Source organism: Hesperophylax consimilis, chromosome 24 (assembly GCF_061612785.1).
Source record: "Hesperophylax consimilis isolate HC1 chromosome 24, BYU_Hcon_1.0, whole genome shotgun sequence".
In the NCBI taxonomy this organism is placed as follows: domain Eukaryota; kingdom Metazoa; phylum Arthropoda; class Insecta; order Trichoptera; family Limnephilidae; genus Hesperophylax; species Hesperophylax consimilis.
The window spans coordinates 24,566,301-24,710,479 of NC_142859.1; positions in this window are offsets into that span (position 1 = coordinate 24,566,301).

The window sequence follows — 144,179 nt, forward strand, 5'->3', positions numbered from 1 at the left end:
TTTTAGGGTATTGTCTCGTCTTAAACCTTCCTTAAATCCGTATCTCTTTCTCATCTATCGTAAACATACCTTCCAAATACAGAAACTCCTCAATTTTATCCAATTATTACCATGGTCGTAATAAGGAAGAACACCACGCGGTGGATATTATCTGTGTCTGTAGTAAATGTATTGTATAATTTAGATATTACACTGCGCATTGGTCTGAAATATCACTTAATTGCGCTATATATTTAAATTGTTATGGATATTACTTCTATTATTCCGAGTCAAATATTTAATTTGCTGGAATTTGTCATGTCGTTATGAGAGGTTTTTTATCGCCGTTTTCAGCCGTCTTTTTTTACTGTTTCGCTCAAAGTATTTAAATCAAATATTATAATATTATTATTATAAGCCTCATTATCCTATTACCAGCCTCAGAACAGATTACCAGCCTCAGAACAGACTTTGTCTAGTGAGGAGGGTAAGGAGAAAAATCATGTATGTACATAACTAATAATAAATAAACGCCCGGGTTGCCGGCACTGAAATTGAAGAATTCTTACCTAACCTAACTTAAGCCAATTTAACCTAACGTGGGCAATATTTTTTACATGTAGTATAATGAGGCTAAATAAATAAATAAAATTAATTAATTTTAGTAATGCAATTTATAACATGAGAAAGACCATTGTTCAGAATCTAAAAGTCATTAATTATTCCTTGAAATTAATTCAGCTGTGTTTTGTGGCCAGTTTTAAAAGTTGGACGATGCTTGGGGCAGTTGGGTCTTTTTTATAGTACTCACATTAAAATAAAAAAAGGTTTAGTAAATATTCTCCCAGCTCAACAATGACGATCTGCGAGATCAATGACGACCTCCGTGGTTGTGAGGATCTCCAGAGGTCTTGGGTTCAAATCCCGGCGTGCGCAAGCCAATTTTATAATATTAATTTGACACATAAAATTTAATCGTATAAAATAAAATATACTGTTCCAGATTGGAAGATACTCTCAGTATCGCTTTGGTGTAAGACCACTATTCAGAATTGAAACGTTACTTGAAATGGCTTTGGCCATTTTTTTTACCAGATCTGAATAACCAAGTACTTCCCTACCTTCCACTTCCCCATCTCCTTCCTCTCCCACTACTTGCAGCCTCTCAACAAACTCCAATTGGGGATGATATAGTCTCACTGGCTCCAGACGGTTGGGAGCATTTGGAACTCTTTTGCAGTTTGACATAATTTTTTTTTTCAAATCAGCTTACATTACAATCGCTCGCAATGTTATCAACTTCAGATGAACAATTATTAATAATCATATTTTTTTCAAAAAATAAATTTTTAAAACTGTGCAAATCAAAAAGAAACATTTTGTTTCATCATTTTATTTTAACTCCTGTCGGACACAATAACTCTCAAAGACAACAACAGCTTGCTTGCTGCAGGGGCAGAGTGTAGAGGATTGTAAATTTTCACCCGACAGAGCAGCTACATCCCTTTTCTAAGTAATCCTTAAATCCATCCCCTGCATTTATAAAACCCCGTCGCATTTATATTTGCTGCTCCGGGGTGTAAATCCTGGACTTCTAGGGCGCGCCATTCTTATCTGCTATGGTAAGCTTTTGGTTGCAATTGCTAAATAAAATGTCACGGTGACTTGCTTCAATTTAAATAATAAAATACTCTGTGCTTGCTAATCTCAAGGAAACAGTTAAAGGGGACATTGAAAGAATTGAAGTAATACAATTTTAAATTAAATGGATGAAATTACTATAGTAGAATTTCTTTTTGAATCAACCTGATATGCTATGGGAATTTTTTTTTGTTTGATGTATCTTTTTTTTTTAAATTTTGTATAAGAGTCTCAACTGCTCCCAAATATCTGAAAGCAGTGGGACCAGGTCATCCTGAAAGATTTGGAAATGTTGACAGCCTTAATCCTCAACCACGGAGGCCGTTGTAAAGCTTTCGACTAGCGGTACGGAGTTGTGGGTTCAAATCCCGCGCAAGTAAATTTTTAAATCATTGTTTTTTTTTATATCACAATTTATTAATTCAAAATCATATATATTATTTTTGCGGCACATTCCAGAGTGTAGAATTGTAGCTTTGCTTGAAATGGATTTAGCCGTATTTGGTGACTAGATTGTAAGTCAAGTACTTGCCCACCTTCCTCTTCTTCATCTCCTTCCCCTCCTTACAACTTCACTCTCAAAACATCTCCCAAATAAGGATGCCACACATTTTGTCTCATTGGTTCCAGACGGTTGAAAGCGGTTGGGACTCTTGTGAGGTTAAAAAAGGACATTAAAAGAGGACATTAAAAAAGGAGGTGGGGGAAGGTTTATAAGTATCTGGCTAGTTAGGTCTGCTCACTAAATTTGAATAATTACATTTTAAGCATCGTTTCGATTCCAATTAATATCTTTTTTACCAGGGCGATACTGAAAGTTGCTTAAGAAGCCAATATACTGTATGAGTACGTATTGAAAATTAATTATTCGTATTACTGTAGATGTCCTTTTTGCATATATAACAATCACGAAGTTATTTAGAGCAAAAACCTTTGAATTACTCAATTTAGTATGAATTGATCAAGAGTTTAAAAGTAATGAATGCTTTAAAAACTAATTAAACAAATTTTCCCCGAAATATTTTTATGAGAAATGTAAAAAAATCTGTGTCGGAAGCGAAAATACGAAAATATATTTGACTTTCGATAAAAGATAATTTCTTATATCACAAAGTTCGAAAGAAATCTTAAAGCTAATATAAGACAAATTCAATTTATAAAATAAATATGTGTGTTGCAGATACTTATTCTTCTAGGATATAATAATTATACCGTTTACCAGGCATCGCATTAAAAACTATTATTTGTGTTTTCTTTAAGATAAACTTATGTTAACTAAGTTATTAAAGACAAGATAAATTAAATAAAATTGTGTTAAGTAAGTAATTAAATACGAAATAAATTTTGTCATAATTCACAAAACATTCTACTTATAAAATTATGTTAACTAAGTAATTAAAACAAGATAAATTAAATAAAATTGTCTTAAGTAAGTAATTAAATACGAGATAAATTGTGTCATAATTCACAAAACATTCTACTTATAAACTTATGTTAACTAAGTAATTAAAGACAAGATAAATTAAATAAAATTGTGTTAAGTAAGTAATTAACTACTAGATGATTTTTATTAATATTCAGAAACATAAATATTTTTCGAATAAATTGTATACAACAAGGACATACACAAACATAAAACTAGGACGTACAATCAAATTAGGCTACCAAAGAAGGACAAAGCGAATACCCAGAATAGTATATTATATAAAGGGATGAAATACTATAACGCGCTGCCGGAAAACCTTAAGTCTGCCCCAATTGAAAAGTTCAAAATTTTGTGTAGGATGTGATGAAAGGCTTTAAATCACAGTGAAAAAACAGATAAACCATAGCTGCAAAAAAATATACAAATTATTTATGAAAACGGACATGCTAACGACATCTGGCGGAGAAAGAATTGATTCAGTTTGCTTGCGGTAGGCGCTTGTAATAGTTGGACTCAAATCGAGGTTCCGGGATGAAAGCAGAGAGGTCGTAAAATCGTCTAAGACGAGAAAGGAACCCCTTTTCTAGGCTTAAAAATAAATATTGAAGGTTGTCGACCAATTGGATCTGGTCGAGAACGATAAAAATTTTGAATAACCAATCAGTGAACGGAGAGGCGTACATCAGCTACAGACAAAGGAATGAACTTTGGATCGGGCAATAAAATAGATAATTAACGACATTTTGATTCCCACAAAAATTAGAGGTAAATTCACTATAGAGTAAACATCGACGTTTCAAGGGAACTAGCCCTGGGAATGTTTACAATAACTGAGACATTTATGGGGTATCGAACCATTAAAATCGAGGGCTTTGGAAGTTTTACAAGTTGTAAAGCGCACACACAAAAATGCAATGAAAAAATTATAAACGTGATAGTGTAAGAGAGGGCGGAGAAACTTAGGAAAATTACTGGCAGAATTTTCAACTGTAGTACAATTATTTATGATGGAAGGAGGGTGTCATGTTCGATAAAAATCGTACTAAAGAGAGGTGAGAGTTTTGGAAACAATGGAAATTAATCGTTATCAATTTAAGATGAAACGGACATATTGGTAAATCAATTTTGAATGAAAATCTCGCAAAAAAAAATAGACATTTTAGAAAAGTGCGGCGACCGAATGGAAGGATAATACAGAGATTTTTGAGCTGCTACAAAGGTCCTAGGGACATGAAAATTGAGTATCAGAAGAAGACAGTAAAACTAAACATATAGCGATAGATTAGATTCAGGAAACGTAGGCATTTTACATGATTATTAGGTTAGATAGATATTAGAGCTACACAAGACGGCTAAAGAAGTGACATGAGATAAAAGGTTGACAGTCTCATGTGTATTTTGGGAGATAAACAATCGAAATCCGAACATGATTTTTATTTACGTTAAGGTAATAAACGATTAACTTTAACGTGGAGCAGATGAGGTATTTAGATAAGGCAAAAGAGATTAAAATTAATGGGTTTGAAATTAAATTAAATATACGACCATAGTACATAAATTCAAGGCGTAAACAGGTGTCCAGACATATAATTTATGTGAAATCTTGTATGACAAAGATAGAAGTTGGGGCGGAGATTGGGTCAGGCAATAAAAATGACAGATATCCCAGAGTCTAATTAGGTATATCTCCCATAGAAGTGTGGAAAATTATATATTAATTAATAATAGATGAAGTATGAAATTTTCCTGGAGACCACACACATCGGGAAAAGTGGAGAAAAGATAAAAGAAAGGGTAAAGAACGGAGATAAAGAATAATCCAAGTGGAGAAAAGTGATACAATTCAAATTTATCCGTGAAATAAATAAATACGACTTGGAAAATAATTAGTTATAGAGTTATGAGAAATAACAAAAGAATAAAGAAGAAAATTGTGCAGGAAAACGTCGCGAATAAAAGAAAATCCAAAAAAATAAGGAAAACTCAAATCTGCGACATAAAGAGGGAAGGTACGGGTGAAAATGGAAAAGCTCGTATAGGTGACAATAAAATTAAGTAGAATTTAGACAAATCGAAATTCAAAAATGCGTAGTAAAGATCTCAGCATGGATTTAAACAATTTTTGCGCGAGATGCATAAAATTGAGATCTATATATATGTTATTGAGGATGGACCTATCGCGAATTGGAAAAAAAAGGAACGCAAAATCATGAGATTTTAACTACATTTTGTATGAACGGAGGACAAAGAAAGCTTGGGCGACTAACGCGGACTTACCCGATTCGGACCATATCGATTTAGAGTTGTGAGATAAAAATTAACCACCGCCCAGAGCCGGAAAGCAGAAGATCTTATGGAAGCACAATGGATATTAATGGCAGGGATGTTCGGATTTGCGAGTTGGTAAAAGATAGAATCGATCATCAGAGGAAATTCAGATACGTCTTTTGGAATCTGAGAAGGGTATAAAATGGCGGTGCAGACCAGTTTTCAGGCAGTCAGTCGAGAGTTTTGAAAACGGAGTTTACGTCGCAGTACTACGTCTATTGGTAAAATTCTAGTGAAATAATCTAAGTGTTAAATTTTGAACAAGTCTAAGTATTAAATTTTGAACAAGTCCCTGGACTTAGGAAGTTTTGTGAAAAGTTAGAAATTTTAAATTCAGTTTAAATTCCTTTGAAAATCCCATCAGTGAAGTTTTGTTGGGTCAGTTTAATTTGGTTAAACAGTGAAAATAAATATAATTTAAACTCAGTGCTTAAAAAGTGTTTAGTGAAGTGCAAAAAAGTGACTACTGAATTAAAAATTAAATCAAAATTTAAAAATAATTATTCCATTCAAGTGAAATTAAAATTCGATTGAGAGTTTTGTCGTTCATCTAGAGTGGATGTGCTCGTGAATTGAAATTTAAAAATAGATTATAATTTAACATCAATTTGGTTAAAAAATAATAAAATAGTAATAAATATTTACGTCTTAGTTTAAAATAAACACAATCTAGACAGTTCGAAAAGAAATAACAACAAATGCTCAAACCTTTGTTCTAAAAGTAACAGTTCGGAAAAGAAATTAATTTATTAAGAATCGAGATAATTAAAAGTCTGCGCAATTCGGAAAAAATTTTCTTATAAAAATAAATAAAAAGAAATTTAGAATCAATAAATTGATCAATTAAAATCCATCGTGCGTATAGCGACAGTGTTAAAAGTTTGTCGTTTTAACCGGAATTCTAAACATCAATCTACCATTTCGAAAAAAGGGTATTTGAAACAGTTATCATTCAAAAGCCTAAACTAGAAAAGTGTTACTAAATCAACGGGTTTTCTGGATTAGGATTTTGTTCGGAAGAAAAATTAAATATCAGCTAATTTATATGATTCAAGCGAGAATAAAATATTATATAGGAATAAATAGTCGAAAAGATTTATTTTGAAATTAGTTGAAAAATACAATTAATTAGGTAGGATTTCTTCATCAAAGTTGTTGTGTACTACCCGACCGGAAATACCTTGACGGGGGTAAGTTTTCCTTTTATAAATAATTTTCAGGTCCCAGGAGACACAGAAGGGCTGTGAAGTGGAAGTATATCAATTGAATATTAAATTAAAACAACAAAACAAAGAATTACACATTAAAATATGTATATTGTGTATTTGTGTATATATATATAAATATAAAATAATATATTGTATATAAAGAATATATATATAAGTAATGTAATTATATATATGTATTTTATTTATTAATCGAAGTATCGAAATGGTAGCGATTTTTAATACCTACCCGAGGACATATCTATATTATTGAAAAAGAAAATATGTATTTATTATTCAAGACTATGTAGAATCATATATTTTATATTTATTTATTAATATATGTAATCTTATTTAACGTTTTTGACAATCGAGATATGTGTACTTATATATATATATATCTATTCTTCAATTAAACTCTAGTAAATTTACTAAATTCGGAAAAGAAATAAATAGTTTAACTTCAATAAAGGAATTAAAAATATTTAAATTAACTATGCACAATAAACGGTAACATAACTGATTCACAAGGAGAGCGCGAGATATTTTTAAAATAAACAATCTCACATCTGGGTTAGTGGGTCAGATGAGATGTTTACATTGTTCAATTTGTTGATAAAACAAGGGATCACTGGAGAATTGGGTCAACCGCATAGTTTGGAAACGACCTTGGCCATAATTAGTTAGTCACATAGGATTTTATTAATTACCCGAAACAGCTGGAAGATGCGTGCTCTCAAATACCTATCAATCACAAACGACAATTGAAAAATCACGGGTTAGCCAGATTTATATCGAAAAATTACATAAAACATTTAAATATCATTGATTAGATAGTCGCATAGATTTTTATTAGTTACCTGAAACAGCTGGAAGCTACGTGCTTACAAATACTTATCATTCACAATCGACAATTGGAAAATCACGGGTTAGTAGGATTATATCGAATAATTATACGAAACATTTGAATATTATTGATTGGGTGCTCATACAAAACCCCATCAGTTGCCTGAGACATTTGAGAGTCGAGTACTCTCTAATGGGGCAACCAACTACTTGAAACAATTGGAAAATCACGGGATAGGATGAACAAAAATTAATGTTGAACCCTGGAGGTAAAATTTAAAACAAATACAGTTCATCAATAGGAGGCAGTGGTCGCTCCTATAACAAGACCATTAACCAAACCAAATAGAGATGGCGATTCTCTTAAATAAAAACGTCAAAACCAAACAAACAAAAGCCTGGAGTTCGATAGCTCTCCAAAACAAACTATCAAATAAGATCTTATTCTACTAGTATTTATTAGTATAACCTTATTCTTACGTATATATTCGGTTACCAAGCCTAGAGTTTCGCAGAACTCTTCGTGCGAGATCCGAGCTTGGAATGCGAGGTAGATAGCCTCGTATTGCGAGTTATAAACCTTTCCCAAACTGTATGTATACATATATTTATTCGTATGTACTGTTTACTGGAGGATGCAGACCTGCATACAGCTTGCATTTTAGGTCTTCTGGACCACTCTCGCATCTTCTCTTAAACGTGGAATGAGGATTCACGACCCGTAAGTCCACACCAACCGTGAGTATATGATTGTATATAGGACGAAACCGGTTCGCCCTAAGTAAATTGTAGTCCAAGGAGGGGTCGGAATTTGGGGGTATCGGGACTCGAGGGGAAACTTGAAGGCAGTGCATGATGACGTGGAAGGCTTTTTGGGACGCGATAACTTAGGTATCAATCAAAGAGCCGTGTCAAATGATTGTGCGAATTTCTCGTTGACTCACGATCATCTCGTTTACTTGCAGGAGGATTTGGAGCCAAATTATGCCAGCAAATGGGCTATTCCGAGTTCGTCAAATATGCAATTAACTAATTACATTAACCTACTAAATCAATCTTTACATGTACCTTATAGCAGCAGAATCATAAAGGAGTGGCGCCAAACAGACACAAGAGTTTACCAAAATCAAATTTACTAACAATTAACCATTTGAGTTATATTTAATCACCTGTTCAAATAAACATGTATAATATCTTTTATCAGCGTTTAACTACGACTTTGTTAGGGTGCAGGGAATCAGAATAATTACAATAGGAAAGTTAGCTCATTCAGAGAATTCATTTAAGTCTAGGTTTGCAATGGAAAGACCAATTAAATTTTGAAACTCGACGCCTCGATCAGAACCAAGGGGGTTACCACAAAAATGAAGGTAATTAAAATCCTATATCATAAATCAAAAAATTACACAACGTTTGATGGAATTTAATTACAATATAAATACGAAAATATTTGCGTTCAAGATCGTAAATAACGTATTAATTAGTCAAGTACATATGTCTATAAAGATATATAGTACAAGAGAGCTTTAAGTAGCTTTCTGTAGGTATCAAAGAAAAGGGTCCAATTTTCATGGAGGCTTATGTGTTGTAGGGGAGGAATTTACCATCCCTGCGAACACATATGCAAAGCCTTAGAAAAAAAAATTAAATATCGGTCATAGCCAAGAGAGAAGAAAAGTTATATTGTTTTAAACAAATAAAAGAATGGCGAAATGAGGTAAAATATTACAAGGAGCCACATCAAGCAAGAAAAAAAAACATAGTATATTTGTATGTAATAATTAATTAGTCATTTGTAAACTTAAATGTACAAATTACTAAAATAAAAACAATAAATAAATAAATAAATAAACGTTTCATCGTAATAAATTCTATCAAGTAATTAGTTAAATATGAAATAAATTTTGTCATAACTTAGTATCATTTAATCCTAAAAATTGCATACAGTAATTAATTGATGCTGCAGGCATTCTCGCTGTGAAACTGTGACCTGGGACGACCCAATTGTTAATTAATAACGACTTGTTAACGAATAAGAGACCCAATTACCCCCGAACGTACGGAACCTCTAAGGCTACGGAATCTGGAGGGAGTGAAAAAAAGAAGGGTGTGGGGAAGATAAAGATTGGGAAGTATGTGACTAATAAGTTCTGCTCACTAAACATTGCTAAAGCCGTACGTATTATGGATACGTAGATAACTTGCAGTTACAAAGCTGGATCTTAACGCCCACGAATGTCGTCTTAAGTCCTAGTTAAGGCACAACCGGGCTGAAACCGGTTTGCGTCTTGTACAAATTACAATATTTTATCTTATATCAAATAATTTCCTAAATTTTAATTCAGTCGTTTAAATTGAGTTTTCTTTTTAAACCGCGCTGATCGCTGTAGATTTATTCCACAAAAAAATCCTCCACAATCCCTCCAACGGCTAGGATAACGAGGATTCTGCGCAATTTAATGGGATATACTCCAACAAAACAATTCTACCCTTAATTCAGGATTATCTTTCTGCTGTCCACTTCACACCGGATCCCGTGATAACGATGGTGGCGGAGAAGATAAGTTAGCGCGGAGCGGAATTTTTCAGAGGCTGATAATGTCCCCTCCTAAAAAGCATCCACTTGCAGATTTTTAGGGGAGGGATAATATATGGTAAATGATAAGGGCGTTGAAATGTATTCGCGTCCAGGGATGACGTAAATGCCATATGTACTATAGCCATGAACTTTGATTCCAAAAATATGCGATTTTAATTTTAATAAAGTAAAAACGATTAACATATCTCCTGTGATCACTCGGGCTATGGTCCCATTATGCCATCTCCATTGACATCTCAATGGCCATCTCCCATTTTACCTCATTTCTTTGACTGTAACTTGGTCCCCTTCATAAAGTTCACCGAGGTTGTCATCGGATATTCGGCTGTCTCCTGGTTTCATAATGTGCCTTCTCTGGCATCTAAGCCTACTATTGAACTCCAATATTGGTCAGCAGAAATATAATTTATTCCATCGCCCTCTGTTAAACTCGACCCATTTATCAGCGGCAACCACGGTAGTCTTCAACCCAGTAATTTCAGAATATTAACGAACTTATGGGACAGAGTTCGGCACAGCTTTTCACGTAGGGCGCACTTATGTTAGTTATATTTATTGGAAAAAAGGTTTGTCAGGATTTTGGAATTTGTGATTGGATTTTAAATCTTCTATTTAAATGTAAATAATGCAATAATTTTACTTGCTTTCGATCTACATACCTTGACTAGAGTATTCCTGGAGTAAAATAGTTATTTTGTTCATCATTTCCTCCTACGGCTGCCTGTTAAAATGTGTCGAAATTACTATGTAATTAACTTTTCTCTTATCAACGAGACCAAAAAACATCGAACTTCAAAAGATTTAAAACTAAGTTATATTCAGCAAATACGAAAAGATAAAAATTTAAAAACACGTATTGCTTGCGAAAAGTATTCTCTAATCGCGACGATAACAATTTGACGAAATAACAGTATGAAATGTTTGAATGGATTGCACTTTGAAATTAAATTGAATAAGGCTTGAGGTGAATTGCTGACCGTTTATCAAACCCGTGCCAAAAAACGTATGAATTTCAGATTCGTTGAAAGCCATAAATCGTGGTCTATGATTTTGACGGTTCCATTCTTTCGGATTCTATCGAGTTTAAAATTATACGGTACAATTTTCAGAAATTTTGATAACTTTTTGGAGAATTGAGCAATTTCAGTGACTCAATTGAGTTCGTAAGAAATTTGGAACTATAACAAGACTTACTAAAATTTAAAAAGAAATCAACGGCCTTTAGTTTCTATTAGAAAATTACTTTAGCTATATCGTAACTACTTTGGTAAGAATCAACGATTTTTTTCACGGTCGAAAACTTTTTGTCAAAAACTATGTATAACCGTGTGTATTATGAGTAAAGAGTTACATTTATACGTGATGATAATGTTATAACAAGAATATTGTTGTAATAAGAAGCAAACAAGATTAATTTTATTAAATAAAATTTAATACACGCCGTGATTTGAACTGGCGACTTTCAGATTGCTAGTCGAGTGCCTTATCCCTAGACCATGGAGATCGTCAATTTATTTCGTAACTTTTATGTTTCCCTTTTGACTGCTTAATTAGTTATTTGCTAGTTGGGAGCGACTCAGAACAACGTGCGGGCATCATGTGGACGGAATCATTATTTTAAATGTAAAAAGTGATTAATATTACATTACTTCATATCATCGCAGCGAATTTAAAAAAAGTCTATTTTAAGGTCTGAACAAAAGAGAAAATAACTGTACAGTAAAAATATTAATGATTACTTGAATAGAATTTCGTTTCATTTTGGGAGTTCAAGGAATTTGTGGGGAATTTTAATATTTCTTCTTTTTTTGTGGGTATTTTAGAACATATGTAATTGGAAATTCTGGTCCACATTCATATTTGAACGGATAAAAATGTTTTAATTCAGGTTTTTAAATACCGGTAAATTATTTATCAGGTGCAGTCATGAATGCATTTTGATTCAATAATTTTGATAACATTAGTGACGAGTGGACATTTAACCTAGAGTTCTTCGATGTGAAAAGCATGAAATCTTAACAATAAAAACATTTCGACTTCCATACAAAATTCGCCGGTTGAAAAAAAACGAAGGCTTTTTGATACTGGTGAATGGTGATGTCACGGGTCACGTATTTAATTTTATTAAAACTAATTATAACAATAAAATAATGTACTAGTATTTAAATTAAAAGGGCATTATTAAAAAAATAATAAATATATTTTAAATATTGAAGACAATATTAGTGATTTTTAAACGAAAATCTGAAACAGAAAAATCAGAAAAGGAAACGGTCACATCTGTCACCGTTTCCTTTTCTGATTTTTCTGTTTCAGATTTTCGTTTAAAAATCACTAATATTGTCTTCAATATTTAAAATATATTTAAATATTACAATTTGAGGTTTTACTCAATAAAGGTTTTCCGAAAAATAAAAAAATAATAGATTGTAGTTTCTCATTATTCTGATGGTTCCAATGTTTTTGTGTGATTTACAAACTTGGTTTTAGTTTTCGACCTTGGCGCAGTAGTTCTTGCGACGTTATTTTCTTACAAACGGCAAAATTTGCCCCGAATCATAGTTTTTTTCCAAAATATCTCGTTTCCAAAGCAAATTTCAGCTGAAGTGGCTCAACGTATTTTGTAGAACATAAAATATACTACTAAAGTTTTAAAAAATGGGTTTATGTTTCGCTAGGCATGTTTAGTTTTTTGTGAGTTTGGTTTTGGTCTTTTTTTTAACATCTGGTTTCCAGTGCAATTTTGTGAAAAAATTACAAACTATATTGTACATTTAATTTAAGGGTATGATAGCTTAAAAAGGTAAGTGTTTAGGTTGGAACTGAATTCTGTTGGACTTATTATGGATCTTGGTTTGGAGGAAGTTTATTCCAAGCCTTCGGCCCAGATGCTCCGAAAGCGCGATCACCGAACTTAGTATTTGGCTTGCGCTTAGGTTCCATCAGTTTGCCTACAGCTGATGATATTGCTGATTTAAGAGTTGACTGCCACAGGCCAGTGTTTTCCAGGACGCGTAGTTCATAGATGTAGAGTAAATTTTACTTCCTTAAAATTATATATGGAAACAAAACTATTAAAATTAAGAAAATTATATGAATATAATACATGTCTTCTTATTTACAAAATAAATAATAAACTCATACATACAAATACAGAACTAATTAAAACGTCCCAAGTACACACACACTTTACACGGCAACACGATAAAATACATTTAAACACCATACATACTCATTATGGCAAGCAATCCATTGGTTACGAGGGAAGCAACATATACAATTGCCTCCCAGACGAAATTAAAAATGAAAAAAGTATAGGTACATTTAAAAAAAAATTGCTCAGTTTTATGCTCAATCAACAAAACAATGAAAGTGAATAATATCAGTGTGTAATATATTTATGTGTAATATATATGTTATTTCTAGTTAAATAAGTGAAAAATGTAATTTTCTTTTATCTAGAATAAAAAAAAAAAAAAAAAAAAGAGTGGGGCCATTTAATTGATGAATTTAAACACCATCCAGCACAATTTGTACTGGATTAATTCAGCGCACTTAAGCCAGTGAAGGTTACGAAGGTTTTCTGAAATGTGGACTTAAAATCAATCATATTCAAATGTAACACTTTCATTTTAACTATGAATAATAGTATACCTCGCGTCCAAAAATTCTATATTTCTCTTATTTAATATCAAAAAAAATATCTTCTGAAATCGTATGATTTGTAAGTAGGTACGATATCTACTTACTTAAATATAAAACTTTTTTTTAATAAAGAAAAATTCACAATAATTTCAATGAAACGTCACAATCACAATAAAAAATTTTATCTTTCTATTGACAGCTACCTAAATACCATAATATTGAAAAAATGCGAATAAGATAGTCCAAAGAAACACGATCATTTCACATTTGATAAAATAATCAAAATATAATTTATTTTACCTCAAAATATTACAAACAAACGAAATGCAAAACGGTTGAGTTAAAACAAGACTTCAGTACTCTTAGTCAAAAGTCAAAAGAAATTGACGGATCGTTTAACTTTTGTGTAATAAATAGCCTTTACTAGGTTTTTATTACGCAGAAAACTTAACCCCTCAAGCTAATTTGTTCGCTTTTAAGAACAACTGATATAGTGTCACAGAAATCGTTGTTACTTCCTTACTGTTTTGGTTACAAATATTATACTGGTATTGGAATGAAAAAAAAAACGCTTTATGTTCAAATCTAGAAGGTAACCACAGAATAATTAAAATGTGCACATTGATGAAAGCAAAAGTATTGACCGCAATTGTAAAAAAACTTATGTGAATTTTTTATTAACTATTTTTATATGAAACGACAAAAAGTGAGGTAATGGTAACTTTTGCAATACATGTCATCTTCGATAAGTGTTTTTATATATTTTTTGTTAATCAGTAACAAAAACGTAAAATGAGTCTTATTTTTGTTTAATGTTTGCTATTAAAATTTAAGTATTTCAAAATGTATATGTTTATTTCTAATCATAACTTTACGAGAGCGTATGTTAATACTTTCAAAAACAGTTTTCAGTTTGCGGATAGGTTCAGAAATATTCTATCTATTTTGATTTTATTGTGATGCGGAAATACATTACAATAACCTGACAGTAAATGGCTCATGCCTGAAGAGTTAAGTTAATTTTTAGGCTAACGCTAGCAAAAAATAATAAATAATTCATTCGGAAAAATGAACGAGTTCTCTCCCTCGTTGAAGTAAGATTCTAAACTTTTTCGAAGAGTCACTGGTAAAAGTATCCAAGAAAAGTTCGCATTTTTCCGCAATCCTGAAAGTTTGCGTGCATTTTCAGAGATATTTGAATTAATAATATTTCCTGGGCTCTTATTAGATGATATTCTGAAGCCTTCCATTGTCAGAGGGGTTGGCACCACAGATATTTTGAAACTTAAAGAAGGGAAAAATGTGACATTTGTTCAAAGATTTTGTATTATTTTCGATTCGCTATCATAATAATTTATTGTTTTTATTTTCTAGTTAAATAAGTGAAAAATGTAATTTTCTTTAATCTAGAATAAAAAAAAATATTTAAAAAAATACATTAAATTACTTTTTTAATAACATTAAAAACAAAAAATGTCTAGAAATTGTTACATAGTGAATGCCAAAGAAATACAAAAAATAATAATTTATATTAAGTCGGTTCAATGAACAATATATTTTCATTTATTTATTAAATCGAAACCAAAATGTTTTTTGAAATCATAAGATTTGTAAGTAGATACTTAAATATAAACAATAAATTAAATTTATAAGTACTTAATTTTAAACAACATATTTTTTTTTTATTTTTTTTTTAATTTTCATTCTTAATTGTTTCTACTACGAATTCAGGCTTTATCGATCACATTATAAAAATCTGAATTTGAACCAGCTAGCTAGCTGTCTTCACTACTTCTGTAACAGATCATGGTGTAATATTGCTGAGATTTATGATCTTAAGATTAAGGCGATACACTACGTCGTGTAATATTTTTATATATATTCTTCTTCAATGATACAAAATATTTATATGATTTTTTTTTCCATCCTAGAAGTCCCATCATTCTGTGGTCATGAGAACTCCTGTCTCGGATATGCCGCACCATTAGCATTTAGAGTACAGAACAGAAAATGGCCACGGGCAAATTATAAATCTATGTGTGTTATTTGCACGGAACTTTTGTGCTATTTTATACTCGAATTCTATGCATTGTGAACGGAACCCGGACCCTTGTGGCAGTTTCCAAGAACAACTGTTTTTGTTTTGTAAATGAGTTGATTTTATTTTGAAACATACTCACTATTTACCAACTGGTATTGTGGTAAATGTATTGATTTTATTTTGATACATACTTACTATTTACCAACAAGTATTGTAGTAAATGTGTTGATTTTGTTTTGTTACTTAATAACTATTTATCAACTGGTGTTGTGGCTATTTTTTTTTTTAACTTTTTCGACATGGGTGTATGTTTTCGAGACATGTATGACGATTTATGCAGTAAAAGCTTGTTGTAGAGGTTGAAGATTGAAAATCCGGCAAATGTTAAAAATAATGTAATAATTAAAAAAAAACTGTTTACTTGTAAATAAGATCTGTTGTGCAATTATTATTAAAACTTTTAGTGAAATACGAATATATTTTCAAGATGTCGGATCACGTGTTCATAAAAATCCTAACATTTTCGAATTTCATTTGATATTTCATCAAAACAAATTTAGGTGCATGAACACTTGTTCCAGAAAAACACATTTCTCATACTACAGTTTGTGTTTTATTTTATCATGACATGTTGAAAAAAAAAATTCGTCCTCATATTTGTTATTATTATTTCGTCTTAACAAAATATACTCCCTTTTCAAAAAGATGCCAACGCGTTCCGAGGCCTATCTCGCATTTTAAGCCATTTTGTATGGAAAATTCTTGAAATATTTCCGAGCAGTTAGGCCATCAAATATTTATGTGAGAATTTATGAGATTTTTTTGGGAGGGATCCCTAATATATCTGAATATATCATTTTCAAGGAAGCAGTTATACTAAATCCTAACAAAATGCATTTTTAATGCCCCTTTTGCAAAATCTTCCGAAAGAAACTATTCAATAAGCATAAAATGATTCATAGAAAAATCTAAATTAATAATCTTAGAAATGCAAATTTAATAATATTTATATTACAAATAATTAAATGGTTAATTGGTACCAAGTTGTTACAAATAATTGTGTTTTTATTAATTGTAATCTATGGTCTATGACAACTTAGTTGTCAAGTTGATTTAATTTAATATAGGGTGTGCCAGTTTTTGAGTGCGACTTTAACCCAGGTCCCTTGCCGGGGCACCGCTCTACAAACTGAGCTAATGGGACCCTATCTCTTTCGGTCATATATAATTCTATCATACTTCAAATAAAAACAACCAACATTGTCTTCATACTCTCCACGCACATTTTTATTGGCTGATATCTTTATGTATGATCGCAAGATTCCTCCCGAATTACATGCAATCTAGAGAGTCTCTATTGACTTTTTCTGCCTAGGAGAGAAGTCTAGGATGAATATTTTATATTTGGAATAACTTACTGAGTGAAACCTCAAATTGTTATATTGTCTTCAATTTGAGGCTTTTAACTCAATAAGTTATTCCAAAAATAAAATATTATCTTCTTCAATGTTTTCAAAATATAGATTGGAGGTTTATAATTCATATTATAGCTAACCATAATAAAATTGAATATTAATCCTTTTTATCCGCAAATAAATCTAAAACGAAGTCATTGTTGCATTTATAAATTGACGTGTTTATGTTTTCATAAAATATTATTAGACTGGAAAGCTTTGACATAAATAAATTAAATATTAATTTAGATGCCAATTAGCCTGGTTTTTTATGTCCGTAATGGCTGTATAAACAGGGCCTTGTACAATATGTACGTGTTTTCATGGTGGCTAATAATTAGGCTATGTGAAATTACAAAAACATTGACTTTGCTATTTTCCGGGTCATTTACTGTGAAAACATCATTTTCGGTACAATAAATGATATTTATGAGATAATAATAATTAAAAACGGGGGTGCGTTTTACGTACGGAGCGTACTATTATTTGATAACAAGAATACATTCAGAAAATGTGTTTTCTTAGCCATCGCAATTTTCTAATGATTCTTAGAAATGTTTTTTGAAAATATACAATACATTACAATGTTTTAAACGCGGATTGAGAATGCGAAGTCACAAATTGTGATTGAAATTATTGTCAGTTGTTCTTGAAAATAATGTCTGGTTTTAAGATAAATAATGAGTGATATCATAGTACGTTTTAAAAAAAATGTTCAGGATGTTTTCTAAGTGATTTATAACAATATTATAATATTACGAATTCTGGGTTTCATTCAAGAATTCTTTATTAATAAAAGGCATTGTGACCTGTATTTATAATAGCGAAAAATAATATTTACAAAAGCTGTAGTGATTATAGTTCCAAACGAGATTAAAAAAAATGTTTATTTTGTTGAAAGGGCCTAAGGGTCGTGGGTTCTTATCCTTGTGTGCATGAGTAAATTTTATTAAATGAGTTTTCACAATTCATTAATTCAAATAACACAGAATAACATACATTCCAGAGTAGAAGATTCTAACAGTATCGCCCTGGTGTAAGACCAATATTCAGAATTAGAACGTTGCTTGGAATTGCCACTTTTTTAGCCATTTTTAGTGACAAAATCTGAATAGCCCGATATTCTCTACCTCCCTCTTCCTCATCTCCTCCTCCTCCCACTAACTTTAGCCCAACAACATACCCCAGATATAATCTCACTGACTCCAGATGGTTGAAAGTAGTTGGGACTATTGTGCAGTATTCACATAAGAGTGGGATCTTTATTTTCCCTGTTGAGTCTCCGGATCGCAGGAACAAGCAGAATGAATGGAATATTAGCGATTTTACGTATATATGAGTATATAATGCCTAGTTGGCGAACAAAACTGGAGTCCCCGGATAGCAGACATAGCGGGAGATAAGTGGAATACTTCCTTCTGATCCAATTTCCATACGAGTCCTAACAGTTGGCATTAAATTCCTCACATATTTATTTCCTTGCGGAACCTACACTTGCCGTGCAAAAGTATTCCCGGTTTAATTCCTGCTATAAAATAAGATTTATATAGCATTTCCTGCGTTCTTTTCCATGGCGTTGAAGTCCATATTCTTATATTTAAGGAATGAAACAAGACAGGGCCGGGAAGCAAGAGATTCAAATTTATTTTTCTATTATTTTGTCCGAGTTATTATATCCGATACACTATCTGGATTGCATTTAGTTTAAATCATGCGAACTTACATATGGATGGAAGCCAGTAAAAATGTGCGTTGAGAAAAATATGAAGATAATGTTGATAGTTCTTATTCGAAGTGTGACACAGTTAAATATTACCGAAGGAAATAGGGTCCAATTAGCGCAGTTGGTAGAGCAGCACACCGGCAAGACGAAGCTCCCGGTACATGTGCCAAATGCAACCGTATCTTTTTCCAATTTTTCTGTTTCAAATCTTCGTTAAAGAATTTTTAATATTATTTTCAATTGATAAATAATACAATTTGAGGTTTTGCTCACTAAGTCAATACAAAAACTATAAAAAAATACACTTCGCAATCTCACTCTTTACCCGCCATAATACAGGAGCATCCCTACATCTCTAAGCACGGCGGTTGAAATAAACATTTAAAATCTTCCAATGTAAAATTTATACTTATACTTTCATATACTTATAGTAGTTATCAATGGAACCCTTAATTGACGTTATTTGAGCATTGTTGTTGTTTGCTTGTTTCTTTCTTTGTTTATTTATTTGTTTATGTGTTTGTCTGTTAGGGAGTTTATTTATTAGTTTGTGTTTGTTTGTTGTTGTTGTTCATTAAATAATTGTTGTTCTTTGAGCAAGGCAATTAAGTAACAGCGAGAGAAAGCTCAAAGTTTAAGAATTATATGTCTTAAAATTATATCATTTATGTGTCGAAGCTATTCTAATTCGATAGTATGGCATCTTAGTTACCTTGTTTTGCTGACAAATCCTTGCTGAAGCTTCACTGGAAACGAAATAATGAAGACCTAGTGAGAGCCCTAACCTACTTTATGCATTTATTTTAAAGAAATGTAAACTTTTATAAATGCAAATAACGAAATAATATTATTTGAATTTCTTTATAAGCGGAAATATTGCTGAAGGATTTAGCTAAAAAAAGATCGAATCCAAAACCTTTTAGCCACCAATCGGTCAAACATTCAATGGTTGGTTGTAGAAAAACTTCTCGTACATCTTATTAGATTAAGGATATTCCTCTGAACATTTTGATGAATAATTCATGTAAGTTCTTTCTCATTGCGCAGTAAACTTCTTTGCAGCAAATCGGAAATCTGGATCTGCTCCTAGAAAAAGGTATAAACATCTCCCACTGAAAATAAAACAATTTATTTTGAGACGTCTTCCGGATTTAGTATAAAACAGTGGGCGATGTTGCCAACATCCAACATGCTATATTTAATACCCGGAAAATTGCTCCGTATTTACAGCGAACACTCAGACTAATATTTTTTTGTTTTTAACTTCCGATTTAGTTGTCCGGGTTAAATCTTCCCCAAAGGAAAAACTTAACCCTTCCACTCACTTTTCCACAAATGATCATCTAGTCAATCAACATTATGTAAGTGCATTATATAAGCAAAATAAATACAAAACAATACAAAAACAACACGTCAACTCACCAGAGATCAAATGGGAAAATAATTCACCGACTCCAGATATTTTCATATCAGAGGGTTCGGCTCGGTAGAACTTCTAACAGGGCCTATAAATCCTACTGATCCCTCAACATAAATATTTAAAAAATCTTTTGTTATCCTACATGTATTCAAAATGACCGACTTTTGCATCTTTATATATCATTTTTTTGATAGATCTAATACGCCTAAATTTTTAATTAGAGAGCTAGGTATAATGCCAGTAGCCGAAATAACGAATGGTAATATTTTTATAGTCTGAGAATGCCAAATTCTTTTTATTTCATTTCCTAAATCTGTGTATTTTCTTATTTTTTCACTAACAGATTTTGGAATATTACAGGAATTTGGAATAGCGACATCAATGATATAAGTTATTTTTTTAATTTTGTCATGTAAAACTATATCGGGTCTATTATGACTAATCGCTCGGTCTGTTAGTATATTTATTTATTTATTTATCGTTTCTTTACATTGTATCTTTTTTTTAAAAGTTATAATTTTTAACCTCACTAGGACAAGCCTGTGTTGAGGTTAATAATTTTACAAAATATTAAAAAAAATAGTACAAAGATTATATGAGATTTAAAATAGTACAAATATTAAAAAAAATAATTCAAATATTAAGATAAAAATATTGTTACATTGACGTTTCTGCGAATTGGATACCTACATGGTACCTAACGGCCTATTCATTACAATATAATGCTGTAAACATGTAGGGTGACCATGATATTTAATTGCAATAAAAATGTAACAAACTATTATTTTTTTTTAAACAGAGAAGAAAGAAAGAGAGAAAAAAATTTACATTAAAAAAAGAAAAGGATGAAAAAATTAACTTATTCAAAATATTATGCCACAATTTAAAAGGACAAAGATGAAAGAATATGTTGGAAATCCTCGGATGGCAGAAATAATTTAACATTCTTTTTAAATGTACACAAGGAATTTGACGATTTAATGTGATCTGGAAGGCTATTAAATAAAAGTGGAGCCTAGTACAAATAATTTCTCTGCCCAAATGAGGATTTAGGGTGAGTTGCCATAAAGTTCAGACCAGAGCCAATTCTTGTAGTACGAATTTGTTGCGTTCTTTTCGCAGAACTAATATTGTTCAAAAATCTGCATAACGTTTGTAGGATAAATAGTTGTTTTAAATTCATGATATTACATTCCTTATAAAGTAACTGTGTAGGATATGTAAATTTTTTCTTGTACATAACTTTAAGAATCAGTTTTTGGGCAATATTAAGTGGTTCTATTACAGTCTTCAGGCAGGAACCCCAGCACACTATATTATATGAAAGTAGGCACTGAATTATAGCAAAATACACTGTTTTTAATTTTTCCTTGTCTAGTACATGTCTGAGATCTTTAAAAATATAGATAAGTCTCCTAACTTTATTTACTAACATTTCGACATGATCATTCCACTTCAAAAATTTATCAATTTTTACCCCCAGGTATTTGAGGCTGTCTACACTTTCCAAGGGGTTGCAGTTACAAGTTTGCACACAATTGTGAATAATCAAATTATGAGAGGTAGATGGCTGACTTTTATAAGAAATGCTAAAAGTGATGTATTTGGTTTTTTGTGTATTTAAAGTTAAAATATTATTACTCAGATAATTATTAACTACTCCTAAACCTGTATCACATTTTTCAAAAGTTTCACTCCAATTTTTACCCTCAAATATTAAGGCAGTGTCATCTGCAAAACTAACAATGTTACCTGGAATTTTTAGACTGCATAAATCGTTTATATAAATAAGAAATAATATTGGCCCGAGTACACTACCTTGTGGTACTCCAAATGAGATAGATTTACTATCGCTTAACATTTTATTTATTTCTACTTGCTGTTTTCTATCACTAAGGTAAGATCTGAACCAACCCATAGCTGTATTATTAATGCCTAAAGATAATAATTTCTTAAGAAGCAACTCGTGGGAAACCGTATCGAAGGCCTTTGATAAGTCTAAAAATACCGCTATAGCTTTGTTGCCATAGTCCAGTGCGTTTATAACTTTGGTCAATACCTTTAATATAGCATCACTCGTACTTCTGTTCTCTCTGAGACCAAATTGGCTGTCGGAGAGTATTTTGTATTTTTCTAAAAATGATACTAATCTTGACTTAGCCAGTCTTTCTATTATTTTTGAGAGAGTATTGAGCAAAGATATTGGTCTGTAATTATTAACATTTTCGTGATCTCCTCCTTTGAAAAGAGGTATAATCTTGGCATTTTTACAATGGGAAGGAAATATGCCATTCTTAAAACTAAGATTAACAATAAGAGTTATAGGACCAGCTAATTCATGAACATGCTGTTTATACACCATTATACTTAAGCCATCGATACCACAGGAAAAAGACATTTTTAATTCATTTATAACTTTAGTAACTTCAAAAATGCTAGTAGTTTTAAATTCAAAACTATCTCCTGTAACTTGAGTACCAGGTTTAAAATTGTTAACAAGATACATTTCGTTGGTTTTATTAGCACTGCACAAGTTTTTTGCGTATGTAGGACCAATATCACTGAAGAAGTTATTAACATGGTTGGTAATTATATGTGGATCCTCCTCCAATGAGATAGTTTTGTTATTGATTACTAATTTTTTTATGGACACTTGCTCCTTTTGAATATTTATGGCTTCCTTTATAATCTTCCACTGTTGCTTGTTATTACCGTTGACTTTATCCAGTTTCCTTCTGTAATACGTTTGCTTTGTATATTTTATAATTTTTGTACACCAGTTTCTGTATCTCTTATAATAAGCCAGCAGTTGAATATTATTAAACTCTCCTCGACATTTGTTGTGCAGTTTGTCGCGGGTTCTAAGGCATTTGATAATTCCATCATTTATCCAAGGTTTTAAGTATTTAATGTTATGTTTTACACTTTGTACCGACGAACAACTTTCCACGTGCATTTTTAAACATTTTACGAAGTTTTCAGTAGCTGAATTAACATCTTGCGATGACAGGACTGACTGCCAAGATTCTTCTTTTAATTTAGCCTTCAAAAGATTGTTATTTATGACGGTTTTGATTTTTTCATTTTTCTTTGCTATTTTCTTTTGTCTAAAGCTCATAAATCTCAGCAATACCGCATCATGATCTGTTATGTCAGTAGTGAAGACAGCTCCCTGTGGTTCAAATTTAGATTTTACCATAATGTGATCGATGCAACTTGAAGCAGTAGACGAAACTCTTGTAGGTGAAATTATAATAGGCCTTAAGCCGTGAAAAGCCAAAAATGAGAGGTATTTTTGAGTTTTTATACTGTTCAAATCTAATGTATTAATATTTATATCACCACATAAAATGATTTCCTTATTTTGTATAGATGTAGAATCAAGTAGGACACTCAGTGATTCAAGGAAACTATCTATATGAGTCTGGGACGGAGATCTGTAAATGGCTATTAAACATATATTATTCGATATCTGCATTCTTAAGCAGTTTGCTCCAGGGAAAACAATTTCCTCAACAGTCGCCTGAACATTTTGTTTCACGTAGGCAACAACACCATCGTTTTGCAAATAGTTATTATTTGTATTGTAAACTGTGTATCCTGGGATGCTAGGTATATTGATCAATTTTTTTAGCCAAGTTTCTGTAAAAACTAATACCTCAGGACGATGTTCTATGCCATCAAGCATAGTTATTGTTTCATCAAAGTTTTTACTTAAACTTCTAATGTTCAAACAAACTAAAGAAAAGTTTGAATGTTTCAAAAAATTTTTGCAAGTAAATGAATCTTTGATAGTTAAATTAGGTTCTGTATTGTCATCCAAATCAATGTTTTTTCCTAAATCGATGTCCATTTTTAATATATTAAATATTGTCGGTGCCTTTTACCATACAACTTCTATATTCTATTGAGGTCATCTTCGTGTTTTATTTCTTTAATTTTTTTTCCTTCATCTTCTCTCATTAGAATGGATCCATTTTTAAACCAAATATATTTGTATTTTAATTCTCTTCCCTTTAATTTGGCTTTCCAAAGCAGTTCTTTAAAATAAGGAGATAGCGATTCCCCTAGGAATATCATTTTCTCACGGCACCTTCTTGTTTGCCAATAATTTTGATCTTGTTTCTGGATTTCTAATTTTTAAGAGAATTTTTTTCGGATGTCCTGGTCTTCTGTCATATTGTCTTATTGCTGATGTAATATCCTCTGTACTTATTTGGATATTAGCACTTTTTATTAGGTTTATAGCAGTTACTTTGGGATTTTCATCTGTCTTTTCCTCAATTCCTGTTAATTCAATACAGTTATCGAGGTTCGACTGTTCTAAACAAGCCAGTCTGGTTTCTAGATGTTTAATAATTTTACTTTTATTTGTCAAATCATTTTTTAAGCTTTCGACTTCTCCTTTAACTTCATTCATGGAGTCCAAACGAATTATTATGTCATCATACTTTTGACAAATAAATTCGGTAGTTTTTTGAAATTCAGACATTTTTTTTTCAATGTTTTCGAGTATTTGGGTTTTGAGTTTCTCCAGTTTTGTGTCTACGAAAGACGCAAATTTAGTAAAAGTATCTTCTTCTGGGCTAGTGTCTTCGGGGGCAGTGTTCATTTTGTTTTTGGATCTTGTAAATGTATTTAGAGTATCTTGTTGTTGAGAGCTTGTTTTTTTGTTCGAACTCATGGTCACCCTTGCTGTAGTTTTGGTAGAAACAATAAGATGCGCAAGCGCCGTCAAAGCGAAACAAGCAAGCCGAATGGCCCGAGTTTTAAAGATGGCTGTGGAGTTGGCCAATCACAAGAGATTCACTTATACAGTAAACAGATGTCAACTTCACCGTTACTATTTCGCGATGTTAATAATTTATAAATCACTTGAGTAATCTCGCTTCAACGCGCAAAATTCTTTTCACAATTGATGCAGTGAACACTTAGTTAATGTCGCAACTGACTCGAATTGAACCGTTCACCGATATACACAATTAAGCCAAGTTTTCAACGGGTCACTATTACTGTGTGCTACTTTGATTGTTGTCGTTATGTCTATTATATCTATTATATCTATATAGTTTTATCATAATATATTTTATAATATTCGTTTTCTAAAAATGAATTTGGTTCGTATTCATAATATGGTACTACATTACGGCAGTCAATCAAGTTATGTTTAATTACCAAATTTTGGTGAATTATTTTTAAAACTTGAAGTGTTTTGCGTGTAAAATTTTATTTGACCAGGAATCTAATAATTCCTGGTTGGGATTTATAAAAATGTTGGCATTCTCATCGTATAAATTTAAAGGTGTAATATTTATATCTGCCTTGCAAATTATTTTGTGCATTTATGAGCTATGAGCTTTCCTATGGGAAAAGTTCTTAGCATTTCTACCTGATTATGTTTCAAAGAAGTTATTTTGACTATACCTCTACCTCCTAAATTTCTAGGTAAATTAAATCGTTCTATAGCTGAATTTGGATGATGGCAATTAAACTTTGTTAGCGTAGTTCTAATTAATCTTTCTAAGTTATCTAAATCTGTATTAGACCATTTAATTATGCCAAATGAGTACGTTAATAGAGGTATTGCCCAAGTATTTATTGCTTTTACTAAATTTTTAGCAGATAGATTGCATTTTAAAATTTTCCTGATCCTAGTTTGAAATTTAATCCTAATATCATTTTTAATACTACTATGGTCTAATCTATTTGATTGTGGGTATCCTAAATACTTATAAACCTCATCCCTTTTCATACTAGTAATTTGGAAATTTCTAAATATACTCTCGTCCCCATCTACAATTTTGCCTTTCTCTATATGGATCGTTCTACATTTATCTAAACCAAAAGTCATTTTGATATCATCTGAAAAGTTTTTAACTACCTCGATCATTTTCTCTAAATTTTGTTCAGAATTCGAAAATAATTTTGTGTCATCCATATATAATAAATGCGAAATTGTACTACTCTCCCTTGTATTACCCTTAATTTTTATTCAAAATTTGCTTTTAATTAACATTTTAGATAGAGGATTCAATGCTAAACAAAACCAAAGAGGACTCAATGAGTCTCCTTGAAAAATTCCTCTTCTAATTGAAATGCCCGGTATTACTATTTTCTTACCTTTTAAATTGATAAGTAAATTGGTATTCCAAAAGGACCTAATATTTTCCAAAAAGCTAATAATAATGGGGTTAATTTTATATATATTTAATACTTTGATCAGCTCCGAGCGCGGGACACTATCGAAAGCCTTTTGGTAGTCTATATAGCAAGTTTGTAAATTACGTTTTCGAGTTTGAATCTGTTTTAGAATTACAAAATCAATAACTAATTCTGTACCCGAGAAGCATACGGATGCAAGTCCAAAAAGCTAAATGTTCAGGAGAGCCAAAATACTTTTTTTCCGTAAGTTTGGTCTCATAACTTCTGCGGATATTCATGATAATTGATTTTTATTTTTTATCCTATTGAATCAATTAATTTTGTATCGAAAATGAGAATATAAAATAAAATATTTTTTATGCAAAGCCTAAAAAAAATGTTTTAAAAAAAGCATTGTGGACTTGAGTCCTTCTGCTTCAAAATGATATTGAATATTTTGGTATGACACATGGTATATTATAAAGGGATCAATGTTGAAAACTTCACTTGGAAGTAAAATAATAACTATATAATAGGTAAATATAAATATCTATTTTATTTATATTTATATTTCCCTATAAATAAAATAGATATTTATATTTACTAGGTAAATATAAATAAAAAATCAAATAGATATTTATAGGTAAATATAAATATAAATAAAATAGATCAATGTTGAAATTTCATTTGGAAGTAAAATAATAACTATATAACCGGTATATATAAATATCTATTTTATTTATATATTTTTTTATTTAATTATAATTATTTTTACAAATTATTGGTATTTTCCATATCTTCGTCATCTGACAGAGAAAAAAAAAATTAAAAAAAATAAGTGTAAAAAAAGTGCAGTGGCTCTGGTACCCACTGTAACATCTTTTGTAGGACACCAAAATTTGGTGTATTTAATGCGATTGGAACTGTATTTACCTGGGGCAATACCTCCGGGGTGCTCAAAACGGTTCCATGATAAATCGACAATTCAACACACCTTTAAAAAGTGATATAAAGTCATTAGAAACGATGAAAAAAATAAATTAAACCTAACCTAACCCACTTAACCCAGTTAATAGAGATTTTGTTCTTCACTTTACCATCACTTTTCATGACTTTATATAACTTTTTAAAAATGGGAAATTATCATGAATTATCATTTTGATGATTTATCCGGTCACCGCTCAAAACACCTCTCCTTTTTCTTGTAATATAATAATATTTAAATTCAGTTTCCTGAAAACCATTTTTATACAGTAGCATCCCCGACACATTTACGTCAGCTCGTAGCCATAATACCGTTGATATTAGGAAACCCTTACCATTCATATTCTTCTTTCGATATACAAAAGGTGATGGTGAACCAGTTTTAAAGGGAATTTAAATATTTGAAATTTTCTAAGTTCATTGAGTGTACAATGTACTGATTATTAGTTTTGCAATATCTGATGAATTGTTCCCGTTGATTTTTTTTGTCGTGCGGTAAAATATTTGGAATTGGGTAGTTTTTTTTGCCCTTTCAATCGCTGAATGGACAGAGTCTACTTCCAGGTAATAAAAATTTAAGATGAATGATCTTGAGGTTTTTAATTTTTTATAAAACCTGCCATACGTAGGATATGGCTATTGTTATATTTCTATTTTGACCTGCACAGTTGTCAGACCATACGGTTATTTCTTCAACATTATTCCCCATATCGCTGTATATCCACTTTAAGAGGCAAGAAGCTACTTCATTTGCCACCTGTTTTCCATCCCTATACACGGTGTCCGGAAACTCGTAGTACAAGCGGGAAACTGGAGAATCTACACCACATGGGGAACCCAAAAAAACATAAAGTTTTTTGATTTGAGCATTTTCAAAAAAAAAAAAAAAATTTTTTTCGGCTATTTTAGGGTTAAAGTTTTTTCTGGTGTTTAGGGTTGAATAACAGATGTTTTAACCCTGCAGAGCAGAAATATTTTATGATTACACCGGGTTAAATGAAGGGTGATTTCAAAATAATGCTTCAAATCCGAGTTTCTTCATTTGTTTTACTTTCAAATAGTTTTAATTAGTTGGGTACTTTGATCTTCAGTAATAATTTATAAGAATTTGATTAAAAAAAAATAATAAAAATTAAAAAAAAAATCAACTTCAAACTCGATTTACTCGATAACGAAAGCTCAAATAAAAAAAATATACTAGAAAATCGACTCCAAATGTGATGTAGATTCACCAGTTTCCCGCTTGTACTACGAGTTTCCGGACACCCTGTATAGTCCATTCAGTAGTATAATGATGAGGTAAGGTAAATGTAAGTAAATAAATAAATAAGTGACATGGTCAGGTCTTCAATAATAATATCACCACCTATGTTTCCATCAGTCTTTTAAGAACAATTCTGTTTCTTGAGCCTCGTCATACATTCATACACGGAAATACTCTTTTTCATCATTATTTATTGCAGGAATGCAATAAATAATGATGAGAGCACTGGGATTGTTCTGTTAAGTTCCACAGAAAACATAGAAATTAGAGGCAGAAGGACGCAAAATGGACTTGAGTCTACATTCGAATGTTTACTTCCATGGAAAGCGTAGTAATGTTAGAGGCAGAAAGATGCAAGTCAAATGTACATCTTTATGCTTCTACGGTGTGAATGTGCTAATGGTTCTTGCATCCTTATAATATTTTTGAAAATACCATAAATATTCAAGATAGGGCTTGCATCTTTCTACCACTAATGAACGTGATAATTTACTTCATGTCTTCATCAAAAACTCATTTCTTCAAATTTTGGACTTGCATCCGTATGCTTCTCGGGTACAGAATTGTTCTTTACATCCCATATGTTTTCTGCGACAACCTTTTTGTTGTTCAGATAAAATATTTTTTTCATCTAAATGAGTATATATTAAATCTGTCAAGCAAGAGGTTAATATTTTGTATATTGTCGGTAAACATGTAATGGGTCTGTACTGAGAGGGATTATTAATATTTTTGCTTTTGGCAACATATAAGTAATGCCCTTAGTTAGAAAATTTGGAAAATTTTGTGGTTGACTGACAAATTATGAAAGATTTTTTGCCAAAAGAGGATGTAAAGTAGTTAGACGTTTGTACCAAAAATTATGTATCCAATCGCAACCCGTGGCTTTCCAATTATGAGTATTTTTAATAATTTTGGTGAACAATTCAACCGATATATTAGAAAAACTCATTTGTTCAATGCCTGAAAAATTGAGTTCTTCATTTTCTATCCAGGGACTTGACTCGTTATGTTTTATGTCTTTATTACAAACGATGATAATTTAGATTAATTTAATTTAGATTCCCTCACAATTATTATTTTTTTGGTAAACTAATGTTTTTTAAGACAAGGTTTTTTATGCATAGCACAAAGGGTAACAATTATTTTACAAGCAATAATTATTCGCCTGAAACACTCATCCACATTGAAAAATCTCCTGATAAAAGATACATATAGTAAAATAAAATCGCTTGTAAAATCCCTCACAATGTTGATAGCATAGAATTTATTTGATAAGTAAATAATTTTCAAATTATTTTTTTTAAATAAACCCGATATAGTTCCACTGGCTCTAACTGGGTTTACATAACATAACATTCATATAAATATATTGCAACCAACACGCATAACCAGTATTTTAATTCAAATTTTCCGCTGAAAGATTTCAAATTTAGTCTTCGTTTCAACTCTAGTTCCTTCCGTTTAAACATGGATATATTGAATTTCAAGGATCATGATAATGTCAAGGAATTTTACTACGAGCGTTAAGTTTTCTCTCAAAAGCTTTTCTAATCCGAGAAGGTACACCGTTGCAATGGCGATAACGCGTTTGAAAATCATTGCACTTTTAAAAACAAATTAGTTTTAAAAAATTATTTCCCTCAGCGCCGATGTCATCTTTGGGGATGGTGACTGGTGGGTCTTTTTGAAGAAAGTAAGAAGTGAATGAAGTTTTGTAGAAGAGAGGAAAGAGAGGCCGGCAAATCGTTTCACAGTCGAGCTGTTGAATTCAAGAACGAGACATAGAAACGGCCTCATGTCACTGATAGTAACGGTATAAAAATGTTGGGCGTGAGTTTGGCGTGTTTCCCGACTGTGCATTAGTAATGCAAATAATCATTCTATTGATTCATTGATAGAACAAGGAGAGCATTCCCACTTAACACCTGTGTTCTAAACATTACAATCCCTTTGTTAAAAAAAGGAAATCTATCAGACGGACCACCCGTTTTTATTCATTAAAAATAATATAAAATATACTTGCGGCACGTTCCAGGGTGAAAGATCCTCTTAGTATCGCCCTGGTGTAAGACCACCATTAATAATTGAAACGTTGCTTGAAATCTCTTTGGCCATGTTTTGGTGACCAGATTTAAATAGCCAGGTACTTACCCACCTTTCTTTTCTCCGTCTTCTTTCCCTCCCCACTACCTTCAGCTTTAGAATATAACTGGCTCACTGGCTGCAGACGGTTGAGAGCAGTTGAGGTTCTTGAGCGGTTCATATTAAAAAAAATTATGGAGCTCCAGACCAAAGGTGGCTGCCAAAATTCAACAGCAGGCATACCTGCAATTTGACAGGGCACGGGTCCCTTCTTCCTCAGTACAACCGGATTCCCCCTCAGAACTTGTTTATTAATTTTTATTTATTCATTTTCGGGAAATCGACAGTATACATTTAATCAGTTTGTACATAAGAATTATGTAGCCAAAATAAAACCAATTATGGATTTCCTCCTTGTGAGTTTACCTCTACTGAGACAGTATAATATGGAATACGTTATTTATATTTGTGAGAAAGGAATATGAATTAAAAAATTTATACAAAATGAAAAATTTACAAAAAAATTCATTTATAGCCATGGAGAGAGGTTGTAGATATAAATCAAATCATAATAGATGTATAAACAATAGAGACATAAACATTATTCACAAACCAACAGAGAAATATTCTTTTATGGACCTCTTGTATTTGGTAAGTTCGCAACTGAAAATATCAACCTTGGATAATACGCCATTGTAATTATTGCGTAGTCTGTTCAGGCAAAAATTCTGTTTAGAGTTGGTTTACATTGATCAACCCTGAACAGGGCACAAGAGCGTTCAACGCGCAGGTACATTGAATAGAATCTTGTGTAGCATCTTGTATTATTTTTTTCGTGCGGTACAGCACCGTCAAAATTAATTTCTTTCTCAGCAGTTTAAATTAAATTCTTAACCTTTCAAACTCGTCTTATCGTTCCAGTTATATTAGAAAGCCTTCACTCTTAATAAAATTGTTATATCTAATCATTGCTTTATTAAATCAAATATGAAACCCACGGCAAATTCCTGATCAAGCCCTAAACCCAAAACAAACATATTAGTTCTAGTTTTAAGGAATCTCCGTAAAATCTTTTATTGTTATTGTTTTGCGCTCGACCTTGCCGAAAGTTATCCAGGGTATTCTCTTCCGATTAAGTTTACGGCTTTCCTTCTGGATGGATGGAACCACGGGACAAGAGAACTTATATGGACGCAAGTATGTAATGTAAACGTATTATTTGTGGCTTTTTTCGTAATGAAACGTGCCTTATCTTGAGTCATTGGGTTTAATCGACTCGTGGCACTGATTAATGAACTCTTACTTGATTTAATATTGTTCACAAAATAGATTTAGGTGAGAATAATTATTTTTATCATTCATTTCTTACCTTTGATTTTAATAAAACTATTAGCGTTAACATAAGCCGCTATAGTTAACGTTTCGCAAAACAAATAAATAGATATTATCTTCAAAAATATATATTTTTTTGAAGTTTAAAACTCAAAGAATTGACGAAAAACTTTTTGTAAATCGGTAAAAATTGGGTATGTGAGCTTAAAGCAATGTCAGAATGCACAAAAATAATAATGGTAATATTATGATTTCTAAGCAATGTTTTGATGAAATACACGATTTATGCACATGATGAATGTGAGTCTGTATAAACAAGTAGTTATATATTATTAACTAGCTTTACCACGCCACGCGTTGCTGTGGCTCAGTCTGTCTGTACAGATAGAGAAAGAATAGCGCATTTTGCTTTTACGTCCAACAGATGGCGCTGTGTCACGGGCGACATCTAAATAATATTCAACGTTGTGTTAAATTTTCAAAGCAATCGGTGACAAACTTTCAGAGATTTAAGATTTTGAACAATTGAACATTTACATTTTTATTTTTATGCAGGAAAAAAATTCAAAATTTTCAATCCAAAGCAACAATTTTTCAATATCGTGTAAAAACCTTTTTATTTTATCATAATTGAATATGTACAAGTGTTATTATGTCTTATTATCATCTCGTTTTATAAATTTAAAATTAAATATCCCACTAGAAGACTTACAATATCATTTCCTATTAAACACTCTAAAAATACACACATTGGAAGACAGGCGTAAAATAAACGACTTAACTTTTTTATTCAAGAATCTAAACTCTAAATTCGACTGTTGCAAACTTCTGCAACTCATAAACTTACGAATACCTACAATAACAACACGACAAAATACACTATTCCACTGCAACACACATAAGCGCAATTACATTGCGAACTCCCCAATACAACGGTTTCACACTATGGGAAACCAATACTTAGGTGACGTCGATATATTTAATATTAACTTTGCGAATTTTGTGGATTACGTAAAAGACTTATTTCAACACTATTCTTAAATGGGAGTTACATTTTTGTAAACCAGTCAAATCGTTGTTTTTTTTAATTTATGTTCTTGTTATTTTTAATTTTTTTCCTTGCGTATATTATTTTTTAATGTAATTTTATTTTTGTTATTTCTTTCCTTTGTTTCAAAACTGTCATTAAAATTGTACCACCTACATGTAAAAGCCCTATGGCCGTTAAATAAATAAATCTCACAAGACTCTCGTTTGGGGGGAAGTGCATTACCCCATTCGGAGCGGGAAGGTTAATTTTCCAATATCGAAAATATTCCCTTTTGTTTTGAAGTTCGCATAAACGTCTCAATTGTTTGGAGCTACTGGGAATTTGACTTCCGCTATATGGAATTTGTTGTGAGGCTGATATGAGTAGGTAGGAGTTGTTGGTTATCAGGAAGGTTGAGAAATACTTGGGTTTTCAGATCTGGTTACTAAAGACGACTGCTTCTATATCAAACGACGCGCATTGCTTCGATTTTGAATATATTATCAAAAAGTTGCATTTTTCTGTCTGGGTTCAATGAGTTGAAAAATCTTCCTAAACGCAGATTTTTATTCAAATCCTAATAAAATGGTACACCTCTATGAGTTTAATCTTCTTTGATGTGAACCAACTCAAGGGAAAAATATCAATTCACCCGTCACGTAGTGTTGTCATATCAACAAATCTTCCCCCACCTACCGCAGCGTTGCCAGCAATACTTGGCTAAACTTCCCTCAGGGTGGCGATATTACCAACCCCGTGCTGAGCCGAGAAACCAGGAACTTCGATCACAATGCTTTCTCTAGGGAAGTTCCTAAGTTAAGTCATCTTAAAGCCCGGGTTTGCTACAGTGGTTGGGACGGAACGAAAACTTTCCGACCTTTTTAATTCCGTTCATTGTTTTCGTAGCTTTTGTGGAAAAACTGGAATGCTCAAACAAACTCTAATCACATTAAATAAACGAATAAAGATTGCACGCAAAAATTATATACTTTGCTGAGATTTACGAATAGCAAAAATTCGATTAGTTAACAATAGATATTATTCGTAACTAACGAAGGCAAATAAGACAAACGACCATCCAGTTAATACTATTCTTGCCACAATCGTATAAGTGTCTAAATTTGTAATCATATATGCATGTTATTTAATGGCATCTTCTGCCTTTTTTGTCGGAAGGCCGTTAAAGAAAAGAAAGTTTTATATTTGGTATTGTTATAGTTTTAGGAACAGACTGTTTTTTTTCATAGATTTTTTTTAGTATTAAGAGTTACTGAACCAAAAATACCATCGCAACAGAATTCTACCAATATTTTCCCATGTTGCAAGTATCTAAGTTTTATAGGATTAAGTGCTGATATCAAACCCAACGTATGGCGGTGAGACATAATATTAGCAGAGGAATAATATAAGTCATCTGAACGATATAGAAATAAATATATAACTGAGACGTTTTTATGGTAAAACTATGTATTACCGTATAAAATTATATATGTGGAGGAACAGAAACATGTTGGCGTAAGCGTAATATTGCACACTTAGAAAGAAGGGGTATCAGGAAAATACGCATATGAAGCTATTTTGTGAATTGCAAACAAAGTCGAGGACACACGAGAAAGTCATGACATGACCAAAAGAAACAGATACTTCTTTGTCGGGTCGTGACAATAGAATAAATAAATACAAGGATGAATTGTTTTTAATAAAAAATTACATTAATTATGAAACAAGAAATTTAAATAGATTAAGATTGCCGCCAATGAGAATAGAGTTACATAACTGCTGGTAGAGGACTAAAAATGTAAAACAATACAAAAGAATTATTATGCTAACAGTAAAAATATAAACAATGAAATTCAACCTCGTACATATTAGTTAATATACTTATATATAAAATAATTAAAAAAATTAGTCTGAATAGCTGAAGAGTATTTACGGGATTTAAGACAATTTATGAATGTGAATGAAGCAAGAACCATGTGCCGTGTGACAAAATTACACTGCAGTCCATCATATTTGCCTACCTCTTTGGGGATTCTGTGTGAGGGGTCTTTTCAAAGAAAGGTAGGAAAGGAAGTTCAGGAAAGGAAAAAGGTATGAATGTTGGGTAGGAATATGGGGGTCGGTGGGTCTAGGAGTGACGAAAATATGAATCCATACCTCCCACTGCGGTACAAGGCAATTGGACACAGACAGTCCTACTGCAGAGGTCAAATGGTCTTACTCAACCAGACTCCTGATCCAGCCCCACACGCTTTAAGTGGCAAGCCGCATCCGCCGCCAAGATCTAATAAATCCTCACCCATGAACCCGGTCACCACTGCTAAGTCACTTAATGAAGAAAACTACTTGGGGCTACCAATGGCAGAGGTGTTGGTTATCCAATAAATGGTTCCCGGGCAGCGATACCTATAACCGCCTCCTAAATAGAGTCAGAAAGTATCTGAGTTTTACAAGTCAGCAAGTAGAACTAATCGAAATATATTACGTTACATCAATTCCGTGCAGTGGGCGCCCTTCCTTATCCATTGCAACAATACATCAACATTCCTGTCAAAATATGTGTCAACCGTCGGGATACCCGATGTCACGTCGTTGCCATTTTGTTACATACACGTGGGGTTGTTTTTTCAGGCACCGTTTTCAGCATTATTATTTATGGAGTTTCATCTTCGAGATTCCACGCTGATAATGCGAGCTGATAGTTTAGTGAAAATATATCAACTTTAAAAAATGTTGTGTCAGGGACAAAGTTTACAAACATTTGGTTTCTGTCACTTTTTAGAGGAGTTCAAGTTTTATCGGATCTCTAAGTGAGAAAAATATTCGAGTGATGATAAAAAATACAATGGAAATAATGTTGCATAGCAAACGGTTCCATGATAACGCAACACAGTGACAATTCAACATACCTTTAAAAAATAATATAAAGTCATTAGAAACGATGAAAAAAAAATTAATCATAACCTAACCTAACCTACTTAACCCAGTTAATAAAGTTTTTGTTTCATCACTTTCCATGACTTTATATTACTTTTTAAAGATGTGATGAATTATCATTTTGATGATTTATCCGGTCACCATAGCAAACATCATTATTTGTTTATTTGACTTAGTACCTTTGAAATAAAAAAGAGAATTTTTATGTTATTTTAATTAAATTTAATTCCATTTTTTCTTCCATAATATTTTATAGTATGACTATGACATCACCAATTGGGAAACAAGCCCGCGACGGATTTAGTGTCGCGTGATGAAGTCAGTGCCATCGAGCAACGTCAGTTTGCAAACTGTGGTAGTTTCTTATTTATTGATGCTCGCTATTACTGTCGATTTGTGTGTTGTGTTACCACTTAACCGCAAGCTTATTAAATAAACAGAGTGACTATTTCAAAAAGTGTTGTTTACTTAGTGACTGACTGAGCACTAATCGTAATTTTAGGTCGCGCGCCCAGGCCTGTAGCTATTATAGTCGGTCTTGTTGGGGATGGGGTGTGAGACTAAATTAACCCGGAAACGAAATGTAAAGTGAAGAGGAAGGTTGGTTGAAGGTTTCTCTTATATAACTCCCAAAATGTACAATTCACTGAGTATTGAAACCAAGAAATCGAAAGCTGATGAATTGGTTATTTAAAAAGAGATGGAACTATTTAAAGAACTCTTCACATCATTAACACAAGTTAATTTGCTTTATAATTCATATTTTAATTTATTATAATTTTTAAAAAAATTCTTCCTATCCGTATTTTCATTTTTTTAACAATAAAAGTTATTTATTAATTTATTTTTTAGGAAATCGATATTTAAAATGGGCTTGGTATTATTAATGCAACTAAAATCCATAATAAGTCCGAGAATAAAACAGAATTCAAGTCTAAACTTAAAACCTACTTTTCTTGGCTGTTATATCCTTAAATAAAATAAACCATTCCTGAGAGAAAGTCCAATTATATTCAATTTTCCAATTATGTCCTAAATCCGGTATCTAAATATCTCATCTTTTTCCCGTCCCCACTACTTTCAGCCTCATAATATACCCCAATTGGGGTTGACATAGTCTCACTGGCTCCAGACTGTTGGGAGTAGTTGGGTCTCTTGTGCGGTTATTCACATAAGAATAAAAATAAATTTTACTCGTAAGTAAAAAATTCAAAAATTCGTAAAAATGGACTCGCCCAAGTGTGTTTGAATTCAATATATCTTCAAAAATTACCTACATAAAAATCCAGGAGAGAAATAGTGGAAACACTTTAAAGGAGACAGCTACAATCAAAAATAGTGGAAACATTTTAAAGGAGACAGCTACAATCAGAGAAAGTGGAAACACATTAAAGGAGACAGCTACAATCGGAAATAGTGGAAACACTTTAAAGGAGACAGCTACAATCAGAAATAGTGGAAACACTTTAAAGGAGACAGCTACAATCAGAAGAAGAGATCTGTGCATTACAGATGGACATTTTCGGGAAATTAAATTATGTATTTTTACGTTTTTTTTTTAATTTGCCATTATTTTATACTTTCATATATTCTTTTATACGACCGGTCGGTGGCTGAGTTGATATCGCGTTTGGGTCCCACCCATGCATCGCGTGTTCAATTCTTTGGCTGACTAAGTCCTTCATCACAACAGGAGATTTTCAAATGGGATTGTTTGTCTTTTTTTATAAAAAGAAAAACAATTTTTAGAAATAGGTAATTATAAATATATTACAGTATTTTTTTGTTCAGTTGAGTGGTTTCGGGTTCAATTTTGTATTTGGTTGTAGAATATTATCTATTTCTGATATCCATGATATGATATGTTTTTTCCAGCTTTTTATTTGAGATTTAAATGTTAAAAACTATTTTTGTGAGTTTTTAATGGGGCTGGGATTTTGTTGTAGAGTTTAATACCATCATAGTACGGACATGTGTCTAGTGTAGTAGTCGAAAAGCATGTCAAAAAGCTGTATGCAAATATATTTTTATGAATAAAGAAAAAAATAAAAAATAAAAATAGTATAGGAATCTTTTAGGCCCAAATATTGTGTTTGTAGTTGCTTGTTCGATATGTTTTTATTTTATCGTATTTCTAATTAATGTGTTAGTTGTTATTTCTAATTTATTGTATTTATGAATGCAAAGGAGTAGTATCGAACATCATATTAGAACTACCGTAGAAGTTACCGACTAAATTAGCCACTGCTGCTGATCACCTAGAAGATGGCCAATCTCTGCTGCTGCCGATTGCTGGTCACAGACTGACAAACCGGAGGCTGGCCAATTCCTCCTGGCTATCGAATGAACCAGCCGCAGATGCTGACAAACTAAAAGCTGACGAATTCCTGCTGTCTTTCGACTGAATTATCTACTGATACTGACAACCTAGAGGCTGATCAATTCCTCCTGGCTACCGATTGAATTAGACGCTGATGCCGACAACCTAGAGGCTGGCCAATTCCTGCTGGCTACCGACTGAATTAGCCAATGATGCTGACAACCTAAAGGCTGGCCAATTCCTGCTGGCTACCAATTGAACTAGCCACTGCTGCAGCAATCGCCTACGCCATTTGCTGTATCGTATGGCGCGATGATCCACAATGTGCTCAAATCTGAAATTATAGCTGAAAGAATTCCGATTGTCTCAGCTTCTACCTGTGTATTAAAACCCAGTTGTGTTGAAATACATATAATTATTTCTTGTGAATTGGGTTGGCCTTAAGAAACAGGAAGTACCTTTAAGCTACAACTCTTTGTACGTTCTGTATACCAGTACAAAAAATCTAATTTAAATGTGAATTTTGATTTGAATCGTCTTTCTTTTATGATGGTTTGTATAGAGTACCTCACGGTGTTTTACTTAAAACATTACTCGGGTTTAGGGCTGATTGGCCAGTGCTATTATTTATAGTATTTTCTTGTACACGTCCCGTACAGGAGTATTGTTTAAGAAATACATTATTATCTATATATCGTCACATGTTATGGAGTTTCGACTACCACAATTAGGCGGTGTGCCTGATGTGTTAGTCGAAAAGCAAGTTAAAAAAACTTGACTGAATAAAGGAAAAAAAGTCACTTAACCACAAATCCAACAAGCAACGTTTTTATTCAGAATGGTGTTCTTACAACAGAGCTATACTGGGAGTATCTACCGATCCGGAACACGTGTGATTTTTAACTTTTAATTTTTATGTCTGAAAAAAAAACAGACTTAAATAACTTCATTTGTTTCCACTGCGGGATTTTAACTCCCGTGATTTATGTTCATAGCTAAGGAGCTAAGCGCATTACTACTTTCTTAGTTCATCTATTTATGTTCGTAGCCGAGGAGCTAACCACATCACCACTTGTATAGTTCATCTATTATGGCAAAGTTCATAACCTACGGGTGTCAACCACACAATTATAAAATTACTTTCATTAATCAGCAAGCATTTATCGATATAGTATTAGTGTTATTAATTTATATGAGTGACAAAGAACAGAATAGTGACAGACAAGAAGTTCACTTAGTATCAGTTTTGTCTACTGTGACCTCACATTGCCAATCTAATGTATTTAATTATCAATAATACACTGGTATTTGAATAATAATTGCATTTCAATAATTAAATACGATACTTGTAAAATACTCTCAACATTCCGCCTTACACTTCGCAGAAACCATTTACCTTAAAATATTCCATGATATTTTGAGAATCATAGTTAGTAATCTGCTTAGGTACGAGTACTTTAACAAGCCAATAAATCAACAGGTTTACCACACATCCGTATTTAATATGGTAAAACACTAGTTAAACTCATGGTTTATAATGCTTTCTCCGTGGCTTGTTCATTTGGTATGGGTATTGATGGGATTGATGGAATTGATTGAATCCATTAATCATGAAAATATAGAAAATGGAGAATCAGGATACAATGAGTAGCAGAGGTGAAAATAAGCGTCTTCTAAATGTGGTCTTGGTTCCAAATGCTCTTTGTATGACAAAAGACTAAAAACGGTGGTTTGCTCGAAGCTCACATTTCAATTATTCTAACGAATTCGTGAGTATAATTGTTTTTTTTCAGGTCGATTCCCACGGATGTAGGTTATTTATATTTAAGTTAAATAAAACTATATCAAGATATTACATTTAAATGGTTTGAAAAAATTATAAAACGTTTCACAACAATAAAATTAGAGTTAAGCACCAGATTTTATTTTTCTAGACGATGGATTTATAATTTCCTGAGATATTTATTTAGAAACATCTGAGATTTTAGTAATAACTATACCAGAATGAATTAAAATAATAATCAGCTGAATGATCAATTTTCTAGGTCTGCCAGGGTAAATTCGACCATATGTCCGTCCGAAATGCCAGGTTTTTCGCCGAATATTTTTGGACCCGCCTTCTTCACTTATGTCGTTAAGATTCTCAATTTATTTAAAGAGTATTTTTCTAGGGCGAATTTGACCGAAGATAATATTTTTATATACGTCTTCTTCAGTTACGTAGTTAAGATTCTGATTTTATTTTAGTGTATTGTGTTATCACTTAACAGTCTGTACAAAAAATTACATGCAAATGATAAGATTTTCTCTGAAGCACTTCCCAGTGAAAGCACATTTTTAAAGCAATTGGTCGAATTATTGAAGAACCTCAGAGATGACAAGGAATATCCTATGTGACATGTATTTGCACTATTAAACGTGGTATCCGAGACCCTGCAAAAGACAGCATCAACTGTACCGGGAGGGTTCATGCAGATGCTGCATCGCATTTCTCAAAATACCGATCGAGATCCTAGCTAAATATATAAACGTATTATTTTAAGAGATTTAATAAATTGTCTAAAGAGAATAACATCCTTTTAGCTTTTGAGATGGGTAAGTATTAGGCGTGGTCCCTCAATTAATGATTTGGATTCACCACATTCCTTGTGTTTAAAATTGTAGGGGTCAGTTTGAACAGATTTTTTCTAGCAATACTGTAATTTACAAGACGACCGCGACGCATGTAACGAATCTAAATAAATATACAAATGCTTTGAATTTAAGGGACATTTTCAAAATAGAAAATGAATGAGTGAAGTATTAAAACAAGCAATAATAGGTACCTACCCCTATGATATATTATTTTAACTGATAATCGGATTTTATTTTTCAAAATTGGAATTATAATTAAGGCTACTTTAATTTCTATTGTTTTATATCTTGTTTATATCCTGTATACTTATCTATATAAAAAAATTTAAATTAAATAAATAAAAAATAAAAAAAATATCCAGTAATTTTTCACGGATCTGCGCTTGACTAAAGTGAATATGCACTGATGCAGTATTATCCGCATTCCCAAACTGAGCCGATTAGAAAGGGTGGGTTTTAGATATTTCAAAGCTTTGACGATATCGGAGGCTTTGTGATGCGCTTTAGCCTTCCAGCGCGGCGTTCCGCTATTCACAGGGCTAAGGTTATAAATATTACGATGATCGCACTGTAGAAGATGCGCCTCGCCGATTACTGCACAGTTTCCTATTATTAGTTTTCTGGGTTCCGTGATAAAGCGGATTAACATTTTAGAAAAGTGGAGAAAAATAATCTAATCTAATCTAGTCATTTTCTGTTTTGACTTATTACTGTTTTATCCAGTTACCATTTTCTCATATTTCTTTTAAAAAAAATAATTTATTTCCACTTATACGTATTAGATAATATAGGTTTACTATGTATATATAGTGTACCACCGATGTCTGAGATGCAATTCTAATAAGATGGCTAAATTCATTTTGCGACCACTGCAAATCATCGTATGGATATATATTATATCAAAAAAATTTACCTATATTCAAAAGGTTAAAATATTTAATTTTTTAGTCCCGTATTCTCAACATTTCTTCAACATTGTCACAGAGAGGAAAATGCTTGATAATAATTCTCCCAGAAAGTGACTGGATGCCTTTTCATCTCCTGTCAATATCCGTTTCCGGCATGTTCAACGGAAGGCTCCACAGAAAGCTACGCTGCAGTAGAACCTTTATAAAGGCCACTATTAGGGTTAAATTCATTATTGGAAAACGCTTCTGAAACTTTTCAGGAACATTTTTAGTATATTAAAATGTACGAGTTTCCGGAATCAAAAAGAGTGTTAATTTTTTTTCATTTGGGAGCATAATGATTTAATATTTAGTTCCATTTTGAATGAAAGCACGTGTTGAAGGAAAAAAAACTTGAACCACGTACCACGGCTTATTCCAGCATGCTATAAACTCACGCCATCTTACTCACAATAGATAATACGGATAGATAAGAACGGGTTCATAGAAAACGTTAATAACGCATGCATACTGCGTATACCGGTCCTAATAAGGCAGTATAAGTGGCTGACAGATTTTTAAACAGCCCGACCCCCAGGATTAGAAGTATTACGATCGTGTTAAGACGGAGATCGCGGACTTTATTAACAATCTAGTCGATTTGACGAATATCCATCGATCGCGAAATGAAAATGTATAAAAGCAGTAATACCCATTTGCAGCACTATCAGGGGAATATTTTATGTCGAGATATCGATTTACGAAAGTAAATACGGAATCCATAATCGAATTTCGAAGCAATTCAAAACAGACTGGGTCTATGACATTCCAAATGTAATCTGAAGAAAGGTAAAGTTAGCAACTAAAGTGCGAAAGTAAGCCTGTTTTTGAGGATTGGAACAAAGTGGTGCCAGTTGAAAATAATCTTGCATGAATATTATGTTGAGTAAAGCCTTAAACCCGAACACTATACGTCCCAATTCATTGTATAGCTAGAAAAATATTTCAGATAGGTATACCTATCAGTTGCACGGTACTTACCCGATGTTCATGTACCATACGGACTTAATTGACGCAACGAATAGATTTTGCATGGAAACCAGACGTTATGCAAATCTTGCACTATTTAGTATAGTGCATAACTTCATCCCATTCCTCTTGGAATACTTGGCTTATACATTCCTGAAAACTTCAGCCATAGTCGTTAATGGATCCGTCCTTTAACACAGAAGAACTAGGCTTCATTTCACACAACACCTACCGCTTAGATAGAAGTACCGCCACCAGCACCAAATCAAGAGGAGGAGGTGTATTAATATCAGTCACCAAATCTATAACTTCATCCAGGCTAAAATGCAAACACAAAAATATAGAACAAATTTTCCTACTACTCAAGACGAACCTAGGAAAAATCATTCTTGGATGTGTTTATATTCCTCCCGGATCAATTACACAAATTTACGTAAACCACATTGAAGATGTAGAGGCCCTCAAGCTCAAATATCCGGAAGCTAGAATGCTGCTAATCGGCGACTACAATACTCCCAATACAGACTGGATTACCCAAAGCGATAACTCAACAACTCATTTTAATACATCTGCTAATGCTCGTGAAATTATAAATATGTCAAATTTCCTAGGTCTTAAACAAATTAATAACGTATACAACTCTAATCACCATTTACTAGATCTTGCATTTAGTAGCGATCCTTCAGTAAAATTATGTAAATCCATAGACCCCCTTCTTCCCGAAGATTCCCACCATCCTCCCTTAAACATCACCATTACTAACAACTTCCTAAACATTTACTCTAATAGTGTTCCTAAATATTCATACAATTTTGCAAGGGCAGATTATCCACTCATAACAAAATACTTAGAAAGTACAGACTGGTCCTTTTTAGACAAAAACACAAATGTTAACCAAAATCTTGAATCTTTTTACTCCATCATCAACACGGCTATTGAAAAATATGTTCCCTTAATTCAATTCAAACCATCAAAGTTCCCCAAATGGTTTAATAATGACTTAAAACACTTAATAATTAACAAAAAAATCTGGCACAAAAATTTCAAAGAGAGCAACTCTATCTCAGACTACAAAATATTTCATAAATATAGAACTGACTGTAAAAAGCTCTCCAAAAAATTATATCAAACATACATACTCAACACAGAAAAGTCTATTCCTTCAAATACCAAAAACTTTTTTACACATGTAAACTCACTAAGAAAAAACAAACCTAGCCTACCAACATACATGTATTTCGAAGGGAAAAGTAGTAGTGATACTAATGACATCGTTAATTTGTTTGCCGACTTCTTCAAAAATGTTTACGATAATGATATCCCAAATGTTCAACTTCCACCCTTTCATCCAAAGGAATCGGTCCACATTCCCGCTTTACATATAAATGTTCCTGATGTTATACGCAAAATAAAAACACTCGACTTAAAGAAAAAAGCGGGTCCTGACAAAATTAGTCCTGCCTTTCTAATTAACTGTGCATCAATAATAGCCAATCCACTATGTCATATATTTAACCAATCATTAAATTCTGGATGCTTCCCCGACCTATGGAAAAATTGCTATCTAACACCTGTATTTAAAAAAGGCGATATTCATGATGTCACTAATTACCGACCCATCTGCATGCTCTTAACTATCCCCAAACTGTTTGAAAAACTTATCCTCGATAAAATCTCCATACATATTAACAACATCATTGTAACTAATCAACATGGATTTATGCCAGGCAGATCCACACTAACAAATCTCTCCTTATATGAAAATTTTATAGCATGTTCACTCGAAAACAAAACCCAAGTCGACTCAATATATACAGACTTTGTAAAAGCGTTTGACAAAGTTAACCATAAAATTCTTCTTAATAAACTTAGTCAAATCGGAATTGAGGGTAAACTATTGGAATGGATAAAAAACTACTTAACAAATAGAAATCTACAAGTAAAAAATAATTCTAACCTTTCACACAAATTCATAGCTACTAGCGGTGTACCCCAAGGGTCACATTTAGGCCCAATACTGTTTCTCCTTTTCATAAACGATATTGTTACTGTATTTGATAAAAATGTTGAAGTGCTACTTTTTGCCGATGACCTTAAACTATTTAAAATTATAAAAACAATAAATGACTGTATTCAAATTCAATTAAATTTAAATAAACTTCAAGATTGGTGCAAAACTAACAAACTTTATCTCAATATTAGTAAATGCCACATTATAAGATTTTTTAGAACAACACAACCCCTTAACTATCAATACAAAATTAATAATGTTTCTCTCGCCTCTGTAAGTGAAATTAACGATCTCGGCATTATTTTCGATTCAAAATTTAACTTTCTTTCACATGTAGAAACAGTCACCAACAAAGGACTAAAAATGCTCGGCTTCATTCTCCGAAATGGCAGAGACTTTAAAAATATTTCAACACTAAAAATCTTATATTCCTCACTTGTTCGAAGTCAAATCGAATATAATTCTCCTATTTGGTGTCCTTACTTTAAAATCCACTCCGACTCTATTGAAAAAATTCAGCATAAATTCCTAAGATACATTAATTATAAACTCGGTCTACCTATAGAATCAATAAATTACAATCACTTGATGAAAGAATTAAACTTACTTAAACTCTCAGATAGAAGACTTATTTCCGATTCGACTTTTATTTTTAAAATTGTCAATGGTATTATAGACAGCCCTGATATATTAAGCCTAATTACCTTCCATATACCCACTAGAACCACTCGATCCAAAATTCTTTTTAATTTCAATAACAATATCAGGACTGAGTCATTTAGAAACTCGCTTATACCTAGATTGCATGCAGTTGGCAATGCTTTCTCAGAAGTAGTAGATGTGTTCAACTGCACGGAATATAGTTATAAGAAGGCTATAATAACATACCTCTGTCGTAATTATCAAAGTTATTAGGCATAATACCATTCTATTCATAAGTTATCACAGAACCTAAACTATGCACTTACATCAGATATCAGACAGAAGAGTGTTATCTAATAATTTTATATACTTAATCAAAACTATAATTTTTCCCAAAATTGTTATGAGATGTCTTACTGACAGCCCTGTTTCAATAGAGCTAACTCTTAGTTCTCAGCAAATTCAACCAAATCCAATATTGAAGGTAACAATAACCTCAATACTAAACTACTGTACGGATTGAAAATAAAAATGCTATTGTACCTATGTATACCAGATGTTATTCTTGTTTAATTTTCAACATAATTTCTCAGTAATTATTCTGTTTAACATAATACTGTTTCGCTCCTGTAAACCACTGTAAACATAACTCATGTATATTGTAAAAGCCTTTTACGGCGTCTAAATAAATAAATAAATAAATAAATACGGCTTGTTCAAGATACCAAATGGCAGAACAGATGTTTTAACACAGCAAAGCATAGCAACAGGAATGGTGATATTGAATGAAAAATTAAAACAGTCGATGTATTTACTTGTGATGGCCTCCGCGGTCGTGAGATTAGGCTCTCGACTATTAAACGGGTTATTTAACATGTTCATATCATATATTTGCAGCACGTTTAAGGGTGGAGACTCTTGTTCAGTATTTACATAAAAATACTGTTTAAATAACCTTCAAACTTTTTTTATCTCTCTCTTCTAAAATGTGAAGAATGTTGTACTGTTAATGAATGTTCACTTCCATTAAAAGCATTTGCTTGTGGATGGAAGAGGAGTGTACGTTTGCGAAAAAATAATAAAACTTGGTTACCAAGTAAAAAATAATTACGAAATTCAAAACCATATAAATTATTGTATTTGGAAAGAAGAAGAAAAACAAATAAATATATTATGGAGGATAAATAGAGTTTGTAGGATAATTTGTGAGATTTTCAAGTGATACTAGGGGAAATCAGTTTTTTTGTTAATGATTTCCCTCAAATATTTTTTTATACAATTCAATATTTATTTTTTATCATTAATGCTTCTGATTTCTTCTGGTAATTTATTTAAAAAATGTTTTACTTGGTGGGTATAATGGTGCTGGGCAAAAGAAGTGTGTAGTTTAGGGCTTGCAAATATATATTTAAGTCTGGTTTGATTTTCAGATATGAATGAGTATTTATCTTTTTCTTTTATAATTTGAATAATTGAATTTTTCATAAATAAGTTTTTAAATGTAGGAACTATAAATTCCTCGATGCGCGTTCAGTGGGGAAGTCTTTTTAGTATTATTTTTATTATGAGTTTTTGAACAATTTCTATGAGGGTCAAGCTAGTTTTGTAAGCTGCTCCACAACTGGTAATGGCATATTGTAGATCAGTCTGTACAAATGCATAGTATATTGAGTATAGATTTTTCATTGATAAGCAATTTCTGATTCGTAAGAATATATAAATTAATTTCCTAATTTTATTTATTGTATGGCAGATGTGATCTTTCCATTTTAGGTTTTTATCAATGATTATTCCTAGATAAGTAATTTTGTCAGCTGTTTTCAGAAATGAGCATGTTTTTCGACAGTAGTTAGCGTCGTTTTGTGTGAGAGAATGATCATGTAGGAATATTTGAAGATTTGGAGGTATACTGCTGGTATTTATTTCAAGGGGGATCACATATGTTCTTTCACTATTTAACGACAGAAGGTTATCGTCTAACCATATTTTTAGATTATTTATATGTTGTTTCTTTAACTATAAGGACTGTATCATCAGCATAAGAGACGATTTTTCCATGTAATGGTTGAACAAATATGTCATTTACATACAAAATGAAAAGTATCAGTCCCAGAACAGTGCCTTGTGGAATACCAAAATTTGACGTTTCTTGGTCGCTAGTCGTGTCATTAATTTTAACGTATTGTGGGCAATTAGTCAAATAAATTTCTACCCATTGAACGGCTTTATCGTTGACGTTATAAGATTTTAGTTTTTTAATAAGCTTTACATGAGAGATACTTTCAAAAGTTTTTCTTAGTTCTATAAAAATTCCTCCGCATTTATTGCCTTCATCAAGTGCTGCGTATATGAGTGATGTAACATTTGATATTGCATCTTGTGTGTTTTATATATTCGATTAGAGATATCCGTCTATAATTTGAGACATTTTGTGGGTCACCGGTTTTCCATATAGGCGAATTTAGAGATTTTTTTATAATTTGTGGGAAATATGCCTTCGGTCAGACTAAGATTAATAAGGTGGCTAAGAGGTGTAAGTAAGTACATTTTCATCGTTTTGAGTATTTTTATAGGGATATGGTAAAAACCTGGAAAAGAGCCGCCTTTCATGTTTTCTATTATATGTTGTATTTCGGATTTGGTAGTTTTTTTAAAAACGGATAGTGTATTTCGGTTTTGCGTATTACTGGTTGCGGGTTTAGGCATGTGTAGAGGCTTAGAGATTTTTTGAGAAATAATAATTAAAGCTTTTTGTTTAGAATCTTTGGATACATCTATAATATTATTTTCGTGTTTAATATATTTAATGGAATTTTTTTTCTCGTTTTCGATGGCATAATTTACCATTTTCCAAATAGTTTTCAGATTGTTTTCTGAAGTAGAAACAATTTTTTGAAAGACGTCGTCTTTGCTTTTTTTAACACGTAATACCCGGAGGTTTAAAATAAAACACATGCGGCGATGGTGAGTCCAGATTGACCCGGCTGAAATGATGAAATTAAAAGGCTTTTTAAACAAAGTCACAAACAAAAAAAAATACAATACTAGAAATGTGCTCGAATGGTTGACAACATCTGCGCGGGACTGTGAGAGACAAAGACGGAAGGAAAGAGCAAGAGATATGCTGTTTCGTCGGCTGCTCGAATTCAACTGAGAAGAAATGGAATTTTTTCATGTTTTTTTACACAATTATTCTAATAACTTTTTTAAAACGTGTCCGATTTTAATCATTTTTGAGTCGAAATGTGGATAAATATTTGATAAAAGAATAGACAAAAGGAAATTAGCCTAAACGAGATATTTGCGGCAAAATCTTTTATTTAAAAAACACTGGGTCAAATCAGACCCATCACCGGAGTCGAGGTGTTTTAAACTTGTTACTTAATTTATTTCTTTATTTTCTGAGAAAGGTCTTGACCTTTTCATCATATGGATATTTAATTGTAGTTTTATATAATTTTACTTTTTCTCTAATTGATTTTATAAGACCGCAAGTGATCCAAGATTTTAGACGTCTGAATTTGGAATTTGTGTGTAATGAGACCTATGTCGTAGAATTTTTAATAGGATTCCTAAGTTTTTTATCAAATATATTATAACATTTTTCGACATCGTTGGAATGTAATATTGTATACCAGTTTTCGGCTTTTAATTTTTCTTCTAATATCGAAAAATTTGTAATTTTTTTTTTGGTAATTGGGACATTTCTTTCCGTTTTCATTTCATTATTATATAAAAACAAGCAAGTTTTGTGATCAGTTATATTTGTTTGCCAAACTTTTGTTTTAGTTTTATAAAGGTTTTGTTATTTTACATTTACCCAAATATGATCTAAACAGGAAGATTTTTGCCCGTAAATTTCACAAGTACTTTTGTTTATGCATGATGTAAGTCATACAATTTATAAACTCATTTTTAAAAGCACTTTCTGAATTTTCATTAATATTTAAATCGCCAGCAACGAAACAGATTTTATTTTATAGTGTTAATAAAATATTTTTCATTTTGTTTATAAATAATTAAATATTTGATTTGTGTGTTCTGTAAATAGCAATTATATGATAAATATATTTATCAAGTTTTATTTCAATTTGAATGCAGTTAGTAAGAAATATCGCGTGTTCTAAAATAGTGACAATACTGAATTTAGTGTGAATGAACACTGCAATTCCACTATTCTTATTATTTTTTATTGTTGTCGGGTTATATTTATAGTTTGATAGGTGATTCATCATTTGTGAATGTCATTTTTGAGATAACCGTTTAGTCTACAGATATCAATTTAGTCTTAAATAAAAGCTTATTAAATTTACAACAACTTTATTTCAAACAATATTTGACGTGAGATGCGTATTTTAGAAATTATTTTACAAAATAAGTGACCATTTCGAAAAAATTTCACTTTTTGGAAAAAATTGCCTATTTTTGAAGAACTGTATCTTGAAAACCAATGGCTTTATATAGTTTCAAATTATAGCAAATTTAGTCTTCTTTAATAAAGACTTTACCGGTCAGACCCTTCCTTTACTGAGATATTGAGCAAAAACTGAAAAAAATCCGAAAATTTCCTGGTTTTTTAGGTCCACCGCCGCTCGCACAGCACTTTCGAAGTTGCAAAATTTTTTTTTTAATACTGGTTTAGGTCCTAACAACATATAAAAAATTCAGAATGACTGGACCTTTTGCAAGCACAACCCCCTTTTCATGTTTAACTTGACTGGACTATATATTATTCCTCTTAGCCTCCCAACCCTTTGTAAATTGTAATTGCCGTAGTTCCACTGGCTCCGGTTAGTTGAAACTGTTGAAAGATTTATCAATAATTAAAAAAATATAATAAAAATGATAACAGTGATCCATGGTACGCCCTTGTTTCCGTGAATATTTTAACTAATAGTTTCTGCCCCGTAATATGCTTCATGACATGCACTTAAGAACAAGAGTGTATTTTATAACTGGTTTATGTTCCGTCGTTGTAGAGCTCTGGTTAATATTTACCGAAAACTTGTGGGTAGTTATTGAGGCAAAGTGCACTTTATATTATATTTTGAAAAGCTGCAAGGACAAAATGTTCAAGGTTTCCATTCACATTTGATGTAAGACGAAAAAAAAATTAATTAACACTGCGTCATACGTAGGTGACCTCGATGCGAACGCCATTGACATGCGGTTTGAAAAGAGATATTTTTATTTATTTATTTATTTATATTTTAAATGTATATTTACAGAATAAAAATATCCAATAACAAAGATACATTATACAATCATAATTGCCAAATTAGCGATTTAAATTTAGTAATGCTCAGGTGGAAAATGTCGATGTCAGAGGCTAGTGAGTTTAGAAGGCCTATCATTCTTCCGAGAGGCATTGCTAATTGTAAGTTAGTCCTACATCTCGGAAGAATGAATGGTTTGTGTCTACGGGCTCTTGCAAAGTTATCAGGGACGTAAAATAAATTTTTCTTCAAAATTTCTGGATTGTTGATGTGACCGTTCAACAAGTTATAGGCCATCATCAGCAACGCAGCTTTCCGCCTGTTGACAAGACTATCGATACCTAGCATTCCGGAAAGGAAGTCTGATGGGTGTAAATAGGGATAGTATAAAAACGGTTCCATGATAACTCAACACAGTGACAATTCAACACACTTTTAAAAAGTGATATAAAGTCATTAGAAACGATGAAAAAATTTTTTTTTAACCAAACCTAACCTACATATTTTAAAGATGTGATGAATTGTCATTGTGATGATTTATCTGGTTACCATAAAACGTATCTTCTGGTTGTCACTTCCAAGTGGCTGTGACCATTTCATATTTTTGCCCCGCGTCGCTTTTTCATTGCCTAAACCTATGGAAGGCAATACAATTTGGGAGGCGGGTATGGGTACCACCGCCCCTGGAATGATAAGTCGCCCCAAGTAGTTGGCTACATTTGGCGAGTTAGCAGGAGTGCTCGGGTTCATGGGGATGAGGTTTGTCCAGGTATTTTGACGTCTTCGGGCGGACTCTTTCGATCCATCGCCTTGCATCGCAGTGGAGGAGATTGATTCATGCGTCACTCCTGGATTAGCTGATCCCCAGATTCTTACCCACCTCTCGTACCTTTTCCTTTTCCAGAACTTCTTATCCTTCTTTCCTTAAAAAAACCCTCCACACAGCATCCCCAAAGATGACGTAGGCCTTTAGAGAAATTGTTTTCCTCAGGGACTCCTTTGAGGGGTTAATGTAAAAAAAAGACTCAGCGTAAGCATTTATTATTCCTTCCAGGAATGCTAATGCTGATATCAAGTATAATAGAAGAATATAAAAGTCTGATTTTTGTGTTTACTAAATTTGTCATCTATGTCAATCAATCTTGTGTTTCTTAAGGTAATTCTATATGAATTTTCTATTATACATTACCCTAGATGGATTCAGAACAAAAACATATTTGCATTCTCAACTTAGAACTAGACCGGATAAAGTAGGAAGATCCTTAAATTTTGCTATCGATAAGTATATTTTTTAACATCTAAGTACAATTTTGTTTTACTGTGTTGGCTGGATTTGCCTCTAAGCCACCGTAAGTTTACCGTTTAGTAGAGTGTAAGTGGTTAACTGACTTACTCTAAATTTCACATACGAATATAATTTCTAAAGCTGTGGGAATATTCAAAGAAGAAATAACAATGAAAGAGGATGTGGTATGATTGAGAAAAACAACCATTATATTTGAAGGGAAAATGAAAAAAATCTTACCCCACTTTATCGATGGAAATAGTGCGACGCATGTCGGTGACAATAAGTAATATTTAGGCAAAGAATGAAGAGCTGTTATGCCACGCGATTCGCCACGTGCTGGTTTGAAATTTTTGGCACGTTAGAGGGCCATTGGTCCAGCTAGTCAATGCAACGTCGTCGGTCGACCGACTGTACACGCAGCACTATTTACAGCGTAAACATTGAAAGAAAACATCATCTCCGCTTGACAAAAGTTCCGTGGAATATGATCTCATTTCGACGAAATTACAATTTAAAAAAAAACGTCTGTCAACGTATTTGTGATGAAAAATATTTTTTTTAAGTTCTAGAATAAAATTAAAAACAAGTTTAATGAAAGTACAATGATGGTTATCAATAATTTTAAAATAGATGAGTATCTTTTTACGAAAAGTTAATACTTTCGTTTGAGTGTTATTTTAGTATATTGAAATCAAAATGTAAGTATAATGCAAGTAAAAAACGTAAACACAATTATTAACAAAAAAGATAGAAAGTCTTTTTTTGATTACATGAAAACTTAAATCTACTATGTTCTTTCCTTCATTAATTTATTCACCCTTCATTAATTTTTAGTACTTTTTCAACCCCCCAAAAAGCTTAGATGGTACAAACAATATTAGTGGGGTTTTTATGCGCTGCGTACAAACAGTTCACGGGAATTTTCCATTGTTCACACATGCTGATCTTTATTTATTGTATATTGTTTATTGATATTTTAAAAAGCAATCAATCGTACCTACATTGTAGCTGTTTTGTATGGATGTATCGACATACTAATGATTGCATCGCGCATCCCTCTTTAAACCTACATTAACCTAACCTTACCTAAAACTCAACAGAAAAAAATCTGTGATCGACCAAATGGTGTAATTAAAAAACAAGTACCGCTATTAGATTAGGTTAGGTTAGAATAGGTCAGGTTAGATTATGTTACGTTAGGTTAAATCAGGTTAGATTGGGTTAGGTTAGATTAGACCTACAGACAATTCAGTAACTATCTTTTAACATATGTCACAAAATAGTAAAACTGCCTCTGTAAAGTTTTTAATTTGTAATCTTCTCCATGATATATTGGTGTATTATCGTTTTATGGAGAACATGAAAAAATAAATAAATAAGAGAAGCACGCGCAGTGCGGTAATGGGCATTTTGCAGTTAAAGATACATTTTTCCATAATTGTGTTTGTATGTATTTCACTTGAGTACATAGCATCTCATAAAATTACTATGTTAATTTGCGTTTTTCGTTTTTGTTTTAGGCGTATTTTATTTTGCTTTTTTATTTTTCTTTCTTGCTCATAATCATTATAGTATTCGATTCTAGGAGGGAATGCATTTTTTAAGAACTATATAAACGACAGAGCTTGTCTTTTGGAGGCAGCTTCATTGGTGGTAAATATGTCTATATCCGAATTGATAATTTCAACGCCAAAATTTCTTTCCCCTCAAGCATGACTATTAATACACGCCTGAAAACTTCAGCCGTATTTAAATAAGAAAATATAATATTTTCATAACACTTTTTCATTTCAGAAATTCTGAATATTTTTACCATACGAAATACCCACCTGTACCGGTTTTCAGTTGGCAATATTCATGTCATAAAAATAAGCTCCCCGCCAGGTGCATTAAAGTCATTTGCGACTTTGTCGTAAGCTTTTATTTACTCTCGAGTGTTGTTGGAGGCTCTTTGCACTCATATCCTCCTGAAAGAGAACTAAGGCACACTCAACAGAGGGTTGGTTCCAGCTGACGGTATTGGGGGAATTGGCAACATTTTATTGAATTTAAGAGACTGCGAAACTTTTAAACGAGTTTTTGGGTGCCTATCATTGCTGCCTTGGGAAAACTATCAATAATAAATTTTCAGATTATTAGTAAACCATTCAAATGAAAATTTTATGAACAGTGGAAGAGAATTGAGAACAATTACTTTCATTTCTTCTAATTTTAAATAATTCTTAACTAATATTTTAAATTCAATAAATTGTTTTTTTGTTTGTTTGTCTTTCTTTCACTTCGCAACGGAGTGACCGATCGACGTGGTTTTTTGTACAAAAATAGATGGTGGACTAAGAAATGACATAAGCTAGTTTTCATTTCGAAAAAACATGTTATTCCCGTGGATAAATTCTTTGTACAGTAATCTCTCCCTAATACCACGCGAGCGAAGCCATGAGAAAAAGCTATTTTTTAAATATCCAATTTATTTTACTATCAATATAATTTCATGTAAACATACCATTGATAAAATATCACCAATTTCAGATATCAAGAATTCAAAATCGTTTTTTTCAATTAAATGAAAAATTAGTACGGGTTGTTTCAGATAATTTGACAATTCTTCAAATTTCAAAGTTAATTTTAAAGTTTTGTGAGAGTAAGTGATTTTGTCAAGTTCTGTTATTATTTCAGTTCTGTCAAGCAACTAGCCTATAGTGAGATAATAACAAAACTTGAATAGGACTTTCACAGAACCTGAAAATGAATGTTTAAATTTGATGAATTATTCAAATTCTTAGAAACAAGCCATCCTTGTGGGGTATTTCACTATCTCTGATTATGTTCTGACTAAGCACTAATCCGCGGATTAGTCATTTTTTCGTTTTCACTATATCTGAATAACGCTAACGCTCGGGTTAAAGTTCGATTTGACTAATCAGTGCTCGAACTTCACGTTAGGCGCTATTCCTCGAATCAAAGATGTCGTCAAAACATTCCGAGTTTGACAGCGGAGAAGTGAGTCGAATTTTGTTGCGAATTATTATGGATACCGAGGTTTTTGATTTACAGAAGCAGGTGAAAGGGCGGCGATGCGAAGGCCGCGAGTTTTAAGAGCTCGAATGAATTTGAATGCTTGTATGATCCATCCTGAATTATTTTATTGTGTTCAAAATAAGAAACAATGTATAAATTCGACACGAATCTATCTAAAATGACCTGATAATCAACATAACATAACCAAAAAAATGCACACTTTGCGGTGTGCGGACTGTGGCGGGAAACTGGATGACGGCGTTGACCACAGATCAATTAGCGTTGACGCTAGCATTCCATAGACATTGCGGCAAAACATGACAGGCGTGGCAGTAGATGGGGTAACTGCAAACATTTTGTGATGTTGCCAGACTATTTCGAGTGTTATCTATCCGGAAGCTCGGCAACAATGGTGAAACGGTCGCCGTTGAATAACGAAGTTATTCTGATCTTTATTTATTTATTTATTTATTTATTTATTTATATTTTACATGTATATTTACAGAATAAAAATATCCATTAACAAACATACATTATACAATCATAATTGCCTAATTAGCAATTTAAATTTAGTGATGTGCAGGTGGAAAATGTCGATGTCAGAGGCTAGTGAGTTAAGAAGGCCTATCATTCTTCCGAGAGGCATTGCTGATGGTAAGTTAGTCCTACATCTCGGAAGAATGAATGGTTTGTGTCTACGCGCTCTTGCGAAGTTATCAGGGACGTAAAATAAAATTTTATTCAAAATTTCTGGATTGTTGATGTGACCGTTCAACAAGTTATAGGCCATCATCAGCAACGCAGCTTTCCGCCTGTTGACAAGACTATCGATACCTAGCATTCCGGAAAGGAAGGCTGATGGGTATAAATAGGGATAGTACCCGAAGTCTCTAAGATAAAGATAACGTAGAAACTTCTTTTGTACTTTCTCTACCATAGAAGTGTACGTTGCATCCCCTGGTCCCCATATTATTGAGCCACTTTCCAAAATACTACGTACTAGGCTAAAATATAGCAAGCGAACCACGGCAGAGCTGCAGAAATGCCTGGAGTTACATAGCACAAATCCAAGCATTCTCAAAGCCCTGCTGCATATCGTTTCAATATGAACGTGAAATGTTAAGTGTGGGTCAAAGGTTATTCCCAAATCTTTCGGTTCAGAAATATGTTTAAGAGAACATTGGGACATCCTATAGTTGTAATAAATCACAGTGTTTGCTCTAGTATAGCACATTATGGCGCATTTCTTAAAATTAAAACCTAATTTGTTAATTTCACTCCATACCACGATAGCATTTATGTCTCTCTGGAGCTGTGCGCAGTTTTCTAAGGTCCGGATTCTTAAAAATAGCTTCAAGTCATCTGCAAATAACAAAAATTTCGCAAACTTTATAGCATGATGAATGTCATTAATAAAAAGGGAAAAAAGTAAAGGACCAAGATTAGACCCTTGAGGAACCCCAGAGTTTGTGGGAAAGTACGACGAGTTAGAAATACCATACGTTACGTATTGCTGTCTACTTGATAAATAGCTTGCAAATAAATTTAAAATTTTTACCGAGAATCCAAAACGGTCTAATTTATTTAAGAGTATCAGCGGGTCTACGGTATCAAAAGCCTTTGCGAAGTCGTTGTATGAGACGTCAACTTGGTTGTTACCGTCAAGAGCTTGAGATACATATTCCGTAAAGACCATCAGATTTGACACAGTTGATCTGCCAGATCTAAAACCATGTTGTTCGTCTATTAAATAAGGTTCTACTTGGGCGTAGATATATTTATGAATTATTAGTTCGAACAATTTTGCCGGAGAGGAGAGGATCGCTACTGGTCTGTAGTTAGAGACCAAATATTTATCCCCATCCTTATACAGTGGTGTAACTTTAGAGATCTTCCATAAATTAGGAAATGTTCCCGTGCTAAGTGAAAAATTAAAAATGTAAAGTAGGGGTATTAATAAAGGCTCAATACAACCCTTTAATAAAAATGACGGAATATAATCAGGTCCAAATGACGTTTTCGCTTTGAGTTTTTTAACTGCAGCTAACATATCAGATTTTGTGATATTAGGAATATCAACATTCTGCGCTGCTGATGATGTATAATTCCCCGGTTTAAATGAACTTAAATCCGTAACTTGCTGACTGTAAACCGATTTAAAATAGTCCGCAAATGCTTCGGGAATATCAATTCCCGAGTGTGATTGTCCATTCCAAGTGACATGGTCGACAAACCCACCATCACTTCTTTTGGATGAGACATATTTCCAGAACGACTTGGGATCAGATTTGATGTTTTTTTCAATGATATTAATGTAATTTGTATGGGCCAATTGCATACTGCGTTTAACTTTAGCTCTAAGACAACAAAACATTTCACGTTCTCTTACTAGTCCAGTTTTCTTCCATTTTCTAAAATGTCTGAACTTTCGCTTTATATCACTAATAATTTCATTGGAAAACCATTGAGGATACTTTCTTTCATTCTTCGGAATGCGTTTCCTTTTGAAGCACATATCGAAGTAATTATAAATAGTAGAATAGAAATAGTCTACGGCTAAATTAACGTTATCAAAATTCATCAAAAGTTGCCAATCGTGCGATTGTAAGTGATTATAAATCTGTTTAAAATTGCCATTTTCGAATTTCCACCCGCGCATTTTACTCATAAATTTATTGTTATCATTAACTGGTTCATTTTTACATTTTTTTTTCATATAAAGAAACTCTACGTCCAGTGATGGATGGTAAGGATCTTCGCTAACTAGCGAAGAAATAGACTTGCACACATTCAAATCAAAGTTACTCACAATTAAGTCTAATGAACGTCCTTTCGAATTTAATACAAAGTTTTTGTTTGACATTTGAAACAAATCCAATACATACGAAAATTCAGAAGTAGTGTTTTTGAAATTTAAACACGAGTAGAAATTAAAATCACCTATTAGCAGTATTTTTTTGTTATTTAGTAATTTGTGATTTGAGATAATATTTTCAAATAGGCTAGTATACCTTTCAACAGGTGATGCCGGTGGAATGTAAACAATACATGTGTATATTTTCAATCCATTTAAATTAATTTTCAGCCACATATTTTCTCCGTCAGTCTCGAGATGTTGAAGTCTCTCGGCACGAGGTCCATCGTTATTCCGCCGCAAGGCGACCAGTACTCCTCCTCCTCTTGTCTGTCCTGTGTGACGGTCTCTTCTGTGTATTTCATAGCGCTCATCAAACAGCTGTGCATTATATACACTACTGTTCAGCCAGGTTTCTGTAATTACAATGATGTCGGTCTCTTGCCCTAGCACGCTCATTAGGAAGTCCTGCGATTTTGGCCTGAGTCCACGGGCATTCTGGTAGTAGAGAGACGAATGAGTGACATCATCATCGCCATCTAGTCACTTCCGGGCGCTCGGTTCCTTATCTTGGTGAGATGCAGTTTGCGGCGTCGCAGTAGTTTCTCGCGGTTTAAAGTACCTGTAGTGTCGTACCGGCACTCCTCGTGGCCACAAGTCTTCCTGCAGGAGCTTTTCATACAATTCCTCCTTTATTCCGATTCGGAATGCAGCGTATTCCTGAGAGTGTGCGACGAATTTTTGAATTTCACAACCCGTAATTTTATTCACCTCTAAATGCTCACGTATGTGATCCACTGTAGTATCCTTTTCAATCCTAGATATAATTATATTCTTGATCCTTGGAACTACTTTTACATTGGAGGTGATCTGAGAGTTACCGACGATCAGGTTCCTCGCTGTCTGTTGACGTTTTTTGCGTTTGATAACCACCCATTCTTTTTTATTAGAAAGAGCTGATTCCGATTCGAGCTCTGTAGCTGGATTCAACTCTAATTCCGATAATTCCGTTTCCTTTGCGAGGGCGCCACTTGCAGAGGTAGCCGCGAGTTAAAGCCAGCCAACGGCTAGCTAGTCAGATATTTAGCCCGACATAGTGAAATACCCCCTAAGAGTAGCTACCTACTTATATCAGTAGTTCTGTTAAAAGTAGTCCTCGCTTCCAAAAATTTATGTTTTAATTTTCTCTAATTTAATAAAACCAAAATTTTCACTGATGTCACAAGATTTCTAAATTGGTAGATAAAAATCTACCTCAGTAGTAGTAGATGATTTTTTAATGAGCAAGATTTGGTAGTTGTAAGATTGAAAGAAATCAACAATAATGACATTAAATATTTTTTTATGATTGATTTTTTTTGTGGATGCTGCCTTTCCTAAACTGAAAGAGTCCTGAAAATTTTAAGACGAAGTTTTAAAATTTATAAAAAAAATGATTTCACCTACAACATCAATAATGTCATATTTTTCAATTAGTTAACTCTAGCTCACTTAAAAGTCACGAACCGCCACTGCTACCTATCACAGGGGTACCATCCGATCACAGGGGTTAAATGTTTATGATGGCCTCCGTGGTCGAGGGGTAACGCTCTCGACTAGCAAATTGGAGGCCGCGGGTTCAAACCCTGTCGTGTGCTAGTAAATTTTATTGAACTAATTTTGTTATTTTACAAACTACACGTTTACGAGTATAATAATATATGGTATATTTGCGGAAGTGGAAGGTACTATCAGTATCGTCCTGGTGTAAGTCATTATAACCATTCAGAATTGAAACGTTGCTTGAAAAGACTTGGCAGTGTTTGGTAACCAAATCTGAATTGAAGGCAATTTTTAACCTTCTTCTTCCCCATCTCCTTCCTCTCCCCACTACCTTATGCCTCATGCCATAGTCTCACTGGTTTCAGACGTTTGGGAGCAGTTGGGACTCTTGTGCAGTTTCACTTTTTTTTAAATGTTGATTTTGATGACCAACGCTGAATAGCGTAATACAGGGTTTCCAAGGTGTTATTTTGAATAGCCCGCTATTTCGGTAGATGTTACTTTTGAAGCTGTCATTTTTTGACATTTGACAAGTAGAAACTACGCCATTAATAAAAATGGAACAATACACGCTTCAACAACGCATTGAAATTATTAAAATTCACTTGAGTAAATCAAATGCAAATCATCTTGAGTGATGAGGCCCATTTCCACATCAGTGGCTTCGTCGACAAGCAAAATCGTCGCATCTGGGGCTCGGAAAACCCAAGAGTTATTGTTTAAAAGCCTCTCTATCCTCAACGTGTGACTGTTTGTTGCAGTTTATGGTCTGGCAGAGTCATTGGACCTTAATTTTTCAAAAATGAGGCTGGAGCAACAGTTACGGTGAATGGATTGCGCTATCGAGAGATGATTAATGATTTTTTATGGCCGGAATTGGATGGTATTGATCTGGACAGCGTTTACTTTCAACAAGACGGCGCTACATGCCACACAAGCAACAAAACCATTGATCTTTTACGATTGAATATCAAAATAACAACTCTTATTGGAAAACCCTGTACATCACAAGCACTCAAGCGTAATACATCAAAATCATCACAATGTACTTTAATTGGGGATGCATTGATTCCACTGACTTCGAGCAGTTGGAATGTTTTCAGATTTACAACAAAAACTCTAATTTGTTATTTCACACTCCTTAGCACTCCTACACGAGGTTCCCGAAAAAGGATACCGATTCCAATATCATTTTAATAATAATAATAATAACATGGCATTTATAAAGCGCAGCTTAGTGTCCTTTCACTTCAATTGCACTTTACTATAGCAAACTGGTAATGTCGTATAAGTGGTCATGTTCTCAAAAGTAAAAGTACAGTGCGCCTTACCCAATACAATGTAGGTACCTACAAGACCGAAACACCTCGTTCAATGCACGAACAAAAGCTATAATTTTGTAATGTTTCAAATTTAAGTATCCATTTCAAATAAAGTCTGAAGAATCCCGACTTCGGGTCATGAACCTATAAAACTCAACGAAACTAGAAAATTAACAAAAATCACCCCGAATTCTTGAGAATTCATGCCGTCCCTCAAGGGTCGATAAACGTGAATTTTACTAATTAAATTTCGTGTCTAAAGTTTTACAAAGGAAATCTTAATTCAAAGAAATGCCTTTTTTATGATGCGGACATAAAGTACTTGCCAGGTTGAATTTTTTTTTTTCATAAAAATGTATAAACATTTTTATGCCACAGAATAAAGACGAACACTAGAAATATGTTGTGGGCGGTTTTCCTGATTGAAACGTGTGGCCATTATTTGCATAAATTTATTTTATATATCAGGCCGTGTAAGGCATGTTTGTGCAGAGGTTTTGTGTTGTTGTATTTCGGACTCAATATCTGAAACGTGGAGAAATACCTGGTAACCAAAACGGCCTTATGCATTAGTATACTATATTTAAAATAACAAAACTAAACCAATTAAAATTTACTTGCACTTCTCGGGATTTGAACACGCTACCTCCGGCTTGCTAGTTGAGAGCCTTACCGTGATTACGATTACGATTGGTGACGATGCGCGTCTCGTGTTTTCAGTAGCGTTTTGCTACTTGTTTGCGATGTGACTAGACAACATGAGTATCGAATACTTGCATATTCTTTTCGAAAAAGGACCTAAGAGAGACAAAGCGCATGGTTAGAACCAAAGGTACTAAGTGGTATCTACAGTGAGTTTCATTTCAAAACGACATAGAAGGCATTTCTAGCTTTTAATATGTACTTATTCAGTGGTCTGGGAAAATATTTCCCTAAGTATTCTTAGAGTTGTAATAACACTTGAAAAAAACTGGATTTTCAGTTAATTATCTCTTTTAAGCTAATTTTCATTTTTAACAAAAAGACAAGACAAGGAAAATTTTTCAAGGTCTTTGTAGCTAAAAATACGGATTATACCTTTTTTAATTGTTTTTTTTTTAATATTCAGAAGTACCACATTTAAATAAAAAAACTGAATGTTATTCGGTTTTGGTGTTATTAGGTATATTTTGTTTAGGATTTCACCAGGTAACACGACTATATTTAGCAACCGCACGGAGACAAAATGAATATAATTTATTGAATTGCTTTAAAAAACGCGATGGCAATCCATTTCATGATAGAACATGAGTCCATTCTGAATGTATCGGAACACGTGTTAATGCAGGTGTTCTTTTTCTGATAAATATAATGACGAAATGCGACAATATTAGTATTTTTATGAATACGTTTCCGCCGTCCTCATAACACACTCGCGTTTTACTGATGCTTTGTTAGGAAATCTATCGATTCATTCGTTAATGGCCTGCAGTCCCATTTTTGACAGGAATGCGAATAATTTGAATTTTTTTTATATTTTAAACTATCAATAATTTATATCAGTAATAAGTAAGTTTTCAATCTCATTGACTCTAGCAAGTATTGATGTATTTTATTAAGATGTTCCACTTTTGTACGTCTGTTTAGTTCAATTCTAACGCCGAACGACCTGAGACTACAAAATCCGGTCTGCGCGCAGTGCGCACCGATTATCTCTAATGCTTTGTTAAGAAGTGGGGACTCTTGTACGATATTGTTTAGTTAAATATTTTGTTTAATTGTGAAACTGAATGGCTTTGTAGTAAGTAGGCAATATAAGCGCTTACTGCCTATAGTTCCTACCTCTTTGCGTGTGGCGTGATGCTAAAGGGGAGGTGAGAGAGGCGGATGGAATGAGGTGAAGATGCTGTGAGGGTACCGGTGAAGAGAAGGCCATGTACTACTTTAAGTACCACGTAAGTAGTACCTACCAAGGTAGCATACCACATGGGTGGTGGGTGGTAGTCCCCTTGTACTTAGGTAGATACTTAGCATTGTATTCCATTATTCACTTTCGTGATCACACTCCAGCGAAGAGCAAGGTGTTTAAGTTGGTACTGACTTAAAACTTCTGGACTCAGGGCTGTGAAACATATCATAATTTTACATTTGAACAAATAAGCGATAATCTCAAGAGATACAAATAAGAACTATGGTCGAGCTTTAAAATTCCTGACTGGCGAAAATACGAAGGCCAAAATTTAACTGTAACTGTGTTGCTTCAGAATGAATTAATTAAAAATAATAGCACAAGAGGCCCTGACTAAAATAATTTCCCTTTGGGGCCTGTGTCATCTTTGGGGAAGCTGTGTTGAGGATTGTTTTAAATAAAGGAATGGGTAGCAATCTATCAAGGATCAGTGTGACCAGGAGTTACGGACGAATGATTTACCACTCTCGCTACGGCGCAAGTTGACGGTTCGAGAGAGTCCAGCTGAAGAAATGTAAACACACCTCACCCGATGAACCCTGGAACCTCTGCTAAAATCACAAAACGTAGCGAACGACTTGGCCGAGGTTTCGGTTATATAATAAATGGTTTCCGGGAAGGCGGTACCCAAACCCGCCTCCCAAATTGAAATTAGCACTTCCATAGGGGAAGGTGCGGTGTGTCATACCAATTTTCACTTTGCTCTCACTATTTTATGATTGAAATGGGTTATAAAATCTGAGTTAGCGTCCAAAGAAATACAAGATATAAAATATTTATTAAAATCGCATTTTACAATCAACTGGAAAGTATTTTAATTTAAAATGTAAAAAAAACTTGTAATTTTGTTCAATTTAACAAACTGATATAGTAAATCGTACCACTGGTACAAAAATCGAAAAACTTAGGCCATCATTCAAACTTAAAATAAAGAAGGCCCCCACATTCCTAAGACATAATTAATATAAAAATGGAGGAAGCACGTACACCTGCATTGCTTTAGAACTCCACTGCATAATAATAAGTTGGGATTAATTTAATTGCAGAAAGATAACTAATCATCATTGTGTATTCCTCATTGTCTGAGGCAGTTTATCACTAAATTAATACAAAAGATTATAACAAGATTCATGAACACGAAGTTCATGTCTATAATGTCTTTTGACCGGTCGGTGGCCGAGTTGACATCGCGCTTGGGTCCCACCCAGGCGTAGTGTGTACAATTCCTCGACTGGCTAAGTCCTCCATTACAACACAAGCAACATTAGTAGTAGAAAATTTTCAAATATTGTCAGGTTATTCGTAACTTGGGAATGTTTATCTTTCGTTTAAAAAAAAAATAAATTATTTATTTAATACATGTTACATTATTTTGAAATTTACATAAAGTAGATATAATGAATCACCACACTAGGTAATTATTGTAATTATTGCTTATTTTTTGCTATCCCTATGTAAGAGCCCCTAAAAAAGGCGTGAATATAAAATAAATTTAAAAAAATTTCAATCCACCTTTTATTGATATCGATTACAAACAATATGTTATTTGCCGACCATCACCTTCATCGTAAACGATTTCATCGACCTTACATTCCCCATAGAAACGTATCAAAAGTCTCCACAGCACCAGATATCGGATTCTTACTGTATTTAGTCTACTGTAAACAGTCCTTCCTCTGCAAATTCCGTGCCCTACTCTCATACCGGGATGAATCAGATATCCCTTGTAAAGAGAAACCTCGTTCCTTTGACAACTTCTTATTAGTAACTACTTCATTGGGTTTTCCATTGATTGCATTACCTGCATTTATCATGATGAAAGGCAAAACGCAAGAGAGCAAATATTTTGTTTTAATAAAATCTACTTGATAATATTCAGATCAGAGCAGTCAACGAATAAACAAAGAGAGTTTTATTTTTTTGCAATGATTCTTGACTTTGATTCTGAATTTATATCATAACATTTTAGCAGCCGTTCACGAGCCTCATTCGTGGCGTTTTTTTTCGACTTACAGCCGCACATTTTAAAATGCGCTTTCAATGGTTAACAGGCTTATTTCGGTATTATTGAAATATTTGTTGAAAAATAAGTATTATAGTTACAGGCACAATTGTTTTTGTTCATATATTTCATGGAGAGTAAAAAAAAAATGAAACGTTTATGTAATTTTTTTTTAAATAAGCCTGAAAAATAAAACTTGCATGCGCGCACCACCCATGCTTCCCCGTGACGCACTGATGAGGTTGTGCGGGCGATGGTTTGTACCAAAGATATTAGAAGAACGAGATGTGCTATGAGCAGTTCGTACTGTGTGGAATTGTTTTGCCGAGTGTCGCCGGTTTTGTTCACCAATACTACTGCACGCCTTCGCTTACGCTAAGGCAGCCGCACTAATACATAGAACAGATTTCTGTGCGTACACGTCCCGATACCGTTCAAAGTACCCTAATTATGTAGTACTGCGCCTACGGTCCGACGGACAACATAGCATATCTCGTTCTTCTCATATTTTTGGTTTGTACCTTCGCACCCGCGTGATACCTCTAGTATGTATATCATATGCATCTACACGCTCCGTTAACACGAATCACGAAAGAAGCAGAAGAAATTAGTATTAGTTATATTAATATATTAATTATATTAATTATTATTAAATTATTATTTATTATTTGTATCACTTAGTACAGAACCCTTAGTTTTTTAATATTATTTATTATTATTATAATTTTAAGTGAAAATCTGTTATTGAATTTTATCTTTATTATTTAATTTATTTTTATATATGTTAATTATCTGTTAATTTTCCCAAATAAATAAAATAAGAAACTCAATCACGAGTAGTACCCGTAATCAGCGTCTTCTAGGAAAAAAACGTCACGAGTGAGGCTCGTAACCGGGTGACAAAGTGTTACAGGAATTAACATGCGCGCTGTAGTGACAATAGTAGTTCGTAAAACCTTAGTTCATTAATTAGTTATAGGCTATGTAAGCTACTACAGAATTTATATTGTGTGTAGCTTCATTTACAAAAAAAAGAGTCCTTGTGAAAGCCCTGAAGAATTAACCATCTGTTACTTATACCAGGGCGGTAAAGCGATGGGTCATTTAAAAAGTACCTACTTACTCATTCCTTATATACAGTTTGTTTCAAATTTATTATTCAATGTCAGGAAAAAACGCTGTAAAACTTTACGAATAACTATAGAAGATTTTCAAATTCTCTAATTTTATGATCGTATACACAATTTGCACATACGCTTGTTGTTCCTTTTTCGCTAATAACAAGTACCTACGCGTAAGCAAGACAAAATTATGATTTTTAGTGACATTTGATTGTCAGAAGTGTTCACGTTTGCAAGTTTATCTAATATACAAGCAATTCCAAATAATGTGTGTTATTTGAGTCAACTCTATTTTTAAATAAAACAAACACTTGTATTTAACCATTTTATTATTTTACATATCGACTGGTTTCGTTTAAACCAAGCTTATTCAGGATATAATGATTACTAAATACTTAGACAGAGTTATCAAACATATATATGGGTAGACAGATTGAAGGAGAAAGAATATTACATACTATAAAAGAACAATACTAGACAGTGACAAAAATATTTTAAAGACACAACAAATTTTTTCTCGGTTCTTTTGTATGTTCAATAATATTATTATTAAATTTACAAAAAACAGTTCACAAAGAAGTTTTGCTGTGTAATTATTACTACGCGTGAAAGCTGTTTCGCCCTTTGAAGGCAATATTAAACTGTAAAATGTATATTTTTTGGTAATGTGAGCCTCACCAGGTGCTTTACCAGTGCTGAGGCCCCCATTTTTCAATTTTCGTGACAAATTATGTACAAAAATAAAATGAACTCCAAACAAATATATAATAGGAAATGGACAATATTACACATATATTATATAATATCATGAGATGGGATGGATTACAGGAAACAAGTTAAATATAGGGCTAACGAGTATATTTTTTTGGTTAGGTAAATTTAGTAATTGTTCAGACATACTTTTATTTAAAGATTTCCTAATTTCTAATGCTTTTAAATAGTCTAAGTTTACTCTATTATTTACCTACGCGATCTGTAATGAAATGTATCTATCTCATATTTCTTAGACAAGTTTGAGTTCCAATCTCGGTCGCATCCTAATCTTTATAATTAAGCTGCACGGGTGTATATATCTTCACCTTAAAGCAATAGTGGGATATCTTCGAAAAATACACTTTTGAGATAAGTATGCAGTTCGATGTAAAATTTTGAGTTCTACATGATGCATTACTGGGATATTTTGTAAAAAAAAAATTGCCAGTGTTACAAGTAAAATCTCAGTATTGAAATGTTCGGTCACTCAGAGCAACACTGAGATATTGATGTTGTCCCACTGTTGCTTTCAAAAGGTCGTTTAAAATACTGAAATAAATTTATTGTCTCATTGTAGCTCTATAGTTTTCAACATGTTGGGTGATCTTGGAAGAGAAACATAAATAAACTGAAGGTGAATACTGGTCAGGAGTATGTAGCAAAGTCAGGAAAAATACGCAGAGCAAAACAAATTAAGCCTGTACTGTGTACTAATTGTAAATACAAATGTTCTGAATCTGTTTTGGAAGTTGATCGATTAAAATATTTTAATATTTATGATTCCATGAATCCTAGCTAATAGTGGTTATTATTTTGAGAGAGATGGACATAACATACGTATGTGAAAGATTTTTTTATGGCAACCTTAGATATAAGCAATAATACCATAAGCACTGCATTAAAAAAGAAAACAGACAGCTTCCTGCCAAAGGATGATTTAGTTGATGGTGTTATGAATCACATCAACAGCTTTAGTAGAGTGGAATCGCACTATTATCGTGCAGGATCATCTCGGATCTCCAAATATCCAAAAGATGTACAATTTGTACAAATAGAAGTGTGTCTCGGTAGGTAATCTCTATGTTACACACTCTACATACAATTCAATACCAAATTCAATATATTTTCAACCAAAAAAGAACCTTTGTGGATTTTGTGTATAATACAACTATAGTACTGCAAATGAGATATTAGAAAAAATAATAATATTCTGAACACATTCAGAATGTAAAGCTATCTCGACAAGAAAAAGATAAAAACATTACCAAAACCACTGATGATACTGTAGTTGCCATTTATGACTTTCAAGCTGTTATGCCGTTGCCAAATGGCAATATATCTATTTTTTTATAAGAGCAAGTTAAACGTTATAACTTCTGTATTTACAATACCAAACACGACAGGACCATTGTTACATGCGGCATGAGGGTGTAGCTAAAAGATGCGCAATTGAAATATCTACCTGCGTGTACACATTTTTAAAAGACCTTTGCCAAGGGAAACGGGAAGTGATATTTTATTCTGATAACTGTGTGGCACAGAATAAAAACAATTTTATTTATTTTCTATGTACATGCATGCACTATGAACACTTGATATTCAAATCATTACCCATATATACCTAATTGTTGGGCACTCAGAGAACAAAGGAGACTCCATTCATTATTGCATCGACAGAGAAAAGGTCAGGGTTTTAAAAAAAGGCCTAATATTTATTCCAACGGAGTTAGCGATGATCATAAAGTGTTCCAAGAGGAATGAACCTCGTTATAAGTTATTAGTTAACAGAAATGGAAACAAAGGACTTCATTGACTGGAAGAAGGTATGTGAGAAGACTGGAAAAAATTTCTCAATAAACATGGACAAAAATAAATGTATTTGGAATAAAGTTAAGATTTTACAGATCACTAAAGACGAATCGTTAGTTATCAAATACAAAAGCACCTACACCGAGGATCCATTTAATCAGAGCATTAATGTGAGAGAGCGACTAAAGAATGTTCGGAATGAGAATAGTATAATTCTAGGACCAGCTTATACAGTTCCACCTACAATTCCACCGAATAAAAATCGTGATTTCTTATTTGTTTGCCAAAGTGGTGTTATACCAAAAAAAACCTCATAATTTGTTTTGAATTAATTAATACTGCTAATACAGACTGCGATGTACAAGAAGAAAATAACGATGAAGGTTCATTGTAGGTTTCCAGGGAATCAACACATATTTGTTTTATTTTTTTGTTCTTAAAGTTTTCTGTAAAAAAAATTACATACTTTTTATTCTAAAGGTTTTCTGTTATTTTTGATACATACCTACTTTTTATTCTTAGTTTTCTGTTAATTTTGTTACATACTTTTATCCTTAAAGTTTTTCTGTTATTTTTGTTACATACATTATAAAACGCTTCTCATAAATAAATTTATAAGCACAAATATATTTTTTTTTCATTTTTATTCCACCTTACTATCGTTAATTGTCGTATTGACAAACTATAGGAGTGAGTGGGAGTGTACTGTTGAAAATGTATTTATGATTATAAACATCATGGAAAAACATGCAGAAATAAGAATTATTAATTATTTTGAGCAATTATTAATTATTTAAAGCAATTATTAGCCTGAAACAGTCGTATACATTGAAAAAATCTCCCGAGGAACAATTATTAATTCAATTATACATCTAAGCTCGTAATATTATTACTATGCTACACTGAGATAATTTGAGATGATTACAAAACACTCCACGCAACAGTGAGATATTTCCAGATTTACGTATACTTTGTCAAAATTAGTATGAAAAAATTAATTATTTTTCTATTATAACAATTTTGTGTTGATGTTAAATAATTTACCTCTCTTATACTATATCATTAATCTGCAAGATTAGTTAATTTGATGCTGCTAGAGCTCACGCAAACCTAAAAGTCCTATTATCTCAGAACAGCATTTTTCAAGATATCCCACTATTGCTTTAAGGTGACGATATATACAATGTTAAGTGCAAAGAAGTTTTGAGATATATAGCATTTTGAATGATTGAATGCGTAAACAAAAAATCGTACAGAAAAATCGATTTTATTAATCCTTTATTTTAATACAAAGTTATGTTCACAGCAGTAATATAATAAATGTTGGTAAATATAAAAAATTTGTTGGTTAATATCTTTTACATGAACATAAGGACCAATCAACACATGGTTACTTCACAAAAAAAGGGCATGCATCAGCAAGTTACTAGCAATCCCTCCGTAGTCTAATTCTCATTCTTTATTTACATACATGTGTTATTTACATTTATAGTGATTTACTCTTTCTTATTAAAACTGCTTACGTTTTACGCATGCCTAGTTTATCAATACATAATACTTTTGTTCAAACTATTTTTTGATATGTTATTATTATGAGATTTAGACGCTACCATTTATGTAAATTTAAAGTTTCTACGAAATTCCTGTTTTTATCTAACTATATACGTATTTAACTATATATGGAATGCTCCATGTATATATGGATATATATATATATATTTTTTGTATGAATGTATGTGTATGTGTAATCATATATATGTACCTTCCTCAGAACAGAAATCTTCTAGTGAGGCGGGTTACTTTCATGTTTGTATTTTGATCATGTTATTGCAATAAACGCCCGGGTTGCCGGCAATTAAAAAAAAATAAAAAATTATGGTACATACGCATTTTTAAATAAAAGGTGATTAGGATATTTTATTGAAGTGAAACTTCTTTAGGCGCGTAATGGATTTTCGGGGACGGAGTAAAACCGAGTCAGGATCGACACGAAAATGCGGGTACCCCCACCACCGCTCACCGTTCACTGTCCCTCTCTCACCATATGCGCTTGTTGAGGTGGGGGAGCCGCTCACGAACGTTCTCTCTCTTCTCTTCTTTCCTCTCTCTCAGACACCAGCGAACTGCGCCACGCCAAGCATCAGCTGCTTGGTTAGTATACTGCGTCGTGAGTGTAATACGAGTGAAATACGTAATTGATTGTGGTTCATACGGTTTGGTACAGAATTTCAGTGTTAAAAATGAGTAGTGACGAGATAGAGGTGATGAACACATCATTGTCATTGTAATTTCTTTGTAATTTTTAATTGTAATATTGTTATTTATGTAATATTGTATACTTGTGAATAAATTGAAAATTTTTGGAACTATACATTAATCGAACGTCATTCATCTATAAGAAAATATTAGAAAAAGCAAATCCATGCTTCGTCGTTGAATTATTTAACCTCTAATTTTCAAACTAACCTAAGAGAGAAAATAGAGATGATGAAATGAAAATAGAGAGAGAGGAATACTAGAAGTTTCACTTCTGTCTTGCGTAGGCTTGACACACCCACTTTTTTTCTAATCTAAGTACGTGCTAAAAAGGAGGAAAATATTTAACTTTACAAAATAAATGACAAGTTTATTAAAAGTGAAATCAAGGTTAGTTTGAAAACAATATATTGGATTTAAAGAAACCTTTTTTCTCGTTTGTGTTATTACTGTAGCTTGCGTACTTTATTCCAATGTTCATATATGTTGCAACAAAATCTTTAAATTATTTTTAATACTGTTTTTACAATGTACGTATTTGAATCCTGTAATTTCTATACCCGCTATATCCGATTTTTTGACAAAATGATCTGAGTATGACATCTTGTTCACATTTTTGCGAGCAACAAGAGGAGCCTAAAATTGAGTTTCAAAACCCTCCTTATCACGACCAAAAACCATGTTAAAACTGAGAGTGAGAAACCAAATCCGCTATATCATACAGAAAGTTACTATCAAAACGCGCTGTATCGGATTCAATCAATCACAAGCAGTTATTTTGCCAAAATACAATATGGCCGCCGCTCTGACGCCACGCGTGTGTTTCTAAACCCGCCATGTCGGCTCAGTTGACTTTCAAAAGCCTCTATATCTCGAAGTGAGTATCAAAATCCGCTTTATCCGTTTTATTTATCGAAATTACTTAATTATTGCAAGATATATATATAGAAAAATAAATGCTTTTCGAAATTTTATTACTCCAATTCATTATATAAAAAAATTGTAATGCAATTAATTATGTACGCTAGAGATGCGACAGTTTTTTGCGGTTTTCTCCAAATTAATGAAAATTGATATAGCGGGTATAGAAATTACACGACTCATTTTACATATGTATTTATTTAAAAAAATAAAAATATCTAATAGTTTGACATAATGTGATTATTTTTACGCCAGTTGGATCGGCATATATTTAGGTACTGCTAATGAGATTATTTATTAATTTTAAAGTGGATTAAAATATTTCTACATTTGCCAGCCCTGTTACCGGAACTGAGAGTTAGAAGGATGGACATTAATGGAAGCTCTGAACGGAAACGGAACCAGTGATATACAGCCTCAGTGGCCGCTGCTACAGCGCTATCCACACATCCACAGCCTTCATCACTTAAAGATAAGCCCTAGAGGTCTCTCGAATGGATTCCAAAACAGAAGCTGACTTATAAAAAAAACTTTGCACATGAGCCTTAAAGTCTACTCTCTATGAATTATTGAATTCGACGCCTTAAGTATAAGACCGGTTCTTTCGAAAACTGCTGACAAACTTAGTTTTAATGGCTCTCCAAATACTTAGTGAATTTATGTTTTAAAACCAAACTGTGAACATTATTTTCGAAAATTCTTCACATAAATCCAATGGATCAACATCTAACATTTAAGATATTATTTAGATATATTTATAACCTCTGGTTTGGAGTTTAAAAATACTTGATTCTATGCAGAAATGGGCGATCCGTTTTGATAGATTTCCCTTCTTGTCAAACAGATAGAACTCTTCAGAGCAAGGGCATCAGGTAGGTATGTATTTACCGGTATCACAATAGAAGATGCTCGGAGGAAGTAGCGTCATTGATCCCTTCACCACCGGTGCATAGTCGGAAACTACCCAAACGCGCGCCCATTTGCCACATGAGAACGGGTTGTTTCCATGACTCGTTCTTGAGTTCATCTGTGTTTACTCTTTCCTTTCCTAAAAAAGACCCTCCACACAGCATCCCCAAAAATAATAAATGCCCTGAGGAAAGTTATTTTAGTTCGTCAGATCCTCTGTTTGGAGTTAATGTACATTACTTTTTAAATTCACATTTACCGCAGTGGTTGATACTATTAGTACCTCCCTCGTAAAAGACCAATGTGTTTGGACCAGATATGAATAACGGAGTGCTTTTCAACCTTCTTTTTCTGCATTTCCAATCCGTTCCCACTATCTTCAGTCTCGCAATAAACACAAACCATTTGGGGATTCCATAGTCCCACTTGCTCCAGAAAACCCAGTGTTATTAAATTAAAGAGCATGTAAATACTAGAAAATAAAACAAAGTAAAATATAGTACAGACAATAAAAAAGATTTAATGATTTCGAGTTCTTCACTTATTTAATAAACGATTTAATACATTGCTAGTTATTTGATTCAAAGATATGACGTTGAATAAAATAAAACTTATCGAGGAATTAACCTATCAGGACCACAATAAATATCATGCCTAAATTACAGACAGATTCGCTGTTTTTGAAAGGAAAAAAAAATTATACTGATTTCGAAAGCAAAGACGCTTTAAGATTTTAATATAACGAACACATGCAATAATTTGAAGCGCAAACATGGCTAATGTTTTAAAAATCGCTTAGTGATAGTATTTTCTTGGAATTAAACATTATTTATTTAATGGGGTAGTCGTATAGTAAGGGTAATTTTAGGTTTTTTTTATATTGTTATTGAAAAATAGTATTTACTTATGTATTTAAAAAAACATAATTTTAACATAATTAATCACCGTTCATCTCACTGGGGATTTCATGTATCTAGACATGCAGCTTTAAGATTATATTCTATAAAAAAATACATATACCTCAACGTAATATAATATTGAAAATATACAAAATATAAATAAACAAAATTATTACAAAAATAAACACTACTGTTATTCTACCATAGAGCTACAATCATCAATGCAGTCTACTGACCAAATAAGTATTACAAAGTACCTAGGTTGGCGTTTTGTCAAAATTTCAAAGCAATCGGTGGAGAAATTTCAGAGATTAAGATTTTGAACAAGCCAACATTTTTATTTATATAGATTTTAACAAGAAAACTTCGTTTGTAATTTTCAAAATTGGAATTAATTTCTCAAATTTTAAGATATATTTACGAATCTGTGCAAGGGTTTTAATAAAAGGAACATACCAAAACTGTGATTATTTAAATTCAAATAATGTACGCCAAAGATATAAGAAAAGAAGTATAATATCTTTGATGTAGACTCACAATTCTAATCCCCTTTTTTCAGCAAAAAAATAAAATTAGGCATAAGTATAATAAAAGAGTCAGTGAGGGTTTTTCAAACATCATAATTGTGTATTCTTTGGGTCAAATCTAAAATGTGGGTACCTTACGTTTTCATAAATATTAAGTGTTGCTATTCAATTTACTGTTACTGTATTTTTTTTATATAGTACTCGTATGTTATTGGGCTGATGAATGAAATTACAACAAATATAAAAATGTTAAATCCAAAACGTCATGGTTTTCGAAAACTGAGATCCGAAAGTTTATAGAAAAATGTGATTGCAGAATGTGTGCAAATTCACCAAAAGATTAATCGTCTCTGTTAAAAGTTTCTTTAGAAATCTCAGTTAGTCAAAACAAACTAGTATTAAAGCAAACTATCTTCTTAAATTAAATAAGTTTTAACAGTGTTACAATTGCTTACAACTCCTTGCTGGTAATTCACGTTGCTAGGCGATCCACTTAAGAGGGGTTGCTTCTTTGCTCGATGTCGAGGAGGTGTTACAATATATCTTGTTTAATTTTTTATTTATGTGGTAATATTATTATACGACAGATTAATCACAATTATCCTTTTGCAACCGTTCCATGTTACCTATATTTTGCTAACCTATGCATTGTTAAATCTTATATTTTATGTAATCTGTATATTCTTATATATTATGTAAACTCTTTCTTTTTATTGTATTTAAAAAATATTGTATTGTACGTAAAAGCCCTATGGGCGTTTAAATGAAATAAATGAATGTTTAATTATTATAGTTTTCAACCGGCGCTGTATTTTGTATTGCAAGATTACCCTCTACATCGAAGTACACTATGTAATTTGTTATCATCTCGACAATAATGTTGTCATATTGAATCAAATTATATTATACAATATATCAAATTATTATACATTGTATCAAAACTATTTTCATTGGGAAATTCTCAAAAAAGTCAAGAATTTTGTTTGAAATAAAATGGTTGACATCTCCTGATTTTTATAGCTTTGTCACTAGTTATAAAAGCTTCGCATTTATGAATTATCTGACTGGTTGATTATCTGACTGACAGAGTGGTAAGATTGTTGGCTCTGGGTCCAGAGATCGGGGTTCATAAATCGGCGAAGGCAAATTGAATTCCATGATTTTTCCGTGAAGTGTTCACGATTTCTTTAATTAAACTGTGTAAGTGGGTATATAATTTTAACTTCTAAATTGGAAGATACTCTCAGTAGTAATAATTAGAGATCATCACACGAAACGAAACAAAAATGTAAAAGATTTTGTGTTTTCCGTCTGAATTATTTCATCCAAAGTTTTATCAAAACATGCTATTGTGTGTATTAATACAGATTTTATTGAATAAATATATTTTCTGCGTAAATTATGCCATTATATAAAAAGACGTGCATCAGAGGCGACTTATCAAAAATAAGTTTACCGTAGTAAAAAAAATAAGCAATCCCATTTACAATGATGCCTAATATAAAATATTCTACTGCGGGCAATGAAGTTTTTATTTATTAACAATATCTGTTATTAAAATCAGATACTAGACATCGGAAAGTTATAGGCTTTTCTACGAGACTTGACTACTTTCAAATTTGTTCAGAAACCATATCAAAATCTGAAGGTACATCAGAATCTTCATCTCTCTCATTTTTTTCCAAAATTACTTCTTTCAGTCTCACAGCATTCTGCAAAATGATGACACAACAATTTTACTGACTTGCGGGGGTTAAGGATCACAGGGGCCTATCTACAAAAACGTACTTTTGAGATGGCATGCTCATGTGGAAGTTTTGTGTTGCAGGAGTCGTGGTTCGCCAGGATACTTACTCGGTGCTGCGGGGTCATTGATTCGGAGTAATGAAAAAAACTTCCACGTTTAATAATTTATTAATCAGAAGGTTACGAATAACATTTTAGAGCGAAAGTGATTTGAATGGATAACAACGTGTTGGTTATACGACGCTCAGGAACAGAATGGCGCTTCGGTCGCCGGCGTGTCCGCTGGAACCCTCGGTGACTCGGGTCACCAGACTCATATTGCTCATAGGTATGCCCAACTGTATCATTTAAACGGTTGTATTTACGAGATAGAACTTTATGTCACTAGCAAATATTATGTCACTAGTAAAGATTATGGTATTACCGAAACCAACCTTAACTTGAAACACCAGTTTTTTGTCCAGTGTCCAGCTCAGTGTCCAGTGTCCTTTTTGTCCAGCTGTCCAGTTTTTTGTAGTTAGACCTCTTTGATCATAAACCCCGACGGGCAATCGAAATTCATGTTGAAAATGAAATGACTGTGTCATTGTAACAGAAAATACCAGTTGGGACTTTATTTAAATATGCAGCTAACAATACGCCAAATTACTTAACCATTAACAAACGTTTAATAAGAAGATTTCTTCTGGAAGCTTATCACTTTGTGATGGCATTATTTATTTTTAAATAAGCAATCTCTACATGTTTCATGAACGAAGTTCAATATATACTTACTCCTGATAGTGGTTGTATATAATAAAGTGATGTAAACAAAGTTATTTGTGTTTGAATGAAATAAAGTTTAATAAGATTACATTATTTTATCTATTTCCCTTGTATATCAATGCATATGTACTAAATAAAATGTAAACATTATATTAATTTATTTATTGGACAATTTGTATAGCGCTGCTTTTGTGAGACATGCCCTCAGGGGCGCTATATTGTAATAATCTAATTACAATATATACTCACCCTCTCTCTGTGAATGACCTAATATCTACCTATTAAATGTAATTGTTCTTAGTATTACTTAAACTGGGCGAAGCCCAACCAAGTGCCGCCCGCAGGGCCTAGCAGAAAAAACTCGTGGAGCGGGTTTTTAACTGCTAGTCAATATTAATTAGTCTTCAAGTGTTAATTTGGTGACGCTAATGTCTGTACCTCATCCTAGAGCTGACGTTTTTCTTGTCTTTATTAGAAGTTCTGTCCTCCATTAACGGAGGACAGAACGCAGTTGGCGCTAACAAAAAATTATCCAAAGAAGCAAAGTTAGCTGTCCACAATGGAGTGCTGGTACCTACCCTGATGAATGGAAGTGAGGCATGGAACTGGCAAAGAAAGGATGAAAGTAGATTGAATGCTGTTGAAATGAGATCCTTGAGGCGTTTATATGGTAAAACCATGTATGATCGTGTGAGGAATGTGGAGATCCGCAAAGAGTGCAAGGCTGATGTAAGCTTAGTGAGTAAGATCAAGAAAGGGACGCTTAGATGGTTTGGGCATGTAGAGCGTATGGGCGAAGAAAGGAGTGTAAGGAAAATATACGATGCAAATGTGAATGGTAGCAGAAGTCGGGGACGCCCGAGTAAGACATGGCACGACCAAGCGGATCAGATACTTGAGTCGGGCCATGTCAAGAGTCAGAATAATAGAAGAGTATGTATGAATGTGAATGAGGTAAGAAGTGTGTGCAAAGACCGAGTTGTTTGGCGGTCCGTCCTCTCTGCCTACCCCTGCGGGGAAACGGCGTGATGGTTAGTTAGTTAGTTACTAGAAATTAAATATGTAGGAAGTTGCAGACAGCTCCAGTATCTATGCAATAAAACATAACATCTGACTCCACGTGAATTAGTGGCATAAACTCATCGATATACCAGACTTATGTAGTTGGTCTAAAAATAAACCTAATAAGCCGGCCACCAGAAGCAATATTTTTTTTTATTTATTTCATAAACTCATTTCGAACAATACCGAGAAATAATTCGCTTAAGAGTCAGGCTTAATCTTCACCTGACTGCTAATAATTTAACTTTGAACGGAAGATTTACTGCCCGTATTTTTTCCTTTTAAAACTTTTTTCGTAAATATCAAAGGTTGTAGAGCTGAAAGGAACGTCACATGAAGATGAAATATTAATTTATTTATTTAGAATTTACGGCACAAGTGCCATTTACATACAAAATTTTTATTTTATTTTTTTACATATATATATAGTGCAGTATTAATTTTTGATGAGAAAAATTAAAGAATTCAATTAAGTTAAAACACAACAAATAAAATAACAGTAAAGAAAGAAGCAATGACAATAGCCTGTTATTTAGTGACCTCATTAAAATAAGTGGCGTTAAAATGTGTTATTAGTGCAGCTTTATACTTTACAGGGGGAATATTAAAAGTATCTGCGATTTTAGCATAAAAGTTCCCAAGTGTGTGCAATCTATTTATAACTGAGTTATATCCTGAGACTGTGGTATAATTGTCACAATAATACATACTAGAGGACCTTGATCTAATGGTAGGTACATGAAATTGAATCAACATTAATATGTCAGGGCTATCCAACTGATAATTTATAATTTCGTATTAAAATATAAGATCAAAAAATTTAACTTAACTTAAGCAATTTCAATGAATGTAATAAGAAATCACAATCTATTGTTTCTAAAGGAATTTCAAACCTAAAATTAATACACTTCAAAAAATTGTGTTGGACTCTTTCAATGGTATTAATGTGATTTTTTTTTTATTTTTTTTTTATAGTGAATCACTCACAAGAGTCCCAACTGCTCCCGTCTGGAGCCAGTGAGACTATGGCATCCCCAATTGGGGGATGTTGTGAGGCTGAAGGTAAGTGGGGAAGGGAAAGAGGAAGGTGGGGAAGTACCTGGCTATTCAGATCTAGTCACTAAACACGGCTAAAGCCATTTGGAGCAACGTTTTAATTCTGAATGGTGGTCTTACACCAGGGCGATACTGGTAGTATCTTCCACTCTGGAACGTGCCGCAAATATACTATATATTATTTTAATTAATTAATTGTGAAATAACACAAATTAATCAAATAAAATTTATTTGCGCACGCCGGGTTCGAACCCGCGACCTTCGGAATGGCAGTCCAATGCGTTACCACTGGACTATGCCGGCCGTCATTATTATTAAAGACAGGTGTTATATAATATATTATTTTATTAACAGAAAATGTCTTGAAATGCTTATAGCTTATATAAACCATGATGTGTGAGTAAGTGTGGAATGTGGAATTGACAGAGAAAGGACAAGGTAAACTGAATGCAGTTAAGAAATCTGAAAAGCAATTCTTTGAGACATAGGAATGTTTGTGCAATTATTTTATGAATTCGAAAATAATGCGAAGTAGTTACATAATTTACATAATAAACCACCCATGTACAATGTACATGTACATACAAAACCGCTTTACTTTGAGATAATATTATTTTAATGTCCTTAATCCAAAATATCTTGTCTCACATCCTACCTCTCTAGTTAGTTCACTCACCGCTCTCTTGAACAACACTACCGGTTCGCTCGTCCTAATTTTGTGATTGCTGCGCGTGTCATTTCCATAAAAAACCATAAATACAATATTTTATAAAATACATGGCGACTCCTTCACTTTTTTCCTTGCAACGTTTGTTTTTGTACTGTGGTCTTTCATACACATACTTTCATGATCAACAGTACTTTATTACTAAATTTAAATCGCGAAACGTCACAAAAAAAAACATTAAGATGGTTTTTGAATACTACATAAATCAATTACTTGATTCTAGTTATATCAAGAGATGGAATAAACGAAAGAGGAGTTATAATTTATCTTAAAAATGAGATCCAAGGAATTGTAAAGGAAATTCAACTCAGAGACGCAAACTCCCTACTGATAAACATTAATAATGACATCTCAATATTCGGGATATACAGATCACCGTCAACAAGAGACATTTCTCCCTTTCTTAATTCCCTGGATGATGAGCTAACCCTACTACGAGATGTTCGGAACGTGTACTTAATTGGGGACATTAATATTAATCTACTAAATACAGGACAGAAACACCCGCAGTGTGATGACTACCAACTACTTTTGCTGCATCATGGACTGATCAGTGCAGTTAATGTACCAACAAGATTAGGATATATCGAAAACGCTCAAACTGTATCTGCCTCCTGTATTGACCACATCATGGTAAAAACAAATAAACTATACTGTACCGCCGTTCACCATTCCAATATTACTGACCACTTTACACTACTACTCACCATTCAACTTAAAAATACACAAACATATATTAAAAACACACTTGTTAAAAAAAGAATTAATGTTAACAAATTAAAGGATTTACTAAAATCGGAAGATTGGGGAGAATTACTTAAAATTAAAGATTTTCAAGATTGCTGGCACTCGTTTACAAACATTGTTCAAACAAATATTCATAAATGTTCAGAATCATTCACAACACAGACTTCACACAAACGTAAAATAAAAAAACCTTGGATTACTCAAGGACTTCTAAAAAGTATAAGAATTAGAGACAAATTACACTTGAAAACTAAAAAAAACCCACTTAATCTTTCATTACTAAATCTTTATAAACATTGTAGAAATATGTGTTCCAAACTTCTGAAATATGCCAGAGGTAACTACTATAAAAGTCAGATTCAAGACTGTAATAACGACCCTAAAATTGTCTGGAAAATTATTAGGGAGATGACATATACTAACAACAATACAAACAGTGATATTACCGAACTGGATACATCAAATCAAAAATTAAATATGAAAGAACATCCAAGGGAAATAGTCCAATTTGTAAATGAATATTTCTCCAATGTCGGTTCTAATTTAGCTAAAAAAATCATTAAACCTCTTCGTACTGCTAATGAGAATAATAACGCACTTACTAATAATATCACCTTTAAATTAAATACAGTTACGGCAGATGACATTAAAATCATTATAGATTCATTGAAACCAACACTCACTTCCGGATCAGATGGCATTTCAATGAGAATAATTAAATCAACTAGAGATGAACTAATCCAACCACTTCTCCACCTTGTGAACAGATGTATCAAGGATGGTATCTTTCCTGCATCGCTTAGATTGGGTTCTGTTATACCAATCTTTAAAGCCGGAAATAAAGCGGATATAAGTAACTATAGACCGATAACAATTTTGAATAATCTTTCAAAAATAGTAGAGAACGTTATTAAGAAACAGCTCACTCAATATCTTGAAAAAAAACCGCATACTATCTGAAAATCAATACGGCTTTAGAAAAAATATGGGAATTTCCGATGCCATCGCCTCTATTGTAAAGAGTATAAAACATAGTCTCGATAATGGTAATAAGTGTATCGGAATATTTTTAGATCTATGTAAAGCTTTCGATACAATTGATCATACATATCTTCTAGAAAAACTCAAAAAGATTGGAATCGTAGGTCGTGAACTGAATCTCATTCAAAGCTATATGTCAGAAAGGTCACAACTAGTCAGGATTAAAAATGAATCAAGTCAACCAATACCAATTCAATACGGAGTTCCACAAGGCAGTGTCTTAGGGCCGATTTTATTCCTGATATGTATAAATGATCTATGTAATCTAAACTGTCACGGCTCAGTAATTAGTTTTGTAGACGACACAGTTCTTCTCTTCCATGGAAAGTCGTGGGAGACAGTATTCGTAAAAGCTGAAGAAGGGATGAATCAGGTAAAACAATGGCTTGATACAAATTCACTTACATTAAATGATACAAAAACTAAATATATTAAATTCAAAATTTTCAACAAACAGACAGATAAAGTAAATTCAAATCTAAACATAAAAATTCATAAAAATTGTTTAACCGCGAACCATGGAATTCCTTGCAACTGCCCAAAATTGATTGAAATTCAAACAATAAAATACCTTGGGATAATTATTGATCAAAACTTAAATTGGAACTCCCAAATAGAAAATGTGAGCAACAAATTAAAAAAAACTAACCTATTTCTTCAAAACAATAAGAAACATTTTAGATAAAGAACAATTAATTCAAATCTACTACGCATTAGCCCAATCTTAACTACAATATGGTCTTATCGGATGGGGAAGCTCATGCGATTCCACTATAAAACCAGTCCTCATAACACAAAAGGCAATTCTCAAAATTATACTTAGGATCCCCATCAGAACTCCTACCGACTATGTTTTTAAAACCCTGAATGTAATGACACCAAAACAATTATACGCAAAAGATATACTAATTTACGCATTCAAAAACCAGGACAACTTTACACAGACAAACTCAGACAGACTCACAAGATCCACATTACAACACATGTTACACCAACCTACAACTAAAACAACTTTTGGACAAAGAAATATGCAGTATTATTCTATAAAATTATTTAATGTCCTCCCTTTTGAAATAAAAAACATTAAAAAAATAACTGACTTCAAAAGAAACATTAAGAAATGGATTATGGATAAGGGAAGGAAGAATATAGATATAATTTTGCAACCCAACAAAGACTAAAGCTCGTATTATGTTTTATTTTTTCTCTAAATGCATGCACACATATTAAAAATTATATATATAATTATGTACATTTTTACAATCTAATGCTAATTTACTTCTTTCTCCTTTCTAATTTCTATCTTCTACTTTTTTATTACAATTTTTCCAAAATTTTAGCTTCATCTATAGTTACTAATTTCATATGTTTACACTAGATTTCATATTTCATACAAATTAATTACACTCAATTGGTCACCATGAAACAGGCAGCCGCCTAGTATGATTCATTATATCTACTTTATGTAAATTTCATAATAACGTAACATGTATTAAATAAATAAAAAATAAATAAAATAAATAAATATTGTTTTTTAGTTTTCTATGTAGTATTTTAACATATGTACTTATACTATTTCAAACATATAACCATGTACAATGTGACCTTAGAACGGGGTACCCCAGTAAGGACACATTATCTTATATAAAAAATTGTTAAATAAAAAAAAAAAATAAAAAAAAAAAATACAATAAATATGTTGAAAATGTGTGGAACGTTGTAAAATAGGCACAGATATAAATATATTTTTTTCTTGTATTCTTGTATATTCCAGTTAGGTCCAGTGGTCGGTTTCAATTTAGTTTTTTGAATGTTTTTCAATTTCGTTTTCAATAATAATTTGACGAAATTTTATCAATCTTACTTTATTTCTCGTGGAATGTAGCGTATTTCTCAACAAAACTTTATGTTTGAAAAACAGTTTTTTTTAAACTTTGAAATTAAACAGTAGGTATCCTCTGTATCTATTTCATCGTTAGGTTATTATACCAACTTGCTTAATATATTATCATTTTTAATATCGAGTCACTTAAAAACTTTTCCCTACATTGATATTCCGTCCCCAGAAGATGAAGTAGAAAGTTTTTTTACGCTCTGGGGAAATTCGTTTTTCATTTCAACTAAGCGCCAAGTTTTCCTTATAGTTCTTATCTAGAATAGTTGAGAAATTTGCCAATTTAGATTGTACCTAATGATATTTCATGTTTGCGTAAATCCCTGGTCAATGAACTTCATGTACAGAATGTGTCCAGTTTTTTTTAGGTTTAAATTAGAGTGATAAACGTGTCATTGTAAATGTTTCAAAGATAATAAAGGAATCTTCTTGTCTTTTGCTTTTAGAAATAGTTGCAAAAGAAGTTTTTAATAAAATAATATCTATTTGCCTTGATTGCTATAGACAAATAATGATTATTAAAAAATCGGCGCTTCGGTACTGACCATAGTTTTTATTATAATGTATATTTTTTTAATATTTACTTACAAAAATAATGTTACATAATTTAAAGAAATATACTAATTATTTCACCTAATTTTATACATGATATTTATTTATTTATTTATTTATTTATTTATTTATACTGGGTTTTTACAGATGATCACACTTACGTGAGAACAATCCACTTATAAAAACTCAGTTATTGTACAATTACAAAAATCTACAATTTAATAAAGATACAAAAAATTAAATACAGATACATACAATTAAATACAGATACATACAATTAGAAAACAAAAAAATCAAAAAATAAAAATAAAATACACAATCATATACAAGCTCGCTCAAGTAACACATTACATTATTACAAGTGGTAAGAGGCATAAGAAATACGAGAGGTATGCATAGAGAGAAAATTGACACAATGAACTAGCTAATATTTTTTAATAGCGCCAGAACTTTTTTTCTGAATCCGTACAAATTATCGACGAAAATATCTATTTCAGCACACTCTATCTTGTTATATAGTCGACACATCTGGGTCAGAGGGCTAAAGTAGGCGATATTATTTATAAATGTATTCAGGTGAAAAATATTATGGCGCCTTAAACAATGCGAATTGGGGACATTTATTTTAATATTGCTAAGACATAATGTAGTATCAAATTGACCGTGAATAATTTTATGTAAACATATGAGATCAGTCAATTGCCTTCTAGTTTTAAGTGTATCAATCTTGAAGTAATCACGACGTACGTCATATGATCTAAGATGGTCATGTAATCCACATTTGAAGGATAACATTCTTAGCATTTTTTTTTAATGGATTCTACAATATTTTCATATTTGCAGTAATGTGGATTCCAAATAGAGCTTCCATATTCAAGTTTACTTCTAATTAAGGCATTGTAAAGAGTTAGAATTGACTGAGGATCTTGGAAAGGTTTACATATTCTATGAATAAATCCCATCTAGATAGATCTAGATATGTACCTCAATAATAAAGCTAGGCGTGTGTGTACGGGGGATGTGTCATTTTGTTCGATATTTTTTTATGTAAGTATTCACTTTATGTTTTCAGTGTGTTTTTTAACGTTAAGTTTAAAACCTTTGTTGTTATTTATACTTTTATATAAATTTTACTCCAAGATATTTATAGTTAAATTGCCCCGTTGTTTTTGTACATTGCGGAAATGGGAGTATTGAAGTTTGTTTGAAAAAATACATTTTTATTTTATTATATTCTATTTTTATTATATTCTATATTATCTTTGTAAATTTGATATGTTGCATGTATGAAGTATAATGTATTTAGTTTTCTGACCTTTAATTCTTTAAACAGGAGTTCTGATGAATATGTATATGGTTTAAATAGAATGGTTTTTAATATTTATTTGTGTGTAAAGAGGTTGTGTGTGTTTTTTATACCTTCCTCCCGATTCTATAATGACTTACTAGTGATTGTTTTTAGTGATTGGCAGAAAGCAAAGTGTGTCATTCTGAGTAAATCTTTATTTAGTATAGGTATGTCTAAGACATCTAAAAATGAATTTTAGTTTTCTCACTCTGTCTTTGAGTATGTTTATTTGGGTGGCCCAATAAATAATCACAATGATAACCGGATAATTCATCACATCTTTAAAAAGTTATAAAAAGTCATGGAAAGTGATGAAACAAAAACTTTATTAACTGGGTTAGGTAGGTTAGGTTAGGTTAGGTTAAAAAAATAAATTTTTATCGTTTCTAATGACTTTATATCACTTTTTAAAAGTGTGTTGAATTGTCACTGTGTTGAAGTATCATGGAACCGTTTATTTGTGTGGACCATTTTGAGCATTTTTCTACTGAAATGCCTAGATAATTTATTTCGGTTTTGCTTTCTATTACTTAACAAAAATAACTGCAGTTATGTTTTTGTGTATTTGTCCTAAGGTGGGATATATTTTGTATATCTTTAGGTGTTTCTTGTTTTTTTATGCTAAATCGTATATAATAAGTTTTTTTCGAATTTAATGTCAATAAATTTTTATCAAACCATTTTTTTCTTTTGTTAATATCTGCGTTAGCCATGTTGTTGACTTCTGTCCAAGTATTAGCTTTTATTAGCAGTACTGTGACGTCTGCAAATGAAATCATTTTGCCATACTTAGAGACCTTAAATATATTGCTAACATATATGATAACTAGCAAAGGGCCTAAAACTTTACCTTGAGGTACTGAGAATCCACTATATTCAGAGTCACCAACTTGATCAATTAATTTAACTTCTCGGGGTCTTTAATTTGGGGAACTAATCCATGCTAAGACTTTTCTAATTATTCCAATGTATATTTATTTATTTATTAGTTTCTTATGTGATATACTGTAGAATTCTATTTTCAGTTCTATAAATATTTATAAACATTTTTCATTCGAATCTAGTGCGTTATGAAGGTAATTTGTTAATTTCGCGATAGCGCTTTGACTGCTTGTGTTGAATTCTACATTTATTTATATGTTCTTTAAAGCATTCTGAAAGTATAAAGTTAAATAAATAATATAAATAAACCCTAGAAGACTAATCTTAATCGTTTCGACTAGCACTGCGTGCATTTTATGATGTATCTCTCTCACAAATGCACCGATCACGCTAATTCTCCGTGCCAACTCAGTCGCTGTCGAGTGTTGCAGGAAGTTACCTCGCTACGGGGATAATGCCGTAATTCTCTATATACAAAACCCTTATTAGTCATGTTTATTAGTTAAATTAAATTTCACAACAATGTCTATCGGTAATGCACTGGTAACTTCTTATTGTATATCGATTGTAGCTGCTTCCTTTATCATGTTTCCAATATTACATTTGGGAAAATTCTAAAGATAGGTATTTTAAATTCAATCACACATGTGCACAATTTTTATGAATTCCTACAAATCAGTTTAGTAAATTTTGCATTTAGAATACAAATAAACAATCGGATTAGTCCATTTTATAATCGCCCTAGTCAATAACAATGGCATCCATAGTGAAAAATTTCAAAATGTGAGCTAATGGGACTCTATCCTCCTCGGTCACTTTTAACTGTATCCATACTTCGAATAAGAACTACCAACATTGTCTTTTTTCAGAGCGGTGTCCCGACAAGACAAGGGTCCTGGGTTTGAGTCCTAGATATGACCGTATCCTTTTCTGATTTTTCTGTTTCAAATTTTTGTTTAGAAATCGCTTATATTGTCTTCAATAATTAAATATTACAATTTGAGGTTACTCAATAAACTTATTCCAAAAAATAAAATATTCATTCTAGACTTGCAGAGAAGTCAATAGATGTCGCACATTGAAAATAAAAATTAAAAAAAGATAGGTTTATCTAAAAAAGACGCTGTCTAGATTGCATTTAGTTCGGGTTGAATCTTGCGATCATACATAAAGATAGTTGCCAATAAAAATGTGCGGTGAAAAAATGAAGACAATGTTGGTAGTTCTTATTCGAAGTATGATACAGTTAAAAGTGACCGAGGGGGATAGGGTCCCATTAGCTCAGTGGTAAAGCAGTGTCCCGGCAAGAAAAGGGTCCTGGGTTCGAGTCCTAGATATGAAATTGCTAATATTGTCTTCAATAATTAAACAATAAGTGTTTAAACAAAAAAAAAATTGGAAAAAAACGCACATTTATTATTTTGTTAACTGGAGATAACATCAACACAACAGTAGAAATTTAAAATCGGAATCTTGAATGAATGATCATAATATGTCTAGAAAAACCAATTTTCAAATATTATTTAAAATCTTTTTTTATATGGAACCGCTTTCGACTTATTAAGGTCACTGTCAGAATGGCAAGTTTATATTATAGTAGGTGTATTATTGTAAAAATAAAATTAAAATACAATCAGTATCGCAATTTTTTAGGAGAATTAAAAAAAAACATTGAAAACACCCTATTGTGTTGACTGTACCCACTGTAGTGGCAATATTCCGGACATATTTAGCGAACGCCCACAGAACTCTCACTTTACTTCTCTTGACCAAATCTTCATTTTCTTCTGTTTTCTTATTGTAGTTTTATATAGTTGTTTTATTCTTACATATGTATTATTGTAGAACGTTTTTGGACGATTGATAAATTATTCTTTGATATTTAAGATAATTTTATTTTACTTTATCCCTCTGTCTGTTGTATACACTATAATTGAAATTTATTATCAACGACAATAAAGAAATCTACTAAACCTACGACGCAACATCTAGAGTTGTACATCATAAATCAGATAGCACTCTTGCCCTAGTATTCTTTTAAATGTGATTCTCGCTAATCTCATTTAATTCCAGGTTGGTAGTTGGGAACTCCTTTCTTCCCGATAAAACCTTATTACAGACCAGAACCTGCGCCAAGACAATACTTATCTGTATCCCGAAATTCTCAAAATCCTTCTGTTCATAGTTAGGAAGACCCACTGAATGGGTGATCCCTAGAAGTGTATAATCTGTACCAATTTGAAAATAAAACTGGTGACCCCGGTTTAAATGAGATATTTGGCTTCTCCATACAGGAGAATATTGAAGATTACCTGTTTAGAAAGGAATTAGATATTCTAAAATGTTTGATCAATTTATAAGAAATAATCTCTGAATCAAAAAGATCTCAGAAAATTTCAGAGACGACGGGGCTTTGCTTAATAGTTATTGATATCCGGTACTTGACGGCTGTACCAAAACTAAACATTGAAAACCGCTGGTGTCGCGAAGCTGCGACTCCACTATGTTTTTAAAGGTGGTGCAGAGCAAAGCCCTATGCCACACGCCCAAAGGACCAGTCCCAAACTACACCGAATGCTAGGTTATGGGACGATTTATGCATCCGACAAACCCGATGGACAGTGCAATAGTTAAAAAGATATAAATCTGGGCTTCTGAAGCACAAGATAAGCCCAGATTGGAATGGAGGAAAGATGGACTCACCCGTTGAAGATTACCACACGTCTCCAGGAGTTTTGGATGATTTCACTTCACAAATATATAATCGCCCTGTCTGACATTAGTTATCACTACAAACTCTGATGAGCAACTGACACCACTTATCCGATTTTACGTGTGTCGCAACAATCATTTTATTATGGTGACATTTTGGGATGGGTAAAAGGGTGGGTAGGACATTTGCAGGATTTTGTATTGAAATTGCACTTGTCCATTAAGCTTGTGGATGCATACCTAACAATCCCCTATATATTGCGCGAACAACCGCATTTATTTAAATTATTATACTAAAATATCGGCCTTAAGAGGATTGACGCGCCCAACACGGTATCACTTCTAAACAAACAAACACATGCTTTACCTGAATCTAAACATCTATCCTGATGATGGATCGTAAAACGCAATCCAAAATTATATCTAACGCAAAAGACTTATTCTATTAGACCTCACTCAACTGCATTTGGTGCAGTCACAGTCTCCATGCGAACTTGTTGATCACAATGGGGACTAAAAACTCTGAATTTTGCGAATTTGGACAGTTAAAAATAACCGAAAAATAATTTCCACTCCACCAGTTTCCCAGAGACATATCTTCAATGAATCAAAAAGTGACTCTGGACTATTGTATCCAAAAACTGCTTTTGGTATGTACTGTGGGAGTTGTAATCTGGGAGTCAGTGTGTCCAGGAGTGTCGTATGAATCCATCCTTCATACGGGTTATGCACGGCGATGGGTCAAGAGAGTTTGGCTGGAGTGTTTGAACGGTCTCTCCTCAACTGACTTCTCCCAATCGCCGCAACTGGTGGGCAGACGTATCCGCCACCAAGACCTGAAAAAACGTCACCACATTAACCCAGACATTCCAAAATATCAATCAAAACTGGTTTGCTACTTAACCACGTTTCTGTGGTTAATTACTGACGAATTGCTAGTAATGTCTGGGTTTATGTGGTTAAGTAGCAAACCATTTTGAATGACCTATGGCGGAGGTATTGGTTATCAATGAAAGGTTCCCATGGCTGTGGTAAGTGTCATACGTGCCTCCAAAATTGTACTGCATTGAACAGGCCGAAAAAATCCAGAATCCCATTTTGAACTATCTACAACACGAAGAAGAAGAATGATCAGAAATATGGAAAAATAGCATACATCTGGCACGCAGAAACGCCCACAACATACTTTGATTGGTCCGTCCCTTCAGTGGGAAGACCCATTTCTTATTTTAACAGCGAAACTTAACTGGACTCGTGCGAATAAGGCTATATTTTATCTCTTTCCTTTGTTAATCCACGAGAAAAAGCTGTTAAGTAATTTCGCCATTTACAATATGAACCGACGCAAAATGGCCCCTATTTGAATTTTTAAAACATTTTTCATTGAAATAATCAGTTAGTTTATAAAGCACTGTTTTAGTTAGAAACTCTTTCTCCGGTGTTTAAGGCGGAGGAATAATTAATTTACTAAACATTAGTAATTTTACTTTTCTTTAATGGTAATGTAAGTTTATTAAGAAGCGAAAATTATAATATTCAGTAAATAGACAGTAACTAGAAAACAAAATTGTAACGTGTTCATTACAAGTAAATGAACTGTAAATCAAATTGAAAATAAACGACAGTGTAAATCTCATTCAATTGGTTTTGAAAAATCACGGGAAAAGTGGAATGAAGGAACAGCCTACCTTGAATTCCCAAGAATCCCGGCAATAGGGGTCTCGACAAACCTGCACTGTTCACGGGGTGAAATTTCATCCAAAAGGAGATGATCTTTAATATGATTTTGGTATTTGCAAACCGAGCACAAAGCATGTGAATAATACAACGAGGACACTACAATTGCACCTTCTTGCTACACGACACGAATTCGAATGTTGTTCTTGCGACACTTTACAATACAACAAATCATCTTCTTCTTTTCAAGTGTGGATAAGGCTGTTTTATTATGGAATGAAATGTATAGCAGGTATGATAGTAGGTATATGATGGGAAAAATGGTAGATATTATCCAAAACTGTTTCAATACTAAACAAAAATACTCGAAACATAAATAGCACAACATACTCGGATCACCAGCCAATACGGATCAAACATCAACGATTTTTTTAAAACCTGTTTATAAGTATGTTTTACCATTCTGATTTTAAATGTCTACAAATGTCTTCGCTCTCCAGTTTTTCCCTGGCATTTTTACCCGGAAGTGTTAAATTTGTTTTTTTTTCACTGTGGATTCATTTGTAATTGATACGTGACATCGTAAATATTGATAAATAAATAAATTATAAAAATAAATATTAATATGCTAGATATGGGTGTAGTATAATGTATTAATGTCAACCAAATATTTTGTGAAAAAGTATTTTTATATTTCGACTTTCTTTCGTATGTAATCGGAGATTAAAATCTCGCGTACGGTGGTTGTAGGTGAAGGCAGTGTTGTCAGTAGGTAAATGGTGTTAATAGTTCAAATGAAACTTGCTTCGCAACTTCTCCCCGTAGTGAGATTAATGAATGAACTAATCTTTCCCCAGTGACAAGAAGGTTATATTTGCCATCTGCATGAAACTGAGATGGTAAGGTTCAAGGTTTATATCAAGAATAAAATTATAAAAATTGACATCTATGAAAAGTGTCTCGACGTTTCAGCATATTTTGAAATTCAAAAAAACCCGTGGCATTTAACTAAAAAAGATTGAACCTTGTTACTTCGAGGATCAACAGTGGCTAAATTCTATTTTTTGGATAAAGCGTACCTTATATAAAAAAAATTTAATAACAATGCATTCGGCGTATTAACTTTTTCGTGTATTTTAACTTTTTTCAACTTTTTTTGACTTTAAGTAGGGGTTGTTTCGGAGAATTTGAACAATTTATCAAATTTCAACGTTCTTTTTCGGGTTTTGTGAAAGTCCTATTCAAATTCTGTTATTATATCATTATAGACTAGTTGCTTGACAGAACTGAAATAAAAAAGAACTTTAAAAAATCTTTCACAGAACTTGAAAATGAACTTTGAAATTTTATGAATTGTTCAAATTCTCCGAAACAACCCGTCCTAAATGTATTTACTTTTGTCCCAAGGGCATTTACTCTTGAGCACAAGCAAATGAAAACATATTGATTCAAAATTAATTTACCTATGGTAAATAATAACTTTTTTTTAAAGTTTGCAATGAAACCTTTTTGTTGTAAACAATAACAATAACGTTTTTTAAATAGAACTAAATTACAATCATAACCTTTTAGTTCTAAAAATGAATATAAAGTGTTAAATCTAACACTGTTTTATTAGTGGTATGTAAGTTAGTAAATAATACTGTTATGTTATCTGCTAACTTACAGAGAATTTGTACATATTGAATATAAGATTTTCAAAAAAAAAAAAACGATTTAACTAGTTTGATTCGAATTAGTTAGTTTTGGCCAAAATTTCAGATGGAACCTTGTTGTTTCAAGATAAACATTTGAATACTTTTCATACTAATTATCTTCAAAACAGTTTTTGAATGCGTTCATAAATATCCTATTTATTTTGATTTTATTGAGAAGCAGAAATACACACATATTCTCCGACAATCTGAGAGCATTTTTAATTAATGTTACGGTCAATATGCCAGAAGCTTGAGGGGTTAATTACTTACACATTCATTCAACCCTCCTTCAAAAAAACTCGTCGCCCTCCGAAAAAGTAGCATTCAATCTTCAGTGTTTGATAATCTCCTCTGAGCAAATGTGGAAACCTTACCGACATTTCGATCCCCTTTCCAAAAAGGCAAAGCAAATTCCTACCTTAAATCTGCTTATTTCAATATTGGGTCGTATTTGAGAGCAAACATCAACTGCAACGAACTCCGTCGTATTTTAACTCATGGGAGAAGGTTTTTTTTATTTTATTTTACATGTTAGTGCCGAGTACACTGGGATACCTGCATATTTCACTGGGATTAAAAATAATGATCATTAAGCATGAAATTGGCGAAAATATATATCAGCACGTAAGCTCGGAGGATTTGATGTTTCGTAACTGATTTCTTAAAATTGATTAATGCACTGTATAGAGATGTAAGACATCTAATGATAAATATTGAAATCGTTTGCTGTGTAAAACTGTTAGCTCAATGAATAACGCAGTTACGAGGACGCGGGACATATGAAATATATCCTAATAGTTTTTTTAATATTTCTCTTCAAATTGGCTATATTTTGGCCAGCATAAGCTCGCGGGTTATGCAAATGACCAAAATTTGTCCAAATAAGCTCCAGTGTGTAATGATATACCCTTTCTACTTCAAACTTTTTCCTTCTCTTCTTTCTACGATAATTTTTCCTTTAAGTCCCATAGGTAACTTTTCCATAAGGCTTTGGTTATGTATATATCCGGGGTAGGAAGGTCCTCCCTGCCGTCTTTCAATCCCTTGCCTCTCTCTTTATTACACACCCCTTCAAGTGTGTACATCCTAGTTTGTCTACGTGATGTACGACCTTGAACGTACTCATTTCACGTGACGGATCAGTATAAAAAGGCTTCACCGAACGTTGTGTTGGTTTTTTTTGTTTCTCGGTTTAGAAACCTAGTTATCTATGTATGTGTGGTATCCCTTGGTTCTTTTGAGATAGAGTGAGTTGAATTCATTACCGCTGTGTTTTAAAGCCATCTCATAAACCTGATTTTTCTGAGTCGCCTGCTCTTCAAACTAGCTACGTGAGTCTACCTGTCATAGGATTATGTGAGTATAATAAAGTGTTAGATTTTATATATGTGATATACATACGATAAATTTATGGTGTTAGTTGTCGGCGCCATCCATGTATATATTTTGGGAGGGGAAGGAGAGGAAAGGGAATGATTTTTTTTTCAAGCTAAGATTGACTCCTCCTCTTACCAAACAAAACTGATGGATGATAATTTGAGCAAGGCGATCGATATCTGCGTGTCTGGATATCACAACCGGCCGGGTCTCTCCTTGTTCCAAATCGGCAACCTTCACGCCAGAATAAAGAAAACCAGGTCTCATCACCAATTTCAGAATTGCCCCAATCTCATACACCTCCAGGATAACCTACTTTACTGAGTGTAGAAGGGGAAAGCCATGACATCCCTTGTCACGAATCTAGTTGCGAAAATGTGACACGTAAGGTCCTAAGTTACGAGCCACCTCTAGAAAACATTGTAACTCCCACGCCGTCGGGGATTTACATCCCTTTCTAGGTCAATACATAGATAACACACGACGATCTTGTCGACATTTAGCCTGCTTTTTAACGATAGGTTGTGTGCCTACCCATTCAGCCAATTATCATGTGAGATATATGTAAGGTCTACTCGAAATGCCAAATTTAGGATGAGGACTGTCTGTATTTTAATATTTGGTTCTAGTAATTATTTTATGAGGTTACTAGCATCCTCGTGTATTAGGTATGGGTAACTCCTACTGAATACCTATCCTCTCAGGTAGGTATAAACGGATAATTGGTTTGATTTTTGCATTTAATTTAAAGAGGCTGCCTACCTCTCGAAAGGTACCTGTTGAGAAAAGTTGTTCGGTTGGTAGTTTTATTTCGGAGATTACCATCTCCCTCTTTTGACTTTAGATTTGTTTTTGTGCATCCCAATTCGTAACTTAGAAAGTCAAACAATAGATGAAAAGTATTAAATTAGAAAGTCAAATAACAGAAGAAAAGTTTTCATTTTGTTCCGTCTGGTTGCATCCGATCGCTTTCAATTTGGGACGGCATACGCTAGCAAAACTTCCCCTTTGACTGACTGTACACCGCGCCTCTCGGCCTATATATGAAAAGGTCATTGGCCTGTCTCTCACTCACAGCTGATTGACAATCCGTCTAGGGTATTCCTTTTAATGATAACATTATTTGGGCGGCAGGTGTCGTAAACTTAGTTCCTGTACCTCGGTTGTATCCGTCTTTTAAAAGGGGTCCTCTGGAATTTAATAAATAATATAAAACTCACCCAGTTAGTCACCTCTCATTCTCAGCGTGAAGCTTACCTGGTTACACTATATAGCTAAATCACTTTAATTTTTGACCTCCTCCCTACGCTTATAAAAGGGTAATTAAATATTCCTGTAAATAAAATTGTACCTCCCTAATCTGTCAGGATTCGAACCCACAGTTAATAATCTATTTGATTCTCTGGTTTTCGGTCTCCGTGGATAGAATGCCATCTCGCCAAATCAATAACCTAGCCCGATTAAACACTTCCTGCCTTTATATGTTCACTCTGTTTTAAAAACGCAATCATTATTTTTATCATTTCCATGTTTTTAAGACAAGTCACTTAGTTTGAACTACATATTTACGAAATCACGTTTAATTTAACACATTTTATATTATAATCGCGATCGCCCAACCCTTAGCGCCCCTGGGGTGATTTTTCACAAAACGGCGCTCTACAAATTATCCAATTGTTATTATTGTCATTATTATTAATTGTTTTCTCACTGAGTCCAACCACTTTCACTTTACACAACCACCGGTTCAATAATATTTCACTTTAATTCAATATACAACAAAGTTTTCTAACACTATTTGAATTCACTAATCAACTTAATTTCACACAACACTTCTGATTTGTATTCCTTTCTTGGAGCTGCCAACGTACCCACGTTCAAGAACTGACTGTTTCATCGATCTCTGCTCCCTTCCCGCGGGAACACGGCACCTCTAGCCCGCCTGTCAACAAATCCCATCTGTTAGCCCAAACAAAAATTTTTTGGAGTACATTCATTTCGTCTATCTATGTGGATATACAAAACATCACAAGTGGTTACATTGATAAAATACGTGAAGGTTAAAAGAAAGAAGAAATCTGCTAAATAAAAAAGAACGTTTCATTATTTCTGCCATATATACTCAACGGTTCTATGATACCCCAACACAGTGACAATTGAACACACGTTTAAAAAGTGATATAAAGTCATTAAAAAGATGAAAAAAATTATTTTTAACTTAACCTAACCTAACCTAACCTAACCTACATAACCCAGTTAATAAAGTTTTTGTTTCATCACTTCCCATGAATTTATATAACTTTATAAAGATGTTATGATTTATCCGATTACCAGACTCAACAACTACGAGACCGATTTCGCTGAAAATTTCAAAGTTAGTTTTTAATAGTGCCAGGAGTGTTTGGAAAGTGGTTTGAATGTTAGAAAAAAACCGAAGAAGACTAAACGCATTATCTCTTCACTGGAATGAGGCATGGAGTTAAATTAAAGTCATTATTGTAATTTATTTATTAACGGACATCGTTCAAATTACAAAATAATAACACGAAAAAAGTAAAATGAAAAATTCAGGAGTAGCTAAAGGTACATGAAAGCAAAGACATATGGTAGATATAATATAAGAAAATAAAGTGACAAGTCGAATCAAGTCAAGAATACGCCGTGGTTCAGGACCACAGGACACTTATAATATTCCGTCACTTGTTTAGCGACCTGCAAAAATCATTCAGACTTATCCTAAAAAAGTAAAGGTTTTGACTTGAGTTGACCAGTTTACACATTTTGGACAATGGTGAATAATATCCATAATTTGTCGAATGATGGTTGAGGAAGAGCAGTTTATTATTTCTGAGTCTTTGCGAGGGGATATTGAAGGGAATGAGTTGCAGTAGAGTAGGTGAATCAATAATACCATTTATAATTTTGAAGAAGCAAATGAGGTCATTTCTTTCCCGACGGAATGAAATTTAATGTAATTTTTCAACAGTAATTATGTGGATTTCACAATACTTCATGAAGTGAATGGCAGAAATGTTCGGGACGCCCGAGGAAGATATAACAAAATGTGGCGTCTGTGATGAACAATGAAGGGGAGGCAAGGAGAATCTATAACGTTGAAATAAATGGTAGAAGTCAAGAATTTACAACCTCAAAATCATTCACAACTCCGAGCAACTTCGGGTACACACCATCTACTATTATATAAACGGGAACGTTTGAATGCCACTAAATATTTTAATATTATATAATGACCTCCCTACCGTAATATTTTACACATTAGACTTTGAGTGCAAAGATTTCATATTTGATTCATACTGCCTGTAGGTGTGGTGCACCACTTTTGTGATATCATAGGAATACTGGTTGGTGGATTGTGCTGAATCAGCAAAAGCTAGTTGGCTGGCAATTCATTTTGTGGCTGTTTCGAGAAGTAAAAAATGACAACACGTCTGTTTCACAACACGCTTTCATGGTGAGTGATTCACGTGTATTTATATAAAAACATATTTACGTGGGGCAACATGTTTTTACGAAGCCAAAATAATTTAATTAAAAGCACTTCATTAAAGTTCCACTAAATTTTCATTTAAAAAAATATCCGATCAAATCAAATCGGATATGATTTGACTGTTTCAATGCATTATCATGATTCACGTGAACAGCATTGGTATTCATCATCAGCGCAGATGTAAAGATTGTTGTTAAGTGCGTGTTTATGTATGTGATGCGATTTCCTTTTAGGGGCAAGTATTTCAGTATATTCTTTATGTTCGTTCTGTTCTTTCTGTTCGTTTTTTTTCGTTCTGTTCGTTCTGTTCCCTCTGTACGTTCTGTTCGTTCTGTTCGTTCTGTTCGTTCTGTTCGTTCTGTTCGTTCTGTTCGTTATGTTCGTTCTGTTCGTTCTGTTCGTTCTGTTCGTTCTGTTCGTTCTGTTCGTTCTGTTCGTTCTGTTCGTTTTGTTCGTTCTGTTCGTTATTTTCGTTCTGTTCGGTCTGTTCCATCTGTTCGTTATGTTCGTTTTGTTCGTTCTGTTCTTTCCGTTCGTTCTGTTCGTTCTGTTCGTTCTGTTCGTTCTGTTCGTTCTGTTCGTTCTGTTCGTTCTGTTCGTTTTGTTCGTTCTGTTCGTTCTGTTCGTTCTAATTTATTTTAATTAAGATCCTACACAAATGAAGTTTTAGGTAGGTACAATAAAACAGCAGGGTCCGCTTTAGAACTAACGTAAATCCTTTTTCCGAATGGAATCTACTTATGTCTATGTTCGATTTCATTAAGTTTTCCATCCAAGCGCCCCCAGTCTGCAGTAAATGATGGGAGCTGCATTCGCTTTGAAAGTGCATTCCTTTGCGAAGGCTATTTTACAATTTCCAAAGGCGATTCTCTGCACCGACTGTATTTGCAATTTCCAACGGAAAGAACATTCACTACTGCCCGAAGCTATGTGCATACTGTCTAATAATATACTTTTATAGAACTGCATATAGAAAAACATGTGAGCGAATACTAACAGGAAAGATTTAACACTTACAATAAAACGGGCGGAGTACATCATCCGCCCGCACACACTAAGAATGAGCCATTTACAAAGACTTGATAGATTGAAACTGTCCCACACAATAACACTATTTGGTCCCCTCCTTTTAAAATCCACTCCGATTTCATTGAAAAAGTTCAGCATAAATTTCTAAGATATATTAACTCGATCTATCTATCGCAAATATCAATTACAACCACTTGGTGAACGAATTAAAATTATTAAAACTCTCAGATAGAACACTTGACTTTTACTTTTAAAATTATCAATGGATATTGTATAGACAGCCCTTTGTGCGATGACACTAGAATTGCGTCACCGTAATTTGGGGCAGAAAACGGCGTTTTTCTTTTTCTGTTCCAGGAGACTTGTAATTTGAAAAGAAGATTGCGTTACCACAACCAAAACACAAAGTAATCGCCAGATTTCTGCATTTACCAGGTTGGTGATTCTTTGATTTGATGTCCAGCGGGTAGAACGTTCGACTAGTCACCTTTTTCACATGAACTAATGCACGTAAACGGCGAGCATGTGCTACGAATAATGAGAGTAAAACGGCGATTTTTCTCTCCGGTTTTTTGTCGATAACGGTTGGATTATTATGTCTTGACGCACTTTTCGCGGTGCGGCCGTGGTTGCGGTGTTTCATGTACAAAATCAAGTACGGAGTTTAAATTCCTGCTCTATGGTTGGTGGGAGCAGAACAAAGCTGACAATGCTAGAAAAATTACAAATTTCATTACGAAACAGCCCTGATATACTATGAATCAACATACCAACTAGAACTAAGTAATAATTATATTAGGCCTGTGTCACTTAGATACTCGCTTTTTTATTTAATAAATATTTAGATGATGATCACACTAGGCTAATGCCCGTGTTGTGATAGTCATGTACCTTGATTACATGCTGTTGGCAATACTTTCGCAGAAAGATTAAATCAGTTCAACTGCATGGAATTTAGTTACAAGAAGGATATAATAACATACCTCAATAATAATAATATCAATTATTGGATGTAATATATAACAATGCAAACCTACTGCAGGGAGTTCTATATAATTTTAAATGCAAATGTCAATTTGATTTCTTATCCACTCAATCATTACGTAAATATTATCACATGTCTGTAAAAGCACATAAAGGCGTTGTATATTTAAATAAATAAAAATTACGGGGGTCTTTTTTTATTTTTAGGCCTGCAATGTTTCGCCTTACGAAGGTACTGTCAAGGGTCAACTTCATGTAATAAAAATACTATGTCTCTTTCGTTCGCTCAATATAAGAATTTGGATCAGTAATATGGAATCCCCAATATAAAGTTAATATTGAAAGGTTAAAAGGAATTAAAAAAAGTTCTAAAACACTTAAAAAAATTTAAATCCATCCAATCACCCCAACATTTAAAAGACTCATTAGCATTCCACAAACTATCAACATTAGAAGATATGTATCCGACTAAAAAAAACTATTAAAAATTATCCACAACGATTATCTTCCTGTCCATTTTAAAACAAATGGTCAAACAAACTATAGGCCAGTGCAATTAGCGATTCGCGATCGAAGTAATTCCGGTAGTCCCAATTTTTTTATATGTTATATAAACTGATCTCCTGATGTAAAATCTGAGTTTCCGACCTTGGCGCACCCGTGCTCGCGCCGCCATTTTGAAAAAACTAGCCGAAATCGGGCCAAAATCTAGTTTTTCCCAAATATCTCATTTTCAATGCAAATTTTGGCTAAAGTATCTTATCAAATAAAATAGAACATAAATAACATTAAATTATATTATATTATTATATCTAAGTTTCACCAATCATATCCATCAAATTGTGAACAAAGGTATGAAAACACTAGGCTTCGTATTAAGAACAACTAAAAACTTTAATTCTTTGCAAGCCATTAAACTATATTACGTATCCCTAGTAAGAAGTCTAATTGAATATAACTCAGTAGTTTGGTCTCCATCTTATACAATTCACATTAACAACATTGAGCGAATACAAAAAAAATTTCTACGTTTTATAAATTTTAAATTAAATATCCCTGTCGAAGACTTAAAATACAATTTCTTATTAAATACTCTAAAAATACATACATTAGAAGATAGACGTAAAATAAACGATTTAACGTTCTTATTCAAAATACTTAACTCTAAATTCGACTGTTGTGAACTCCTGCAACTTATAAACATACATACACCCACAGTAACAACACGACAAAATACAATATTCTACAGCAGCACACATAAGCGTAACTACATTGCCCACTCTCCGATACAACGAATTCACACCATGGGAAATCATTACTTGGGTGATGTTGACATATTCAATACCAACTTGGCAAGTTTTGTGGATCATTTAAAACATTTATTTCAACAATACTCCTAAACACATCATGTAAACCAACAAATAGCTGTAATTTTCTGTTTTTGTTTTTTGTGTTTGTATAACTTGTTACATAGCTTTTATCAAATGTAATTTTATTCTTATTTTTTATGTTTGAAAGTATTTGTCAAATTAAAATTATACTACCAACCATGTAAAAGCCCTCCGGGCGTTAAATAAATAAATAAATAAATAAATAAAATAACCTACAACTTTTGTGAAAATAAATTTCTTCTATCTCTAATAGGTGCAGAGGTAGAAAGTCGTAAAGGTGCATATATTTTTGAAAAAACAAGTTTTTTGCGCGACTAGGTTTGGTTTTTTATAAATACCTCGTTTCCAGTACAATTTTGTGAAAAATTTATTGATAATAATTTTTTTAGAAAATAAAATTTCGGTAAAGAAATAGGTATATAATTTATATTTTTTATCTCTATTGCGTATCCAAACTCTAATCCACCAAAACCAGGCCAAAAATTGAAACAGAGGTTAGGTGTTTTAAACTTGGCATTCCTTGATTTTATTTTTCTTTAACAATTATTGTTCTAAGAACATATACGTTAACAACAATCATCATGCCTGTGTCAGACCTAGCTATAAATATAGTAGATAGACTATTTCAGCATATCGGTCACCATACATTCCCAATGGGAAGACCACTAAAATTGGCCAAGCCACTACATTCGTGCTCGCAGCTTGGTCTGACATGCCTATCAACGTAATCACAACAAATATTTAAGATTATTAATACAATTAAGATGATAAGGTACATAAAAAAGATAAAAAATTGGTATTTTCGTAAAATTAACATTTATTAACATTCTTTTCTTTATTAGTTAAGTTGTCAGCATAACAAAAAATAAAATTAATGGTAGATCAGTTAAGACAGAAGTACGAGCCCTTGACTATAGTTTCTTACTTCTGGCCCTGAATAACTTCTTCATCTGTCTCATCACCCAAATTTGTGGCAACTGGGTCATCATATTCCTCGTCATCGTCATCAACGAAGGCTTCTACAGCATTCTCGCAGGAGTTGCCATTGCAATGAATGTAGAGTAGGGAACATTTCAAACCCGACTTTCTGCAGGTGCACTTTCCAGCGCAACCTTTTTTGCATTGACATGATATGAAGTTCAGCAAGGCTTGAAGTGCAGCTTCCTTCAACATTGTTACTGGAGTAAGTAACCCAACAGCATCCTTTTTCCACCCCCATTCAGTCGGATCTTTATCGTGACCAAGCCAAGTCTGCACTTGCAAGTATGTTCTTGAAGCGTGTTGCTGGACTGCATCTTTGGTGGGTGGTAGCCTGGATAAATTGAATTTGTTCTTTTTTACTCCTTTGACAAAAATGATGTACCTTAAATTTTCCAAATTTGATTTCTCGTTGCCGCCATACAAAAGTGCAAATAGTTGTTCGGCAGCCAAAGTGATTGTTTCTGTCTTTGCTTTTGGGTCTTGAAATACACGAACAAGTTCATTCACTGAGTGGTTTTTGAGAAGAATATTACAAAATTTGTGTTTGCCTTGACCGAACGGAGCTCCAGTTGTATCGCAACCACTTATGGCATGAAGGAATAAAATGTTTTCAACTATTTCAATGTGTTTAAAACATTTTTTCGAGTACAACGCGTTAGGTGATTTACCTTTTCCAACTTTTTGGTAATATACGTTGGGAGGTGAGAGAGCTGTGAGGAGTACCAGCAGATCAATATCCTGACCAACGATTATGACTACATCATGTTGAGACGACAACGAATTTGTTGTGTTCACTATGAGAACGTCAGCATCCTCTTCAGCTTGTACTGTCGTTATATGGGATCGTGCAAATGAGGTTCTGAGTGGGGATCTCATTTCCCAGAAACTTTTCCTGTGGCACTTGTGGATGCATGCTTTCAAAAAACAAAACTTCAGCAGAAGTTGTAACTCTGGCACGCCGTGCTCTTTCCACCCCTTTAGTGTTTTTTTTCCATAGAATCTGGGTATCCATCGAATACCACTACTGCATTGGATCCATAATGATTTTGTACATACCTGACATATAGCTGGAAAATTACTGAAAAAGGTTGAGCACAACCTCGTACAACTTTTTGCAGTAAATATCCTCCATCAATTACGTGTATTTTACTGCTTCCCAGTTCTGTATTATTTGGTATAAGGTTGAATGATGAATAAAATATAGACTTCGTTCCTTTGCGCATAAGAAAAGAGACAATGGTGCAGGAGAGAATTCATATTGAATAGCATTAATGGATCTATTGCTATAGTCACACCCTGATTTTTGACACAGCTGGTCACCGCCGCAAGAGAAACTATCGCATCATTACATTTTAAGTGTAGGTTTCCAAAGTTCTGATTGATAACTTTAGACATAGCTAATTTCCCCATCTTTTCAGCCATGTGACAAGTGACTTTGCTATCCCCGATTGTGCCACTGCTAAAAGACATAATCACGTTTGTTTTAGGAAATGGTTCATGGCAAGCAAACCAATCAATGAGAGTTTGAACGTCTCGATCATCCCTCTTAATTCTTGTAAGCCTCATCTCTACATGTTGCTCTGACGTTCCTGATTCAATCCCACAGAATGACTCGATATCCTCACAAATGTTATGCAGATAAACGAATCCAGCAGTCCAACGAAGGATGGAACTGTCTGTGAAAGGAACCGGAGGAGAGGAGTAGAAGGTTGGGGGGTAGCCCCCCCCACCCAATACCCTCTAGTAAATTTATGGATGTATGTATTTAAAGATGCAAACAAAAATCTAATAACGTGATAATAAACCGTGATAGATTTTCTGTGCGTACCTACCTAGATTTGTTTATTCTTTATATCGGTAAAAAAAAACTATATAAACATAAAAACTGCACAGCTTTTTTTGAAATTTTATGTTCTACATAATTGGTATCAATAAAATTTTCATGAAATTCTACTGGAAACGAGGTATTTATAAAAAACCAATCCTAGTCGGCAAAAAACTTGTTTTTTCAAAAATATACGCACCTTTACGACTTTCTACCTCGGTACCTATTAGAGATAGAAGAAATTTGTTGTTACAAAAGTTGTAGGTTATTTTATGTTCTATTATACTTGTTAAGATATTTTAGCCAAAATTTGGATTGGAAATGAGATATTTGGGAAAAACTAGATTTTTGCCCGATTTCGGCCAGTTTTTTCAAAATGGCGGCGCGAGCACAGGTGCGCCAAGGTCGGAAACTCAGATTTTACATCAGGGGATCAGTTTATAAAACATATAAAAAAATTGGGACTACCGGAATCACTTCGATCGCGACCCCCTTTTTGGCGCTAATTGCACTGGCCTACTATTCCAAATCCCACACTCAAACTAACTACACACAAAGTTCATTTTTAAGAAGGACATACACAAAATACAATAATATTTTTTAAGACGCCGATATTTTCCATTTGTCCTTAGCTCAGTTTACTAAATGCATGTTGGAGAAAATTAACTCAAATTGTTAATTACGTAACCTCTCTCCCTGCTGTATGTAAGATATCTTAGTATTTTTCACTGGACTGTGTAAGATATCTAAGATTATCAGTTATTTTCCTAAAGGTGTTTTTATGTTTGTCTGTTTATTTTTTTTCTCTTTGTAACATAAATTTTATGTGGAAACCTAACTATTTAATTCAACACGTAAAATTCAATTATCTATATAAAATTTAAAACCGTTTGTTTCCCCAGTACACTAAAATAAAATAAAAAATCACAGAAATATTATTATTTTTTCGAATGAAAATTATTATAGATAGATATTAAATTCATGTATTTTTACAATTCAGTAGCTGACGTATACCCGGCATTGCTCGGGGACTTATGAATGGCTTGGGGTAATTTTTTTTAAAAATTCTATTGAACCTTACAACTGGCCGCACTTTTGAGGTGAAAATGATATTATTGTATTCTAAAAAGTATTTTTTTAGCCGTATCTTCCATGGGCGTCTTCGTCTAATTTGACCACTCACTTCCGAGTCGTACTTCTCCTTAGACCTCTTTCTTCGTTCATCACTCATGTCTCAGATTACTACAAATAATTATGAGATTAATATTTTACCCGGGCGTACGAGACTTTTTATACCTTTCACTACATGTAGTATATTCTGAAATCCACATTGTCGCTGTTAAAAAACTAGATTTTGTCAACTCTATATCTCAATCTAATGCAGAGATATTGCGTTAAGTCTTTCTCGGGCGTCCCAGACTTTTTTACCATCCAAACCACTATATTAGCACTCCTGGCAAGAATATGTAGCGCCGAGAGAACAATCCAGAATTGTCTCATTAATAATAAACAGCTCGACCTACGTAGGTACTTGCAAAATACCGAGAACCAAAACGTAAACAAGTATTTACTTGCGAGTTACTACTTTGAAACTATAAATATTTTTTTTTTATTTGAGTTTATTTAGGAAATAGACAGTTGTCTATGTGAATTAATTTTACATTAAAGTTGAATATAAAATAAACCACTTATGTTCAATTTGAGATCTTTTTATGGTTACAGGTTAGGAAGAAAGTAGATATTTAAAGTTATTGATAAAAAAATAATGAAAAGAATAGACGAACAATAAAAAAAATCGTATTGATTAAGGTACATTCTAAATAAATTGTTTTGAAAAGTTTATAGGGTACAGTGGAAATTATCAACATCACTTAGGGTATTGTAAGTTTTTCAAATAAAAAGTCCGAGTAAAGAGTTTTGGGAGTATTTTGATTTGAAATGTTGTATGTAAAATAAGGTATTCTATCTTGTATTGCATTCAGAGCAAAGGAACGCAATCTTTTCCAATAGAGCTGGTGAGTCAATAATGCACAAGTTTACGATCTTATACAAAATAATTATGCCAAAAAAATATATTCGTTTGTAGGTAATAGGTAATAGAACAAAATTTGAAAATTTAATTGCAATAGGATTGCTCACAGACAAACAAAGTTGTATAGATAGATTTCAAAAATTTTCATTGCAATCGGATGAACGGTTTAAGAATGCGTACAGATAAATAAAATTGTAGAGATAGATAACATTGTGATTTTTTTTAATGAACATACCTTATTCAATCTCTGGAATGTAATTTATTGGTGCGAATTATTTTAGGCGTTAAATTTAATTTAGTCCCTAGTCTCAGTATGCTTGCGTGATTTCTAAAAGAAACGCAAAATGTCGTAAAAAATGCTTTCCAACACTTAAAAAAATGTCAATCAACACTTAAAACAAATGAAATAATATTGCTAATTTATTAAAAATCCCTTCAAATTATTGATAATGCGGTTGAAAACAGAATTACTGCCCATTTCTTGATAAACTTTTAGAAAATTTCTAACAAATTTGATAATATACAATGACGAAATGCGGAAATAATATGGTTTTTATATGAACACGTATTTTGATTTCGTGATAAAACGTTCATATTTTACTAAAGGTTTACTAGGAAACCTATCAATTTATTTGCGAAGAGTCTACAATTCCATTTTTAACCGGATTACGAATTATTTGAAGAGATTCTCAATCAATAAACAATATATTTATCAGTTTTTTTATCCATATATTATTTGGAATGGCGGAATATTTATACGTATTCATTTGACAAGTTAAGTTCCCAAATATGTTTGTCGAAGAAAAAATACTCGAAAATCTTCAAATCCACCCATAAACACTTAAACTTATACCAAATGGCTATTAACCATTCAAAGGTACCAACGTAGGTTCATAGTAAAGTTATAATGTATTAAATTAGCCTTTACGATTATTTTCAGTTACCCCAGTAGAGTTAGACCGCTAATAAATAATCTCCGTTTCCTTTGATACTGTATTCTGAGATCTAGATCATTTTCAGATGCTGGGAGATCTTCAGCGGCAGTTCCATCCTTGACTATAAATTATAAACTTTCGTGTAAACCGCGGGCCGAGTGCTTCACTTCGGGCCAAGGAAATATTAATTTGAACTTTAATTGCGTAAATTCTCGTAAAACCTAATTACCACTTGCGAAGTCTATAGGATAATAGAATAATAATTGTAAGTATTTATCGCTGATTATCATAGAACAGTTTTTTCGATGAATATAAATAACTTCATTATAATAAGAAGAACGATAACAAATAATTTTAAAAACATTGCTTTTAGTCCAGTCAGTGGGGGATAAAAAAGGGCTCCACCTTGCAAAAGGTTAGGTAGTAGCGATTTTCACATATGTTGTTAAGATTGGGACAAAAAAAAACGTTTTCGACCTTGGGGGGTCAAGTTCGACCCGCCATCTTGGATTGAAGGTGCCAAAATTTGATTTTTTAAAAATAATTATGAAGTGGTTGATTTTACAACCAAATTATTGAAGGCAAACTTAAGGACAACTAAATTACTTACATTTTTTGTAGAAAGTTTTTTTGTAAGTCTAATAGGTAACGAGTTACAGCGGTTGAAAGAAGAAAATTTTGACAAAAAATTGTAAAATTCCAGTTTTCTTGATAAATTTTGTTGATAAAAAGCTGTTGGATTGGTTTTCTCAGCATTGTCCCTTCCCCGAAATCAATTCACTTCTTTCTATCAGTACTGCAATTGTCGGGGATGAAAAGATCAATTGTCATTTATCCAGAGAAATAGGTACCGAGAGGATGTCGAACATGGTTACCACGTCTGAAAATTTTGAATCTATAAAATTTAAACGTAAGGACAAAGTTATTCCATTAGTAGCAGTCAACAGCAGCAAAGGTCGGCGAAACAACTATTTCCATCAACCCGCTAATGTTGTTACAGAGAATGTGTATTGTGAAGAAATCCGACGAAGAATTGAAGGATTTCCTCGAAAAACAAATTTTGGCACCTTCAATCCAAGATGGCGGGTCGAGCTCGACCCTCCCAAGGTCGAAAACTTTTTTTTTTCCTTAGAGTCCCAATCTTAACAACATATATGAAAATCGCTACTACCTAACCTTTTGCAAGGTAAAACTCCCCACTGACTGGACTATTTGTTCTGTGTTATTTTATCCAGCGGGTTTTTTACCTTCGTAGCCGTAATCATCAATTTGTGTTTGTGCATAATTCAATTTCGAAGCGTATAAAACTCAATGCAATATTTAATCACTGCTGAAGAATTTTTTTTAACGTCTCTATGAAAATAAGAAAAAGACAAAGACACAGAAAATACTTTTTATTACAGACTGTCACATTTTATTTTATTTGTTTTATTTCCATATCATTGAGAGTCGTTGTTGATATTACTTCTTCATCTTTTTTCAGCGCCCTTAGGGTGATTTATCATTGAAACGGCGCTATACAAATTATCCAATCATTATTCATATTTTAGGGTGCTTTTCACATTACACTGCATATTGCATTTAAAATATATCAACCACAATGTTTCATGTAAAGTTATCTACGTTTATTGACCAAATCTAAATCAGGGTGGTGTTCACCTTCATATTATATCCTTTCTCCTTCTCCTCCTCTTATTTCGTTCGCCTCACAACATTTCCCTATATACAGTTCATAGTATAGTTTGCTAACAAGGGAAAGTTGCGTCAAAGTTTTTAAAAAAAAATTAGGCCATCGGGAATAGTCAAAATAATATAATGCCGTCAAATATTCTTATATGACGTTCAATTTCAAAAAGATTTGCTACTCTTTAACGTATCTCGAAATAATTGGTTTTGGAAAGCCGATCAAAGGTTCTTTTAGATTTTAGCATTATACATCGCAAAAGATTAAAAATCGCAAAGATTTCAACTATTACCTACGTTATACCACAATAATAATGTGCAGACATGATCAACTTAATTACCAGACAGTCTAGACTCACAAAAACGAGAAAGACCGCCTGAATCAAATTCTAAATCAATCAAAATAATCTCACGCCGTAGGTTAGGTAGGTATTGTCACGTACTATCACAGATAATCACAAAACCCAATGAAACTTGGTCACTAGAGTTCTAGAGCTAATCATAAATAATCGTTTCTGCTTCGGAAGTGATTTATGAGGCGCGCCTCAAAATAAACAACGCGCGACCGTGTCTGCTACCGTTCATTTCCATTCCATTTGACGTCCCCTCTCCATCCACCTACATGAAATCATCGGCTCTCGGAGGCGGGCCCCATCTCTGCCTCCCTAGCTTAGTCTTTTACCTCATTGCATTATGTTGCGTGGGTGAAACAAGAAAATATAAATTAATGATATTTAAATTGAATAATTATAATTTAATCTTATACAATTTATAACCGGGTAACCCTAGAATACTAAACATATTTTTTAGCCCATTAATGCTAAACTTCGCCTGTGAGGCGACTTTTATAAAAAAAAACATATTTTACTTAAAAAAAATACAACATATTAAAACAAAAACAAAAACACTTTTATTACATATTGGGTAACAAAAAAAAATAACACAATTCATTTTTTAAATACATTAAATATATTAAAAGCTTATTTTAAGATCATATATTTTGTTTCGTGGTATACAGAGATCTTTTAAAAAAAAAAAAAATCAAAAAAATTCACAATTGGAAATAAAAAAAAAACTTCTGGGTCTTATAGACCTGAGATGTACTAAGTCTATAAAAATATATTTCACAGCTTACAACTTAAAAATATTCATTGAGACCAAAATAAAGTTTCGGTTTTTTCCACCTACTTTTTTTTGTCGCATTTGCAACAGTTTGGAGACCGGTGTTCTAAGCAGTATGTTAACTTGCATTTTGCGCAGAAATAAATACTCATACGCCTCAATTTCGGGGGGCAGAAGTCACACATTGATCTTTTTCCCTTTTTTATGCATGGTTCATCTGAATCAGTGTCAGTATTATGACCAACCACGTCATGAATTGCAGAACGGACTCTTTTCTGCATACGTGGCCTTTCTTCCAAACGGATGGCGCACCAGTCGCTGCATAGGTTCTTGCTTAATATCTTGAGAAATTCTCTTCTTGACATTGGCTTTATTTTCAAAGCTTCGCAATTGGATACATAAATTACAAAGCTATTGAGTAGAGCCATATTCAACATTCCATAGAACATGCAAAGTGGCCAACGCCTAGTTTTACGGCTACAGCTTGAGTGACCACACATCTGGTCAAAAGTATCCACAGCACCTTTTGTTTCGTTATAAGAATGAATTATTGTCGGCTTACCGGAAACGGAGTCAACAGAAGGCTTGTCGTGCATCGTAGAGAGCAAAAGAACGGTCTTTTGAGGTTTTGGCTTGTAGCTAACAAGAGTGAGCTTTTCGTGGAATCCAAAAAGAGATGTCCCAACAGGGCGTGATGAATTATGTTTGAACTCTGGTGGAATTTCTTGCTTATTATTTCGAATTGTTCCAATAAGAGTAAGGTTGTATGGTGGTCGAAGCAATTGCTCAGCTAGTGGTATAGAAGTAAACCAGTTATCGGCAGTTAAATTACGATTTGTGCCATGTATAGTCTTTGTAAGCAGCTTACAATAGTAAGAGCCTAATGGTTCGTTTATAGCTGTACCGAGGTTTATAGCTGTACCGAGGTTTCAACTCCGAAGTAAAAAACAGTTCAAAACATTTCATGGGATCAACAATGCCCTTGGCGCCTTCTTTTGGGCCTGGCACAATATGGACTATGTTTCTCGAAGGAGTTCTGTTCGATTTTTGTTGTGACGAAGAAGGTTCTGAGGACCAAATATATTTGTTCTTTCCCCTCATAATCGATGCCGATGGCGTAATTATCCGATTCTCACAAGCCGGCTGCTCCCTATTTTGCGCCGTGGCTAAAGCTTCCTGAACATGAGTCGGTGTGGATTGTACATCGACATGAATTTGATTTGATACATGAATATTCTGCAAGTCATCGTCTAACTCAGTGACGTAATTGGGGTCATCCACACTGTCATCTGAATCAAAATCCGCTCCTAAATCGTCGTCCTCTTCACTTCCATCTACCGATATTTCCTCCAGCCATTTAAGTAGCTGCGCTTCAGACGTTGCCATTTCATAAAACTATAAAAATTATACTCAAACTTTAATTTTTAGCAAAAAATCAAAAAAAAAAACCACAAACATATATGTACAAAAAAATTACCTTTAATGCTAAACTTCGCCTCACAGGCGCCACACGTGTCTGTATCTCAACAACGCAGCCGAGCAAATCCAAAAAACGTCTGTGCGCTAGCTCGTACAACACTCAACTGAGTTGGCGCGAGCGCATGCTTTGATACGAGTGAGCGATCAGGAGATATCACTCCAAAAAAAAATTGCTTCGCCTCACAGGCGATGTTTAGCATTCTAGGGCTATGAAAATAAGAAAAAGACAAAGACACAGAAAATACTTTTTATTACAGACTGTCACATTTTATTTTATTTGTTTTATTTCCATATCATTGAGAGTCGTTGTTGATATTACTTCTTCATCTTTTTTCAGCGCCCTTAGGGTGATTTATCATTGAAACGGCGCTATACAAATTATCCAATCATTATTCATATTTTAGGGTGCTTTTCACATTACACTGCATATTGCATTTAAAATATATCAACCACAATGTTTCATGTAAAGTTATCTACGTTTATTGACCAAATCTAAATCAGGGTGGTGTTCACCTTCATATTATATCCTTTCTTCTTCTCCTCCTCTTATTTCGTTCGCCTCACAACATTTCCCTATATACAGTTCATAGTATAGTTTGCTAACAAGGGAAAGTTGCGTCAAAGTTTAAAAAAAAAAATTAGGCCATCGGGAATAGTCAAAATAATATAATGCCGTCAAATATTCTTATATGACGTTCAATTTCAAAAAGATTTGCTACTCTTTAACGTATCTCGAAATAATTGGTTTTGGAAAGCCGATCAAAGGTTCTTTTAGATTTTAGCATTATACATCGCAAAAGATTAAAAATCGCAAAGATTTCAACTATTACCTACGTTATACCACAATAATAATGTGCAGACATGATCAACTTAATTACCAGACAGTCTAGACTCACAAAAACGAGAAAGACCGCCTGAATCAAATTCTAAATCAATCAAAATAATCTCACGCCGTAGGTTAGGTAGGTATTGTCACGTACTATCACAGATAATCACAAAACCCAATGAAACTTGGTCACTAGAGTTCTAGAGCTAATCATAAATAATCGTTTCTGCTTCGGAAGTGATTTATGAGGCGCGCCTCAAAATAAACAACGCGCGACCGTGTCTGCTACCGTTCATTTCCATTCCATTTGACGTCCCCTCTCCATCCACCTACATGAAATCATCGGCTCTCGGAGGCGGGCCCCATCTCTGCCTCCCTAGCTTAGTCTTTTACCTCATTGCATTATGTTGCGTGGGTGAAACAAGAAAATATAAATTAATGATATTTAAATTGAATAATTATAATTTAATCTTATACAATTTATAACCGGGTATCATATAGATACATTTAATTTTTACTTTATTTTGGATATAGGAAATAAAATATTATTTTTGTTGCCCGATCAGCATTTAAAATAGATTGTATATAAATGTAATGAGAAGATCAATCGATCGTGTTATTTATTTATTTTTATTTTTTTATTAATTTTTAAAAAACATGACATATTACATATTACAGTGATCGTTGGCTGTCCAACTAGGAGATTAACCTGTTTTAGGATAGTCAGAAATAGGCAGATTTATTAAATGCGATTCTTGTTTTGTCTAGTGTATTGACTTTTACTTAATTATTGCACTCTATAAATAATTTGAAAAGTTTTCTTGGTTGATATAAGAAGTCGCTAACTATATATATTTTAAATAATATAAACTTAGAGAATAGACTAAAAGAATATTCAAATATTATAATTCAAAAATAGCAATATAATAAAAAAATATTGACATGTGAGTTTATCAAATTGAAATTTTACTTTTTATTTAGATGAAATTTATAAGCTAGATAATCAAAAATAGATAAAAGAAAGAAAGGAGATTAAAAGATAACAGAGAATAAAAATAAGCAAAAAAAATACAAATAGGGAATTAAAAAATAGCAAAAAGAAAAAAGAATATGTATTCATAAATATAAAAAAATAGAATCATGTAATGTAATGTACGAGTATTATCACAAGTGTATTATCACAAGGAAATACGAGTACAGAGAATAGCTGATGATGATGTTGTGTATTTTGAGTCCTGCTGGTTTCTAGAAGATTCAATGGGTTACATATAGTTTCTAGATGTACATTTTATACAATCACCATGAACTCAGTTTATATTCACCACACGATAATATTGATCTTACCTAACTAAGGGGTACGCAAAGAGGACGAATCGTCAAACAACCCGGTCTTGGCACATACTCCTTGCCTCATTCACATTCGTACATCGTCTCATAAATACTCTTCTATTATTTTGACTCTTGACATAGCCCGACTCAATTATCTGATTCACTTGGTCGTGCCATGTCTTCCTCGGGCGTCCCCGATTTCTGCTACCATTCACATTTGCGTCATATATGATCTTGAAGATTATTTTTTTAATGATACACTAATGTTTATAAGACAAAGTTAACAATAAGGGATAACAAATAATTATAAGAAATAATTATTGCTTATATTATTGGTTTTCCTTTATGCCATGCATAAAACCTTGTCTTATAAACATTAGTTTATCATTAAAAAATAAAAATATTTGACAAGTATTTATATTTAAATATTTCACCAACAAATGAAGATATAATATGTCTCAACGCCATCTAGCGAGAAATTTAGCACTAACAAAGCCTTTCATACAAAAATAAAGTTGGTTGTTGGCAAGTGGAAAAAATATAATAAGAAGTAATTGTTGAATGAGGTACTAGTACATATTGAATTATTTGGCGGGTTCGAAATAAGCCGACATAGCTCAGTGGTTTCAGAGCACCTGACCGGACATCAGAAGGTACGTGTTCAATTCCCGCTGGCGGCATTTATTTTTACTCGGGAGATATTTTCAATTTTTATTGATATTTCGGGCGGCTAATTATTGCTTTTAATTATTTGTGATCTTGAGGATGATGTTTGCACTATTTAATGGTCTTTTTACGACATTATTGATAAGAGCAGCAAAATAACATTCACTCTCCACCTCCATACGATGAAAAATCAAATCATAAAACAAATGACAGGTATGTGTTAATTACAAAAGAATAACACTGGCGATGTCTTCTTGCTTCAGTTCCAGTTTCAATGTAAGACTTTTAGGAAAGGAAAAAAATTACAATTTTAATAGAAAAGTGGGATGTGAAATAATCACAAAAAAGTTTCGATATTAAAGACCCTATAAGCATCTTTATGTCATTCTGTACAGTGATCCAGTAAAACCCTGAACACACCATATTTTCTTAAAGCCCTTTGAAAGATGAACGTATTTTAAAATCCAGCCAAATAGAAATAAACTTAACTCCAAAACAGACGGTAACCATAAAGTTAGACCTCCACGGCGGTACACAAAGTTTTTAATTATTTATCAGGAAATATCTAGTAGACCTCACGCTTAAAATTTCACTAACTTAGGACTTAGCGGGATTTAAAGTTCGGTGGTGGTAGCCGCTTTGACAGGACCTCGCTTACGATAAAAATTATGATCCTGATTTTTAATTCTCGACGTCCCTTTTTAATGAATGCGACGGAGATAAGAATAAAGGCAGGAAAGTGGGGTTATAATTCACGAAAAAATATCTTTCGTAAAGTTAATCGGGCAATTTTTCACTAAATACAACTCGTTTATCAAGTACAGCTTCACGCATATCATTATAGGTTAGGTTTCATATTATTTTCTCCACATGCTTTGAATTTTGGTAAGGCCGTGCTATTAACATACTGTTATTAACACAATATATACGAGAAGTTTCTAGGTGGATAACGTCAAACTTTCAAACGTCGGTATTCTTATCCAGTTATCAGGAAATTAAACACAAGGAAAGTATTTAAACAACTCAACCTATGTCATAAATACGAAATTGCATTAGTTTTAATAAATTCTAACGGTGACTATATAATTTATTAGCCTTCCGAGAAAAACGTTTAGAAATATTTAATACCCACCCTCAGTACTAAACTCATAAATGTGTTAATGTGTTGAATGTTACACAGCTAAAAACATGTTAATAAATTGTTAAATTTTAAAACAAGTTTATCTATTTATTTTTTTAACTACTTCCGATTTTATGTCCGGGTTAAATCTTCCCCATAGGAAAAACTAAACCCTTCCACTCACTTTTCCACAAATGATCATCTAGTCAATCAACACAATGCAAGTGCATTATATAAGCAAAATAAATACAAAACAATACAAGAACAACAACACGTCAACTCACCAGAGATCAAATGGGAAAATAATTCACCGACTCCAGATATTTTCATATCAGAGGGTTCTATCAGGGTTCGGCTCGGTAGAACTTCTAACAGGGCCTATAAATCCTACTGATCCCTCAACATAAATATTTAAAAAATCTTTCGTTATCCTACATGTATTCAAAATGACCGACTTTTGCATCTTTATATAAACAAATTTTGATAGATCTAATACGCCTAAATTTTTAATGAGAAATTTTTTATTTTTTATTATTATTATTATTATTGTCTTTTTTGGGCATTACGAATGAAAAAATTTCTATTTTTTTTTATAAAGGTGTTTACTATTATGTACAATTATTACTATTATTGTTTTTTAATTAATGTTGTTTTTTTTTATTTTTTTTTTATCGGTTTTGACACATCCGTGTCATTTACTAGCAATGTTAAAACCAACTTTAAAATTATGCAGTACAAAATGATTAAATTTTATTAGAAGAGGGTGGTGGGAGGGGTGATTTTTGAGAGGGAATGGAGAAAGGAGGGAGGTTTTTTAAAACTAGTATCAGGGAACATGAACTCTTTTTACGAAATAATAACTGTTTTGATTTTGCTAATATTATAATAGAGACAGGCCATAGTTTCAACAAAGAAAAACTAAGTTTTAAGTTTCAAATATTAATAAATTTTTAAATACATGTGCTTAAGAAATCATAGAAATTACCAAAAAAACCTAAATTCAAAAATGAATTGATAGTAATCAATATTTTAACTCCTGGTCTCTGTTGCTCTATTATATTTTTTTTTCGTCCGGTATCTACACAATATTGTGGACTTAGTGATAATTACAATTTGAGCTTTAATAACCGGTAGCCTAGTGTCCTGAATTAGCAGGAGGTAAGGATGATTCTGAGCTTACGACTTTCAATAACAGTGGTATTTATAAATGTCTAAATGTCTACATTCCCGGCAGTTGTAAATCCTGCTACCGGCGCCATCTGTGATGAGCACTAAGGTGGAGCGGTCTAGTATGGAGAATTTTTTTTTTCGTAATATAGAATTCGGCATACGTGGGATTGGTGCTCCGTTATGTACTTATCTTAAATAAAAAAATATTTATTTATAATTACGACATTGCCACCACTTTGAATTTTTGATAAAAACACTGAAAACACCAATTATGTTCTCCCGATTCTTAGAAATGCTTGTAATTATGTTAAAAAAAATTGAGTGTTTATTTTTTACCTATGATATATTTAAATTATTATTTTATAGTATAATTATAAAGTAGGACTGTAGGAACAGTTAAACTATTCCCACACAGCAACGAATCCTTCTACCCCAAACGCGTATCAGAGTGAAGTGTATCGCGTATCATCTTGGCGAAGTTTCCGATTCGCTAGACATTATCTAGTAGATCGGCGTACTGACGCTATTCTTTCTTGTAGTTTAAACTTTAGACTCTCAAAAAAATGTGCTTCGTCTTCAATTCCTCAAGAAATAGTGCAAAGTGAAGCACAACCAAATAATTCTCACCATGAGGTGAAAGACTTCCCTGTTGTGGCCAGAACACTAGACAGATATTGTATTTCAGATTGTTATGAAGCGGTGTTAAGTCTTATTTAAAAGTAATTATTTAAAACACCTCTTCAGAACAAGTACCATTCATAGCATTAATTTTGATTAAAATTATAGAGAGCACGGTCTGGCAACAAATAGACCGCCGGGCAGTCTATTGTTTGTTTCCGTTTCCTTTCGCTGGGTACTCTGGAATTATTACACGAGCGGGACGGCCGTGTAATGATCGCACAGTCAATTAGATTATAATTCATTTTTACCCTGGATGGGCGATCGTATTAAAAAGTGTACATCAGTATTCCTGATGCGGGTTATTCGGTTCTTTTTTACAAAAACCAAGTCGGTGCAGGCTCTATTAAATAAACGTCCGTATAATGGATGACCGTGTGTGTGTTCGTGAAGATCACAAATAATGTTCTACTGAAGTTTATATACGCGATCCCTTGCAAATCGTTATTCCGCGGACTCCGGGAAATGAAGCATTCACCTCAAGTGGCGCGATACAAGCCGTATTTTTCTTAATAAGATACGGATAATAAAATCACAAGCCCGGACGGCACCCGCTCAAGTAATCTGCCGATCAGCTCAATGGATGGATTCGCTCCATTAATGTTACATAAACGATAGACCCGATACGCTCCAGAACCGCTTATCAGCCACCTTGTCGGAGACGCTGGACCCGTCTCCTGGACCAAAGCCCTGATGGTGCCAGCTCGATCTGTCTGGGACAGACCACCGCCGGCCGTATGGAAGCTCCCCGCTCACTTTCCGTAATTAAGTGGTTAATCAGTTTTAGATAGAATTAAGAACCAATTTTTGATCCCTGGGGGTAAGTGCCGAGTCATAATATGTAACATGTTTACTTAAATATATTCTCCATGTTTTATAATGTGCAAAAACAAAACTACTGCTTTCATTTCACTACAATCAGTAGAACCTGTAATCCTTTGTGTGCCCATGCCTTGGCGACAGTTTCATGCTCTGCCCATCCCGAACATTACTCGAGGACCGAGTATTGGCGCGCAGAAAATCTGCAAAGTTCGGGATGGCATTTAATATAAAATATGGCCGGTAACAATTGGCGCCTCAACGTGTTTTGGCTCGTGGTGATTGCATGTTGTGCTGATTTTGGTGAAATGTTTCATGATTAATTGACATAATATTGTATCACATATGTCAAGTGATTTGAATATTGTTTCATAACCTCAAATACACTCAGTATTCTTGTAACGATAATTCATAATTTGCGTTATTCTATGGTAAAATCTTGCGTAAACTTTCATCTTTCATGAAATCTATGATTTATCTATGCTTTTGTAGCTGTCAAATTTTATGTCAACACTAATTGGTAAACAAGATGATTATATGGGAGGTTATGTCAAACTGTCTAATTCATAATTATTTACGATTATTTTACGATGTCATTCACTTGTTTGATCAAGGCATATTTGCGTTTTATAATATTATTAGATTTTTACGCTAATATACATAATATTAAAAACATTTATGTCGGCGTTCTACAATACAAATTGTTAGTCCACATTACAATCGATATGCGTTTTAATTACTCGTAAGTCAACAAACACTCAATATTATTTATATACATACCTACGTCATTTTTTTTCGCCCAAATTAAATGATATCTTTGATTGACAATTACATTAGGCCGACGTTTAATAACGTTTCACAATATAATAGGGTGGTCCATTTTTCGCAATTCTCATTAGGGTGGAGCATATTTTTTTTAACAATTTTTTTTTTGTTTTTTTTCACAATTGTACAATAGAAGTTGAGCTAATATTACGTCTAATGATACTACAGCCGTCAATGAAGAGTTTCTTTTGTTTTATAAACAAAAAAAATTAAATATTTATTTTTCTCTTCTTTTACTTCTTTCTTTCTATCTGAACATCAAAGAACGTAATCATGTCTTCACCAATACCAATACCAAATATCAATGGGGCTTCGAAGGAGGTTCTCATTAAAGAACTTAAAGACAGGAATATTGATCCATCGTCGACTTCTCATGAGTTACGTTTACAGGCGCGCGCTTATAATAAAGAGATTAAAATACCTGCTATAAGTGAAGTGAATTCTGAATCATCGGATTCTGAATTAGACGACACAACCATTAAGAAAGCCCACATAATTAAACAAACGAAGATTATTTATAGGGACTCACACTCAAATAACGTAGACGGTTGGAAACTGAAATATGACGGAAAAAGTAGTGTAAGGGAATTCTTACTATTAATTGAGGAGAAATGTAGGACAAAAAATTTTAACCAGGATCATCTTGTACGCGTTTTTCCTGATCTTTTAGAAGGTTTAGCACTCCTGTGGTTCAGGTCTATTTACACTCAGGATTTGAAATGGGACGATCTTTCAAAACTTTTGATAAGACAATTTGAAGCAAACGACCTTCAAACAGATCTTAAGGTAAAACTATTTAACATGACACAACCTAAAGGTATGTCAGTGCTAGAATTCACTCTCAGAATGAAATCATTAAACAATATGCTTGAAGCTAAACTACCGGAATTAGAACTTTTGCGGTTGGCAAAAAAAGCTTTATTGCCTATGTATACAAATTTACTAGTCTCAAGAGATATATCGACATTCGAGCAATTGACTACTCATGCAGGCAACTTGGAATCTTATGCATCACTGTCGGATGATTTCGTATCTTTCAACGTTTCTCAACCAAAAGTAGACTTACCTGTCACTAATAAACCGGAGAAATTTGATAGTACTGCTAGACAAACACCTAATTTTAATAATAATAATATGCATAGACACCAAGGTTATAACCAAAATCAGTACAGAAAACCAAATAACAACAATTATTCCAACAACTATACTAAAGTTAGTCTTGGAAACAGAGATAATAATTATAAATACAATAAACCGTCTTCTTCTACTTCTAACACATATATAAAAACTGAACACGAAAATTCTAGAACGTTTTACAATAAACCATTCTGTTCATATTGTAAACTATCGGGACACGTTATAGAAGATTGCAGGAAGAAAAATTCAAGGTCTAACAATCCTAAAGTGGGAGCTATCAATGACAAAGCTCATAAAAAGTCAAAAAACTAGGTCGGAGTCTCTCTTGCTACAAGCCGTCCTTGGCGCAGAGGAAAAGCGAGTGGGAGAGTTGGCTCCGAATAGTTGATAAATTTCTTTCATCCCCATCAACCGGAACAGTGGGCCCGCTGCCACGGGAGATGGCTATTGAAAATGATAACCGTCCTTATACTTATGTACATATTATAAATAATTTCTACAGTGGAATGCTAGACAGCGGCGCTTCATTGTCATGTCTAGGAGGCAATAGTTATAAAATTTTTAAGGAATTAGGTATTAAGTTAGTTAAAGTTAAGTTTAGTGTTTATACAGCGGACGGTTCAAACCAACCAGTCTTAGGGACAATGTCATTGCCGGTCACGTATAAATCATCCACAAAGGAAATTCTTTTCTACGTCATCCCGACATTGTCGCCTTCAATTATTCTAGGAGTTAACTTTTGGAAGGAGTTCCACATCGCACCGGAACTGTTTTCGAAAGCTACTCTTCCTGTTTCGGAAGGAAATATTAGTGGGTTGCGGGCTATTCGGCCAGCCTCATCCCTAACTATTGAAGAGAACAGGGAACTCTCTAAAATAGTTAAAAAATTCGAGTCAATTTCTTTTGAAAAAAAGGGGTTAGGTCTAACACACTTAGTTAAACACAAAATAATTACAACAGGACCACCCATCAAACAGCGGTATTACCCTCTTTCACCCGCACGGCAGAAACAATTAGAAACAGAAGTTGATGAAATGCTAAAATTAGGGGTTATTCAACCTTCTCGTTCACCATGGTCCAGTCCAGTAATAATTGTAACAAAAAAAGACGGAACAGCTAGATTTTGCCTTGATTCTCGAAAAATTAATAACGTCACGGTACGTGATAGTTACCCTCTTCCCTATATTGCGCGTATCCTAGATAAACTGGGCGGTGCCAGATATGTTTCCTCGATTGACCTCTCCAAGGCATTTTGGCAAATAGCCTTGGACAAAAAATCATGTGAAAAGACAGCATTTGTTGTTCCTGGGCGGGGCCTCTTTGAGTTCACTCGCATGCCGTTTGGTTTGAAAAATGCTCCTAGCGAATTACAAAGACTAGCGGATGCATTGTTTGGACCTGATTTCGATGATAATGTTTTTTGCTATTTAGATGACCTTATATTAGTATCGGAAGACTTGAAATCACATTTAAACTTGTTAAATCGGGTGTACGAACGTCTACGAGACGCGGGTCTCACCATTAACTTAAAAAAGTCAGAATTTTGTAAAGCCGAGCTTAAATACTTGGGCTATATGGTGGATTCCCAGGGACTTCGCACTGATCCAAGTAAGATAGATAGTATTAAAGATTTTCCTATACCGAAAAATGCTAAACAAATTCGGGCATTTGTTGGCCTGTGCGGTTACTTTAGACGGTTTATCAAGGGATTTTCAAGCATTGCAGCTCCTTTAACAAGTATTACTGGTTCAAATAAGGGAATTAGTAATTTTAAATGGTCACCGGAAGCTGAATCCGCATTTATTGCACTAAAGCAAGCACTTACTTCTGCCCCAGTCTTAAGTTGTCCAGATTTTTCGAAACCCTTCGCTATACACTGTGACGCAAGCTCCGTAGGCATTGGGGGGGTATTAATTCAAACTATAGATGGACAGGAGCACCCTATTGCTTATTTTTCGAGATGCTTAAACGTTCACGAACGTAATTATGGAATAACTGAGCGCGAACTTTTAGCCGTACTAGACTCCGTTACACACTTTAGACCATACATTGAAGGAACTCATTTTACAGTTGTAACCGACCACTCAAGCCTAAAATGGTTAGGTTCTCTGTCCAACCCCAGCGGTCGTCTCGCGCGTTGGAGTTCACGCCTATCCCAATTCTCGTTTGACGTAATCCATCGTAAAGGTACTCAACACATAGTCCCAGATGTCCTTTCGCGGATGGATCTTGCCGAAATCTCCATTATAGATTCAGGAAATATTCAAGATGAGTGGTATCAAAATATTTGGAAGGGTTGTCAAGAATTTCCCCAACGTTTTCAGAACTTCCAAATTCGGGAAAACGAACTATTTCGTCACACGAAAACTCGTTTAGCACTGTGTGAAGACACTGCGTGGAAAAAAGTAATTCCTCAAGAAAAAAGATTAGACATTTTAAGTAGTGTTCACGAGTCTATTCGATCTTGTCACCCCGGCGTTTTTAAAACTTATAAAAAAGCACAATTACGGTATTTTTGGCCAAATATGTACAGAGACATTAAACAATTTGTAAATCGCTGTACGGTCTGTAAGGCCCACAAAATCAGTACGGCCTCACCTAACGGTATTTTATCACATCCAAAAAAAGTTACACGTCCAATGCAAATGTTATCGTTGGATTTGGTAGGTCCATTACCGAGAAGTTACTCTGGTTTTACCGTTATTTTATCCTGTGTCGATGTTTTTTCAAAGTTTACCTGGCTGTTCCCGTTGCGCAAAGGTACCGCGCGAAGCATTGTGAAGAGTTTAGAAGAAAGTATCTTTCTTGTACATGGCGTACCGCGCACCATTGTTTGTGATAACGGCCGTCAGTTTGTATCCAAAGAATTTAAGGACTTATTAAATAATTATAATATACCTCCTCCGTTTTATAACTCTTATTATACCCCTCAAAATAATGTGGTAGAGAGATATAACCAAACTTTGGGCACCGCATTATCGATATTAGTTGAATCAGACCACCGTAATTGGTCAAAATTTTTACCACAAATACAATCAGCTATGAACAATTCCGTAAATTGCGCTACGGGTTTTACACCTTATTTTCTAATGCATGGTCGGGAGCAAATATTAGACGGTGATTTGCATCGTAACCCTATAGCTGATACGGAATCTAATTCACAAAATTGTACTAGTCAGAGAATCTACGCACAAAAATTAGAAGAACTGTCATCAGTTTATGAGCAAGTCTCAGATGCTTTACTAAAAGCTTATCAAAAAGGAGCAAACCATTATAACCTGCGGAGAAAACATGTTAGTTTTCAAGTCGGAGACAGGGTTTGGCGTAGAAATTTCGTCCAATCAAACGCTTTAAATTACTTTGCACAGAAACTAGCTCCACGCTTTGTGCAAAATATAGTCGTGAAGAAAAAATCAGACTTAATCTATACATTAGCAGACCTCAAAGGTAAGGAAACTGGTAACTTTCACGTGAAAGACATCGTCAAGTCAGAAAATATACCGGATTAATATGTTTCTGATAGTGCTTTGGTGGGTCTGGCCACCCTACCAAGTACTCTCAATTAATTAATATTTCAAATATTTTTCAATGCACGGGAGCACAAAGCGGCTTGATCACCCGAGTTGGAGCGACCCAGCATTATGACAGTCCTTAGTCCTGTCCTAGTTAATTTTCTTTTAGAAAATATAGAAATTTCGTAAAATGGTTAGTATAATCGGTAAATAATAGAAAGAAACATAATAAATTTAGTATAACACTCTAGTATCCTACTCGAGTTTGTTACACGACAATGATGTTGTTCAGATAAGCTTATAAGACAATAATTAAAAAAAAAAAAAAAAAAAACGACGTGAAATATGGCTTTGACTAAACAAGTGAAAGTTAGGTAGCATGGGATATATAAACTGCCCAAATCTTGGAATGCACGGTGATACTTTCCCACTATCCCCGTATATTCTAGGTTTCTTAATATATACTTATGTGCATATTGTATACGTTCGCCCGTTACTTAGAAAGTGAAGATGTACCGGTCCAGTACATCTTTGTTTTCTAAGCAGTTTTAAAAATTTTATTATTAAGAATTGAATTTTACCAAATATATTTTTGTTTACTTTATTATAATTATCTTGTCATGTTTGGAAATGGTATACTTATGTTAGTACTCTTGATATTTTGTTTAATAATTTCATAGTAATTAATGATACAATTATAAGAGCTGGTTCAGCATATGTCTTTTCCTTAAATTCCTTCTATAACTTTAGTTATATTTAGTAAAAGTAAGTTTTATCTATAAATTAGTACAATAATACAATTTTCTACCAATTGCACCATTTACAACAATGGATGTATACAATTTTCGACCAATGGCTCCATTTACAACAATGGATGTATACAATTTTCGACCAATGACTCCATTTACAACAATGGATGTATACTACTACTAATTGCACCACATCTATAAGATTGGTTGTTGACAGTTCCACTCGATTAAACCACCTTACACACCTGCGTGTGTGTAAAGGTTAAAAGTTTTTCTACTATTACGAAATAATGCTTTCCAAGGATGATTATTTTGTCTTATTGTATAAATTCTCTTCGAAAGACTTACCCGATAACCAGGTCAGGTAGAGTAGATAGAATTTCTTCGAAGTGTGTTTTATCTCCAACGGAGAAGTAGACTCAGTGAAAAGTGAGGGTTGGTTTACCTCCCTAAAAAAAAAGTGTTGCCTGAGTGGCTTATCGCCCTATTAAAGGGCCAGTGAAGCTTTAACGCTTAAGTTGTTTAGATGTGTTGAGAAGAACAATAATATTTTTTTATATACCTACAGGTTTACCTACAATTTTATTTAAGAATATTTTCCGTAACAGATGTAACGCTAACGGCAGTCTTCGACAATCGTCAATTTATCATCACCCGGTATTCCGATACTGTGGGTGCTTGCAGACTCCGTTCACGTAATATCTTCTAAAATTTGTAATTAAGTTACATTAATCTTAAGTTATCTTTAAGTTCTAGAATGGATGAATCGCAGGCTCAACCATCCGGCTGCACGCTCGATGGGTGCGATTGAAGCTGCGGCACACCCATTCATCATAAGTTTTGCTATCCAAATCGTAGATTTTGTCTTATTCCTTACTTATCTTACAAATTATGATGCTCATGTATAATTGTTGATTGTTTTTTTTAGAAACCCAGAGGATCTTTTCAAGCTTAGTTATTGCAGTTGTAGTTTTTTTTAGAGTTGTATTAATGTTTGGGGACAAACATTTGTGTGGCGCGGGGGGTAATGTTATGAAGCGGTGTTAAGTCTTATTTAAAAGTAATTATTTAAAACACCTCTTCAGAACAAGTACCATTCATAGCATTAATTTTGATTAAAATTATAGAGAGCACGGTCTGGCAACAAATAGACCGCCGGGCAGTCTATTGTTTGTTTCCGTTTCCTTTCGCTGGGTACTCTGGAATTGTTACACGAGCGGGACGGCCGTGTAATGATCGCACAGTCAATTAGATTATAATTCATTTTTACCCTGGATGGGCGATCGTATTAAAAAGTGTACATCAGTATTCCTGATGCGGGTTATTCGGTTCTTTTTTACAAAAACCAAGTCGGTGCAGGCTCTATTAAATAAACGTCCGTATAATGGATGACCGTGTGTGTGTTCGTGAAGATCACAAATAATGTTCTACTGAAGTTTATATACGCGATCCCTTGCAAATCGTTATTCCGCGGACTCCGGGAAATGAAGCATTCACCTCAAGTGGCGCGATACAAGCCGTATTTTTCTTAATAAGATACGGATAATAAAATCACAAGCCCGGACGGCACCCGCTCAAGTAATCTGCCGATCAGCTCAATGGATGGATTCGCTCCATTAATGTTACATAAACGATAGACCCGATACGCTCCAGAACCGCTTATCAGCCACCTTGTCGGAGACGCTGGACCCGTCTCCTGGACCAAAGCCCTGATGGTGCCAGCTCGATCTGTCTGGGACAGACCACCGCCGGCCGTATGGAAGCTCCCCGCTCACTTTCCGTAATTAAGTGGTTAATCAGTTTTAGATAGAATTAAGAACCAATTTTTGATCCCTGGGGGTAAGTGCCGAGTCATAATATGTAACATGTTTACTTAAATATATTCTCCATGTTTTATAATGTGCAAAAACAAAACTACTGCTTTCATTTCACTACAATCAGTAGAACCTGTAATCCTTTGTGTGCCCATGCCTTGGCGACAGTTTCATGCTCTGCCCATCCCGAACATTACTCGAGGACCGAGTATTGGCGCGCAGAAAATCTGCAAAGTTCGGGATGGCATTTAATATAAAATATGGCCGGTAACAAGATCGAGCAGGAGCTGCAATTGTTTACGTTGTATTACAAGATGTTGGCTTAATTTCACAGAACGATACATCTCGCGTTGTGGATCGGAGTAAAATTCGTCGAGCTCGAAGAATGAAGAAAAGAACTTCCCTTACTAGTAAGCCGTTAGTAATCGATTCCAATCAATTTGGTTTATACTTCGACGGACGGAAGGACAAAACTTTAAGCATGGAGGACAACCGGCGAAAAATAATAACTGAAGAACACGTTAGTTTAGTAAAAGAACCAGGTAGCGAGTACATGGGACACATTTCATTAAAAACCTGAAAATCTGAAGCAATAAGTAATGGAATTATTTCATTACTCTCTTCGAAAGATATTGCTTTGGAAAAAAATGTTGCAATTGGATGCGACGGAACTGCAGTTAATACGGGGTACAAAGGAGGTGTTATTCGGCGCCTTGAATTACATCTCAAACGGCCTTTACAGTGGATTGTCTGTCAATTACAAGCAAACGAACTCATTTAGCGACATCTCTTTGAGAACATCGACGGAACCACGACTGGACCGCAAAGTTTCACTGGAATTATTGGTAAATCTTTAAATAAGTGTGAACAACTTCCTGTCGTGAAATTTAAAACCATTGAATGTTCATTACCAAGTATGACAAATACTCCATTGATCCAGTAATCCAGCGTAATGGCTTTTTTGGGCATCACGAAAATATATTGTTAGCCATGTTAAACGACAACCGAAAATACGTAAGAGAGTTGGCATTGAGAAGAATATTGAAAGCTCGGCAAATGAAAATGCAATCAGACTTTATTCGTACCTTCAAAGTGCCTGTTTTTGATTTTTCAGCAGATGATTATATTGATGTTATAAAGTGGGAAAATATAACCGAGCCACCACTAACTAAATTTGTAAGTGACCAGACAATTTTACAAGCCATTACCGATCACACGATAATTGAGGATGTCATACTACCAATGATAAAGAATTTTCCTTGCCACGGTCAAGCTACAGGGAGATGTGTGAAAATTGTAACAGAAGCCTCAGCCGTTGTTTGTGGACCCTTGAGGCGAGATGGATTAATAAAAACAAGGTTAGAGTCACGACACCTTATGCCTATTTTTAACACTAAAATGCAGTACCGTTCGTAGTAACTTTTGTAATTTTCAAGTTTTTCAATGCGGTAAATAATATATGTACATTTTTTATTTCCACTATTTGTTCCATTCTAACAATCTACGAATGTATTATCTGTAAAATAAATGGTAAAATACAAATTTTATGTGTGTTTTATTTCGCGTACATGAGCTATAAATACTTAGGTAAAATCGTGAAAATGATATAATATAAAGCTTTGACGATGTCCAGGTATTATGAATATATTTTTTAAATTATTTTTGTTGTAATTGTTATATGGAGCATCTTTCCCAACTATGTCGATTTCGAAATTCTCAAAAAAAAATTTTCACTCCACCTTAATGAGCACCTCTAACTATCATCTTAAATACCACAGTTACCAAACTTCTTACAAATGGAGAGACACTGTGCTTTTTTTAGAATGTGAATACCGCACAATTGTCCTAACTGCTCCCAATCGTCTGAAACCAGTGAGACTATGGCATCTACTATAAAAGATGAAGGTGGAGGAGTACCTGGCTATTCAGATCTGTTACCAAACACGGCTAAAGCCATTTCAAGCAACGTTTCAACTATGAATAGTGGTCTTACGCCAGGGCGATACTGAGAATATCTTCCACTCTGGAACGTGCTGCAAATATACATCTTCTTAATATACAATAATCATGTGTCACTGTGTTCGTAAACACTAATATCCGAAACCTCCAACCCGATTTCAATGAAATTTTGGGAATGTGTATGGTTGGTCCAACTTGAAATATATGATAGTTTTGGATCCGATAGGTGGCGTTGTTGTTGAGATTTAAATTGTTTTTAAACAATTTTCAACAAATTTTGTTTGTTTTTTTTTCAGATTTATCATCCAAAAATACATACAACCACAAATTTTAACTTCCCTTCATATAATACGGTATGTAACAGGACAACGTATACCCGGGCCTACTAGTTTTAAATATATATTGGTATCGAAAATGTTCCCCTGTTGTGTTAACTCCTCCTCCCCTCCGCCCCTTCCTCAAAATCACCCCTTAAACTGCTACCCTCACCTAACAAAATGTAATCATTCTGTACTTCTTTACTTTTTAAGTAAGTTTTCAGATTTCTAGTGAATGACACGGACGTGTCTTAACCGGTAGAAAATAAATGAAAATCAAGTAACAAATTTACTTGTGAAATAAAATTACTAAGAACAAAACTATACTATTTTTTTTCGGTACCAAATTAATAAGGATTAAATGTTTATTACATACTCGTATAACATATTTTGCCATCAAACAGTAATCGAGCCCTAAAGGTAAGGCAAAATAATTTATGAGTTATCTATTTCTTTTAAGAATAGCTGATTTTTAGCTTAAACATAATATTTTTAGTTTTAATCGAAATTGTGACAATTTTTGAATTCCTCCTATTTCCATCATTATAAGCGGAAAATGTTGCTTCTTCAATGATGAAGGACTTGACCAACAGATGACCGACAAAATGACACCTGGTTGGAAACCTGATGCGCTTGTTCAAGCAGCTACTAACTAGACTTTTCATATTCCAGCAATTAACTTTGGACTACTTTATTTATTTATTTATTTTTATACATGCATTACAGTGTGTACCAAATTATTTATATTTGTATATAATATATGTCAGGCATATTCATCAGGCACAAGAGCTCCTCTTTTCTGATAAGGTATATACATGACCAATTATGAACCTTAATATTATATTTTGCAAAATATGCATGTATTAATGTAACTCATATGATCTATATTAAAATAATAAAAATAAATGTATTTAAAACTGTTGTTAATATGGCGTTTATTTTATGCTGGGTGTAAGGTACTGGGTTTGAGTAGGTGACATTGTGGTGGGTAATATTATATGTTTCGTGAACACCTCACTAGGAGAACCTGTGCTGAGGGGTTTACGTGGTTATGATTAAGTGGTACCAGTATTAATGTGTATTGGTTGAATTTTCTTATAAAGGGTTTTCCGATAAGAGGTGTTATTTTGAATAGCCCGCTATTTCTGTAGATGTTATTTTTAAAGCTGTCATTTTTTGACATTTGACAAGTAAAAACTACGCCATTAATAAAAATGGAACGATACACGCTTCGAAAACGCAATGAAATTATTAAAATTCACTTGAGTGAATCAGGCCCAGGTCAACAAGCAAAATTGTCGCATCTGGGGCTCGGAAAACCGAAGAGTTAATGTTGAAAAGCCTCTCTATCCTCAACGTGTGACTGTTTGGTGCGGTTTATGGTCCGGCGAAGTCATTGGACCTTACTTTTTCGAAAATGAGGCTGGAGCAACAGTTACGGTGAATGGATTGCGCTATTGAGAGATGATTAATGATTTTTTCTTGCCGGAATCGGATGGTATTGATCTGTAAAACGTTTACTTTCAACAAGACGTGCCACACAAGCAACGAAACCATAGATCTTTTACTATTGAATATCGAAATAACAACCCTTATTGGAAAACCCTGTATAAATGTAAGTTGGTCAGGGTTATGAGTTTTTTGAGTCAACAACGGTTTATGAGCTTTCAATTTAACTGGAATAACATTTGAATGTAATACATCAACGATGAATAAGATAATACTTTGGGGTGTGATAAGTACACGAATGAAAAGAGGTTGTGAGGTCACAGCATTTATTGAGTCAGTGTAATTGTGAGAGATGACTCCGGACCGATGTTCACGCACTTGTCGGACTTGATCGGTGGCGAATTCCCCGGGCTGAAGACTTACACCGCTTCGATGGATGTTGTCAGTGACGAAACCTCTAGGTCAATGGTCAACATCAGATGAAGCAGAAATGAACGGAGTGGAGTGATTGAGGAAGTGATTGATTCGATGAAATCAGTGGCTTGACACTTCAGTCAGTTGGTTGAGACCGGATTTGCTGACGACAAACGAAGATGTCATCAGTTTGTATGCATGCAGGTGATGTTCAACACTGTTGGAGATTTTCGTGTAGGTGTAACACTCTCCAGGTGTAATTACTTCCATGTGAAATCACATCAGTGTAATGATGCTGGCACTGTGACATTGGTACACATCCTGTTAATTGTATTAATTATTTTTGTTACTATATTAAATTCAATTTAGTAGGCGGGTTTCCGTACCACTGCCCCGGGAACCATTTATTGGCTAAACAACACCCCTGCCATAGGTCATCTCAAGTGATTTGTTACGTTTGGTGACTTAGCAAGGGTGACCGGGTTCGTGGGGTGAGACTTTTTCGCTACGTCGCAGCGTCACTTTGTACCGCAGTGGGGGGTTGTATTCATATGTCCGTCACTCTTGGATACATTGACCACCCAGATTCCTACCCACCCCTCATACCTTTTAGCTCCACAGAACTTACTTTCCCTAAAAACACAGAACTATTCAATCTGTAATTAAAATATCTTAATAAAAATTACAATGTTTGAAAAAATCTTTTGAAGAATTCAACTTAAAAAACCGATTGAAGATTCCGAATTCAAAACTGATTGGAATATGTTTTTTTTTCTTCATTCTCCCACAGATTACGTGAATAAATTTTTAAAAAATACCGTGTGGAATTCGTGGCATAAATCCATTTAAATTCTTAGATATCGACCTACCTTAACTTCAAATTCCAAGGGAGGCAATTATATGAAAAGGACACATCCACTGCTTCTGTCACACATTGATTACTTCTCGGGCTGGGGATATATGAATGAATCGTGGCCCTTTTACGGAATTAATAATCCTCGCATGGAAAGGGTTAAAAATAATTTACCGGAAGATTGCTATGCGTGGGAAAAAAGGCCAAAACCATTGGAATGGAAATTACTTTCATACTTGGATCTGTCGTTAGAAAAACTCAATTTTCTTTTGAATGTAAATCGGTTTGAAAACCTTACGAATGGTTGGGGGCTTTGGGTGTAGGCAACTACTGTAGACCTCTACGTTTTATATTTTTATTTACGACATAAGTATATTGTGGGCATGTGCTATGTGCCCGAAGTATAATCAAATTTAATATTTTTAAAAATTGTTGGGCTTCAGAGTTGAAAGGTCTTAAGTAAATATTGGTGACTCAACTGACTCCTGTTTTTTTTTTTTTTTTTTAGTTTTATTGTTCTTTCTTTTCCTTTGCTATAATAGCACTGTTATTGTTAAATATTTGTGTCCATTCTTATGTCTTGGTAATTATTGTAACTGTTCTATGCTCATCACCGTTTTTGTTGAAGTTTGTTATCTTGTCTATTTCTTGTCTTTTTATTTTTGTGTTAGGTATATTATTTAGTCAATATTGAATCTAAACCATCTGGAGCCGTTGAGACTATGGTATCTAACATTGGGGTATGTTGTTGGACTGAATGTAGTGGGGAGGGGAATAAGATGAGGGAGAGAAAGGTGGAGGAGTACCGGGCTACTCAGATCTGGTCACAAAAACACATTTCAAGCAACGTTTCAATTCTGAATAGTGGTCTTACACACTGGTGATACTGAGAGTACCTTCCACTGTATATATTTTTAATGAAATAACAAAAAATTGACGCCTGGATTTTGAACCTGTGCCTCCGGCTTGCTAGTCGACAGCCTTACCCCTCGACCACAAAGACCGTTGTGTAATTATTGGGTATCGTTTTCTTTAGTATATATAACATCGGAAGAAAATACAAAAATTAAATATACGTCGCAATGTTCGCCACCGTACTGATATGTGAGAGAACGCCATTACACGGCCTGTAATTGCCAATGCATTTGGAATACAGTTACCCGGTGGGAAAGTGGGTGATTGGGTGGTGGGGGGAATGGAAATAGAGTTCACTTCCGGCCCTGTGACGTCACCTATCGGCTCCTGAAATGAGCCAATTAGCCACCGCTCCGGCAAGGCAGGATATTACTTCCGCGATGAAAAGTTCCATGCTTTTCGCTACTTGTTTCAAATTCCATAGAGTGAAAATTTTTAGAGATTTTTCGTAAAAGAAAATATGCCTTAAAATCAATGTTTTTAGCACGGAGACCTGATCCATAAATAACATTATATAGTTAAATAGTTTAAAAAATGTACTTTTAATACTACTTAATATATTCATTTTTTGTTAAGTTAATTTTAAGTAAATCAAATTATACTTTTAGAATCAGTTATAATTTTATGATTATTTATTATAAATAATTTAAAAAAACTCTGTTTGACACTAAATATTTATTTTTTAATATACGTCAACTGGTTTCAGAACAACCGTTCCTTCCTCAAGGCGATATATAAATTTTGCACCGTTTAAATATCTATATATGTACGCCGAAAAAACCTTGTTTCATTGTTGGGTCGGAAACTTTTCAGACCACCCTCGTATATGTCTTTGCTTGGTATATAGTTTGCCCTGAGGAAGGAATTGTTGTTCCGAGACGAGTCTGCGTTTAATCTATTTAATTAAAAATGTAAATAACAAATTATTATAAGCAGAAATTACTCGCCTGAAATATACATACAAATTGGATATATCTCCCGAGTAAAAATAAAAGCCGCCGACGGGAATTGAAACTGCACCTTCTGATGTCCGGTCAGGTGCTTTGGACCAGCGAGCAAAGTCGGCTTATTCCCAACCCGCCAAATAATTTAATATGTATTTACGGGACTTGTTTGCCTGTACAAGAAAAGAATGTAAATAATAGACACCGGCACACATCAGCCCTCAACCTGGGTAATTATTTAAGTAAAACACCGTGAGGTGTTCTATCCAAACTATCATAAAAGAAAGACGATTCAAATCAAAATTCACATTTTAATTAGATGTATTGTACTGGTATACAGAACGTACAAAGGGGTGTAGCTTATAGGCACTCTCTATTTCTTACAGCCAACCCAATTCACAAGAAATAGTTATATAAGTTTCAATACAACTGAGTTTTAAAACACGGATAGAAACTGAGACAATCGGAATTTTTTCTGCAATAATATCAGATTGGAGCACATTGTGCATCATCGCGCCATACGATACAGCAAATGGCGTAGGCAACTGCTGCAGCAGTGGCCAGTTCAATTGGTAGCCAGCAGGAATTGGCCAGTCTTTAGGTGATCAACAGCGGTGGCAAGCAGCAGGAATTGGCCAGCCTCTAGGTTGTCAGCATCAGTGGATAATTCAGTCGGTAGCCAGGAGGAATTGGCCAGCCTTTAGGTTGTCAGCATCAGTTACTAATTCAGTCAGTAGCTAGCAGGAAGTCGTCAAAAAGGTTGTCAGCATGACAACCTTTTTTTTGGCCCAATTTGCCTGGGACAGTTGGCAGCCAGGAGGAATTAGCCAGCCTCCAGGATGTCAGCATCAGTGACCAGCAATCGGCAGCAGCGGGAATTGGCCAGCCTCTAGGTGATCAGCAGCAGTGGCTAATTCAGTCGGTAACCAGCAGGAATTCGTCAGCCTCTAGGTTATCAACAGCTGTGGCCAATTGAGTCGGTAGCCAACAGGAATCCAGCGGCAGCATGGTAATTTGACTATAAGGGCCGGCACACGGAGAGGCCCCATTATTGTAATAATGACAATGATGAAAACATGTGTTTTCTAAGGACGGGTTGTTTCGGAGAATTTGAACCATTCATCAAATTTCAACGTTCATTTCCGGGTTCTGTGAAAGTCATATTCAAGTTCTGTTAATATATCATTATAGGCTATTTGCTTGACAGAACTGAAATAAAAACAGAACTTGAACAAATCTTTCGCATAACTGGAAAATGAACGTTGAAAATTGATGAATTGTTCAAATTCTCCGAAACAACCAGTCCTAAGTGTTTGTGTGACGTCAGTTTGCAAAAAACATGTTTTCTTTTTCAAATGCAGGTGTTCCATATTCATTTTTGCGGCTTGAATCGCCTAGTAACAGATTATGATTGATGCATTTTTGGTAACTGGTAAATATTATGATTTTGAAAAAGGGGTCATCAAACTCGTAGGTGTTCAACTTTGGCCGCAATTGATATTAAATGCAATAAAATCATTTTTCCTGTTCGATACACTTCTTCCCGTGCAGTTGTGGCTGCACCCAGCTATTTCGTCTAACATGTAAACCTCTGTAGTGATTTTTGCGTATAAACCAGCAGTGCGTAAGGCCGGAGTGGCCTGTGTTACTGTTGTGGTAATGGGGCGAGTCGGATGACGGCGAGTTTGACCGCCAGTCGTGTGTTTTGTTTTGTGTAGTTGGATGGTTCCATTTTGTTGGGCTGCCATGCTGGGTGGGTACCCGCGCAGCCAAAGCATGTCTGCGAGCTGTTGGTTGATTCGTTATTGGCGACGAAGTAATACCTCTTTCTTGTCTTTGTGATAAATAGCTACTAGAGCAAAAAGTGATTGGACGTCTTGCACCACTTGTCACTTGTCTTTGGCCGTTATCACGTGGGTCCATTGATATATGCGTGAGTGGTCTGTTGTTTACAACAGATTCAGCTTCTGCCAGCTCCGTTAGTCAGGTTTCTTTCCTGGGAACTCTTTGCTCGAATAGGTTGTGAAGAGCTAGTTTCACTGACCCAACCTCTCTCATGCTCCTCCCGTGTAAGGTGATTTATCGTTACGGGCTGCTCCAACGGCAAGCAACGGCTCACGTTAGATACTTTGTTCGTGTTTCATAGGTTCAGCCAATCTTTGAGCGTGTTCGTGAAAGTGTGGGTCCCTCAATCTGAGCGATGGTTGAGAATTCCAATGATTTTTTCGATAGGTGTGGGGTTCATCAGCAGCGGATGGACATTCTACGATGCCTTTCTGGTAGGACCCGCTGTAGCCGTATGAGGCTTTTCACTCGTTGCATCAGAGGATTACACATCTGCTCTGATGACGGACACTGCAATGCTGTATAAAATGTTGGCTATAAAAGGATATAGCGCAACACGGTATAATACCTCATAAACAAATCGCTATTATATATCTACATTTGTTGGTTAAATAATTTTCTAGTTCAAATATCATTATTTTTTAACTAATGTTTATAAGACAAGGTTTTTATGCATAGCACAAAGGATAAAATAAAATTATAAGCATGAATTAATAAGTTTTAATTAGCAAATTAGTAATTGATGCTTATAATAATTTGCTATCCTATGTGCTATGCAAAAAAACCTCGTCTTACAAACATTACTTTATCATTAAAACTAAAAATGTGAGTGTTCATTTGTACAAAATCTTAAATCTCCGAAAGCTATTCACTGAATGCTTTGAAATTTTGACACAACTTTCTATTCAAATATATGTGTATTTATTGTTTTTGTGTTTAATTCGTAGAACTCCATTTAATTTTTTAAAAATTTAATTAAAATCTAATTTAATAGTTCTGCAAGTATTTTTATTAAATATATGTGTGTTTTTATAGATATATGTTATATAGTTGTCACCTGGGACAGGTAAAGATGAGTTTTTTTAAAGTACAATCTATTGGACGTAAAAGAGACAAAGAAACGGAAAGAGTCACAGCAAACTGTGGCGGCTAGTAAAAAATAAATGTGTAATGGTTGAAAAAAGCTACATTGTTTCATTTAAATCAAATTAGATTATGTTGTTATTACATTCTGAAAGTATTTTATTTTTATTATTGTGACTGCCATTATCTACCTGTGATTATGACATGACATATTTACCCCTACCTTATTTGAATTGTATTATGTTTGCCATCCACATTTGGGGTAAGTTGTAAGGCTGAAGATAGCGAGAAGGGAATAGAAAGTACTTGGCTATTAAGATCTGATTATCAAACACGACTAAAACCATGACAAACAAAGGTTTCAATTCTGAATGTTGGTTTTCTGTTTCTTGACGAATTAAATAATGCATTTTAAAACACCACAAATTAATTTTTTTAAATTTATTTCTGAAATGTGCTTGCCTAAATTTGAAACAGCTACCTTCAGATTGTTAGTCGGGAGCGTTACTTCTCAACCGCCTAGGCCATCCTATGTTAATGTGTTTGATAGAAGACGGTAATCCTTTTTAACGAGCGTTTGAAATGTCGACGTAAATATCTCCATTTTTGTGATGTTGATATAAAAATCCATTCACGGAACAAGAAGGTAGAAGATAATGCACTGTTCAAATCTAATTATGACAGCACATGCTGATATCACAGTAACATCTACAGTAAGAAGTTACGTCGAGTGATTTAGCCTAACGATGTGACGTGATGATGTCAATGTTTCTAAAAATATCCTTCGAAATCAAGGTAAATGCTCGTATGAAGGTTTTTGACCATTTAAATAATGTAGGGAAGAATTTATTTTGAATAGTATTTGGTATCTAATTTCGATTGAATACAAATTGAAATCAGTTCGTAAGCCAGTGTCTAGCGAATCTCTCAGATGCTGAGCGTATTTTACATTGTACAGGACACGCAGATTTAGGAGGCGGGTTTGTGTACCGCCGCCCCAGGAACTATTTATTGGATAACCAACACCTCTGCAATAGGTCACCTCAAGTGGTTTGCTACATTTGGTGACTTAGTAGTGCACGGGGTCATCGGGTGAGGTGTGTTCAGGATGCGCCATCCACCAGCTTCGTTACTGGTTTGGGGAGATACTCCAGAGACATCATCAACTGGTCACTCTAGATTAGCCTGGGCCGCCACTGTATGGCGAAAAAAAAAATGACTTATTTCAATAAGCGCTACCGATAAAAAGTTGTCTTAGGTCTTTATAGTTAATAAAAAATAAAAAAGTTATTGAATGTTATCATTTTTAGGTTCCATTTTGCGATCGAAAATTGATTAAAATACATTTTTTGTGAATTATTCCCAAGTGATAAGGTAATGAAAGAGTTATAATTAGAATTTTCACAATAATTTATTTAGTATTAAATGCTGTTTCAAAATTAAGAATTTAACTCATAAATATTACAGATATCGTATAGAAATAAACGTAATCAATTATTCCGGTATGAAATCACGCTTAGTTTCAATTTTTGGCATATTTTTTCTGGAGATTATGGTGGTAGTAATAAGGCCTTTCCTGTTCTTCTTGCCACACACTTTCGAAGATGATTCAGTTACAACCTTCACACAGCGTTCTACCGATTGTGTATGACAGGGGAATTTCTCAAATTTTATGAAAATGGAACTGATTTCTGAAGTTAGGTTAAGATCCTCCAGGTCTTGTTTTGTTACACCTTCTAAAATGGGAGGATATGTGATCGGCGTATCATGCCAAGATATCATATCAATATAGCATTGTGTATTAAAATTCAATGTTGGTACTTTAAATGTTCGGAGCTCTGTCCGGGAAAACTCTCTGGCTTTCAACAAACGTCTTATCCCAAGTTCTTTGATGATAGGCGATTCATCGGTTATCATTGATAAGAGTAAATTTTCCGGATGAGCGTAGTAAGCATTTCGCTGTATTACGGGATAAATGATGGCTTTTAATTCATCCGGAAGATAGCGCGAATAGTTTATCATATTATAAATATGCCTCGCATCATCTTTGCACGACCCATGTAGTTTTATATGAAACCACATGGGAACATACATCCTCATGATAAATGTGGTTAATATGACCAGATTTTCTGATGGCGTTGCGCATCCAATATACAGTCGTAGGATACGACGCGTTGTAGTAAGCCATCGTGCATGTGACATCACTCCTGGGTTTCTCCTGGCAATATCAGGATGACAACGTCCGCTGGGAACTAAGCTATGCTATGCATAAATTAAATCTTGTCTTTAAAAAACATTAATTTATCAAAAAAATAATAAATAATATTTGACAAGTCCAAGTATTTCACCTAAAAAATGTATACAATTTGTATCAACGCCATCTAGTGAGAGATTTAGCACTTACAATGCCTTTCTCATATAAAAATAAAGTTGGTTGTTCTCAGGTGAAAAAATGTAAAAAGCAGTAATTGTTGAATGAAACACTAGCATATATTGAATATTTTCTCGGGTAAGAAATAAGCCCCCATAGCTCAGTGGTCAGAGCTTTCGACCGGAAATCGAATGGACACGGGTTCGAGTCCCGTTGGCGTCATGTATTTTTTATCAGGAGATTTTTTCAATGTGGATGAGTGTTTCGGGCGAACAATTATTGCTTATAAAAATAATTGTTATCCTTTGTGCTATGCATAAATTAAATCTTGTCTTTAAAAAACATTAATTTATCAAAAAAATAATAAAAAATATTACTTTATTAGTATTATCCTGCGTTATTATGTTGCAATCATTTAAGACGGCAGAAGCGATTGCTGCACCAGCTCGATCCGATATCCTGAACCTGTCAAAGATCTTGGAGAGAACTGTAAAAGATGGAGATTTGCTGGTCGTCGGAAAAGCAGTGGTATTAGTCTTAAGTAATCTACTTGATTTTGCTATCGGAGAAGATGATTTTGATGTTAAAGTGGAAGATAATGATACAGTGTCTACAAATTCTTTTTTTTCACACACCTGGTCTTTTATTTTAGTGAGATCTTTTCTCTTTCTCTTCATAGATTTTTTCATTTGTTTTGTAGTCGGTGTATCAACACTGCCGATGAACATTTTTCTCTCACCTCTTTGGTCTTCCAAAAACTGTTTTTCTTTAAGGGAAACTTTCCTTGCTTTCGAACAAGTACAATCTTTACATTTACAAGAACAAATATCGAACAGTAGGGAGTTTGTTTCCTTAAATTGAGATACTTTTTTTTTAAACAGGAACTGCGGGCGGGAACGTTTTTGTGTCGTATTACTACAAAAATAATAGATTCTAGTTATATACAGTAAAGATACATACTTTATTAAAGAAGATTTCATAAATGCACATGATTAAACTGATCCAGAATACTTTATAATGAGACTGAAAAAAACTAATTTTTAGCATATTTTCTCCAACTTTAAAGGCAAAGTGGAGCCTTAAGATATTTTTTTATTTTTTTTAAAGTATATTATTTTGATGTTTTAGATACAAAGATAACTTTTTATAAATAGCGTCAAATGGAATTCTGAAGAAAAAAAAATCGGCCCACACTACTCTAGATCCAACGCCTTGTGTCGTAGAGGGAGGAAAAAATCATTCGTCCGTCACTCCTGGACACACTAATCCCTAGATTCCTACCCACCCCTCATACATTTTTCCTTCCCAGAACTTCCTCTTCTTTTAATGATATATTGAAAAAAATCAAGTTATTTTAATCAATATTTATTTATTTATTTATTTATTTATTTATTTATTTATTTATTTATTTATTTATTTATTTATTTATTTATTTATTTATTTATTTATTTATTTATTTATTTATTTATTTATTTATTTATTTATTTATTTATTTATTTATTTATTTATTTATTTATTTATTTATTTATTTATTTATTTATTTATTTATTTATTTATTTATTTATTTATTTATTTATTTATTTATTTATTTATTTATTTATTTATTTATTTATTTATTTATTTATTTTCACATATACGGCACAACATGTGCCATTCACATACTAAATTACAGAGAATTATACAGCAACATAAGGAATGCAACAATATAAATGTAAGTATATTGGTATAATCAGTAAATAGTAGTAAGGTTAAAAGTATGAAAAAAGAGATATAAATAAAATATAAGTAGCAATCTGTAGTATAGTATTAAGTCAAAGTAAGAAATGATATGTAATAATATACAATAAAGTAGTATAAGCAAGAATGAAGTGCTTATAAAATGTCTGAAAGGCAATAAGAGTTTGTAAAAAATAAAATAAAAAATTTTGGAAAGGTAAACTATTAGAAAATGAAAAGAATAAAATATATACTATTTTATAATATGAAAAGGAAACAAAAGTAATAAATGGGAGAATCGCGTGTATAATAATAATGTGCGACACTGCTTGACAGTCCGATAAAGTTTTACATAGTACCTATGATGACTATGATATATTATAATGCACTGATATCAGCTTCTACCTATCGAGTACTAGTAGTTTTTAATCTGAACTACATAAACATTATGATGGTATGGTATTATTCGACAATTTTTGTTTTATGCATTTTTTATATGATAATATATAATATGTAAAAAACAGGGTCTCGTGCACAAATACTAAAATAATAAAACAAATACTATAATTAAAAAGTGTTTAATTTTTTTCAATATATCATTATAATAGAATTCCACCACGAATTAGTATCAAAAATATAAATTTTCTTCCTCTTTCTTTCTTTAAAAATACCCCCCATATAGCATCCCCAAAAATGACAACACCCGAAGGAAATTATTTTCCTCAAGGCCTCCTGTAAAAAAAAGATACAACTGCTGACCCCGTGCAAATCGCAAGTGTACCCCATTGTTGAATTTGACAGCCAAATTTTGAATGGAGCCCCAAAATACTTAAACAAAACCTTTGACTCGGAGCGTTTGTTTAATAGATTATCCTATTGTAACAAACGGATTGCGATCTTTAGAGCTCAGGCGTCAGGTGAGAATGTTATTCTTGTTCTGCCGGAATTTCAATGGAATATGCTTCGAGAGACGAGCGTCGATCCCTTTGGCACCGGTGCATAGTCGGAAAACGCCCGCCCAACGCTCAGAGTTGACTTTTGTTACATGAGAACGGGTCGTTGAGATCAACAGTTGGGCTGTATGATTCTGTAAGACCTCCCTCTTACATAAAGGGTCTCTTTAAGACCCATGTTTACCACTTTCTCTCTTCATTAAGACCCTCCACAGTCCACACGGCATTCTAACCGGCAACATATCCTGAGTTAATTATAAATTTATAAATATAAATATATAAATGATGACCAATAAAATGTAAGTCTACTCATACCTACGTAAAAAGTCAAATAAATATGCATATAAAATGAAAGGCCTGGGGCAACTGAGAAAACTTGGGTCAATAATAATATTCAATACCGTGAACCAACAGCTTGATAGGCACTTACCTACTTTCAACCAAAACCTGATGCATACATTTTAGTTATTGAAATGTATTATATCATGTATCTATACTATCATATATTTAAATCAATACTAATCTAACCTAGTTTACATATAAGTTTTGAATGTACTTGTATCTCTAACTTTTTATATCCATCTAGAGTTCCTGTTAATTGTATATTTTTTGATGTCACTGTTTATAATTTACTGTATATGGTATATTTTATACCGTTGATATTAAAATAAATAAATAAAAAAATAAACTCTTAACTTAAGTACATACTTTGTTTATTAGAGAAAGAAATCAAATAATAAAAAAAAATTTCGCTGCGTTGGATTTGCTTCATATGCTTCTATTGTTCCGGCTCCTTAAATCACTCAACTAATGTACTTAATTCACTCGATCGTGCCATGCTTTTTCCTTGTCTCAGTTCTTCTTCTTCTTCTATTAAAAATAGGTCAAAAAACAATTTAATTTTGACGCTAAAAATTTGGTTCGCTTATTATATTTAACCTCATCCAATTTAACGTGTAAGCTCCATAACGCCCCCGGGGCGCTAATGCTTAGAGCCGGCGCATATTGACACTTAATACCCCTTAATAATAAATTCTCCAAAGCGGCAAACGCGAGGAGATGATGCCGTTATGGCTCTAACGAGAAGCATTCTCGTGACGCTAAAGAGAAATCACCCTTTAGCGATGATGAGAATTCATCTCAATGCGATTTCTTTATTGGGTACCTACCTTTCTACTCCCAGTACAGTTAAGAATTTTCTCTGTACTAAATTAAAGTTCTCTTTTAAAGTTAAAGTAGTATTGCATTTATTTATTCGTGAAAAGCGTTTACTTTGTGGCTTTCAACAATTATTCCAATAATAGCACATCAAATTGTTTTAAACCACTTTATTTTTAACATATTGCACTGCCGGATTTAGAAGTTATCTTCATTCATCAGAGAAAAATTAAAACTAACGAAATATACAACAAATTGTCAGGTATACATACTTATTTAGGTGTTGGAGTAGACGTGAACAGAGGGGAGGGATAGTTAACAAACTGACAGGTATACATACTTATTAAGGTGTTGGAGTAGAGGTGAACAAAAGGAAAGGATAGTTAAGGGGTTTACTGTAAATATCTTTAGAATAGGGCTAGAAGATAAATTTGCTTGGTTATTCAATGTGGTGAATTATATAGTACATATTTATTTTCAGAAAATCATCATTTGATTTTTTTTTCTAAAAACCGCTTATTTAGCTAAAAAATACAATAAAATTAGCAAATTACAACTATATTGAGCCTACACCTTCAATACACCAACTAGAACTTACTCGATCGAAAATTCTTTTGAAATACAAAAATCATATCAGGACTGAGTCATCTAGATACTTACTTGTATCTTGATTACATGCAGTTGGAAATAACACTGTTAAACTGCATGGAATATAGTTACAAGAAGGCTATAGTAATGTACATATTTAATATGAATAACTAAGCTAATCATAGTAGTATTTTTTTGCTAAACTTTTATTTCTTGAATTTTGTTGTACCAAATGTTTGTAAAAGCCCAAAATATATAAATTAATAAAATCATTAATATATCCGCGACATTATATTTTTCATAACATTAGAGAGAAATAAAAGATCACTAAGTATTAGTAGTTAACCTTGGGAAAATACAGAGGATAAATATACATTTATATATATTAATAACACATTATTTGGTAAGACTGTGGTATTTACAAAAATATAATTTTGCAAAAAACTAGTAAGTTATTACGGAAATAGTGTCAACCGGCGAACGGCGGGCGATAAGCGCTTTGCCCCTGGCATTCCACTTTGTTCAAAGCGACATTTTTTGCGTGTCTCTTTTTCAAGCGTCAACTTAGAAAAAAAAATCAAAACATGGTCTATTGAATCTCAGGTGCGGCTGGTGGTGGTGGTAGGCTAACAAATTATTATTAAGTCAAGATATTCCGAAAAAACTACGTTTACCTAAATTTAAAAGCCTGAAGTAAAACCACCGGTTGGTGGCTGAGTTGACATCGCAATTGGGTCCCACCCAGGAGTAGTGTATTCAATTCCTCCATCATAACACAAGCAACATTTTCCGCTTACTGTGGTGGTAGAGATTTTAAAATATTGTCAGTTTATTCGTAAGAGCGCCCTACTCTCGAATTTGGTAGCCATCTCTGGTCCGGAGCCCCTAAATACCTGAAAAAAACCCTTGACTCTGTGCAAAAACGGGCGGTCCGTTTGATAGATTCCCCAATCTTAACAAGCGGACTGCAATCTTTAGAGCACAGGCGTCAGGTAGGTATGCTGTCTTTGTTCTATCGGTATTACAATGGAAGATGCTCTGAGGAACTAGCGTCATTGATCCCTTTGGCACCGGTGCATAGTCGGAATACACGCCAAACGCGCGCCCAACATTTGTACACGGTTGACATTTGTCACATGAGAACGGGTCGCTTCTACAATTCGTTCTTAAGTTCAACAGCTCGGCTGTGGAACGAACTGCCGGCCTCTGTGTTTCCTCCCTCCTACAACATGGGACTCTTCAAGACCCATGTTAACTCCTTCCTATCCACAAAAAGACCCTCCACACAGCATCCCCAAAGATGACATAGACCCTGAGGGAAATTATTTTCTTCAGGTCCTCCTGTGTGGAGTTAATATAAAAATAAAAAAATTTAAAAAAAACGCAGGAATCTTTGTTTTACTTTTTTCCTGACAAAACTAAACCCTTCCTCAAACTCTTTCACAAATAATCATCTAGTCAATTTACATTATGCAAATGTATTATTTAAGTAGGTACAATAAATACAAAATAATGCAAGAACAACACGTCAACTCACCAGAGATCAAATGGGAAAATAATTCAAATTCAAACATAAGGTTCGGATCTGTAGAACTTCTAACTGGACCTATAAGTCCTATTGATCCCTCAATATAAATATTTAAAAAATCTTTCGAAATCCTACATGTATTTAAAATGAATGATTTTTATTTAAATTCAGTGACAGATCTAATACGCCTAAATTTTAAATGCAAGAGCTACAGTGTAATGCCAGTAGCCGAAATAAAAAAATATCTATGTTATTATTATTTTTAATGTTAACATTATTATTTTTTTATAATCTGAGAATGCCAAATTCTCTTAATCTCATTTCCTAAATCTGTTTTTTTTCTTCTTATTTTTGCAAAAACAGATTTTTCAATATAACAGGAATTTGGAAAAGCGACATCAATGATATGAGTTTTTATTTTATTTTGTCGTGTAAAACAATATCGGGTCTATTATGACTAATCGTTCGGTCTGTTAGTATAGTTTTATTATAATATATTTTATAAAATTCATTTTTTTTAAATGAATAAGGTTCGTATTCATAATATGGTACTATATTACGGCAGTCAATAAAGTTATGTTTAATTACCAAACTTTGGTGAATTATTTTTGAAACTTGATTATGCCTAAATGTATACTCAAACGACGCTTATATATAGGGTTTTCCAATAAGAGTTGGTATTTTGATATTCAATCGTAAAAAATCAATGGTTTCGTTGCTTGTGTGGTACGTAGCGCCGTTTTGTTGAAAATAAACGTTGTCCAAATCAATACCTTCCAATTCCGGCTATAAAAAATCATTGATCATCTCTCTATAGCGCAATCCATTCACCGTAACTATTGCTCCAGCTTCATTTTCGAAAAATGACTCCGCCGGGCCATAAACCGCACCAAACAGTCACACGTTGAGGATAGAGAGGCTTTTCAACAATAATTCTTGGTGTTTCCGAGCCCCAGATGCGACAATTTTCCTTGTTGACGAAGCCACCGAAATGGGCCTCATTTGATTCACTCAAGTGAATTTTAATAATTTCAATGCGTTGTTGAAGTGTGTATTATTCAATTTTTATTAATGGCGTAGTCTCTACTTGTCAAATGTCAAAAAATGACAGCTTTGTACCGAGTATAAAATGTAACATGCTCAGTAGAAGATTTCGGCTCTGTAGTCCACGAGTGAAAAGGACGCTCTTCTTAGCCTTTTG